Below are 130,906 nucleotides of genomic sequence, written 5' to 3'. Positions count from 1 at the left end.
GGCCTCCCTTTCTTTTTCTTTCTTCTCCATATTGGCATTTTTAGATCCATTTGGAGCTTCTGAAAGCTCTTTTCCTCCTACCAGCTCTCCTACCCAGAGAGTCACAAGCCAATGGGAAATGGGTGGCATTTATTTCATATTCCCTTGAACTAGGTCACTTGATATCTGTTTTGGAGAAGTGTTCTAGGACTAAATTCTATATTCTGACAGTTGTCTGGCTCAGCAGTTGCTTTTACCAAGGGAGGAACCTGCATAATCCCAGAATACATCACAGAAACTTTAAATGAGTGCAACAAAGTATATCTGTAACATTCAACTTGCAACAAGGCTCCAACATTAACTTGTCAATGTGTTGGCTATAATATATTCCCTTAGTCTACTGAGAACAAATGTAAATTGCTACCTTATTGCTCTTCAGATTTTATCTTCTTTTTTTTTGTAGCTGACCTTGTAATTTAAACTGTTCATGCTTCAGCAAATGTTCCTGAGAAACTCAGAGTTCATTATTAGTTCCAGTTATTGTGCATCTCCAAGAACCACTGTTGCAGAGAAGACCTGTCGGCTGAAGTGTGGGTCCTATTACTGAGGGCTTGCCGGGTCCTTAGTGCCTCCACAGAATTAGAGACATCCAAAATTCACATACTAAGTCTTCATCCCCAGAGGGCTTACAGTTCCACTGAAGAGGCAAGATAAGCTAGAACAAAAAGAGTTAGATAGAAAAATATGTGATTTGGAGATTAAGAACTAAAAGAATTCCAGAGAAGAGATGATGGCTGGCATGGCTGAGGAGTTGTCAGGGAAGACGGGAAATGTGGTCTAGACCATGAAGGGTAGATTTTGCTTGAGTAGAGAAGAATGTGGAAAAGACATTATAGACAGAGCATATCATATTTCCAAAACTCATGGTATCTGATACATAGTATTGCTACTATGAGTATCTTAAAACTCTTTTGGAATGAGGGGCAACTAATGTAAGTTTGAGGAATAAAGGACTGGATTAAAGAGTGATTTAATGAGTTAACATGAAATAGCAGAAGAATGCCCTGTGCCATGGCATGGCCCCATGCACTGGCATTCAGAGCTCCCCAAATGTATCTAGACAAGAGTAGATTTCTCGCCCAAGGGCGCTGAGCTCCACTCAAGCCGAGGGAGGCCTCAGGAACACTGGGAGCCCAGGACCCACCTTGCTTGCAGTGTGTCTCTGCTGACTCCTTTCCAGAAACCCAACCCTTCCTCTCCTCTGCCCCCGCCCAACAAAGAGAAAGATTTGGGATCAATATACTCAGATATCATATGGTAAATCTCCTATCCCCAGTATTCAGGTATGCACAATTTACCCTTTCACCCCTAAGCCATTCCCTCTGCCAACTTTGTGCTCTCTGAGATCTCCAGTCTGTTTCTGATACACTCACCTCTCCTCTGCGGCCTCCACCTCCCCTGTTCCCACAGGACCATTGGGTGACAGGCTCATTCTCCCACAACTCCACCCCCTCCTTTCCAGAGAGCTCCTTTTTGCCTCCTGGAAAGTTCCTCTGAACTCCTCGTATCCACCCTTGTCACTGGTGCCTTTAAAGACTGTCCATCAAGCCGGCATGGTGGCACACACCTGTAATACCAGTAGTTGGGAGACTGAGACAGGAGAGTCATAGATTTGATCTCAGCATGTGGTAATTTAGTGCGACCAGATTTCAAAATTAAGAAATCAGAAAGGGCTAGAAGTGCAGTTCAGTGGTAGAATGCCCCTGGGTTCTATCCCCCAGTAACACACACACACACACACACACACACACACACACACACTATTCACTATTCATCAGCCTCCTCCCTCATTACTGCCCCCACCTCCATTCTCCCAGTTCCTACCAGTTTAATACCGTGCAGTCAGCTCCTTGGCAACCTCTTGTCCAATGTGCTATGTTTCTAACCATGACATCTACCTACTTTCAAGGGCCTCACCCTGCTGTGCCTTGCCATCACAACCTAACATTGCCTCTCCGCTTTAAAATTTAAACATCATACTCTCCAGTGGCTCCAAGCCCACTTGGTATTCCATCTCAATGGTAGGGCTTACTGAAACTCTGCCTGACAGGGTGCCACCCACCTCCCCTGCCTGGTCCTTCCATCTCACCCATGTGGCACAGTTTCATCTCAGCTATACTGAGATATGGCACTGAGTCGTGCTAGAGAAATCCCATAGCTTAGCAGATGGAAACTCTATGGATTCTTAGTTTCCACCAGCAACCAGCGGCTAAGTGCTACCCATTCTCTATTATCCTGGTCCCATTTCCAGAGCAGAGATAGCAGATGTCCACGAGTCTTTTATGCCTCCACCACCCTCAAAATAACTCTGACAGTCCAGAAGATGACCTTCCCTCCTGCTCCATCAAGCAACTGGATGCCACCAAAAAAGAGCTGCAGACCTTCCCACATGCTCACCCAAGATTCTGCTTCCCACGAGAAGAGCCCCTCTCCACACACTGCGAACCTCTCTTCCTGCACCAACCTACCATCCTGGTGCCTCACTCTACCAAACAGCAGCTCAGCCATCTCTCCACTCTTCTTGCTGACTTCAACAGCCTTAAACATGCCCAAATGACTCAGACCTTAATTAGAACCCTCCCCAAACCATCATCTCCCCAAGCATCCACTTTCTCACCCTGCTTCACTCATAGACATTCTTGACAGTCTTCCTTGTACCTGCTACCTCTGCTTCTTTGTTCTCAAGTCATCCCCAAACTCATAGGATTCTAGCACCTGCATCTAACACTCCTCGGAAACTACTCGTGCCAGGATCACTAATGACTCCATATTTCTGGGATCTCAGGACACACTGGTCTATATCTATCTTGCCATCTGGCCACTCACTCCCTGTGGTCCCTCTGACCCACACACTCTTGGATTCCTCTGGCTGCTTTTTGCTAGCCTCTCTTGAAGGCACCTCTTGTTCACAAATGTTGCCCTCTAAAGTTCAGAAACAAGATCTTCTCTTTTTACTGCATACACATTCCCAGGCAATCTCATAGGTGTGTTTTTGCTGGACATTTCCAAACCTTTGCTTCCAGCTCTCCTCCCTGAGCCCAAGACCCGTATAGCCTACTGATGCTTCCCTGGGATTTCTTCTTGGCTTCCCAAGCCCTCAAATCCAAACCTGCTTCTTCTCTGGTCTCCTTATCTTGGCAAATGACACTACCATTCCCCTACTCCTTTATCCTTGTTCCTGCTCCCTGTGTCCTACACCTAGTAGTTACGGAGTCCTGCCTGATGATTCCAACTCATAAATGTCCCTCATTTCTTCCCATCCTCATTGCTGTAACCCACCATCATGGTCTCCAGCAGCAGCAGCAGTAGCACCTAACTGTCCTCTTTGTAGCGTTTCTTGCTTCCCATCAATCTTCCAGAGAGCAAATTCTTTTTTCTTTCTTTCTTTCTTTTTTTTTTTTTTTTTTTTTTTTAACAGTACTGGGGATGATACCCAGGGGCAGTCTACCTCGGAGCTACACCACCAGACCTATACTTTATTCTTTATTTTGAAACAGAGTCTCATTGAGTTCCAAAGGGCTTCACTAAGTAGCTGAGGCTGTCCGCAAACCACAATCCTCCTGTCCACGAGGTACCACCATGGGCCTAAAAGCACCAGGGCCAGTCAGTCATGGACCTGAGACCTCCAAAACTGTGGACCAAAATAACCCTGATGATCTCAGATTTTTTTTTTTTTTTTTTTTTGAGGTACTAAGGATGGAACCCAGGGGCATTCTACCTCCGAACTATACCCCAGCCCTATGTTTTATTCTTTATTTTGAAACAGGGTCTCAATGAGTTGCAGAGGGCCTCACTAAGCAGCTGAGACTGTCCTCAAACCATGATTCTTCTGTCTAAGCCTCCCAAATGCTGGAATTACAAGGGTGCTCCACCACGCCCAGCTTCGTTTTTTTTTTTTAAATAATAACTAAACGCTGACTTAACACAATGCATAGTATATATCTGTTGAATAAATAAGTGAATAAAATCTTGTTTGAACTGTGATACAGATTTAGAGTGGCCGAGAGACAGATTGATTTAAGTCTAATCTTTCAAAGTATTTACTATACATTTCAAAACTATATTTTATTATATATATATATGATAGATAGATAGAACCCAGGGGCATTCTACCTCTGAGTTATCCCCCCAGCCACTTTTATTTTTATTTTTTGTTTTAAAACACTGTCTTGCTGAGCCTGGCCTTGAACCTGCAACCCTCCTGTCTCAGCCTTCTAAGTCCTGGGCTTGTAGGTGTGCCACCATATCCAGCAAAGCCGTACTCATTGTAGAATAATCTCACAAATATACTTAAAAACTAAAAGATTTAGGAGATTTGCAGGCCCCAGTCCCACACATACCAAAAACATTAGAAGATTCCATCGTTTTCCGTATAAAACAGGTATTAACTCCGTTCACCTAAGCTAATGCCAGGATCTTGTTTTGTCCTCAAGAAACCAAGCATAAGGGAACAGCAGAGATGATGCCTGGACATCTCGGGATAACCCAAGATATACAATACTCAGTGATGCTAGAGACGGTCCGTGCTGTTATGTGCTGTCAATTGTATGGCAGCCAGCAGATTAGGGAGGAGTAACAAGCAAGGGGTGTGCATGCGTCTTTCAAAGAACAATGGCATGGTTTCAGCCTCTGATATTTGTACCTGGACGGTGGCCACTGTGTCCAGGAGTCCAGGCTCAGCAAAAGCTGACAGCACTGTGCTATGGACAGTGCGTTAGCCTTGAGCGGTGTACACCAGACGAGTGACTAGCAGCGTTGGGAGGAGTGTGTTGTATGGACTCTGCATTCTCATGAGGAACTGAGACCCTCTTGCCGTTGACATGGCCGTTGGGAAAGAGGGAAAAGGTTGATCCCGTTACTCTCTGATTTGCTCCAAATGGCTTATTGGGACACAGGACAAAGAAGGAAGAAATGGATGGCATTAACTAACTGTGCAGCCCCAAACCCCACCAGTGCTCCTTTAACTGCGCGTATCATGGACTTTCGCCATGTTTGGGGGCTTTTCATCTGTGCATGGGGCTGGCTGGAGATGTGCACAATAGTATTAGTCACACCTTACAGCCAGTGCTCTCCTTGACTCTCAGCCTTTCTCAATTCTCACTTGTTCAATGTGTGAAAGTTAGAGCGAAGCGGTGCCTCTGGATTCCCAGAACAGATGGCACAGTGATTCCATCCCATGATCGGTCCAAATGCTGTGTCTTGCTTTGTGCAGTCAGAGATTAGTCACACTTGGGTCTAAAGCAGTCTTGTGGGCATGCTTGCTGGGCTCCATACCAGCAGGACACAGGACAACACGATGAAATAAATGCTCTGGAGACTATTCCTGGCCTTGAGTGAGAGGAGAAAAGGCAAGAGAGCCAAACTCCCCAAGCACAGCTCAGCTCTTCCTTCTATTACAGGATTACAGAATTAAGGCTGGGTCATCAAACCATCAATGTCTCCCAGCTAAGGAGTAGAGCATCGGGCGAGGAACGCTTTAGGAGGTAAGTTGTTACCGGGCAGAGTTCGCAAGAGCGGCAGAGGTTGCTCTCGTCAGCTTCCTCCTTCCGGTGGTCTTCCACCTTAAGCAAAGCAAACAAAGGCATAGTAAAACAGGAGGAAACAGCGAAGGGGCATCGAGGCCACTGTCTTCAGTTCCCTCAAGAAAGGCAGGCTTTGCCAAAGCAAGCAAAAAGCTGTAAGTCCTTAAGCCAATATTTTTTAGACAGAACAGTCTCCCCAGTACACTGCCACTGACTGATGTAGCTTCCTTTGGCCACTTATCATGGCATAGAAAAGGACGCAGAGACCCGTCTTTCCACCTTTTCTTGTCTCCTGTTACAAAATAAACACGGGCTTTAAGAAGTCACCTATGGTACACACGCAATTCTTTTATTATTGCTTCAAAGTTCAATCAGCAATATTATTTTCTTCACAGGAATTAGACTGGCATGGAGATTCCGATGTGAATTACTTGAGACAGAGAACTATGTAATACAAGACAGCAGCCCTTGGAAGCAATCTCACACAAACAAGCGATGCTTGAGCATTATTGAAACCCACTCTAGCCTGAGTGGGTGCACAGTGAGATGAACACATTGGGAAGTTAAACTTCTATTATTTGGCAAATTACATGCAAGTGTATGTGTGTGTGTGTGTGTGTGTGTGTGTGTGTGTGTGTGTGTGTGTGTTACACTGGGGATTAAGCTGAGGGGCCTTCTACCTTTGAGCTACTCCCCTAACCCTGTTTATTTTCTTTTTTAATAGGGTTTCACTTGGTTGCTGAGGGCCTTGCGAGTTGCTGAGGCTGGCCTTGAACCTGTGATCCTCCTAGCTTAGGCTCCCAAGTACTGGAATTACAAGTGTGTGCCACTACACTCAGCAAAAGCAAATATTTAAAGTTCTAGCTGCCTTCCTGCAACCTTACTTACGTGTTCTGCAGTTCTTTTCTGTGGTGACTATATTGACAAAGCATGCATTCCATTAAAACTACCTGGGAAGTGTTTAAGAAATTCTAATGAGAGGATGCAATGTTTGGGGAGAGAGTCAAGGAATATGGTGAGAGGAGACAAGGACCAAGGACCTTAATAAAGGGCCGCCCAGGAATGGCGAGATGGGTGGAGAGTGGGAGGGACCCTCAGGAGATGAGCAGCTCATGGGGGCTGGAGCTGAGGGGACACTGCTTCTTGGAGCCCCTCTCGCAGCTGGGCCTGGGCCTCAGGAGGCTTCTCTGAGGCCAGGCCAGCTGAGCCCAAGGCCCCCAGCTCGCTGCTTCTCCCCAAGGACAGGCTCCCCTTTCACTCCTTTATTTAATGAGATTTCAGTATAGTTTTATTTTAAAGATGGCATATTTGCTGCAAAAAATAAAACCAAGCAAAGTCCTTCAGAGCTTGCCTGAAATGCAGATTATCAGCCCCATCCGTCAGGAGGAAGAAGTTTGGGATAGGGCTTTAGTCTGCATTGCTGGCCAGGGCATGTTTTGCATGTGGTTTCTGTTGCAGCTTGCCAGGTACTGGCCTAGAAAGCTGTTTAATCTCATTTACTCCAACGGAATCCGGTCTGAGTGTCGGGGAGTCGCACTCCCCACTAAGTTAATATTCTTTTTACTTCTGTTTTGCATTTTGGGAGGGTCAAGAAATAATTTCTCAATTATTAATATTGAATAATCTACACATTTGTGAGAAACACATTCAAGAGATACAAACACATTTTCTCTATAGGAATCATACAAAAACAATAGAGGTACATTTTCACAAGGTTTACCATTCATGCATTTTTATTCATATTTTGGAAGAAAACCTATTGAATGTCCATAATAATTATTTTTTTAGTCATTTAAGATGGATCTTGGAAACAGAACTTTAAAATACTGCCAAGAAAACCAGGTAGGTAACAATACAAGTACTATTTATAAAACTGTTAAGAGGCTACAACAGACACACTATGTGGAATCTGCTGTTATAATATTTAGAAGCTTCAAGAATCTTTGGGGTCACCTGACTCTTTTCTTGGAACCTGAAAGAGGAGGATAATGAGGATACCCACAACTGCTCAGAGATACGATCATGCCATGTCTCATCCCTGAAGCCCTGGCAACATTAACATTACATTGGAAGTGTTTAAGAAATTCTAACGTGAGCCAGGTGTTTTGGTGCACACCTGTAATCCCACTTCGAGACCAGCCTCAGCAATTTAGTGGACTCTTTCAAAATTCAAAATAAAAAGGGTGGGGGGTAGAGCTCAGAAGTAGAGTACTCTTGGGTTCAATCCTCAGTCCAAGAAGGAAAGAAAGTAAGAAAGAAAGAGAGAGAGAGACAGAGAGACAGAGAGAGAGAGAAAGGAAAGAAGGAAGGAAGGAAGGCAGGAAGGCAGGAAGGCAGGAAAGAAGGAAGGAAGGAAGGAAGGAAGAAAGGAAGGAAGGAAGGAAGGAAGGAAGGAAGGAAGGAAGGAAGGAAGAATGGATTTCTAATCCTAAATCTTATTTGAGACAGGGAAGGCATCTATGCCTTTTGGGAGTTCCCTGGGTGATTGTGCTAAATAGGGAAGCTGAGACCTACAACTTCAGGAAAATAATAAATAATCTCTATTCTTGTTCTTTATTATATGATAGGTTTCAAACTGTGCTGGTATTAGAAAATTGCTCTGGTAATAATTTCCAAAACGTAAAAAGCAGTGAGAGCCTGGGCGCGGTGCAGGCACTCAGGCAGGAGGGGCAGAAGCTGTTACACTGCAGAGCTATCCCCCCCCGCCCTTTGTTCTAAGACTAGCATATAGTAAGAATGAAAGGAAATTAAGACCTTTAGCCTTAAAAGTCCTAGAGACAATTGAAGCCTTTAGCCCTAAAAATATAGAGAGGCAATCAGTGCCTCTGTTTACCTCTTCTCCTTTGTGACCCAGCCTGGGTGTAGGAAAGGGAAACTCCATGTGCTGCTTCAAAGCACCCATAGGTGATGAGCCACTAATACAACCTAATACAACAGAGGTGGAAACAAGGTGGACCATTGACCTTTGCACTTAGTAAATATACTGTCTGGAGGCAGAGGCACCACCTGGCTAAGAAATAAGTTACTAACCCATTGCCTTAGTAACATGAATAAAAACATACAATTCAAAATCTGTTTATAGCCCAGGGATGGGGGGGTCAGTGTTCCAATTTTAAGCTCTCCAGGCTTCCTGTACGCTGCTTTTTCTTCTCTATTTCCTACTGATTTTGTAACAAAGACTTATTGAAGCTGCACCAAGCTATCTATTAGTTTTAATTTCCCTATTCAACAAATCCTAGTTGAATAGTGGAAGAAGATCCCACGGCATCATTACATCCATAACATAAACATATGTTAATTTACCTTTACAAGAGTCTATATAATTAAAGGAAAAATAAATAGGTGATAAAGTGTGTTAGTTCATTATCTGTTGCTTTAACAAAACACCTGAGGCTGAATACTTTACAAAGAAAAGAGATTTATTTAGCCCAAGATCTGGCAACACCATCTGTAGGACCTCTGGACCAGGTAGGACCAGGGTAGGAGCCTGTGTAAGAGGGAGAGAGCAGTCACAAGTGAGACAGGACGAGACATCTAAGGACTAGACTTGCTCCTCTTAAAAGCACTCCCACAGGAACTCACCACAGTCTACATAAAGAGAACTACATTAATTCTTTGCAAGGCAACGCTCCTAATTACCCACTCACCTCTTATTAGACCTCAGTTCTTCTGTACCTTGCCACACTGAGACCAAGCTTCCAGCACATGAGCCTTTGGAGGACACGATCGTGCCATGTCCAAATCACAGCAGGAGGAATGCAGGAGGCCACTCAGATCACAAATCACAACTTAGAGGAGCGTTTTTCTTTTCAAAGGCAAGACTTTGTGCCTGGAAGTGCCCTTCTTTCCTGCCCTCTTGTGCAGTCTCTCCAACACTTAAGCCAGGCCAGGAATGAGAATTTAACCCATAGCACACAGTATGTGCATATCATTGGCTGGAACATATTTTGAAACTTCAACCTGAGATGCCTGGATTCACCTCCCAGCCCTCAGCCCTTCCCCTCAGCCCAGCAGCAGCTGAGTTAAGGCTCAGGCAACCTGAGCAGGCACCTCCCCTCCTCTTCTCTTCTTGGACTGGCCAATACCAGAAAGAGCCTGGAAGTTATGGATGGAGAAGGGAGAAATGAATCCAGGTACAAGACTGAGAGCCAGGGGAGAGAGTCATGATTGCATATTTTGGAGAAAAAAATCCTCAGGCTAAATCCCATTTTTCCTGAAGTTACCTGAGCACATGACATTTTAGAAACAAGCCAAGAAAGAATTTTTAAGTAAAAAAAGAAGGTCTTCTTAAGTATCATGAAAACAAAATTCAGATTTAGGCAGCCCAATTTTTTGTGTATATGTGGTACTGGGGATTGAGCCCAGGGGCATATTACCTCTGAGCTATACCCCTAGCCCAATTTTATTCTTTATTTTGAAACAGAGTCTCAGTAAGTTGTGGAGGGCCTCACTAAGTAGCGGAACCCAGATCCTCCTGTCTCAGCCTCCCAAGTACTGGAATTACAAGTGTAAGCCACGATGCTGTGAGCCGGGGCTCACAGCCCACTTATTTATGTATGGTTGTGATTCAAAATGATAATAATATATTTGTTCTTTATACCCAAAGATAAGAAAACTGAAGACATAAGGGAATAGGGGAATGTCTCGTACTAACAAATAAGCCTACCTCCTGAAAATCAGCCCTTACAAGGCCCAGGCACTACGTTAAGTCTCCCACATACATTAACTGGCTTAATAACCAACACAACCTATAAGGTGCATGTTATCATTATTCCCAGTGTATAAGAGAAAGAACACAGACTGAATAACTTGCTCCAGTTCACACAGCTACTTGGGGTTGGACTCAGATGGGCCTCTCTGCCTAACTCTTAACACTGCACACTCTGGACAGGTGGAAGTTTCATTGAAGATGAGCACTATGAGCTGTGGTTTTCTATACGAGCTCAAAATGACTTCTTTGGATAAAATACCAGGAGAGCCCATCCTACAATCATAGGCTTTCACCGATGTGTTCAGGTGATCGAGTGTGGTATTTCATAGGAACTAGCTTGCTCTCTCTTTAATTCATAAATTTAGAAGCAAGCCCTTTGCAGACATCGGGACTCTATTGTTAGTAACAAATGACTTTCATTGCCACTGACAGCCATTGCAACACCCCAGCATGTTGTGACTCCACCATGGCTGGAAATTAAACCTAAGCAGGAAGATATTTATATCACTGCATTAGAAAAGGTAGCTGGAAGGCACACAGAACTAGACATCAGCAGTGTGTGTCAGGCCCCCTGGCTCAGAACCTTCCTGGAAAAATAAAAAGTAGCTGGTGGTAAGGAAATTCAGCACAGTGCTGTGGGCAGGCACAAGTCCCACAAGCCACAGCATGTATTGCATAAAATTAAACTATACTGGCTGTGAATGACAGATGCAAATGGCAGGCCATGGGCACAGAGTGACCACTCTTCCTAGAAAATCTGTGTACCTCCACGTGGACATTTTGGTCCCTTGACCATCCAGGTCAGCTGTGGGACTCTGGGATAGTCACTCAAAGCAATTATGAGGGGATGGAGTATATCTTTCTCTAAGGCTCATCCAGTTCAAAAAACCTGTGATTTCTTGATTGTAATGAGGCTGCATAGAATTTCAATTCCCTTCAAGAAGGGCCAGCTCTGATTGCTTTTCACTGTATATTGCCTCCTGCCTTCCACCCTCTTTTAACAATCCACCCCAAATTATTTTCTTTTCCATTTCAAATGAACAGATTTTTTCCCTAGAGCCCTACTGTTTCTCTGGTCCACAAACACTAAGATATACATTGCTGATATTCAATCTATATGAACATTATTTAGATTAAAACTGATTAATCTAACTACTATCTATATGCCTAAACTCTATATCCAAAACTTCCCTTGATCAGTGCCCTTCTTTTGTCTATTTCATTCCTACATAAAATGCATTTTGTGATCATTTATTAAAGAAAAGAAATTATATGATAGAAATTTGTTTTCAAATATCCACATGCCTTTTGGTAACATTTCAAATGATCAAAATATATTTGAAAGAGGTGATCCCAATTGGTGTGCTAATTATCACAAGTCTGACCTCAAATTCTGAACCAGAACTGTAGGTGGTTTTGTTATTTAAGAAATATACCTGTGCCAGGCATGTTGGCTCATGCCGTAGTCTCAGGACTTGGGAGGCTGAGGCAGGAGCACAGGTCCAAAGCCAGCCTCAGTAACTTAGTGAACTCCTCAGCAATTTAGCAATACCCTATTTCAAAATAATTTTTTTTTTTGTGGTACTGGGGTTCCTGGAAACCCTCTACCTCCGGGCTACACTCCCAGACCTATTTTTACATTTTTATTTGGAAACAGGGTCTCCTAAGCCAACGCGCATGGCTGGCTTCAAACCTGTGCGATCCTCCTGTCTCTGCCTCCCAAGCGCGGGGATTACAAGCGTGCGCCACCACGCCCGGCATCAAAATAAAATGTTTTTAAAAGGCCTGAGGATGTAACCCAGAATTAGAATGCCCTTGAGTCCAATGCTGAGTACTGAAAAGAAGAGAAAAAAAAAGTGTAAGGGCTGTGGACACAGTTCAGTGGTAGAGCACTTGCCTGGCATGCCCAACACCCTAGGTTTCATACCCTGCACTACATACCCCAAAAGAAAAAATCAAGCAGATGTAATGGTACATGCCTGTAATCCCAGTAGTTGGGAGGCTGAGAATGGAAGATCACAGGTCCAGGGTCAGTTTCAGCCACTTAGCCAGACCCTGTTTCAAATGAGCTGTGGTTTTCTTTATGAGCTTAAAATTACTTCCTCGAATAAAACGCCAGGAAAGCCCATCCTACAGTCACAGGCTTTCAGCACTATGTCCAGTGTGACCAAGTGTGGCAATTCACAGGGATTAACTTGCCCTCTCTTTAATTCATATACATAAAAGTAAGTCCTTTGCTCAGAGGTAGAATGCCCCTGGGTTCAACCCCCAGGACACAAATAAAAACAAAAACAAACAAGGCGAAACAAAAACTGGCAACAAAAAATGTGACTGTAAAAACATTTATTCATAAATCCAGCATACGTTCACTACTTGCTATAGGTTGAGCAGAGGGTTTGATGTTGAGGATAAAAATGAACAAAGCAGGTGGGGGGAGGGAGATCTGGTGAGGAACATACTTTATTTGATGTACATGTGCACAGTCATCAGTGGCAATCTCAGTGTGGGGGAGGGAGAAAGCTCACCGCGTGCGTGTACATGTATGTCTCCACAGCTCTACGCTTCATCATGATGTACAATTACAAGTACCAGTAAAAATGGAAGGAAAAAGGGATGAACAAAACCGAATCCTGCCCTTTCATCTAATGAACAGAAAATCGTGTAAATTGTGGCAGCCATCTCTGGAATGTCTCTGCGTTTCAGGCCCTTAGATCCTCTCAGCACACCCATTCTCCCATCCATCTCAAATTTCCCCTTCTAGGCTCCAGGGCAAGAGGGCACTTGACCCTGAACACATACTGCTCCCCCCACCCACCGGGCCAGGCACAGCGCCTCTTCCAAGGCCCAAAAGAAGTCTAATTTCATCTGGACACGCCTAGTGAATGAAAAACTCAAAGAACAATAAGGGAGCAGCTACGTTGAAGATTGTGTCAGCTGAGAAGAAGAAAAGAGCCAGGCGTTGTGGCGCACGCTTGTCATCCCCGCGCTTGGGAGGCGGAGACAGGAGGATCACTCAGGTTCGAAGCCAGCCGCTCTGGCTTAAGAGACCCTGTTTCCTAATAAAAATATAAAAATAATAGGTCTGGGAGCGTAGCCCTGAGGTAGAAGGGCTTCCAGGAATGCCAGTACCACCAAAAAAGAAGAAGAAGAACAAGAAGAAGAAGAAGAAGAAGAAGAAGAAGGAGGAGGAGGAGGAGGAGGAGGAGGAGGAGGAGGAGGAGGAGGAGGAGGAGGAGAAGAAGAAGAAGAAGAAGAAGAAGAAGAAGAAGAAGAAGAAGAAGAAGAAGAAGAAGAGAAATTAATTGCACAAAGAATGGAATGTGTATACAGTGAGGGGAGGGAGCAGGGAGGAAGGGAGGGAGAGAGAAGAGATGAGGGAATGAGTCCCAGACCCTTCCCAAGGTCCAGCCACATCTCAACACTCCAGCGCTTCAGCGACCCTACATTTTTCTCTGGAAGCCTTCCTCCCCGTGGGTTTTTATTTATTTCACTATCTGAAACCAATATTTCTAATAAATAAGTATAATTAATTCTTATCAGTATGACAATTGAAGTCGGTATAGAACAAATTTTTCCCTCCCTTATGCAAATAGAGCAAAGATGACAATTAATTTTAGGGACCATTAGGCCAATGACAACTAACTCTTGTTCTTTCCATTCATGTACAGCAGTACTTTCCAAATGTTCAGATTTGACAGTGGTATAACAAGATGCACAGTGATGGGGGGGCGACCTTGTTTAGATCAAAAGCAAATTCGGGGCAGAGCAAAAATGTTTACAGGCTTTATTTCTCTTTCATTCAAAATGGCTTTATTGTTGCTTCCAGGTTAGGGAGGGGAATTGTGTTTTTACAATTCAGGTTATTTATATATTGAAGAGAAGAATTCCAATGAGAGCGCTGAGTTTCAGCTTCTGAAATAGGGCTTCTATAGGAGAATTAGTAACCCCAGGTGACATTTCTAATTCTCCTATTAAGACTGAACAGAACTTAACTTTCATATGTGAAGTCATCTAATTATCCCCCAAGCCCTCCCACCTCCCTTAAAAACTTTCCCAGTCAGTATTATTGTCCATAGTTAACATATAGAGAAACTGAGGCCTGGGAAGTTTTAAAGCACTTTGAAGATATCCTGACACTCCTTTCATGCAGAAGAGGGAGCTAGAATCCTCCCCTAGGACATGAGCAGCACCTCCGATTGCCGCCATGAATATCATGTAGCAGAAATGACGTCATGGGCCCTGTGAGAATGAGTCACAAAAGACAGTTGACCCACCTGCCTCCCCCAGGCCGGGACCACTGGGGGCTGAGCTTTCAGAAGGCCAGCTCTGCTGAGGCCGCCATGCTGGAGGCTGCCAGGGAGGGACCACACCGCCATAACAAGGATTGCCAGAGACCCAGTTGTTCCAGCCCCCAGCCCTGTACATTTTCCTGGGCCAAGCACCAGTGGAACGGCCATTGGGGGAACTCTCGCCCCAGCCATTGTCTGTCACCGCAGGACCCGATACTGCCTGCCTACCTGGTCTGTCAGTCCCAGATCAGTGAAGGATACTACTGTTCACTGCTGTTTGATGCCACTAAGTTCAGAGTGGCCTGTTGTGCTGCAGGCTCCAAGAGAAGTCTCTTTCCAGGACCACTCAGGGACTTCTTGGTAAATCTAGGGCTAGAATGAATTTGTGCAACACAGAATTAGCCAGAAAGTTCTGCTAGGCTATGGCAACCAAGAAAAATTAAGAACTCCTAAGAGCGGGGCGTGGTGGCACACACCTGTAATCCCAGTACTTGGGAAGCCGAGACAGGAGAATCATGGTTCAGAGACGGCCTCAGCTGCTTCGTGAGGCCCTCTACAATTTTGTGACATCCTGTTTCAAAATAGAGAATAAAAAATAGGGCTGGGGGTGAAGCTTAGAGGTAGAATGCCCTTGGGCTCAATTCCCAGCACCACAAAAAATAAAAAAAGAACTTCCAAGCCTTCAGCTGGCCTGGGTCTCCTCATCCACTTCTATCCCCAGTTCCTCCTTGCTGAGGGCGGGCTGGGTGGACGAGCTGCTCCTGGGCCCCAGGGCACTCTGGCTGTTCCTCAGCACCATGCTGTGTGCAGGTGGCTCTGGCATGGAGCGGCGGCATTAAGCCTGCTGCTTGCCTTGGCTCTCTTGCCAGGTGTTCTCTAATGAATCGAAAGGCTGTGTTTGAAATTGAGCACAGACAGTATTGCATTGAAGTAACTTCATTTTGTTTTCTCCGCCATTTTGTCACTATAGAGTGGCTTGTGCAAGGTTTGCGACATGTGGTTCTTGTTATCTGTCTAACCACGACATTCCGGTTGGCCTCAGTCATCGCCATATATGGCTCCCACCCTAGCCCCCTGTTAACCGCTAATTGGCTTCTGTAAATTGGCTTGCTTACAGTAGCGCGTGTGATGATTGGGTTAAATGTATAAGGACCTGATTGGTCCCTTGTTAGTATAAAACGTTCCTGCTGCCTGGCCGCAGCACGCCCTTCCAGTCAGATTTTTAGGCTGAGGGTATTGCTGCTGGCCAGCTAATAAAGGCTTCATTTGACACATTCCCTTGAATTCTTGAGTAAACCTGCAAACAACAGCAAAGGTGGGTGGGAGCCACACAACCTGCCTGCAGACTGCCCCTTGGTTTTGATGAATTACACCCAGTTTCTGGGCTCAAATCTGTCTGGCTCTCCAAGGGTTCTGGAGAAAACATGTGTGTTCTGGGTACCTGCTGATATTTTGCTCTAGCCGTTGTCCTAAGATAAACATTCCCTATTAAAATTCTATTCCCCCCCCCCCAGGCTACAGTGGTGTACACCTATAATCCAAGTACTTGGGAAACTGAGACAGGAGGATCACAGGTTTGAGGCCAGCCCCCAGCAACTTAGCAATACCCCATTTCAAAATAAAAAGCAAAATAGGGCTGGGGTGTAGTTCAGAGGTTGAGCACCCCTTCGTTCCATCCCAGTACTACACACACACACAAACACACACACCTACCTTATTTTCATTTGCTTCCTCCAAAGAAGTTGGTAAAATGGCATAAAATTGTTTAGAAAGTCTTTAATTGTAATGAACTCAAGGCTGCAGCTTCCTGAGATTTTGCTGCAGGGAGGGGTTGGGTGCTCTTTACATAGGACACCATGCCAATGGCCCCCTGGGGTACAGCTACCTAGAGCTCATGCATTTCAAACAAAAAAATCACATTTTCTCATTAGTGAGGTACCTGTCATGTTTTTTATCTAATGGCCACATGTTTTATGAATTAAATCAACAATATTTATTAAGCGTTAATTTTATTTAAATGTTTTTAAAATTAAGGCCAGCTTATTTTTGCTTGCTGTGAAATCAAAGACCAACTAAAATAATCATAGCTGGACATGGTGGCACAAGCTTGTAATCCCAGCATTCAGGAGGCTGAGACTGGAGGATCATGGCCAGCCTCAGCTACTTAATGAGCCCCTTTGCAACTTAGTGAGACCCTGTCTAAAATAAAGAATAAAAAATAGGGCACAGGGTGTAGCTCGGACGTCGAATGCCCCTGGGTTCTGTGCCAGTATTAGGAAATGGCCTAAAAAGATTTGAAAAATAAGTTTTAGTTATTAATATGTATTTCAAAAATCAGTTTGTAAAAAGTGGAATTCAGATCTGTAAAAAAGAAAAGCAGTTAGGGCCTGGTTAATGCCAGGCACTCAAGTAGCTGTCATAATGCAAAGTACCCTCACTAAAAGTAATCAGCCAGTGGATAGAGGAGTTGGGACCTAGGACTTTCACATTCTAAAAACAGGTTTGCGTAAGAATTTCCCAAGAGTATGGGAGGAGGGCATTGACCTTTGTGAAAGGGGAGCAGATACCCCATGGACCTTGACCTTGTGAATCATTCTGGTCTTAACAAAGAAACCTAGGCTCATACCTGCAGTTAGGCAGAAGGTTTTTTTTGCCAGGCCAGAAATCCCCATAAGTATAACAAAAGAGGTCTGCACAGAGTTAAGGGGCAGACTTACACCTAGGGCAGAAGATCACGTGGTAGAGCCAGATGGGGGATTTTATATCTATAAATCGGTTTGTGTTTTGAACTCCGGTGACTTCGTTTCAGGGCACTCCTCTCTTTTATCCCATAATACTGTAGGGCTGTGACTGTCTTCTTTATTCCTCTCTTTGTAATAATAAACTCTTTTAAGTTTTCAGCAAGAGTTGGGGACTAATGTATATACATCCTCAGTCTGGACAAGGACCCGCGTTTACGGAAACAGTTTCCGGGAGCCGAACAGAGGTCCCCGGGAACAGTTCTAACAGGTTCCATCCCCAGACCCATAAAAAATAAAATAAAATAATCATCAACAAATTCATATTTATTTTTCTAGGTTTCTTTTATTCAAAGTATTCATAGTCATTAAAGAAAGGGAAGAGTGAAGAAGGAGAGAAAAGGACAGAGATGAAGGAGGAGGAGGTGGAGGAGGAACTACCCACCTGATAAACGTGGGTTATCATTTTGCATATGGTTTTAAAAAATACAGTTGCAGCAAATTAGGCAATATGCAGTTGTGAAGCAGGACGAGAATGTGCAAAGAGCAGGTTTTCCTAAGTTATCTTCCACAGAACACCAATCACTAAGATGTTCATATATGTTTTACCAATAAAGACTTTCATTTGAAAGGTTGCATTCCCTTCCTGATGATCCATAATTCATTTCAGCATGCCCCAGGCTCTGCAAAGTGTAGGGTTAAAGCAAAATAAAGCACCCTAAACCAAAAGCTTGTGTGACTTTGTTGAGTCTGGCACCTCCCAGACTTTGGAATCTTTTTGTTTCCATCACTGATTATCAGAGCCCACGGAGCAATGCTGTGGTCTGGATTTGGAAGGTCCTCCAGAAAGCTCATGTGTTGGCAAAGCAGCAAGGTTCAGGGGGGCTGGAGGAGGTGGTCTCCGCAGGCACGGCCTTGACAACTATACTTGTCCCTGGTTGGATCGAAGATGGCCAACTACGGACTGAAACTTTTAAACTGTGAGCCAAATGAGCCCGCCCTCATCTAATTATTTTGGTCACAGAGGAAAAAAAAAAGTAGCCTGCTACAATGTGTGGTGTAAGAAACTCTGATAGAGGAGGTAGTAGGCAGGTCTTTGCTGGTTCCAGGTTAGATCAGGTGGGGCACAGGAGTAACACAAAGCTCTCACCCAGGCTGGAAGCAATCTGGTTGTCTAACAGACTACTCTTTGGTAGGAAGGCAAACTTTCAGATTGAGTCTGAGCTGGCAACCGCTTTCCCCTTTCATCAGAGTCATGGAAACCCCGAGCTTTTTCCTGATGCATTTACTGTCTTTATCCCACTAAGCAGTCTGATCCCTGCAATGCCCCAGGCCCTTGCCCTTTCCTATGAAACCTATGATTAGGATCTGCCTCAAAACTCCTTCCACTCCACAGGCAGTTCCATACCCAATCTGGCTAATTCTCCATTCCTCCAAAATGAAATGTGCGATGGCCATGGTATAGACGCCATGCCTCAGTTCCCTCTTATCTCAAATGTTCTCATTTCAGGCTTGACATAAGGAATAAATGATATAATTGGAATATTAAGCATAGTACTGATGTAGGATAGAGGAAATAAGTAGGTACAAAGGAGACAGACAGGAAGGAAAAGTAAAATATAACTTTTATATAAGAATCTGGAGCTGAAGTGCTTCAGCCTCTAGACCAAAAACCAGTTCTCTTTCCCAGACCTGACTCTTCCAAATTCCTGGGAAACCTGTAGATCCTAGAGTTAACTAAAAGAAACCATAATTGCCCTGTGCATTGATAACAAGAAGAAACCATATTTCAAGAAACCTATAATTTAGAAGATCCCAGCTTATCTTACAATCAGCTAATGAGACCCCCAATCGGCCTGAGCACCCTAAGGCTGAGCAAATCACCAGACCACTAGGAAGCGCCTCAGGACTATTGGACTGAGATCATCCACCTTGCAGCTGACCAGGTTACCAGATCACCAAAAACTGCCTGAGGGACTCCTGGACTCACACACCTCCTCTAGCCCACCCCTCGCGAAAGTCCCTGAACTCCCCAAATGCCTTTCTCATTCTGAGGTAGCCCGCATTCTCTCTTGAATTTGTATTTCCTCCTCTTTCCCAAATAAAGCTCTGTCCATGTCTCTGACTGGCGCCTACTTAAATTCTTTTCTGTCACATTAGCCAAGGACCCTGCAAGGTCCTGAGTTCCTGAGCTGATGACTCACCCCGACAATACCTGGTGGGTCCTCAACAAATGGCCATTACTGGTCATTTCTGTCCTTACGTATCTTCCCCAAGCCTCTCCGTGCTGGGCATGCAGACAAGGTCAGGTAGCAGGACCAGTCTCTCAGACTGCACAGCCCCACTCACACCTGCAGGACTTTATACCTCTTCCACCTGCAAGTGCCATCCAGTGTTTCCGGGACTCTCCAGAGGGTGTCTCTTGGGTGTGGAGGGGCAAACCTGCTTTTTGTGCCCCACGGTCCTGCCCTTTCCTTGCCTGTCAGCAGAACGCCTATTACTGGCTGTCTCAGCTTCATGGGGACAGAAGCGTAACCCTGGGCTTGGCCCTGTGCCACCCACCTGCACTGATGTCCTAAGAACACACTGCTGTGGCCTGTGATAACGTATTACTGGTTTTTGGAGGGATGCCCACTAAAGCTCCTTGGGGTTCTTGATGTTAGACTTTACCAATGCATTATTATTTTTAAAAGTACTTGATCATCTTCTTCCTCCCTAGGAAAGGCGCTGGACTAAAGACAGAGTGGGGAGCCATCTTCTCACTGAACCAGGAATCTCTGCTCTCTTGGGCATGAAGGGGTGTCATGCAGTCCAGATACTGTCCCCTACCCTCTGCTCTGACCAGGCGTTCTCCCCTGGTGACTTCAGTTCCCTGCAGTCAGCCCCCATGCTGGCTGGAGTCCTCTGCCTGTGCAAACGGGCCACCTACTGGCAGATGAGCCCTTCTACCATTTGGTCTACTGGTCTCAGGGCCCCCACTATGGTGGATTACAGGTTCAAGGACAGTCTCAGATACATAGTGAGGCCTTCTGCAACTTAGTGAGACCCAGTTTCAAAATAAAAATAAGGCTGAGGGTAGAATGCTCCTGGGTTACGACCCCAGCACCGCACACCAAAAATAGTACCTATTTCATTGGTTTGTTATTGGGATGGAATAAAACAATTTATTTAAAATACCTAAGAAATGAGAAATACTAAAAATTTTTGGTAGGTATGTGTCCTTTTAGATTTTTAATTTACAGAAAATGCTATTCATTTTTGATGTACAGTTGTATGACTTTTTCAAATGCACAGTATTACATAAACCACTACCACCATCAAGGTCCCTGCAGCTGCACTGTCCTGGCTTCCCCCTCTCCCCGGCCTGGCACGCACTGAGCTGGTCTTTCCTCCTACAGCTTTGCCTGTTCTGAGTGTCCTGGTAATGGATTTGCCATGGGTAGCTTTTGAGCCTTTTAATTTAGCACAGTGAATCTGAGACTTGTCTTTGTCACAGCACCAATGCTTTGTTCCCTTTTATGGCTGGATTTGCTTATTTGTTGTTTATCTATATGCCAGTTAAAGAACATTTAAGGTGTTTTCAGCTCTAGATGACTAGAGATAAAGCTACTATATTACATTTGCATAATGGTTTGTGTGAACATCAGTTTTCTTTTGGATAAATAAAATGAGATTGCTGGGTCATATAGCAAACATATGTTTAGCTTTGCAATAAACTGTCAATTGTTTTTGAAAACACTCCAGCGGTTCTAAGTCCACGCTAGCACCTTGTCATGCCATATTTTGTTTAAACCTTAGCATTCCTGGTAAGTATGTAGAGATATCACACTATGAATTTAACTTACATTTCCCTAATGACTAATGATGTTGACTGTCTTTTCATGATCTTAATTGCTATATTCTTATATATATTCTGGTTGAAGTATCTGCTTAAATCTTTGACCCTTCTGAGAATCCCATTCTTTTATTATTATAGCATTTCAAAGTATCATATTTATTTTGAATACAAGTCTTTTGGCATATATGTGATCTAAAATTTTTTTTCCTACTCTGTGTTTTTTTTTTTGCATTTTTGACAATCTCTTTGCAGAACAAATTCTTAATTTTGTATGAATTCCAGTGTATTACTTTTGTATATATGATGTTTTGGGTTTCATTTAGAAGAATTTTTTGCCCATCCAAGGATGTTATAATTTTCATCTAAAAGTTTATTACATTATACTTTGTATACATTTTTAATATTTGTTTTGATTAATTTTGTTGAAAAGACTACTTTTTTTTTTCATTGAACTGCCTTTGCATTTTCCAGAAGTCAATTGAGCATCCATATGTAGGTCTATTTTTGTATTCTATTTTGTTTGATTGTCTTATGTGTTTGTTTTTTGTACTAATATCACACTGTATTTGTTACTATAACTTAAAATAAGGTGGTTAAGCTTTTCAAGTTTGTCTTTTTTAAACTTATCCTGCTATTCTCATTCTTTTCCTTTTTTTGTATATATAGTAGTCTCTGTTATTCATATGGGATGTCTGAAACCAAGAATTTTACTTAACCCTGTGTATACTTTGTTTTTTTCCTATATATACATATATATTATAAAGTTTAACTCATAGCTGAGCATGACGGTGCACATCTGTAATCCCAGTACTTGGGAGATCGTAGGTTTGTGGTCAGTCTCATCAACTTAGTAAGACCCTGTTTCAAAATAATTAAATAGAGCTAGGGAGGGGGTAGGGCTCAGAGGTAGAATTCCCCTAAGTTTAATGCCCAATTTCACACACACACACACACACACACACACACACACACACACACACACAGTTTAATTTAAAATATGTAACTTATGAATTAGGCACAGTAAGAAATCAACAACTAATAATAAAGTAGAAAAATTATGCACAATACCACAATAGTCAATCCAATAACTAATATAGTTACTAGGTAATTTGATTTCTTTAATAGATATAAAATAAATCAGGTTATCCTCTCTTTATTCATATAATTTTGGTAGTTTGTGTCTTTCAAGGAATAGGCCCATTTCATCTAAATTATAAATTTATAGAAATAGAGCTACTTGTTTTCAGATTTTGTTAGTGATACCCATTCTTTCATTTCTGGTATTAGGGTATTTTTTTTTTGCCTTTGTTCTTGGTGTTTCTTGGTTATTTTAGATAGATCTGTGTCTTCTATTGAATATTATCTATTCACTTTGCCTTTTTAGAATGGGTTAGAACCTGTTGATGGCACTTCCCTTGAGAACTTTTCATGCTTTCCTGGTTCTTGTATGTCAAATAATTTTGGATTATATTACAGACAATTTGATATTTTGCTGTGAGAGACTGCACTCTGTTAAATGATGAACTCTAGAAAATATTGATTTTTGTTTGTTTTAGCAGCTAATTAGCCTGGTTAGGCCCCGATAACAAGCCCTATGGAACAGTGATTCAGTATCAGGTCAGGTCTCACAGCGGGTGCTATGTTGCTTGGGGTCTGATTCATGCTAGTGCCCCTTGGTCACTAGCTCAGAAATTGTTCTATAGAGAATTAAAAGACTGGGGATGTCACCCTGAGTCTGCTAGTCCCATCAGACACGTGAACAGAGGCCTGCGGAGGTCAGGTGTCGTTCTATTCATCTCCAACTTGTTAATTACCATAGAGAACTGGAATAGAGAATGGGAGCTGGTCCCTTCTCAGGTGGGAGTTCTCATCAGATCTCCTCAGCCGCCTGGTGGACAGTGCATGCCCCTCAGCCCCTTTTGCTTTAAGACATCATTTCAGGGTGGCCTTGCTGCCTGTCTTGGGCTCTCTGACTGCATTAACCACCAAACGCAAGGCTGAGCCGAATTCTAATGTGAAGCAAAAGCCTTAAAAGTGCTCTTTCTCTTCAAAGGAGAAAAGGCATTTCCATTCAGCCAGTGTAGGAGTGCAGTCAAGGGAGTTTTGTGTTTTTTTCCAAGGCTTTTACTTCCTTGAGGAGTGTGGCGAAATGCATGGGAGAGGTTTCTGCAAGACGTCCTATCAGTCATTCGCCTGCGGGTTCCAAATTGAGCTTCCGCCCAGATAGACTGAATTCTCCATTTATCCTATCACCAGGAACCCTCACCGCCCTAGGAGTCACAACGGGGCTCCTGCACATCTCACACTGTCATGAAATTGCCTCAGAAGGGAATCAGATTTCCTCCAGACCATTAGATATTCCATCAAGCGGGCGCTGGTAAACGAGTAAACGCTACACGCTTCAATGGCCTGAGCCAGATCTCCGCTCTTTAGTCCAGAGCAGGAGCAGAACTGGCCAGGAAGACTCCCAGACTCTGGGCACAGAAAGCTGCCCTTCCCGCAGAGAACAGGATTTCCTCAGAAATCAGTGACTTTCAGTTTTCTCAGTGACTTGCTGCGGACTCAAAGAATGACCTCTGCAGCACCAAGCTAATTAGATTTCATTAGTAATCTGTTATTAGCTTTGCTTCCAGGCACCAGGAGGCACTCAGGCTAAGCCAAGTCTGAGAAGATGTGGGGTGAGAAGAGCTGAGCAATTGCATTTGCTGGGGTTAATAATATTTGAGACAGTTCTTGAGATGATTTTTAGAACCTGAGTTGTTTTTTTCTTTTTCTCTTTTTGTACTGGAATCTATCTCTGAGCTACACCCTCAGCTCTTTTTATTTTTTATTTTACAACAATGTCTTGCTAAGTTGTCAAGAATCTCACTAACTTGCTGAGGCTGTCCTGGAACCTATGATCCTCCTGTTTCAGTCTCCCAAATACTGGGACTTTACAGGTGTGCACCACTGTGACCGTCTGGAACCCGAATTCTCCAATGGCAGGGTTTCTGTCCTATTTTTCCATGCAGGAGTACATGACTTTTATTTATTTATTTATCTATTTATTTATTGGTGGTGCTGGGGTTCCTGGAAACCTTCCTACCTCCGGGCTACACTCCCAGGCCTATTTTATACTTTTTTATTTTTGGAAACGGTCTCTTAAGCCATCACGGCTGGCTTCGAACCAGTGTGATCCTCCTGTCTCCGCCTCCCAAGTGTGGGGATTACAAACGTGCGCTACCACACCCGGCCTCACTTTTATTTTTGACACCTATTCCTTGTCCTTTATGTCTTCCAGTATCTTGCCCCAAATGTAAAACAGTCCCCGGTCCCTTACTTTGTAGATGTTCCCTTAGGTAAATGAATTTCATCTAGGGCCCTTTAATCTTTGTTTGATTGTTTCAGTAGATCAAAATCTAATTATAAGCCTTGTCGCTTTCTAAGAGACCTCAAGAAAGTCCCTGGATATCTCTGAGACTCAGTTTTTTTATCTGCAAAATAATTTTACCAAGATGTCCTAAAGATTACATTACATAATATACAGAGAGCCTCATGCATAGAGAGCCTCTCAAGGGTGGCTTTCTATTAGTATTGCTTTTAGGGGTAGGTGCACATCGTTTCCTCCAGGACTGCTGGCTGGTTCCCAGAGCTTTTCAGACTCACCTTTCTGTGATCACACCTCCCTGAACCATGACTAAAAGAGTCAGTGATTGGCCCAGCTCCCACACCCACGTCTATTCTATGCTTTTACCTGAGGTTGGTGGACATCCGGGGATTATGAGTCCTCCTTAAATTATGTTTCCTGTTTTTTGTCTCTGCCTTTCTTATCCTTCTACTTCCTGAGTCCCTCATTTATTCCTATGAGAAACCAAAACTGTGTAATATTAATTCTTGGAGGAACACTGCACTCAAAGGTAAATGATCATATCTTGTATTAGTCAATAAATGAGTGAAGGTTGATGGTTATGTGTTTCATCTCCCCGAACAGTGGGATGGATGCCTTAGACACTCTAGAGGTGGACTGTTCTATTTTTCTCTACGTAAGGAACGGTGTCTTTGTATTAGCATAATGACAATATTGGATGACCGTAAGTGGCTTTGTGGATATAACCAGTGACAAGGTACTTCTTGACTCTGGATATGAGTTAGTTCACATCCACTCTCTGGGGTGCAATGGTATTTAGTGGCACTGACACACGAGGCACCAAAAAGAATTAGTTATAATGAGTCTCCTGAAAAAGATTCCTTAGCTGGGCTCTAGGTGACTACATATGGGATGGAGTTATTAGTTTACTACACTAAAAGGCTCTTTAATTCAATTTTACAAAGATATAGTTAAGAGTTATTTGACATATGTGGTAGAAAAGTAAGTGTGTACACTTCATTATATGTGTTAACTTGAGCAAAATTATTTGCAACCAACTCTGGGCACTACCCTTTAATTTCTTCTCCCCTCAGAGATTGATCACCCTCTCTCTTTCTTCTGCCCATTTCATGTCATTCGGGCTCCACGTAGATCCAAGCTGGATGGCACTCCTTCTGTCAAGACCATTTTTAGTTATTGTAAAATGATCACATTAAAGTGTGTGTGTGTGTGTGTGTGTGTGTGTGTGTGTGTGTGTGTGTGTTACTGGGACTGACCCCAGGGGTATTCTACTCTTTGAGCTATACCCCCGTCCTATTATATTTTTTATTTTTTTTGGTACTTGTGACTGAACTCAGAAACATTTTCCCTCTGAGTACATCCTCAGCCCTTTTTATTTTGAAACAGCTTCTCATCAAGTCAATGATGCTGGCCTTGAACCTGCAATCCTCCTACCTCAGCCTCCCAAGTTATAGGCGTGTGCCAATATGTCCAGCTAATCAAACTAAATTTTTTTTTTGGTGGTACTGGGGTTCTTGGAAGCCCTACTACCTCCAGGCTACACTCCCAGACCTATTATCTATATATAATATATAGCAAAATATATATATATATATATATATATATATATATATATATATATATATATATAATTTTTTTTTTAAACAGGGTCTCTTAAGCCAGCGAGGCTGGCCCTGAACCAGTGTGATCCTCCTGTCTCCACCTCCCAAGCTCGGGGATTTGCAAGCGTGCGCCACCACACCCGGCTAATCAAACTAAATTTTAAAGAAAGAAATTTCTGTCCTGTGGGTTGCGCAAAGGTTCTTCCTCTTCCTCCTCCTCTTCCTCCAGCACATGTTAAACAGCATTTTGAGCTGAATCATTTCCCCACTGCCCTAACATTCATATTTTGAATCCTGACCTGAAGTAACTCAAATGAAACTATCTTTAGAGGCAAGAGCTTCAAAACAGGTCATTAAAGTTAAATGAGGTCTTTGCAGTGGGACCAAATCCAACCAGCAGTGTCATCACGTGAAAAGCCTGGGGTACGGGCACAAAGGAACACCGTGTGATGACCAGGGGCGACAGCCATTCGCTGGCTGGGGGAGGGGTCTCCGAGCCACACTACCCACCCCCAGCTCAAGCTGCAGCCCCAGTGGTGCCAGGCTGTGGAACGTTGTGGCGTCCCTAGTAACTAATGTCAAGAGTGTTCTGCGTGGGTGGCCCCGTGCTTCACTGCAGCCCACGACCTTCTGGCCAGTCATCCCATCATCTTCCTCTGTCTGTAAATGGGCCCCCAGCGGGCTAAGCAGGGGCAGTACCAAGAACCTGCGGCAACCTTGACTCTGGTCACTTACTCCCAATGATGGGAGAGTGTGTAGAAAGTTAATACAGGACAACAGCAAAGAGACAAATGTCTTGTGGAGCCAGTAGGACTCTCTGCGGCAAGTGGTCTAGAGCAGAAAGATTTGAGTTAGATGTTAAGATGTGGTTGGATATGGGGGAAATGGGGTGAGTTTGCAGAAAATGGAGAGAATAGTATGAGCCAAAGATGTGGACATGCTCAGGAGACTGAGCAAAGAGTCTTCTGGTTTTATTTGTGTAGGTGAGCAGTGGGAGGGGAGGCTGGCAAGGGAGACTAGAACTGCTTTGAAAAGGTCTTCAGTGCCAGGTAGCGACATTTACTCTTCATAGTCAGTTGCTCTATGGAGAGTGGGGAGCCACTGAAAATTCTAGGTAGCTGGGTGTGGTGGTGCGTCTGTAACCTGAGGAGGATGACACAGGAGGACTGCGAGGTGGAGGCCAGCCTCAGGAATTTAGCAAGACCCTGTTTCAAAATAAAGAAATAATCAGCCAGGTGTGGTGGTGCACGCTTATTATCCCATCATTTGGGAGGCTGAAACAGAAAGATCACAGTTCTCTGACAGTCTCAGCTACTTAGTGAGGCCCATTGCAACTCAATGAGACCTGTTCAAAATAAAGAATAAAAAGTAGGCTGGGGGTGTTGCTTCTAGGTAGAACCCCTGGATCTACACTGTTCTGTCACAGCCACAATAAAGGTGCTTTCAAAGTACTTATCTGAGTTCCACTGAGTTGAATTTGGATCCAAGTGTGTTATTTAAAAAACAACATCAAGCTGGGCATGGTGGCATACACCTGTAATTTCAGTACTTGGGGAGAATACGACAGAAGTATTGCAGGTTTCAGGCCAGCCTCAGCAATGGAGTGAGGCACTCAGCAACCCAAGTAGACCCTGTTTTAAAATAAAATATAGACTCTGGGCCCCGGGCCGGACCGCGCGTAGCACGCCAGACCCCTGGAGAAACCGGACCCAGTAAGACCCTGGGTCCCGGGCAGGGGTCGCGTGGGGCACGCCGGACCCTGGAACAGCTGGGGCCCGGGTCTCAGGACTCTGGGCCCCAAGTGAAGTAATGCGGAGCACACTGGACCCATGGGGGAAACCAGGCCGGGTCACAGTGCTACTGAGTGCCTGATCCCACTACCTCCTCAAACCACACATCCTGTCTTCTATTATTGAAAAAAAAAAAAGGAAAAGAAAAAGAGAAAATTATCGTAGAGGGTTTAAGAAGGCCGTGGCGGATGCCAGGATACTGGAGATGCAGACAAAACTTATCCAAATGCACTGGAACTTATGGAAAAAGTCCCTGTGAAGGAGGACTGCTGTTTCTCTATATTGTTAAAAATCTTGGACATCACCTGTAAGGAGAGTTTAGCGGAGACCAAGGAGAAAGGCAGTGTTGAAATTGGTCTCCGCGATGGCGGTGGAGACTTGTATTCAGGATAAGCAGAAATTGGATCATACCAACCTTATTTTTTGGGAGAAATTACACCAAATGTCAAATGCTACTACCACGCATGCTTAGGAACACTGGACAACATTCAGAGTGGAAAAAGAGCTTGGAAAAGATTTGAAATGGTGGAGGCAGTGGCAATGGCAGTGGTCAGTACTCAGGGGAGGCAGAAATCTGATGCATTACACCTGGAACCTTTGAAGTAATGACCCCAGAGGCAGAATGCTACCACCACCATGCACCCTCGAGAACATGGAACAATTGGTTGGGCGAAGAGGGTGCTCAGATTGGAGCCTGCTGAGGGGTGAGTCTGGTGACGGACACAGCAAAGCTGGGATTGGAGCCTGCCTTGAGGCAAGGCCGGTGCTGGGGCCTCCAAGGCCGGGATTGGAGCCTGCTGAGGGGTTAGGCTGATGCCAGGGCCAGCAAGACCGGGATCAGAGCCTGCCATGAGGCAAGGCCAGTGCTGGGGCCTTCGAGGCAGTGACCGGAGCCTGCCAAGGGGTTAGGCCGGTGCTGGGGCCAATGGCCGACATCGGAGCCTGCCATGAGGCAAGGCCACTACTGGGGCCTCTGAGGCTGAGATCGGATCCTGCCAAGGGGTTAGACTGGTGCTGGGGCCAGTGAAGCCGGGATCGGAGCCTGCCGTGAGGCAAGACCGGTGTTGGGGCCTTCAAGGCTGGGATCGGAGCCTGCCGAGGGGTTAGGCCGGTGCCAGGGCCAGCGGCTGGCATCAGAGCCTTTCGTGAGGCAAGGCCACTACTGAGGCCTCTGAGGCCGGGATCAGAGCCTGTCGAGGGGTTAGGCCAGTGCTGGGGCCAGTGAGGCCGGAGCCTGCTGTGAGGCAAGGCCGGTGCTGGGGCCTCCAAGGCCAGGATAAGAGCCTGCCGAGGGGTTAGGCTGGTGCCGGGGCCAATGGCTGGCATCGGAGCCTTCCATGAGGCAAGGCCGGTGCTGGGGCCTCCGAGGCCGGGATTGGAGCCTGCCATGAGGCTAGGCCGGTGCTGGAGCCTCTGAGGCCGGGATCAGAGCCTGCTGAGGGGTTAGGCTGGTGCCGGGGCCAATGGCCGGCATTGGAGCCTTCCGTGAGGCAAGGCCGCTACTTGGGCCTCTGAGGCCGGGATAGAAGCCAGCTGAGGGGTTAGGCTGGTGTTGGGGCCAGAGAGACCAGAATCGGGGCCTCCCATGAGGCAAGGCTGCTGCTTGAGCCAGCGAGGTCTGATCAGTCCACCGGGTAGCCAGGCCACTACTGGGGCCGTCAAGAGTGGGATCGGTACTTGCAACGCGGCATGCACAGAGAAATATTTCAGAAAATAAAAATCAGATGCTTCCCCTAATCAGCAAAAACTAGGAGGAAAGGGGCAACAGGAAGAGGTTGAGCTATAGAAAGGGCTCTATAGTGAAGCAACTAAGGTGACCAATCAGAGGGTATGGAATAGGGGAGGACGGAGCCTCTTTAAAACGCAGGAGGTACATAAACAAATGTATCAAAGTTAATCACCAAACAAGCATGGGATCGAGGGAGGGGGAGGGAATGGGATGGGACTGGATGAGGGCTAATTGGATGATGTGTGCTTGTATATCCTCTCAAGTCTTGTATTCCAATGTGATGATTACAATGCACCAATAAAAAACAATAAAAAAATAAAATAAAATATAAAAAGGGCTGGGAGTGTGGCTCAGAAGCAGACTGCCCCTCAGTTCAATCCCCAGCAACAACAACAACAAAAACCAACTTAAACACAGGGGAGGGGCCACCTTGAAAAAGCATCAGCGTAAGAATACACATTGCTATATAGTATGTTTGCTACTCACATTGATTTCCACTGTTCAATAGCAAATATTTTCACTATTTCATCTATCTTCTAACTGTATCTATGGAGATAGATGTCTGTAGGACTTCCTATATATTTTCCACCTAGATAGATAGAAAAGCTTTCGTTGGTTTGAATATATTTTTCTTCTGTTTTCTCCTTCTGTTTAAAACTCCTCATTTCTGAAATAAAAATGTCAGCGCCCATGAGTCATACACAGATCACAGGCATTTTTAAAGCCAAAAAGCCTTTAGTAGAATGAATTGCCTATAAAACAGGTGTTCTTCTGGTCAGGCCAGAGATAAAGTGGATGTAAACAGATGTTGACCTTGAAGCAACTGATTTCATCAGTCACTGATGCATCGTTGGGGATGATCAGTTATATTTGTTCCTTTTCTTTTCTTTCTTTTTCTCTTTTCTCTTTCTTTTTTTGGTACTGGGGATTGAACCTCAAGGCATCTGTCCTTGGAGTTATGCCCCCAGCCCAATCTTAATTCTTTATTTGGAAACTGTCACAGTGTACAGCAAAACCGTAGTGGTGTGATGTAGCCATGGGTTCTTGTTTTGAGCTATTTTAGAGAAAGAATATCCCAAACTCTTTTTGCTATAAGTTTAAACAATTTTATTATTACAAAGGCAAAAAAATGTGACAGGAAGCACTACACCCAAAGGGATGGTGTAGTGGAGTAACTTGAAAATAAGTTACTGAAGTTTTTGGATACAGAACAATTTTTCTTTTTCATTTGTGGTATTAGTAATGGAACCCAGGGGCTTTCTAACTCTTGGATACACTCCCAGATATATTTTGTATTTTATTTGGAAACAGGGTCTCACTAAGTTGCTGAGAGCCTCACTAAGTAGCTGAGGCTGGCTTTGAACCTGTGAGATCATCTTGTCTCAGCCTCCCCAAGAGCTGGGATTACAAGCGTGCACCACCAGGCCAGGCTCAGAACAGTTCTTATAAAGATACATTATTCTTCATCTTGTTCAACCAAAAATCTTATGATCTAGGTGTGAGCCCACCCATTAACTCCATGCAGGCCCTTTTTTATGATAATGGGGATTATGATTATGGGGATTGCTTGCTTGGCCAAGTATTGGCCAAGTGCAGGTGTAGACCTAGGTCTTTGTTAGGACCAGAATGATTAACAAAGGGTCACATGGTGTCTGTTCCCTCTGGACAGAGGCCTGTATCCTCCTCCTGTATTCTTGAGGAATTCTAGCCTATCTGCTAGAAGTTACTTATTATGTAAACCTGTCTTTAAAATATGAAGGCCCTAAGCCCGGTGTGGTGGCACACGCTTGTACTTGGTAGGCTGAGACGAGGATCGCAGGTTCGTGGCCAGCCTCAGCTACTTAGTGAGGCCCTCTGCAACTTAGTGAGACCCTGTTTAAAAATAAAGAATAAAAAAAAATAGGGCTGGAGGTATAGCTCAGAGGTAGAATGCCTCTGGGTTCCATCCACAGTACTGCAAAAAAAAAAAAAAAAAAAAAGGCCCTAGTCCCAACTCTTTTTTGTACTTGCTAATTACTTTTGGTAAGGGAACTCTGCATTATAAGAGCTGCCTGACTGCTTTTTACATTTTGAAACTAATTTTTTTTTTTTTTTTTTGGTGGTACTGGGGTTCCTGGAAGCCCTTCTACCTCTGGGCTACACTCCCAGACCTATTTTATATTTTTATCTGGAAACAGGGTCTCCTAAGCCAGCGCGCGCGGCTGGTTTCAAACCTACACGATCCTCCTGTCTCTGCCTCCCAAGCGCGGGGATTGCAAGTGTGCGCCACCACGCCCGGCGAAACTAATTTTTGATACATTAATACCAAATTCATTTTCCAATACATTAATACCAAAGTCATTTTCCAATACTGGCACATTAATACCAAAGCTATTTTTGAATACATTTCAAATCCATTTTCCAATACCGGCACAGAAACAGAGTCTCACTAGAGTCTCCCTATGTTGCTGAGGCTGGCTTTGAACCTTCCATCCTCCTGTCTCAGCCTTCCAAATACTGGGATTATAAACCCAGCTATGTTTTTTCTTTTAATTTCAAGAATCTGCTCTTTGCCCAGTTCTGGCTCTTCATTGGGCACACACATGTGGGTCTGTTTGTGTGTATAGATCCATCCTGAAGGCATTGCCAAGTGCCCACGAGAAGCCCACTATTGAGCCACATCTTGGGAATGCAGAGAAATGGCTGCCCCAGGAGGCATGTTGTGTACCCATAAAGGACACTGTGGAGAATGAAAGACGGTTTGGAAAATGTTGGAGATCCCGGAATGAAAGTGAAATGGAAATCAGTGTGGAGGAGACCTAGAAAGCAAACAGAAACTTAATTCCTGCTTATTTTACTGATCTGGAGGAGCAGGATAGTTGACTTTATACAAAGACTTTGTATACTTTGGCTAGACGCCCATATAATATTCTACTATCTAAAGTCACCATAATCTCAGATAATGAAGGAAAACAAGTGTGTGTGTGTGTGTGTGTGTGTGTGTGTGTGTGTGTTACTAGGAACTGAACACAGGGTGTTCTACCTCCAAGCTACCAGCCTTTTAAATTTTTTTTTAAATTTTGAAACAATTTAGCTGAGATTCTCATTGTTAAGGACCTCCCGAAGTTGCAAAGGCTGGTCTCAAGCCTGTGATTCCCCTGTCTTAGCCTCCCATGTACTGAGATTACAGGTTTATGCCACCAGTACCCCTGGCAAGAAAATTTGCTACAGTGCCAGATTTTTTGCATGGTATTTGGTATTCGTTTTCCTGCAGGAAGGACTATTTCCTTACTGAATGGGTTTCATCCCTGTGACATGAATGATGGCTGGGTTCTGGCCCAGGAGGACTTGGATATACTGATTATGAGTATAGGGGTGTGTGTGTGTGTGTGTGTGTGTGTGTGTGTGTGTTTAGTTAAAAGTATAAGCTGGGCATGGTGGCTCACGCTTGTAATCCCCGCGCTTGGGAGGCTGAGACAGGAGGATCGCACGGGTTCGAAGCCAGCCTCAGCTACTTTGTGAGGCTCTCGGCAACTTAGTGAGACCCTGCTTCCAAATAAAGTATAAAATAGGTCTGGGAGTATAGCCCAGAAGTAGAAAAGCCCCTGAGTTCCACCCTCAGTACCACACAAAAAAATGATAAAGGTAATTTACAAAGAGTCTTATATCATATGGGCATGTGAATAAATAATTATAAAGCACCCAAATAAGAACATGATGTTAACTAAAATATTATGAAATTGAAGTTTGTTTCTTCTCAGTTGACAGTGGTAGGAGAGACAATAATACACAGAAACTGGCCTGTGCGGTGAGTCCGAGCGCTGTGAGTACAGGGGTGAACGTGCCTGAGGGCTGGGTGGGGTGGGACGAGCCCAGCCTGGGTGGATGATGGCAGAGTGTGGTCTTGTAATCCAGGCTTTCTACCATTACTGGAGTACAGACTCCATCATGGCTCCACCAAATCACGGGAATGTAGGTGCAGGAAAGGGCCAGAGAGAAAGCGACTGTCACTTTCCCAGCCTTTCCTCCCCTTTGACACCACAGCCTCCTCTTCATAGCTGGGTCTGCTCACCTGGCTTCACACCGTAGGAGTGGCAGGCAGAAAAGGCCAACAGAGGACCAAGGCTCAGACTTCAGCCCGTGTCCACTTTTATGTTTTCTGACTCTCTAAAATCATCTGCTACAAAACGAGGAACTTAGAGAAACATTCACAAACTCCCTCCAAAAGCTAAGCGCACCAGCCGCTGTTCTGCACTCCCCGTGCAATTAGGCTGACACATTAGGCAAAATTTGTACACAGAACACCGGCTCCCTTGACGGGGATTTGGATTCATTTCCAGTCGAGAAGCAGTTCTTCATCTTTTTCAATTTGCTTTGCCTTCGCTGGTGAGAAGTTAATTAGAAGCCAAGATTCTGGAGGTCTGGAGGAATCAACTTTCCTGTTTTATAACTGGGAAGTAAGTCTATTCTAGTAAATACAAAGTTATTTTAAAACTCAAAATCATTGGATGCCACTATGCCATAGCGGCCTTCTATGGCAGTCTTTGCCTGCAGCAATCAGCTCTACATTCATATATTTAGGCTGTGTGCATTATTTTTGTTTCAGCATAATGGCTTTTCAAAATTAAATATATAAATTAGCCCTTGTTAGCACAGCAGGAAAGCACCCCGAAATTGTCACAGACAATTCCTAACAGACTCTAGAGGAGATAGTTCTGAAAGAAGTGAAGGACTGAGTGGAGGATAGATAGGATCCCACCAAGTCAGCTCTTCAGTCCCGCAGTCCCTGAGCTCCAGCGGCAACAACGGCACACAGCGCAGTGGGTGCTCACCCTGCCTGCTATGTCTTACATCCACTGCCTTACTCATTTCCCTCAAACAACCATTTTAGAGAGATAGCTTTAATGTTTCTGTTTTACAAATGACAAAATTTAGAAATGCTAAATCAGTTTCCCAGCTTACTAGCTTACTAGCATGAGAGCAGAGATTCAATTCCAGTCTTAATTTACATACTAATGTTTGAAAATAACCCCCAAAATACCTTTACGTAGTGTGTGTATGTACGTATGTATGTATGTATGTATGTATGTATGTGTGTGTATTTATGTATGTATGTGTGTGTGTTACTGGGAATTGAACTACACCTCAGCCCTTTTTATTTTTTGTTTTGAAACAGGGTCTCACTAGGTTGCTTTGAGTCTTGTTACCTGGCTTAGGCTGTCCTCAAACCTATGACCCTCCTGTCACACCTTCCTCAGTACTGGGGTTAAGTGTCTGCAGCATCACACTGGGCTTCCACATTCTTTTAGGTAACATTTTCAGAGCACTGACTATTTGCCAGGTATTGTCCTCCATTGAAAAGAAAATAAAAAAGCAAGACACATATTCTATATTTAAGTACTTTGTAGCTCAACAGGACACTCCCAAAGGTCAATAGATCATTCTTAAATGCTCACAGGATGCGGCAAGCTGAGGGCACATCAGAAGGGATGGGCAGGAGCAGCTCCCAGGAAGAGGGGATTCCTGAGCAAAGGCAAGGATTTAGGAGATGGACAGGGAGAGGAAGACGGAGAGGCCTTATTTGGCCGAGGGGCAGTGGGAGCACGGGGAGGGCATTTCAAGCAGCTGTCGTTGAGATGAAGGGTGCGCTTGGGAGTGTCCTGTCTGGGGCACAGAGAGCCCCTGAAGGAAGAGGGAGAAGGAGTGAAGAAATAGAGGTGGGTGTGCGACAGAGAGAAGGGCCAGGATGGCACCGACCACTGAAGTCATCACAACTCAAACAGAGTAGTTTGTGTTCTTCAGTTCTCTTTATTTCTCACACTTTTCCAATTTAAAACTTAAACGGGCATTTTTTGTAGATGATTTTGTAACCAATGTTGTGACACATCATAGCCAGCAGATGGCACCAGGTGTACATGAAAAGACTTGTACATTGTAACATTTCAGTGGGTATTTCCTTCTATTTATTTTAAATGAAATTTAAACTCAGTGAGTCATTTAGTTAAATATGGGATTTAGACAGGATCTATAGTTCAGATTAATATTATTTTAAGGGACTGGGGCAGTAGTTCAGTGCTTGCCTACCATGTGCCAAGCCCTGAGTTCGCTCTCCAGCAATGCAAAGCAACAACCTTACATCATAAAAATGTATTTTTGGGGTCAGGCATTGTGGTATATGCTTGAATTTCCAGTACTTGGAAGGCTAAGACAAGAATATTGCAGGTTCAAGGCCAGAGACAGCAATTTAGTAAGATCCTGTTTTGAAATAAAAATTTAAAAGAATCAGCAACTTAGTAAGATCCTGTTTCAAAATAAAAATTAAAAACGGCTGGTGGATGTAGCTCAGAGAGAATGCTCCTGGATTTAGTCCCCTCTACCTCCCCATTCCGCACCCCGCAAAAAAGTACCTTTGGAGACTGGGAATATAGCTCTGTACTAAAGCACTTGCCTAGCATGCATCAGGCCCTGGGTTCAGCTCCCATCACTGAGATTTTTTTTTTCCTCTAGGGAATGGAACCCAGGGGCATTCTACCTCCAAGCTACACTCCCAACCCTATTTTATTATTTTGATTTTGAAAGAGTCTCACCAAGTTGTGAAGGACCTCACTAAGTTCTGAGGCTGGCTTCAAACCTGTGATCCTCCTGTCTCAGCCTGCAAGTGTAGGAATTACAAGCATGCGACACCACACCTGGCTATCACTATAATATTTTAAAGAGTCTAGCACAGCTCTCGTTCATTTATGACAGCCAGGACTGGCTAGAGCAGTTTCATGGTCAGCACTTAGCTTTCCACAGGAGGGTAGAATTATAATGTATGAAACCTCAAGGTTTGAACGCTCAGCCTCTACTGTTCTCATGGGACTTTCCTCTATTCCAGGGACCCTGATGTCTGCTCAGGATCTGTCCTGGGTGCAGGGCTCCTCTCCTGACAGTGGCTATTATGCTATATCCTCAAAATAATTTCCAGGGCAGGGGAGGCAGTAAGGCTATAAAATGAATAGTTCATTGTTTTGGTGGCACCATCTCTGGGTGGTTAAAGAATTCATGGAAAACTAGGATTGGAGAAGGAGTAAAAGTAGGCGGGGTGACAGCTGGCAAACATGATGGGAGGCGAGACTGGATTGGAAGAGCCTTCAGGCCAGGAGGCCCACAAAGGACATCTGACTGGGCTCGCCTCACGCAGTGGGGAGCTCTAAGAGCAGAAATGAACAGGTCCAAATGCCCTGCCTGCGCGGTCACTGGCCAGGACTGCGTGGGAAGAGCACGACCTGGGTTTGGCCATGGTGACAGATGCTGACGACCTGCAAATCCCCCTGCAGTTCCCCCGCGGACAGCAAGTGTTTCTCAGGGTGATGCGCCTCTGTGGCTGCCTCGCCATCTAAGTTAAGGAAGTAATTCTCCTGAGTACAGTCACCTTTGTATTCCTTGGGCCTCTCTGACGAAGCTTTGTCAACAGCTCTTTTTTTTTTTTTTCCAGCAGCAGATGTAGCAGATGTGCTGCTTTTGTATAGAAGCCAATCCTAGGGTATGATTCAATCCAGTGCAGTCCATAAAGAGGCCTTGTAGCTCCACCTGCACAACTTTGTATCTGCATATGAGTTGCATGGTTCATGAATGGAAACTTAAAAGTAGAAGCCATTGTCTATGTGTTTAACATTGACATATAAATTTTAACCACAGGCTAGTATGATTAAAGAAGTCAACATCTGTGAAAACTCCCCTAACATACTCCAAAGTAAAACATAAAATGATCTTATTTGCTTTTTGGGATCATCAATACATCTCAGTACTTCCTTTAATTAATACCCAAATCAAGGGTGACCTGTGCCTCAGGTGGTATCAAAATAGACCTCCCATTGGCACTTACAAATGCCCTTCCATGTGGGATGTCTTGTGTAAGCTTCACAATTCGGTGAGGTAGGTATTGTAACCTAGATGCTGGGAGCTGACTGATGGGAGCTGAAGGTCCTGTACTGTCTTCCCACTCCATCTTCCTTCAGCCCCCGCCACCTGCATTCTTCCCTTTCTTCTCTAGCTCACGGTAAGTACCCCAGCACCCATGTGCTTTCACTGGGCCAAAGTGCACTGCCTCGGTGCTGCAAGCCTTCATGGCCTGTGCGGCCACACAGGCTGCCCTGTGGCTGTGCCTCCCTGTTTCCTTGGTTACCACCTACCTTCCCCTGAAGATGCAGAGCAAGTAGCCTGAGATGACATGGTCCACTCCAGTGTCTTTCTGTTGTGCCTCAGCATTGATCACGGTGATTATCACCCACTGACTTCTCAGATGGTGAAAGTATGTGAAAATAGAGTCCCTTTAAAGATAGTATGGACGGATGTTTGCACACTCTACCAAGAAAGCTGGCAGACAACTTATGTTGAATAGAACAAAACAAGAACTCTCAGAGTTGCAGGGCATACAAAGAGATATTAAACATCAACTATTAATTCATGATTAGATTTCATTTAAAAGAAAAGCAATGTTTCTAATTGCATATTACTGAAACGAGGCTATTTTCATTTATTTATTTTTTGGTGATAATGGGGATGAAACCCAGGGGCTTTCTACCTTTGAGCTACACCCCCAGACCTATTTTATATTTTATTTGGAAACAGGATCTCACTAAGTTGTTGAGTCTCACTAAGTAGCTGAGGCTGGCTTCGAACCTGTGTGATCCTCCTGTCTCAGCCTCACAAGTACTGGAATTACAAGGGTGACCACCATGCCAACTCCAAGCTAGGCTATTTTTTATTTTTTATTTTTGTCTTGATCATTTTTATTACAAATGTAATTTACTTAACTAGTTTTAAATCAGACAGTACAGCCATATATAAAATTTCATTGGTAGATATATGTATTTACCAAACCACCCACCAACTCCTCTCCAAAAAGTATACAAATTGGTTTGTAAAACCCACTTTATTGAGAGGGGGCATACTAGGAATTGAAACCAGAGATATTCTACCACTTAGCCATACCCCAATTCTTTTTTTATTTCTTTTTAAAATTTTTTATTTTTTAAAAAATTTTTATTGGTGCATTGCAGCCATACATCTTAATGGGATAAAAGATGGTGGAGACATACACGCACACATCACCCAATTAGCCCTTGCCCAATTCCCACCCCACTAAGAGAGCCTCACTAAGTGTCCCTCCTTCCTAAGTAACTGAGGCTGTCCCCAAACCACGATCCTCGGGTCTCAGCCTCCCAAATGCTGGGATTACAAGTGTGCACCACCATGCCTGGCTTCACTCTTCTTTTTTTTCTACTACTTTGTATTTTCTAACTTTCCTTTAATGAATATGAATTGATTTCAGAAAAAAATTAAAACAATACCAAACAATGATATTCTACTAAAGTTGTGCAATTTAGTAAAGTCACAGCCATGTCAAATGCTATTAGAAGAAACAAATATGCTGACAAATGAAAACTGAATAAAATCCATAATCTGAAAATCTGCTTGAACAGCTGGACTGCAGTCATCCCAACAACTCTGGACGCTTCTCTGAGCAGGTTTAAGGCCAGCCTCAAAAATGTAGTGAGGCTTTCTGTAACTGAGTGAGATCCTGTTTCAAAATTAAAAAATGAAGTAGCAGTGGAGGTGTAGCTCAGAGGTAGAATACCCTTGAGTTCAATCCCCAGTACTGTAAAAAAAGAAAAAAAGTTTTGTCCATGACTTCAAAGAATGTACCAGGATGAGGAGTTGTAAAAATGAACAAGGCTGCCGGTCGTGGTGGCGCACGCTTGTAATCCCCGCGCTTGGGAGGCTGAGACAGGAGGATCACACGGGTTCGAAGCCAGCCTCAGCTACTTAGTGAGGCTCTCGGCAACTTAGTGAGACCCTGTTTCCAAATAAAATATAAAATGGGTCTGGGAGCATAGCCCGGAGGTAGAAAGCCTCTGGGTTCCACCCCCAGTGCCACCAAAAAAAAAAAAAAAAAAAAAAAGAAAAGAAAAAAGAACAAGGCTGAGGCTGAGATGAAAATCTTTCCCCTGTGTTTGGGTGAGGGGCCCTGGGGCTCCCGGAGGTGACTCCCAAAGAGCTGAGAAGTTGTCAGAATTGGCACAGGAGCATCGAGCTGAAGAAAAGGCAAGAGAAAGGGAAGCTGCTGGGATACAAAAGAAGAAACCAAGAAGATGCTCAGGGCAGGGTGGGGCAGACCCTTCGCAGAACTAAGGAAGTCCCTAAAAAGCAGGGACCCCGACCATGAAAGGCTTCATTAACAGAAAGGAATGCTCATGGTGCATTATCTGCTGACAAGCAAATCTGCAATGGAAAAAGAAACAACCAAGCATGCCCGTGGAGGTATTCTGAAGAGTTTCATCTTGAGAAAAGCCTTGGTGGGCCCTTCAGGAGGATTCCAGAAGGCCTTGGTGTCACAGGGGGTGACAGCTGCACGGTGCTGCTACCCTGACAAACTTCCAGTGGGACAGAATGTGGAGGCGCAAGAGAGAGGTGTCCATGATCCTGGCCCTCAGTAGGCCTCGGCTATGATGTGTACAGCTTTAGCTTTCAACAAAAATGTTTCAGAAGAAAAATACAATGACAGAAAAAATAGAAAAGAATAAAAAATTCTTAGCATATAAATATAAAGAGTTTTTGAATAATTGTACAATATTCAATAAAGGAGAGACAAAAATTGAAAATAATTTAAAAAATTTATAAAGGAAAAGAAGAGGTTAACTTATTATTAAAGAAAAAAAATATTTCTCATAAATTTAGCATGCCTAAATGTAGTGTTTGTGAAGTCTATGTCACATCTACCCACTGACTCACCCAGAGGGACTCCCAGTCATGCAAGCCCTATTCATGGTAAGGGCCTTTTACAGGTGTTCCATTTTTTATCTTTTATACATATAAAAAAGACTAAAAATTAGGGCTGGCTGTTTAGCTTGGAGGTAGCATGCCCTTTGGTTCCAATCTCATACTGCAATAAATAAATAATTAATGAATAATAAATAATGAATAAATAAATGACAGAACTGGAGAAATAATGATTTCCATCAAACAACTAAGCAAAGAACAATAAACACTACCTGAAACAGAAGTTAAAATTCTAAATGTTAGAATTTTTTTTGTGGTACTGGGGTTCCTAGAAACCCTTCTACCTCTGGGCTACACTCCAAGACCCATTTTTAAAATATTTTTATTTGAAAACAGGGTCTCTTAAGCTAGTGTGGCTGACTTTGAACCTGCGCAATCCTTTTGTCTCCGCCTCCAAAGTGCAGGGATTACAAGCATGCGCCACCATGCCCAGCAAAATGCTAGAATTTTTAAAAAGTCATTTTTCAATTATCATGCTGAAAGTAAATTTTCCCAGCTCCCCAATAAAAAGACTTAAAGTAGCAAAAAGGATTAAAAAACCCAATTCATCTAAATGCTGCCTACAAGAAACACATATTACAAGTAAAGGTAGTCACAAACTAAAGGTGAAGGGCTAGAGCAAGGTAATCCTTGCTAAAGGAACTCAAAGACAAGCAGTAGTAGCAATTATGATATACAAATTAGACTTCAAGCCTAAACTTATTAGAAGAGATAAAGCAGGACGCCGGGCGTGGTGGCGCACGCTTGTAATCCCCGCGCTTGGGAGGCAGAGACAGGAGGATCGTGCAGGTTCGAAGCCAGCCGCGCACGCTGGCTTAGGAGACCCTGTTTCCAAATAAAAATGTAAAAAAATAGGTCTGGGAGTGTAGTCCGGAGATAGAAGGGCTTCCAGGAACCCCAGTACCACCAAAAAAAAAAAAAAAAAAAAAAAGAGAGATAAAGCAGGTCATTTTTACTGATGAAAGGAATAGTCCAGCAAGAAGATATAACAGCAGTCTACATTTATGCCCCAAACATATGGAAAATGACTTTCATAAAACAAACTCATTGTGACATTAAGACACACACAGATCCCAATACAATAATATTGGTAGACTTCAACACTCTTCTCACATGACTAGACTGATTTTCTAGACAAAAGGTCAGTAAAGATTCCTTAGACATAAAGAACACCATTAACCAAATGGACCTATTAGACATATACAGAATATTTCACTCAAATATAGCTGAATTTATATTTTTATCAGCTGCTGTCAAAACATTCTTCAAAATAGACCTGGCAAGGCCCAGGGCTGTGACTGAAAATGCTCAGTGGTAATAATGCTATCGGGCATAAAGACCTCTTCTGTTGGAGGTCCATCCCACATAATGCTGGCTTTGCTGGGAAAATGGACCCATGGAGGCTTCTCCCAAATTTCCCAGGAAGGCCTGGGAGGCTGGGCAATGTGCGGCAGGGTCAGAATCCCTGCAAGCAGGTCCAAATGGTCAATTTTTGAAGCTGTGAGAATAAAGCCAAGGTTGCAAGAAAAATACTTGAGATTCAGAAATACCAAACACATGGAACAAGCAGGAAGAAAGGCTGCAAGCCACAGGCCATAGAGCCAGGCTGGAAGAGAGTACATGGCCACTGCAATCAGCCAGGCCACAGGGGCCGGGCTGCCCAGACCCCTTGGAGGCTTCACCTCACCATGTGCCCCGAAGGCCAGACATGGAGTCCCAGGATTAAACGCTTGTACTGTCAGATTTGAATTACTGTATTGGTCCCTTCCTTCTTTCTGTGGCCCTATTCTTCCCTTTAGAAAATGCAAATATTTACTCTTTGCCATTGTATGTCGAATGCATGTAACTTCCCTTTTTTTATTAAGAGTTCACTTAAGTCTCAGAAGAGACTTTGGGATTTTTGAATAATCTTGGAATTGTTAACAGGGCACTTTTGGAGATGGACTAAATGCATTTTGCATTGAGAGGTGGCCATGAGGTTCAGGGGGATAAGGGCAGAATGCAATGGTCTGGATTTGGGGTATCGCCCAGTCCTCAGGGAAATGGGGTGGAATGTTTGGTTGTCATCTCAGACAATGAGTCCATTACAGTGGATTGATCTGGGTGGTAGCCCGGGCTGGCAGGGTGTGGCTGGAGAAGGTGGTCCTTGGGGCTGAGGCCTTGGTGAATGATGGTTCCTCTTCTCCTTCCTCTTACTTGTGGCCTCCAGGACACAAGGAGCACAGCTTACTCTCATTATTTCTCTGCTTCCCGCCACCATGTCCTGAGATCCCCGGTCCCTGGCCTCACATGGACCGAATCTCAACCTTCTCCAAGGAAAACCATGAGCAAATAAATCTTCCTTCTCCTGATTTTAAAATCAGATATTTTAAATTACAGCTGTGAAAGTGCTAATACAGGTTCTTCTTGTTATAAAGGGCACATTATTTCCACCATACAACCTTGCTTTCTATGTGAGACCATGCAGAACTGTTTTAAATAACTAAAAGTGATCCTATGATTTCTACCTTCATACCAGGGCTTTTCAATTTCAAAATGTATTCTTCATAAAGAATGAGGAAAACTGTGCATTGTAGCACATGCTTAAAATCTCAGTACCTGGGAGGCTGAGACAGTAAGATCACAGGTTTGAAATCAGTCTCAGCAATTTACCAAGGCTCTCCAAAACTTAGTGAGACTTTGTTTACAAATAAAAATAAAATAGGGATTAGGGGTGTAGCTTGGAGGTAAATGTCTCTGGGTTCAATTCTCAGCAGCAAAAAAAAAAAAAAGATAAGAAAGAAAGCTCAGTATCTTCAAAAATTTTAATTATTTAACATACATAGTACAGGAAAATAACAAAAATCCATATTAAAATATTATGTGCACGGAACTTTTTATAGTTAATACAACTCAATATACGGCGTGGTTCTTCAGTTCGATGTTAGATATTTTGTCTCTTTTCCTTCTTTGCTCCATACTTACAGTAAAACAAATTATTTGACAATGCTAAAATAAACAAAATGTTTTGTATCTGTATTAAGTTGAAAAACAAGTTCACTGGGTCTTCTACATCTGATTGCCTTCCTACTATTAGTGAACTAATCCTACCTACTGTCATTTTTGTTATTACAAATACAGCGGGTCAAGAACATGAGGGATGTATAAGTACAAAAACTCAAAGATGATTAACTTAGAGTAGATACACATTGAAGTACTACAGATTTAACATATTTAGTATTTACAAAGCACAGAGAAAGTGGTATTTTTGCCTTTAGCAACTGTATCTTCAAGATAATTGCCACTTTTCAAAGCATTATTGTTGGGTACATTTTACTGGAGAGAGGATTATAAAACCTGACCTTCCTCTTCCAAAACCAAAAATGAATGAAAACTTTAAAATATGCATTATAAAAGATGGTGGCTAGAAAAAGTTTTGTAAAAGATGGTGACTGTGTGTAGTAAGCCTCGGGGCCATCAGGATGAAAGGCCTCTGCTTTGTTCAAGACCTAGCATCAAAAACCTCATTTGATAAATGCAGCTGGATTTCGTTCTCTGAATATGATTAACCCCGAAATTTGGTCACCATGCAAACTATCATTTTACCTGGACATTAAAAGAAAAACCATGGATTCTAACAGATGAATGCCTGCTGTCGAGCTCTGGCTGAGAACTAATCAGTGGAAAACACTTATCTGGTTGGGTAAATAAATTTCTTGAAATTCAAATGTTATAGAAAATAGACTTTTCTTTTTTTTTTTTAAAGCTTTAAGATTATTTAAGGCTTTTCCTGAGGGGTAGTAAAAGGAAAAAATAGCCCACCTGAAAAGACAAATGGTTAGTTTCCTCTCAGAGGAAAAGTGGTTGTCATCAGCACCGGTTCACAGCCAGTGTTCTCCCATCTAAGTGGTTTCAGGGGGTCTGTTATACCTGGTAGTAGAGAAAATCTGAAGCATTCACCTAGTTAACAAAGGACTTACATATCCTTGATTTATTAAATTCCACTGTTCTTTTACATATAATTTTCTTTAAAACTAAGATGAACATTTTATGCACTATGAAATGATTTAATAATTTATATTACAAGCTTAATAAGACACTGACATTCAATGAAAAACAGTGAAGTAATTTGCCTTTAATGATCAAAATAAATCATTTTATTAATGTATTTTCAAGTGTCTCTTATTAAAGCTTGTGATTTTATTACTGAAAATAAGGCAAAAGGCGTTTGTTTTCAGTGTACGTCTTTGCACCACAGAGCCTCGCTCTCAGTTAACCCTCAGCACTCTGTACATGCTATTTTGAAACACTGTGGTGAAGTAGGGCCTGGCGTCCTTGAGCAGGATGCTGCACAGGGGTGGGTTGGCTGCGTTGGAAGGGTCTTCCACATCCCAGATTTCAAGCATGCTGCAACCAGGCCTGAAAGAGAAGTGGATACACACATCCACATTAAAAATTATTCATATGTACAGGAAATACGCTAAGTCATAAAGACTCTTCTAGATTGCTAGAGACTAATTTAACAAATTAAAGATTTTAAAGTGTCATTTCAAAAAAACAGATGTTCAACATTTAGGAGCAATAAAAATGAAATGAAATTAAGTATGTTGCATTTTAATGTTCTACTTAACCAAATAATGGCATAGTAAAAGTTCAATATACATTAAAAATGCATAAATGCTCACTTTCAAAATGAAATGTATTTTTCAAGCACCATTACCATCAAAACTTAAGGACCATTTGTAGTGGAATGAGATTAATTAAAAGAAAGCGAGTCAAAGTTCTAGTTAATTTCACATTTTAAAGAATGAACTGTCTTGGATTTAGCATGCAAACATGTGGCCTAAGAAAGGAGGTTCTCAAGTTTTTATCCTTCAACCGTTTCCATTTTAGGTGGTTCTATGACTGGGCTAAATGAGTAAATATTTCTCACTAGAGAGTAATCTAGCATGGTAATAATTAAAAGGAAGGAGTCAGGCAAAACTGGTTTCTATTTTTGGGGGGGAAAGATAGTTGGGATTGAACTCCCAGACCTATTTTTTATTCTTTATTTTGAAACAGGGTCTCACTAAGTTGCAGAGGGCCTCACTAAGTAGCTGACCGTAAACTCATGATCCTCCTATCTCAGCCTCCCAAGTACTGGGATTACAAGCATGTACCTCCAGGCCTGGCTCTGTTTTCTAATTTTTAACATCTCATTTCCTATGTAAATTTTAAGTATGCCCAAGTGTGCACAGATGTGTGAACACCACAATCATAATGCAGAAAATTTCCATCACTGAACAAGAGCCCGCGTCCTTCTGCAGTCATCCGTTTCCCCGCACATGGCCCAGGTGAGCACTGGTGTCCTTGATGCACTGCAGGTGCACAGGAATACCTTAGCTAGGCTTGTCAATTCTGGCTTATTTACTTAGCATGTTTTTGATATTCATAGAGTTCCTACAACTAACTATTGTTGTAGTTCAGTAGTACCCTTTCATTGCTAAATACTATTTTGTTGTATGGAATTAATATATTTGCCTATTTGCAAGTTAAAGCACATTACAAATATTCTCTGAGATTTGTGTAATAATGAACAGGATTGTCTAATAACTCATGGACAAGGCTTTTGTAGACATATGTTATCATTTGTTGTGGAAATTCATCTTAGTGGAATTTTTGGTTGTATGGTAAGTGTATATTTATCTATAAAAGCAATTTCAAAATTGTTTTCCAAAGTTAATGCACCATTTTCTATTTCCATCAATAAGTTTAAGTAGTTCTTCATCCTCACAAACACTTGGTCTAATCAGTCTTTGTAATTTTAGTCATTCTAGTGTTGTTATATGTCTCTCAAAATATCTTCTTTGGTAAAATGCCTGTTCAAATGTTTTGCCAAATTTTGTGTTATTTCTTATTACTGAGTCATGGCAGTTCTTTATGTATTCTGGATAAAACATCAGATTTTTAGCAGATATACTGAGGCATCCTTGATCAATAATCACTCACTGTAGCACATATTTAGAGAAAAATTTTGATACATTTAAACATATGTATTTACCTGTAGAACCATGGTCACAAAACCAATACAGCCGTCTTTCCACAAGGAGGGATTCCCTTTTGTACCTTTCCTCTCTCGCCCCTATCCACTCTTATATATCCATATTTCCAGGAATCCATATATCTGCTTTCTGTCACTATATATTTGTGTGTATTTTCTAGACTTTCTTTCTTTTCTTTCTTTCTTCCTTCCTTTCTTTTGGGTCTAGCTTCTGTTAGTCAACATAATTATTTTGAGATTTATACATATTGCGTTATGTGTCAACAGTTTGGTCTTTATTTTATTGATGAGTAGTACGATGGCCTAAATATTCCAATAATGCATTCAACCATTCACCTGTCCATAGATATTTAGGTTGTTCCAGTTTGGGGCTATTACAAAAAAATGCTATGAATGTTTGTGTACAATTTGGGGGTGGACGTACTTTCTTATCTTATTTACATAACAGGCATATGTTGGAGCTCTTAGAAAGTTGCTAAACTATCTTGCAGAGCGGCTACATTATGCTCATACGACTGGCATACACAAGTTGCGGGTGCTGCACAGTGTCAGCAACTATTGGCCTGATCAGTTGTCTTCAACCTGACATACCGTAGTGGGTATTTAAGGGAATCACCGTAGTGCCTCTGGAACCTGATTTATTCTTCTGATTGCCAATTTGTTGTTCCTGTTCTACTAGGCAAGTAACTTGTCTGGATGAGCCATTGCCTACAAGAGCTGCTCAAGAGCCTAAATAAAGGTCTTTGAAGATCCATTAAATTCCTTAGACTTTTTTTTATTTTTAGAGGTTGAAAGTTCAAAAACATTATATTTTAATTAGCAATAGTTTTATTATTATGCAATTTGGAGTTATGAAAAACTCTTAATTAAGTCTTGTAAGGCCAATATAGAAGCAAAATTTCAATACTTTGTTATAAATTCACATCTACATTTAACATATTAATAAAAGTTACCATGAAAATTTAAATAATTATGAAAAAGGTTTAAGATAGGTATGTTTAGCTGGGTGTGGTGACACATGCCTATAATTCCAGTACTTGGAAGGCTGAGAAAGATCACAGGTTTGTGGTCAGCCTCTGCAACTTGGAGAGGTTTTCCGCAATTCAGTGAGGCCCTGTTTCCAAGTAAAAAATAAAACAGAGATGGAAGAGTAGCTCAGAGATGGAATGCCTCTGGGTTCAATCCTCAGTACCACATACACAAGGAGATAGATATGTGTAACTGATTTAAACATTGCACAGTGGATTCATGTATTGAAACACCCTATTACCCAATTAATATGTATAATTTCTTTTTGTGGTACGGGGGATGGAACCCGGGGCATTCTACCTCTGAGACACACCCCAAGCTCTACTTTTTATTCTTTATTTGAATACAGGGTCTCACTGAGTTGCAGGGTACCTCACTAAGTAGCCGAGGCTGTTCGCGAACTGTGAACCTCCTGTCTCAGCCTCCCAAATGCTGGGATTACAAACGTGCCACCATGCCTGGCTCTTAATATGAATAATTTTTTATTTATTTATGTATCAATGCAAAATAAATTTAGTAGAAAGATGCTAAATTAGATGAGAAATCAAAATGCTAAACTACATTATAATTGTTTTGAAATTATAACTTAAATTGTAGTTTTACTTCTCTATTAACAGGGTAATATTTTAATGGCATTTATTTCAAATAAAAAGTCCTTTAAAAACCAGGGCTACTATAGTAAAGTGAAACATCTGTTGCTTTAAAATATGCAATGTCATATATATAGTACTAATACTCACTTAGTTCTCACAACACACCATGCTTCTTCTAAAACATAATAATTCACATGTAATTCCAATAATTTATCTCTCACTTCTTTTGCAGATTTTCGACTATATGCAGAATAAACTATTTTTGTTCGGGCCCTTTAATTTTAAACAACAACAATTATGAACATACTTTAAATAAATTATAGTGAACTAAAGAAAATTTGCTAAAAATCTGAAATCTCAACCCTCAGTGAATAGGGTATTGATGTATCTGATTCAAAATAAATTATTTTTTTGAGAAACAGTTTCCATTTCTTACTTAAATTTTGAATGTGCTAAAACTTATGGCAGTTTGGGTTTTGTATATATTACTTGTTTGCATATGATCTAGAGTTGAACTTGGTATCAGGATCATAGTTTAGGATATAAAATTTGCTTTACAAAATTTACAAAACCATCTATTCATGAAATACATTTAGAAAGATTCAAGGTAGCAAAAACACCGTTTTTTTAAAAATATAATCTCATCTAAAGAAGATACAAAATAGAGTTGAAGCTGAATATGGCAAATAGAATATTTAAAACCTGGACATCCAGGGTATCAAGCCAGGTAGAAAACCACCTCACAGAATCTTGAGAACAGAGCGGTTCACCAAAATATGGTGCAGCAGACAATTTGGCATTTTTTAGGAAATCCCCAAAATCACCTTTTTCACATTAAAGATTACTAAGGATCTCAAGGATATGGGATGCTCGATCAGCACAACCAGAAATAAAACTAAATAATTAAAAAATGTACCTCTAATGCCGGGCGTGGCGGCGCACGCTTGTAATCCCAGCATTCGAGAGACTGAAACCGGAGGGTCGCGGTTCGCGGACAGCCTCAGCTACTTAGTGAGGCTCTCTGCGACTTAGTGAGACCCTGTTTCAAAATAAAGAATAAAAATAGGGCAGGGAATGTGGCTCAGAGGTCAAATGCCCCTGGGTTCCAACCCCAGACCCGCTAAATAAATAAAAATAATAAAAAAAATAAAAACTACCTCTAAGCAGCCAAAAATCCATTGAGAGGAACAGATTATGTTTACAGTTAATAAAATGATCAAAATAATTTCTGAAAGCCAGCCATGTAAGGAAAACAAAATCTTTAAACATCATGAAAACGAGTTTTCATAATCAGGTAGCAAATTATGAAAGTATGTAATATGGCAAATCTCATGTGCGTTTTCTACCTGTTAAAAAGAAACTACAGTCGCTGGCCACCAATAGGATCCAGAATGTGTCTTTAGCAGAACTTGTGTTCAGAAGAGTAAAGACTGGCATCCTGGCTGTGGGCTTGCCTCTCCCACTGCTATGTGGGGGTTCACGGGCGCTCTCTCTCTCATGAACACATGTACACACACACACACACACACACACACACACACACACACACACACACGAGACATTTTTCACTGACCCAAAGTGTTTTTGTTTTTTGTTTTTTTTTTTTTCGGTACTGGGGATGGAACCCAGGGGCATTCTACCTCTGAACTATACTCCCAGCCCTATTTTTTATTCTTTATTTGGAAACAGGGTCTCACTGAGTTGCAAAGGGCCTCACTAAGTAGCTGAGACTGGCTTCAAACCTGTAATCTTCCTGTTTCAGCCTCCCAAATGCTGGGATTACAAGCATGTGCCACCACACCCAACTCCAAAGTGTCTTTTGCTTTTTCAGTTTTCAGAGGTTTATACATCTGCTTTGAAGGACATAGTTACAAATTACAATTTCTGGATTATTTTAATTTTTCAACTTTCAGAATAAATATGAGGATGGGAGCATGCGTATGCATTTATGTGTTTGCCTAGGTATAATTCTCCATATTCCTAAGAACCGGTGGCAAGGAGCAAGTCTGGCTGGAACAGTCAATCCATTGCTCACCTCAAGTTTGCATCCTCGTAATGCGGGTGATTCACAATGGGGTGAAAGGTAGACAGCTTGATGCTTGCCATTGTGGGCATGGCACCCGCGAAAACAGCATCTGAAAAGCAAGGTGCTACTTAAAACATCTTAAAGAAAACCAGAGGTTAAATCTGAATTTAAATTAGGAAAGATAAAGCACGCGCGCGCGCGCGCGCGCGTGTGTGTGTGTGTGTGTGTGTGTGTGTGTGTGTGACTGGAGATGGAACCCAGGGGCATTCTACCTCTGAGCTATACCCTCAGCCCTATTTTTTATTCTTTATTTTGAAACAAGTTCTGACTAAGTTGCAGAGGGCTGCCCTTAAGTGGCTGAGGTTGTCTTCCAACCTTGATCTTGTTTCATGTACTGGGATTATAAGCAGGCACCACCATGCCTGGACTGAGAAAGCATTTTTTAATAACAGCCACTCTCATCATTACTTTTATCCACTCAATATTTATTCATTGTCTTCTCTAGTAATAGCTATTGTCCTTGGTGTTAGGAACTGTCGTCAATATTTTCACAAGTATGAAGTGATGTCATTTGCATACAAGCTGTACAAAGTGAATTCTAATTATTTTTGTAGATGAGGCAGAGATATAGGGAAGGTAGGTGAACTTCCCAAGGCACATAGCTAACAAATTCCAGGGCTCACCCACCCTTCGCCACTCACCACAGCGGCTTGCCACGCCTGTGCACTACTCAAGGGCCAGGGCTCCAGAGGAATTAAAGCATTTAAAATGCTAGGAACTGGGCAACTGCTATAAGAGGCAAGTTGCATGGTCCATGTTTTTCAAATGATTTTTGCTTCTTTTGATTTTTGATCATGTAGATATACCAAAGGAGAATACTGTTATCTTTCCTCAGATGATATTTAAATATTCACAATTAAATTCACTTGGTTGCCATCCAAATTTATAAATTTCATCAAATCATTTTCATTACTTGTTAGAAGTACATCTGGGAGCAATCGAATTTATAAATTTGGTCAGAAGTAGAAATATATAAAGATCTACCTGACTTCAGTTTAAGTTTTATGTCCTGGAAGACCAAACAACCAAATGCTTACCTTCTGGCACTTTTGTATAATAAGTGTTTATGTAATTGCGAGGGTTATTTTATTTTTAACAGCACAATAAAAATAATGCATGTTATTCAGATCTACTAAAATTAACTGAATGTTTACTTTCAAATATACCTAAACATTCTAAATGTAGCTTAGAATAAAAAACACAAAACACAATCAATAAAATGCTGGCCACACAGTACTCTGTACAGTGTCGGTTTCTTCTCCTGGGGCTGACTGGGAGCTGTGGCTCACTGCCTCTGCTCAGCATTAAGACAAAATATCACAGTTCACAATTCAAAATCCGAAACACAATTTCTATTGAATGTGTACTGTTTCCACACCATTGTAAATTTGAAAAACTGTTAATCAAATTACTTTAGGTGAGATCTGGACACACACACGCATTCACACGCATACGTATGAAATGCTTATAACTACATAATATTTATAAATGCATCTGGGTAAAACTTTATATGCATCTAAAAAGCTACACACCAGTTCGGGTATTATATTTGATCCATTGGATAAGTTCTTCCTGAGGCAAATTATTAAATTCTCCTATTATGCTCCATTGATTGTGGAGGTTTGCAAAACCCTGTATCGACATCACTGTCAGAATCCCAAAGATAACATTCTCAAAATGAACTCTGCAAAAAAGCCATCCAAAGAGCTGAAATAAAAAAAACACATTTATTTATCATTCTTATATGAATAGTGCTATTGGGTCAAAAATAAATTCTCACCTTAGTACTTGAGCCAAAGCGGATTACATTTTGATATCATTATATAAACACAGGATTGTCGTCTATTGCTTACAAACAAAACTAAGTTGGAATTACCGGGCCTAGTTAAGGATGCAGCTTTCTCTCCTCACAAAACAATTGAGGAAGGAGTGCCTGATCTTTCTCTAGTACTGCTTTATAACCAAGGGTTAAGACGAGCAAATCACAAGTGTTGAATATACTAGAAATAACCCCTTTAATAACATCTGGCTGTTTTTAGGTATACCTTGAATAACAAGGGAAACCCTATTAGCGCTGACATGTATATTCCTCTTAGGAAAACAGGCATTAAGGTATTTTCAGGCAACACACTAGTAATCAAAACTAAATAATATATTTCTAGAATAATCAAAATTCTAGCTAATTTAACTAGTTATTTTGTATTTTAGATAGATATAGTAAGAGTAGCTCAGAGTTGGCAACTTTTCTTAGGGAGTCTTCAAACCAAACAGGAATATGTTATAGCAATTATTCTGCATTTATTCACTAGTATATGAGTACTTAGGGGGGGTTGAGTGGCTCATGAAATTCCTATATAAACTTAAACTCTAAAAAGCTATATTTATGAGTAAAATACTAACAGAGGGGAACACGTGCTTCATTATTCATCATAAAAATCTGTTATAAGCCCAGTATGGTCGTGCATGCCTGTAATCCCAGTCTTTGAGAGGCTGAGACAGGAGGATCACAGGTTTGTGGTCAGTGTCAGCAACATAGTGAGGTTCTCAGCAACATAGTGAGACTATTTCAAAATTTAAAAAAATAAATAAAATAGGGCTGGGAGTATAGCTTGGATGTAGAATACCCCTGAGGTCCAAGCCCCAGTACCGCTCCCCCACAAAATCAGTTACAATCTAGAAATAAATTTAAAAGACACTTGAAGTTGCTTTTCCCATTTGATACTGAACTATGAATTAGCATCAAACTGTATTAGTTAACTAAAAAAAATACCTAGTGTTTTTATGTTGTAGATTCCTCAGTAAAGTTGTGGTGACGCTACTGTGATTGCTATAGTTTTTATTGTATGGTTGTACAAGGATGGACACCTTACCCGCCGAGAGCAGATCAAGGAAGCCATAACACACATATGTGGTGTCAAGAACAGCTTCAGCCTCATAATTAAAATGGCAAGGGCAGTAAAGGCCAACAACTGCAATGTGTGAAAAACCAGCTGTAAAGACACAAAACAAAATGACATTTTCACTTTCTGTGTTTTTAAATTAGTATGATGTGTACTAAACTATCATTATTCATTAGGACAAAGATATTCTAAAATAGTAATAAGTCTGGTAATACTTATTACTTATGCTCTGTTATTGAACAGAGAATTACCGAAGGCCTCTTATCTGCCAGGAATGCTGTTCCAGATACTTACACATACAACACAGCAACTTCTGCTCTTGTGAGGCTTACATGTTCGTGCATTCAGTAAAGAAAACTGGTAATAGACAATAAAGCCACTACAGACTATGAGAAATGAGAAATGGGCAAAAAAAATGGAGTAGGAAAAAGAGCCAGAGAGTACAAAATGTGATGTAAAGCTACACAGAAGAAATGGCATTTTAAGAAGGATCCTCACAGTGGACCTCACTGAGAAGGTGATATCTGAGCAGACAGATGAGCCTCAGGTACAAAAATTAAAATATGGACTTTGTCAAAAATGTGTATGGCATTCAGTTAACAATATAAATCAAAGTAGACCGTAACTAGATTATATTAAAAGTAGTAAAATTAAATAAATATTTATAACTAGTATGAGAGGTTATCTTGAGCAAGATGGGGGGGTCCCCTAAGCAGAATTGTCAAACACAAACAAAACTTTTCTAATAAACATACTCACAAAATATTAATATCACTAGAAAAATGGATAATTAATAAGTTCAAATAATTAATGTAATAAAAAGTAAAGGACAACAAAATATGTTCTAAGTGTTAGAGATAATGAGGTATTTTCATTTATCAAATATTAATACTGAGTATTATAAAGAAACAAACACTGAAATAATACATTGATACATTTTTCTAACCTCAAAATATTTATCAAGGGCCTAAAAAGAAGCCAACTTGTTTGACTTAATCTTCCCTTTTAGGAATTTAAGCAAGAAAATCATAAAAACACAAAGATGTGCCACAAAGATGATCACTGAATTGTATTTTAATGAAAAAACAAGAAACACCCTATTGCAATATAGAGGGGTAAGTGATTTTTTTCTTTCTTTTTTTCTGCATTACTACACATTGAACCCAAGGACATTCTTCCTCTCTAAGCTACACCACCATCCCTATTTTTTTATTTTTAAACAGAGTCTCACTAAGTTATGAAGGGCCTCACTAAGTAGCTGAGGTAGACCACAAATCTGTGATTCTCCTGTCTCAGCTTCCCAAGTACTGGGATTCCAAAAATGTGTCACCACACCTGGCTTTAGAGATGATTACTTAATGGTGGAAGTTCCCCCAAATATAAAACTGTGTATATACAGAACACTATTTTTTTTTTCAGTACTGGAGATGGAACCCAGGGGCATTCTATCTCTAAGCTACACCTCCAGCCCCATTTTTTATTCTTTATTTTGAAGCAGGGTTTCACTGAGTTACAAAGGGCCTCACTTAGTAGCTGAGGCTGGCTGTGGACTTCAATCGTCCTGTCTCAGCCTCCCAAATGCTGGGATTACAAGTGTGCACCACCATGCCCAGCCTGAACACTAATTCTGTAAAGAAACATAAAAACATCTATGTGCTAACATGCATGGGGCAGTGGGTGTGGGAGGGAGAATGCTTTAAGAAAAAAAATTACTGAGATTTTTTGGGGTGTGTGTGTTAATAGGGATTGAACCAGTGGCTTTTTTTTTTTTTTTTTTTTTTACCACTGAGCTACCCTAACCCTTTTTATTTTGAAACAGAGTCTCATGATGTTACAGGGACTGACCTCAAATTTGCAATCCTCCTATCTTAGCCTTTCAAATACTGGTTCTAATGAGTTATTTTTGATGTTAAAGAAATGGTATAGGGAAGAGTTGAGGGGGACTGATGAAGGAAATACTTCCACTGATGTTGTGTGCATATGTGAGAATACTAAAGTCAATCTCAGTATCATGTATGGGGAAGGGGAAATAAGGAGAGAGCCAGGGGAAAGCCCACCAAGTGCTGTGTGCACGTATGTCACCATCACATGAGGCCCATTATGATGCAAGACTATAATGCACCAATAAAAATATAAAAATCCTTATTACTATCCAGTGTGAGAGCAGACTAAAGAGAGGTAGCCCTGCACAAATTCAGCCCCCATGTCAAACTTCTCCAGTACCACTGATGAACTTGAGAAGTACTTCTCAAGTAGTACTACTTGCTGCTGATGCACCAAGATGTGGCCCTGGTGCATCCGCAGCAAGGCCTCACTTTGTGAATTAAACTTGAACTTAATATACACATCTACCATATAAAGAAATAACATGAGAACTTTACCTCACCACGTTCAAGAAGCTGTTTTCTGGAATAAAACAAAATATGATTTACTGAATGCCGCTTCATTTATTTGTTCTTATATATTTTAAATTTTATCCTCCCTAAACTACTTAAAGGCATAAATAAAAGCAGAAAATATGAAAAAACTTTATTAAAAATTATAGTAATTTAAAAGGCATAATTTATAGTCATCCTCTTTAAAGTATCTAAAATAGCACTCTTTGGTTAGATAAAATAAGTCTGACTGTTACTGAAGATTGTACATCTGTAAGATAAATGGATAAGAAAGACTTTCTTTTAAATATTCAAACCAAGTACAATAAATATATAACTATAATTAGACTTTGGAGTTGTTTTAATTTTTCACAATTATAAATCGCATGAGCATCCTTGTACCTTTTACTTTGAATTGCTGAATATTTCCTTAAGATAAATTCTAGAAGGAAAATTCTTGGGAAAAGCACAGAAGTATTTTTAGTTTCAGAAAAGTGATCCCCAATTTATTAAATACTTACCATATACCTATTATATTCAAGGCAGTGTGCAGTGAATACGTGAGGAAGAGTATAGATATAATTCTTATCTTTTCAGAACTTTCCTTACATTAATACAAGAGGTAAAAGCATGCCTATTATTGCAATGAAAAGACTGGGTGTTCTAGAAATGGACTTTTCAGGATACAGGGGCACAATATGAATTTCAGGTTAGGAGATAAAAATATGACAGGTAGGGAGAGGAAAAAGGAGAGCTGATGAAGGAAACAGTTCAAATACGCCTAGATCCATATTATGAAGGCTGCCAATCTCACTAACATGTACAGGGCAGGGGAGTTACTTGCGTGCATGTTTTTATCATTTGAACCTCACCATAATGTATAGTTATAATCAATAAGTGGACTAAAGCAAGGCAGTGTTAAAAAGAATTTAAGGGCACATAGATGTAAGCAGGGAAAGTCCCTCTGGAAAATAGTCACCAAATTACTCTGCCTCCATTCTAACTCCTTTCCTGCATATGGAACCAAGGACAGACATCAAGTTTCCCTACTGTGCTAAAATCTTACAGTCACAACAGAATCCTGCAGTGAGCTGGTACATACAAGGAAGAGTACATGTTATTGCCAAGGGCCTTCCTCTTGACTATAAACACTGATACATATAAACCTAGCAGCTAATGTAAAATATGAGTACACAGACACAAGTAACTTGATAGTGAAATACCAGGATGAAAGAGGAAAGGCCCTGCTTTTCAGGAAACAAAATAAACACAATAAATAGAGGAGACTTCCAGGAAGATGGCGACCGAGAAAAGTAGCATTTACCAGTCCTGCTAAAACTCGATCTCTATTGCCACAAAATCAGTGCTTCTTTTAGCCAGAAAACACTGGCAACAGAGAAATTTTTAAAAAATGTAAACACAAGGGACAGAGAAAAAAATACTAGAAGAACAACCAGAGACCAGAAAAGAAATCAAGCCCACAATGCGGCAGCAGAGCCTCACCGGCACCATTTTCCCTCACAGCACCAGGCTCCAGAGAGGAAAGGTAAACAAGGAGCTGAAGTGAGCACCTGCGGATCATTCGGGTGTAATTCAGCAGTTCTTTCAGTTTATTTTTTCATTGAAAAAAGAATCTTAGAAGATGGAAAGATCTTCTATGTTCATGGATAGGCAGAATAAATATCATTAAAATGGCCATCCTTACAAAAGTGATCTACAGATTCAACACAATGCCATTAAACTACCAAGATCATTCCTCATAGACATAGTAAAAATCAGTCCTTAAATTTATTTGGAATAACAAAAAGCCCAGAATAGCCAAAGTAGTTCTCAGCAACAAAAACCATGCAGGAGGAATCACAATACCTGACTTTAAACTATACTACAAAGCCATTGTAATAAAAACAGCATGGTACTGGCAAAAAACAGATACATAGATCAATACAGCAGAATAGAAGGCCCAGAAACAAATCCACACACTTACAGCCAATTATTTTTGACAAAGGGACCAAAAACACACACTGGAAAAAAATAGCCTGTTCAACAAATGGTGTTGGCAAAACTGGTTAACCATATGCAGAAAATTGGAATTAATCCCACTTTCTTACCCTGAACAAGTGTACATTCAAGATGAAACAAAGACTTGGTAATAAGACCAGAGACCTTGAGGCTCCTTGAAGAGGGCATAGGTCCAACACTGCAACACACAGGCACAGATAAACACTTTCTCAACAAGACCCCAAAGGCACAACAAATTAAAAGGTGAATCAATACGTGGGATTGCATGAAACTGAAGAGCTTCTGTTCAGCAAAGGAAACTGTCTAGAACCTAAATCGAGAGCCAACAGAATGGGAGATTTTTGCCACCTATACCTCAAATAGAGGACTAATATCTAGAATATACAGAGAACACAAGAAACTCAACACTAAAGAAACAAATAATCCAATCAAAAAATGGGCAAGCAAACTAAATAGACACTTCCTGAAAAAAGAAATTCAAATGGCCAATAAATGCATGCAAAAAATGCTCAACATCACTGGCAATCAGAGAGATACAAATCAAAACTACCTTGAGAATGGCAATCATTCAAAACATAAACAACAACAAATGCTGTTTAGAAATTATCTCATCTAAGGGGAGAAAGGTGGATTCCTATATATCACCACATCACAAAATTAATGCATAATTAACTATTTGTACAATAGAAAGTATGAAAATAGAAAAGATTAGCTTGTATGTAGAGAATATTTCTAAGCAATAAATTCACAGAAAATAGAAAATATATAGTTATAATCACATGCAAATTTTAAAATTTCTTAAGAAATGATCATATATAAACTGTAAACTGACATTGTTAGAAAATATATGGTACAAATAATAGACAAAGATTACTATTTATTAAAACACACATACAAACTCCTACAAGCCAAGAATTTAGACAACAGTTATAAAAAGATACACAATTTCATTGATGAAAATTTTTTATAATTATAAAAAATTGATTACTTTTTTAACCTATCAGAGAAAGTTAAAAATTTGATAACACTCCTGTTCGTGGAGATGAAGGGAAATGGGCACTGTCATTATAATTTCTCAGTATTTCTTCAATTATAAAATGATTATACCTGATGATCCAGTAGCCTCATTTTAAATATTCTATGCTAAGGAATCGTGTAAGCATAGAAAGATACACATACAAGGATATTCACTAGCTATAGTGTTGTTGGCTTTACAAAAAGGTAAAAATAGTTTTGCAGGTCTGGGGATAGAACCCAGGGGCATTCAACCTTCAAGCTACACCCCCCTCCCTATTTTTTATTTTTTATTTTGAAATAGGGTCTCACTAAGTTGCAGAGGCTCTCCACGAACTGGTCTCAAGCCTCCCAAATGCTGGGATTACAAGTGCGCACCACCACGCATGGCTTACAAAGGTAAATATAATTTAAACACTCATAGATACTGGAATAGCTAAATACATGTTAGTCGCTCATGGTGGCAAACAACATAATGCTAAAAGGATTACAAAGATAAATCACATACAGGTAGATGCCCAAACTCACTGTTAAATAAAACCAATAAGTTGCAAAATATTAAATTCATGATTTCATTTTCAATTGTATTTCTGCCTGTGTTTTCGAGAGTGACAAATACAAAGCTGCGGACAATGAGCACCTCTAAAGAGTGGACCTAAGAGATGGGTGCTCTCTCCTCTGGATGCTGTTTTTGATTAATGTATCCATACAAAGAACCCCTCTACCCATGCTCACACACCGAAGCATCAACTCCCAGCATTTAGGACAAGAATGACTTCCGAATTCTGAGCTGAGTGTATTCCAACATTGGCCCCAACAAGTCTGTCCTCTTTCACATTATACACTCTCAAATATCTCGGTCTTCTATCATCCAGTTAAATATCCCAGCCCTTCATGCATTCTCTGTGTGAATCAGTATTAAAGCCAAGGCATACTCCTCTAGCCTCTGCTCAGAGCTGTTTTCACCCTCACTTTGGAAGCAGTTTCAACAAATGCATGTAAGGTCTTAAGTCTTCTGACAATCACACAAAACTACTAATTAAAAATATAAGCATGGGTATATGAGGTTCCTGAAAACTGTATTTTCATAATTTTTATAACTCAAAAACTACTCAGAAAAGTAAGGGTCATTAAATAAAATCCAATGACATAACCAAAAATATAAAGTGTGATTTGAGGAAACATTTCCCTCAGAAGGCTTGTGATTTGCTTCCTGTGTCCCACAGCCGTTTATTATGTGGGATCTATGAGTTATATTTTGTTGTCATCTGTTTATGCCTAGATTCTAGTAACTTTACCGAAACCACTAAAAAATGTGATACAAAAATGGTTATTAAAATGAATGTAGAGCCGGGCGTGGTGGCGCACACTTGTAATCCCCGCGCTTGAGAGGCTGAGACAGGAGGATCGAGCAGGTTCGAAGCCAGCCTCAGCTACTTAGTGAGGCTCTCAGCAACTTAGTGAGACCCTGTTTCCAAATAAAATATAAAATAGGTCTGGGAGTATAGCCCGGAGGTAGAAAGCCTCTGGGTTCCACCCCCAGTACCATCAAAATAAAAATAAAAAAATAAAAAATAAAATGAATGTAGAGCCAGGTGTGGTGGCACACGCTTGTAATCCCAGCATTTGGGAGGCTGAGAGAGGAGGATTGTGGTTCATGGATAGCCTCAGACACTTACTGAGGCCTTCTGCAACAAAATAAAGAATAGAAAATTAGGAAGCCTGGCGTGGTGGCGCACGCTTGTAATCTCCGCACTTGGGAGGCTGAGACAGGAGGATCGCGCAGGTTCGAAGCCAGCCTCAGCTGGCTTAAGAGACCCTGTCTCCAAATAAAATATCAAATAGGTCTGGGAGTGTATCCCAGAGGTAGGTAGAAGGCCCCTGGGTTGCATCCCCAGTACCACAAAAAAAAAAAAAAAGAGAGAGAGAGAGAATAGAAAATTAGGGTTGAAGCCGGACATGCTTATATTCCCTGTGCTTGGGAGGCTGAGACAGGAGGATCGCGCAGGTTCGAAGCCAGCCTTGCTGGCTTAAGAAACCCTGTTTCCAAATAAAAATATAAAATAGGTCTGGGAGTGTAGCCTGGAGGTAGAAGGGCTCCATCCCCAGTACCACCAAAATAAATAAATAAATAAATAAATAAATAAATAAATAAATAAATTCGTGTTGGAGGTGTAGCTTGGAGGTAGAATGCCCCTGGGTCCTATCCCCAGGACCGCAATAAGAAAAGGAGGAGGAGGGGAGGGAGGAGAAGGAGAAGAAGAAGAAATATTTTATACATTCTCTAAAAGTTAAAAGAAGAAAGCATGGCCAAAATAAAACTTGAGTTCATTTCTATTCAATGACCTTAAATTCTGCTGATATAGTAAAATCAAATTAAACTTTGAGTTACTTCACAGATAGAAGTCCTGCAAAACAAGTTCAAATATATAAAAGGAATCTGTTAAGGATGATCTTTTTTAAAAGAAAATATCTAAATTTAGTTCCTATTTCCTTTCTTAATCATAATGCTGAAGCTTAATGTACATTCATTTAAAAATTAACATTTCAGTAGTTTATTCATTACTAGGTATATTTTAAAACATCTATGATTTAATTACCTTAGATAAGTGTTTGTAGATAAGACACACAAAATGTCTCGAACAGTCTGTGAATAAGAATCAAGTCAGTGAGACTTTTCTAAACAATGTCGTGCCATTTTAAATGCTCTCACTCATTAACATAAATAACCCACAGTAGAAGAAGTAATTTTAATGTTAAAGTAAGTTTTCAGGAACAACTTAGTTTCATTTCTGCCCAGGCAAATCACTTTTAAATGTTAACTTATTGTTTTACTTTAAAAAGTACATGGGAATAGATCTTAAGGTTCACTTTCACTCTAAAATCGTAAGCTTTAAAATGTGGATAACTACTTACTGGTGTTGTGCGTTTACATTTTTATTGGGCAGGGGAGCAGGGGCAGGACAGCTCCTTCTCTATATTTTCAAAGGCTTTTTTTTTAATCTTGTCTCCCAAGAAAACTAAGAGTCTCCATTCCCTCCCGCCCACTGCACACATGTATATTCCAACTTCACCCAAAACTCTGGATTTTTGTTAAATTCACTACAACGTATCTTTCTCCCTGATTTCTCTTCTGACTTAAAGTGGCTGCTACACGCCTCGAACATACTCATCAAAACACGTCAGACAGTGATGTGGGTGGGAGGGAAGAAAAGTGGAAAGGTATGGTGGTGCAGAAATCATGTTACTGTGATAATTTGAACAGCAAAAATAAATACATATCGACTTAAGGTATGAAGACTGGTAAACAATATAAATAAATATGGTTCAAAATTGCGAAACAGTAACCTAAGGACTCACTGCTATCCAGTGGGCTTTTAGATAAATTTCTTGCAAGATATCTGCAAGTGGTATTTTAAATATTACTTCTTTTATTATGATATATTCTTGTCATGAAAATACTGAATGTATAGAAAACATTTTTTCTTTTTCTTTTATTATTATTATTTATTATTTTTTATTATTATTATTATTATTATTATTATTATTATTATTATTATTATTATTTTGGTGGTACTGGGGTTCCTGGAAGCCCTTCTACCTCCGGGCTACACTCCCAGACCTATTTTTACATTTTTATTTGGAAACAGGGTCTCCTAAGCCAGCGCACGCGGCTGGCTTCGAACCTGCGCGATCCTCCTGTCTCTGCCTCCCAAGCACGGGGATGACAAGCGTGCGCCACCACGCTCGGCTTTTCTTTTGATTTTTTGAAACAGGGTCTCACTGAGTTGCGAAGGGCCTCAGTAAGTAGCTAAGGTTGTCTGTGAACCCTGATCCTCTGGTCTCCACCTACCAGATGCTGGTATTACAAGGGTGGGCCACCACATCCAGCTTGGAAGAACATTTTTGAATGCCTAAAGAAATTTCTTCTGTGTATGTCTACTCAGAATAGATCAGGACTTGCTTGAATGTGCCGTGCATTTCAGACACTGATGTGGTGCTGTTCTTTTTCTCTTTCACTGGTGCATTGCCATCACACATCTTGATGCAGTGATAAAGGCATACATGCACGCAGTGCCCCAGCTCCCACCCCACTCTCTCCCTCTTCCCTCTCCCCGGAGCACAGCGATTGTCTTGGGTTGAGTATGTGTATGTATATCATGTCCTTTGAGGTGTTCTCCTCTTCAAGTCTCCCTCCCTCCTCTCGTTAGGCCCCCCTTCACTCCGCTAAAGCTTCCCTCCTTTATCTGAAGTCCCTCTTGTGTTCCAGCTTCTACAGGAGGAAGAACATCCGACCTTTGACGTTTGTGACTGACTAATCTCACCTAGTTGGATCACATAGTAGGTTCATTTCTGTTCTTCTGAGGACCCTTCACAGTCTTCCAAAGTGATTGTACTAACTTGCGATCCCACCAGCAGTGTACCAGAGTTCCTACTTCACCACATCCTCACATTTACTATTGTGTTTTTAATGATTGCCATTCTAACAGGGGTTAGGTGAAATCTCAGAGTAATTTTGATTTGAAATTCTCTGATTGCTAATGATGTTGAACTAATAAGTTGCTAATAAACATATGAATTATATTTTCGTATATTTGTTGGTCATTTGCATTTCTCCTTTGTGAAGGGTATATTTAGTTTACTTGCCCATTTTTTGATTGGGCTATTTGTTTTTTTGGTGATTAGTTTCTCGAGTTCTTTTTGCATTCTAGGCATTAGTCCTCTATCAGAGGAGTAGCTGGCAAAGACCTCCTCCCATTCTGTAGGCTCTCTCTTAATGTACTTGATAGTTTCCTTTGCTACACAGAGGCTCTTCAGTTTAATGCAGTCCCACATATCAATCTTTGTTTTAATTTCTTATGACTTTGGGGTCTTGCTGAGGAAGTTTTTATCCATGCCTGTGCACTGGAGTGTTGGTCGTATGCCCTCTCTAAGTAACTTCAAAATCTCTGGTCTAACTTGTAGGTCTTTGATCCATCTTGAATTGACTCTTGTGCAGGGTGGGAAAGTGGGGTTTATTTCCATTTTCCTGTATACGAATAACCAGTTTTGCCGGCACCATTTGTGGATGAGGCTATCTTTTTTCCAGAGTATGTTTTTGGCCCCTTTGTCAAAAATCATTTGGCTCTAAGTGTATGGATTTGTTTCTGAGTCTTCTATTTTGCTCCTTTGGTCTATGTGCCTGTTTCTGTGCCAATACCATGCTGTTTTTATTACTGTAGCTCTGTATTATCGTTTGAAATCTGGTATTGTGATGCCTCTTTTATGGTTCTTATTGCTGAGAACTATTTTGGGTATTCTGGGTATTTTGCTTTTCCATATGAATTTAAGGGCTGACTTTTCTATATCTGTGAAGAATAAATATTGTATTTTAATAGGGATTGCATTTAATCTTTAGATCAGTTTTTGAAGGACTGCCTTTTGATATTTGTTCTGCCTACCCAAGAGCATGGGAAATCCTTCCACCTTCTAAGATCTTCAATTTCTTTTTTAATGTTTTATAGTTTTGATTGTAGAGGTCTTTTACTGCCTTGGTTAGATTTATTCCTAAGTATTTTATTGTTTTGAGGCTATTGTTACTGGAAATGATCATGGCATGTGCAAACAGAGATAGTTTCAGTTCTTACTTTCCTGTGTGTATTCCATGTATTTCCTTCTCTTGCCTTATGTTCTGGCTAGAGTCTCAGTACTATATTGAAAAAGTGGTGATAGTGGACATCCTTGTTTTGTTCCTGATTTTAAAGAAAATTCCAGTACTTTCCCCCCATTCTATATGATATTGGCTGTGGGACTATTGTATCTTGCCTTTATAATCTTGAAGTAGGTTCCTTCTATTCCGATTCTTTGCGGTGCTTTTAGCATAAATTGTTGGATTTTGTCAAATGCTCTTTAAGAATCTATTGAAATGCTCATGTGATTTTTGTCCTTAGTTCTGTCTATGTAGTAATTTACATGGTTGTACTTCATATGTTGAACCAGCCTTGCATCTCTGGAATGAATCTGATTTGGTCATGGTGTGTAATTTTCTTAATATGGTTTTGAGTGCACATTGCTAGTATTTTGTTTTGAAGTTTTGTGTCTAAGTTCAGCAATAGTGTTGATCTATAATTTTCTTGAGCTATCTTTATTTGGTTTTGGTATTAATGTGATGTTGGCTTAATGTGTTTGAGAGAATCCTGTCTCTTTCTATTTCATGGAATATACTAAGAAGTATAGGGTTTAGGTATTCTATAAGAGTTTTATAAAATTCAGCTGGGGAAACATTTGGGGTTGGGCTTTTCTTTGATAGTAGTCTATTGCTTCTTCAATTGCTATTGGTTGGTTGAAGTTTTTCTATATCTTCTTGGCTCAACTTAGTAAGTTTAAATGTGTCTAAAAATTTGTCAATTTTATCTAGGTTTTCCATTTGTTGGAATATAGTTTTTCAAATTAGTTTCTGATAATCCTCTGGATTTTCATGCTATCTGTTGTAATATCACCTTTTTCATCTCTTATTTTAGTAATTTTGATTGATTCTATTTTTATTTGGTTAGTTTGGCTAATGGTTTTCTATATTCCTTTTTCAAGAAACCAACTTTTAGTTTTCTTCAGTTTTTGTACTTTTGTTGTTGTTGTTCTCTACTTTATTGACTTCTGCTCTGATTTTAATGATTTCCTGTTTTTACTAGCTTTGGGATTAGACTGTTCCTGCTTTTTCAGGGCTTTGAGGTGTGTCATTAGGTTTTTTGTTTTGTTTTTGGTGATTTTCTGATCTTGTATGAAGAACACGCAGTGCTATAAATTTTCCTCTTAATAATATTAATATGTTGTGCTTCTATTTTCATTTGTTTCAAGGACTCTCCCATGACCCATTCCTCATTTAGCAGTGTGGTATTCAGCCTCCATGTACTAATGAAATTCCTCTGGGTCTTCTCATTGTTGGTTTCTAGTATCATCCCATTATGTTCTGAAAAGATGTAGTGTGTTGCATTTTCCAAAATTTGCTAGCATTCATTTTGTGGTTCAGGAATAGTCTATTTTGAAGATGTTCCATTAGCATTTGGAAATAATGTGTATTTAGCTGTAGGTGGATGGAATATTCTGTATGCTAGTCTAGTAGGTCCATTTGGATTGTGTTCCCTAGATTTGAGGAATCCTTGCTAACCTTTTGTCTGAAAGATCAGTCTAGTGGTGTGAGATGTTTGTTTAAGTCTCCCAATTGTTACCCAATATTATTGTGTTGGGATCTATATGAGACTTAATGTCATGAAGTTTGTTTTATAAAAGTGGTTGCAACTATGTTTGGAGCATAAATGTAGACTATTGTTATTGTTGGATCATTCCTTTTATCAGTAAAATGACCCTGCTTTGTCTCTTTTGATAATTTTAGGTTTGAAGTCTATTTTGTCTCAGAGTTGCTACCCTTGTTTGTCTTTGAGTTACATTAGCATGGATTACCTTGTTCTAGCCTTTCACCTTTAGTTTGCATCTTTACCCATAAGGTGCATTTCATGCAGGCAGAATATGAATGGTTATGATCTTTATTTTGCCACTTTATATCTTTTAATTGGGGACATGAAGCCATTGTTATTCAGTCTAATTGTTGAGGGATAATTTTTAATTCCTAACATGTTATGTTGTAATTTCTGTTTGAGGTAGTATTTGTTCTTCTTTTCTTAGTTGTGCATTCGATGGAATTCATCTTTTCTTTAGTTCTGGCATTTATTTTTTCTTACTGTAATTTTTCCTTCAAATATTTTCTCTAGTGCTGGTTTGGAAAAATGAATTAAGCTTCTGTTTGTTATGGAAGATTTTTGTTTCTCTTTCAGATTTGGAAGATATGCTTGCTGACTAGAGTAGTCTTGGCTGGAAGTTTTCTTCCAGGGTTTGGAATATGTTGATCCAGGCCCTCCTGGCTTTCCTCACTTGGTTTGAGAAGACTGGTTGGATTATTGTTTTACCTCAGAATATCACTCAGTTTTTTTACTCTTGTTGCATTTAATATTTTCTTTTTGACTTCTACGTTATTCAATCAAAACTTTTTTCATTGGTGCATTGTAGTTATACATATTAATGGGGTACAATATGGTAGAGACATACATGCACACATCACTCATTTAGCCCTTCCCCGATTGCCACCCCATGCCCTCCCCCCCCCTCCGTCTAATGTTTAGCTTAGTGAATGACTTTGTGGATCTATATCATGTACATTAGGAAATTTCTTCCTTATCCTCTCCCTTCCCCTCAGTCAGGTCGCCTTATTTGCTCATCTATAGTTTCTTCTTATTCATCTAGAGTTCCTCCTATGACCCATTTTCTCTCTAGCTTCTGCATACTAGAGAGAGCATCTGATTTCTTACATTTTGTGACTGAGTAATCTCACTTATAATAATGTTCTCCAGTTCCATCCAGTTCCCTGTAAATGATATCATTTTGTTCTTCTTTTGGTGAAGTATAATTCCACTTGTGTATCCCATAGTTTTATAATCCATTCATCTGTTGATGGATACCTTGTCTGGTTCATAATTTATCAAATGTGAATTGTTCAGCTATAAACATAGACACCCAAGCATTAATTTGGTAATTTGGTTTCCATTCTTTTGTGCAGATATTTCGAAGGGATATTTCTGGATCATATAGAAGGTTCATTCTCATTCTTCTGGGAATCCTCTATACTGTTTTCAAGAGTAGTTGCACTAATTTGCAATCCCACCAATGTATTTGAGTTCCCACTTCTCCACATTCTTGACATTTCTTCTTGTTTGTGTTTTTGTTGTTGTTGTTGTTGTTTTTTTGGTGGTACTGGGGTTTCTGGAAGCCCTTCTACCTCCAGGCTACACTCCCAGACCTATTTTTACATTTTTATTTGGAAACAGGGTCTCCTACGCCAGCGCACGTGGCTGGCTTCAAACCTGCACGATCCTCCTGTCTCTGCCTCCCAAGCGCGGGGATTACAAGCATGCGCCACCATGCCCGGCTCTTGTTTGTGTTTTGAATGATTGCCATTATAGTTGGAGTTCAGAGAAATCTCAAGGTAGCTTTGATTTGCATCTCTCTGATTACTAATGATGTTGAACATTTTTTCAAACATTTATTGGCCATTTGAATTTCTTCTTTTGCAAAGTGCCTAGTTCAGTTGCCAATTTTTTTTAAGTTGGGCTATTTGTTTTCTTAGCGGTAAGTTTCTTGAGCTCTCTGTATGTTCTAGATATTAGTGCTATTGGAGGAATAGTTGGTAAAAATTTTCTCCCATTCTGTTGGCTATTAAGGTTCTTGATAGTTTACTTTGCTGTACATTTGATTACGTGCTGTGGTGAGCCTTTTCTCTGATCTTGTTTAGTAGGGGTACTATATGTTTCCTGAAACTTTTTTATCAACCTCTTCTATGTTTTGGAAATTGTCTGATACTATTTATCTGAAGAGAGTTTTGATTCTTTTGGTTTTGGTTTCTAGACCCTCTTCTATACCTATTGTTTTAAATTGTCCAAAATCTCTTGGATGTCCAGCTCGTAATGTCAAATAGATTTTTATAAATTATTTACTATGCATTCATTTTTAAAGTGGTCATCTTCTAGGAGTGAGATTCTGTTTTTCACGTGGTCTAGTCTACCAATGATAGTTTGTATTGATGTTCTCCTTTCATTTATCGCATTCTTCACTTCCTTTGTAGCTTCTTTTTTAAATTTCTGTTCGGGCTATCAGTTTCTTTGTTTATATAATCTTTCAGGCTCTCCCTGAACTTTTTTCTGAAATCCTGGATCATTTCTACTACTAAACTTCTGAATTCTCTTTCTAAAATTCTCTGCAGCTCTAAGTTGTTGGGCTCTGTTGTTGTGGGATTGTGAGGGCTGATTGTTTCCTTGCTATTCTTCTTTCTCGTGTTTTCAGGTTAAAAAAATAACATTTTCTGTTATTTCTCTCTCCCACTCTGGGGATTTCCTAAGTCTAATCCATTTCACTTTATAATATTGTATTCTGGAGGTAAATATCTATCTTTATGTATGTTGTAAAAGTGGATTGTCTCAGCTGTATGGGTATTCATGACTATTTGTTGACTATTTTTCACCCTACGATGCCTTCTTTGCTATTTGTGTCCGGTACCACCACTCTGTTGTTCTGTCTCTAGATAGTCAGGATTGGGCTGCAGCTACACAGGACTCTGTTTGCCCACTGTGGTGGGGGCATTGATGGTTTCTGTGTGTTAAAGACTAGGAACCTGCCTGTTGCCTTCCTAATATGGAGTAGCCTTTGAAGTACGGGCTAGTGATGTTCTGTGTCTTGTGAATTTCTAACCATCTATATGTGGGATGCTGGGCAGTCAGTAGGCTGAAGCTGGCTTGTCCATACTGTCTGGAAGTTCACTTTGCTGTTTCACTTATCTGGTCCAGCCTCAGAAGTACAGGTTTAGAGAAATTATACCTGTTTCCAGGTGTGCACTGGAGCCGGGCATGAACAGGACTGTGCGATTCTGTGTTTGGTGCTCATGTTTTCCATGGTGCATGTCTCAGGTTGCTGGTATAAAAGTTTTGGGAGTTTCCAAAGTTCCTGATTGTCAGGGGTGTAGACTACTGTCCTTGCAGCTCTGCTTGTTCAGAGATTTGTTGCTTCTTTTTTCTTTTTACCCTTCATGTTTAAAAACATCCTTATAAATCTTCTTGAGTCTGTCTTTAGTTCCCACCTCCCATGAATGTAGTCTAGGGTGTGGAATGTTGCTCAATTCAGAGCTCCTGAGACATCTAGAGACTAACTCGCCTTAGGGTCCTATTCTTTTGCCATCTTCCCAGAAGGATCCATGTTGTGCTTTTCTTTTCCATAGCACCTGTCACAACTGTAATTCTGTGACCATTTGCTTAACTTTTGCTACCTCTCATTCCCCAGGACTTTCCAAGACTGTAGTAGACACATTTTATTTGTCCAGCATACCTACAATGTTAATATAGTTCAAATATATTAGAGATTAATAAAATCTTTTTTTTAATACTAGGGATTAAACACAAGGAAATTATACCTCTGAGCTACACCCCCAATCCTATTTTATTTTTCATTTTGAAACAGGGTCTTGCTGGGTTAATGACAGTCTCCTGTTTGCTAAGGCTATCCTCAAACCTGCAATCCTCCCGTCTCAGCCTCCTAAGTATTGGGATTACAAGGGCATACCACTACACCCAGCTCTGATAAAATCTTTTGAGAGAACAAGTTAAAATATTGACTTTCTAAAAAAGTTAAGTATAATATTTTATTTTAAGAATTTAGAGAGGAAAAGAACTTATCTTAAAAATTAGAATTCTGAGCAGTAAGCATTAACTATTATACACTTTATCCTGAGCCTAAAAGCAAGTGAAAAAATGTTTCAAAATACCTTTCTAAAGATAAAATAAGTAATCACCAGAACAACTGGAAGCAGTAATGTCTTTGTATATCTCAGTGGAGTCTGAAATACAGCAAATTTTTCAAAAGTTATTTATTACATTTTTATTACATTAGTAAAAATCGATGTCATATTAAATGCTATGATGATGTTTGGTAAAGATAAAACCTCTGTAATTAATAGTATACTTATCAGCTTTCACATTCTAATTCAAGGATGAAAACCCTAATACTTATATAAAATATTGAATAAATTAATGATAAAACTATTAAACATAGAATTTTTCCTTTTAGTTTTTTTCTTTCCAAGTTTTTTTTAGTAGTATGAATTGAACCTAGGAATGTTTCACCTGAGTCCCTTAAAAATTTTTTTTTTAAAAAATAAGGTCTCAGCCGGGCGTGGTCGTGCACGCTTGTAATCCCTGTGCTTGGGAGGAAGAGACAGGAGGATCATGCAGGTTGGAAGCCAGCCCCGTCTGCCGTGCGCGATGGCTTAGGAGACCCTGTTTCCAAATTTTAAAAAAAAGTAAAAATAGGTCTGGGAGTGTAGCCCGGAGGTAGAAGGGCTTCCAGGAACTCCAGTACCACCAAAAAATAAAAATAAAAAATAAGGTCTCAGTCTTTCAGGTTCACTATCAGCTTGAAATCCTCCTGTCTCAGCCACCTGAGCAGCTGAAATTATTGTGTTTGGTTTTTTTCTTCATTTTGGTAATATTAAGTTTAAACACATGTATTACTGATCCTTGGACCATCACTGTCCTTTCCTGAACTACAAAATTCCATTGCTTTCAGTAGTGAAACTAGAACTAACAAGAAAGAAAGCTAGCCAAAGTAATAATTTAAAATAACTGTAGAAACAATGTCAGGTAAATAAAAATAAGTATCACGACCTACTATTGTGATTTTCCATGTAGCTAAATTATGTATTTCTTAAACAGAAACCAGATCATTTTTTCTTTATAGTCCTAAAGCAAACTGCCTCACAAAACGTGATAGATATTTTTAATTAGTGAAATAGATAAAGGAACAGTGTAAATTTTCATTATTATATTCATTATTATATATTCATTATATACCCACTGCTAATTTAGAATCCATAATTATTAGGCAGGACTGATAAGGATCCTTTAGAGCCTGAGTGCTTGTTTCAGTCCCCCTGTGTACTTTAGACCAATCTTTTAAGCTTTGTTTAAAGAATATTACATGGTTACTAAGATCCTTTCCTGGTCTTGTATTTCAGAGGCAAATAATTTAAAACTTGACAACTTTGAGAAATTTTAAAAGGATATTGCCATGAATTTCTATATCTTAAAATTAGTTTTTTGTGGTACTGGGGATTGAACCCGGGGGTATTCTACCTACAAGTCCCCCCCCTAGCCCTATTTTTTTTTTTATTCTTTAGTTTGAAACAGGATCTCACTAAGTTGCAGAGGGTCTCTTTATGTAGCTAAGATTGACTTCAAACCTGGTGTCGTCCTGTCGTAGCCTCCCAAGTACTGGTATTACAAGTGTGTGCCACCACGCCACTCGTGGCTTAAATTTTTAAAATCTTTTTATTTATTTAATTTTGGAGGTACTGGGGGTGGAATCCAGGGGCTTTCTACCTCCAGATTATACTCCCAGACCTATTTTATACTTTATTTGGAAACAGGATCTCATTAAGTTGCTGAGAGCCTCACTCAGTAGCTGAGGCTGGCTTTGAACCTGTGCGATCCTCCTGTCTCAGCCTCCCAAGCGCGGGGATTACAAACATGCACCACCACACCCGGTTTAAAATTATTTTTATATGCTCATTAAAAGCTAATAGTAGTATAACTGTCCTGGCAATATCATGTTAAAATTATAATCATTTTGTCACTAAATACAATAAAGTTTGTTTAAAATAAAAATGAGAATTTGGATTTTATTTTCCTGAATGATTTCACAATGTCAAGTGGCCTAGATTATTACAAGCAATTGATTTGTAATAATAGTGATTACAGTGGGTCATATAGTATGTTAAGTCCTTTTCCTGGATTATCTTACTTAGCCATCATCAGGAATTCTTTAAAATAGGGGATTGAAGCTGGGCATGGTGGCACAGGCTTGTAATCCCAGCATTTGGGAGGCTGAGACTGGAGGATCGCAGTTACCGGCTACTTAGTGAAGCCCTCCGCAACTTACTGAGACCTGTTTCAAAATAAAGAGTAAAAACAAAAAAAACAAAAAAACAACAACAACAAAAAACAGGACAGGGTGTATAGTTTGGGGGTCGAATGCCCCTGGGTTCCAACCCCAGACCCACAAAATAAATAAGTAAATAAGTAAATAAAATAGGGGCTATGAGTTACTGATTTTACAGATATAACAGGTGAGAAAGACCACATGGTTACCCAATATTATGGTAAAAATAATACAGTTCAGTGTTTTTGAGTAACAATTTTAAGTTTCAGATTAAAAGGAAAACTATAGAGCAAAGAATCATCACACTTGTAGAGAATTGAAGACTGAACTTCATACCGCTTGCTCCATGAAGTCAAATTCAGGAGCACATGTGTACATCAAGGTATCAAAGTCAGTATACCCTAAGATTCTGGCAGCTATAAGGTCACTCAGGCGAATCTAAAAGAAAATAAAAGTCAAATGAATAAAAATTACATATATAATTATAGGTATAATAATTGATTTAATGTAAGAGTAACAAAGTCTACAGAACAAATAAATTCAAGGTAGATAACTAATGTCTCCAGAATTCATGTAAATCAAATTTACTGTGCTGATTCATCAATATAAATAAAAAAGAGATATCAAGAGAATAGTAGAAAAATAGAAAGAGGTTTTAAAAATAAGTCGAGCAGATAATAAAGCTGAAATAAACACATCTGGGTAAAAAATCACCATGCAGTTTAATCATGAGATTTTATAATCAATTAAATCATCATGCAAAGTTTTTCATTTCACCTTTCACCACACACTGTAAATTGTGAACATTCTGTGAATTGTTATTTTCACAAAGCCTCGTTAACTGGCATACCTCTTAACATTTTTCAGGTATACATTCAAGCCATTAAATATGATAGCTATTCTTCAGGAGAGTCAGAACAATTATACACACTACTTTGATTTAGTTACTTGATTCCCAAAGCCTTAAAACTGTATAGTACCAATCAAAACTTCTTTGGAACAGCTTCCCCTTTTCTACTGATGATTCACTACTACGTTGGTGAGACGATTATTTTTCCACTACATTCTCAGAAGGCCAGAATAAAGAGAAATTATTTGGCATATATAAACTTAGTTCATATTATTTGAGACTAATTATTTTATAATAAGTTTGATAATCATCAGTGGTTTTCATTCATTCGCCGTTCCTTTTATTTACCAGTAGCAAGAATAACTTAGAGTTGCTCTTTTTTTCTAATTTAGAGTAGGCATGGTGGCTAATTAATTAAAGAATTTTAATTTAATGTCTTCACCACAGCTGTCAACTAGTAGAAGTCCCTGAGATTAGCCAAGGGGTGTGTGTAATTTTTAAGATTTGCAGAGTTAGGTGACAATATGGAGCAAGGCAAGAAGCAAAACTATAAACCAACTTAATTTAAAAATAAATAAGTTAGATGGCCTAAATACAGTCTCTCAAAAGACACGTACCATCTAAAATGAAACATTAATAGCAATTAAAAAGGAAAGAAAAAAGGGAAATGTGTCCAAAATACCAGAAAAAAAACCAACAACACAGGAACAGATGAGTCTAATAAACCACTATCCCAAGGTAGAAATAAATAGCGAATAAAAGTTTACATTCAAAAATTTTATTTAACATGAACATGTATGTATGTTTTACTGGACAGTAACAGAACCTGACCTTTGAGAAAGAAACATAGTCACCTGGTGATGTGAACATAACTTTAACATCAGACCCTGATTGTGTAGTACTACATAAGGTGAATTCCATAGTACATTGTGGGGATATGCTCACACCTGTTTACTTCTTAACAGAAACTGTCAGAAATCAAATGCAAATGTATGCATTACTTTCTATTTCATAAACTACTTAGTTAAGTTGGGACATGGACCTTCAAATGGGCCATTATTATATTAGCCTTAAACTAAAGTACCACCCAGAGATAAAATCTCTAAATATATTTTAAGAGATGAAAAGACAAAAAAACTTTTTGTATTTTCTTTTACTATTAAAAAGAAAAAAAAAAAACTTTAACAAGCCAGGTGTGGTGATGCATGTTTGTAAACCCAGTACTTGGGAGGCCGAGACAGAGGGACTGCAGGTTCACAGCCAGCCTCAGCTACTTAGTGAGGCCCCTACAACTTAGAGAGAACCTGTTCCAAACTGAATAATAAAATATAAAGCTGGTCATGGTGGCACATGCTTGAAATCCCGCATTTGGGAGGCTAAGACCGGAGTATTGTCGTTCGTGGACAGCCTCAGCTACTTAGTGAGGCCCTCCTTAACTTAGTGATACCCTGTTCCAAAATAAAGAATAAAAAATAGGGCAGAAGGTGTAGCTCAGAGGTCGAATACCCCCGGGTTTCATCCCCAGACCTGCATAAATAAATAAATAAGGCTGAGGGTGTAGCTCAGAGGTAGAATGCCCCTTGGTTCAGTCCCCAGTACTGTACCAAAAATAAAGACTTAAAGTCATATCTTAATTTCAATCCATAATTATAAACAAACTTATATTGGTATTTTTAGGAATTTGGTATTTTAAAGTTGAGTATAGAGTGCTCATATTGTAGCATCTACAATAAACAGGAAAGTTATTTAAAGAAATGACTATTTGTATTTTACCTGAAATATTACAAGTAACTACTAAGCAAATTATTTTTTCCTAGAAGAGTACATCAATATTCACTAACTTAACCTTTTCCTAGCAGCTGCAAAGATCACTGAACTGCAGGATTTTATTACTGACTGCCAATGATATTTGGGGACCTTAAAGAAATGGAGACCTCAGCTGGGTGTGGTGGTGCACCCTTGTAATCCCAGCATTTGGGAGGCTGAGATGGGAGAATAGTGGTTCATGGACAACCATAGCTACTTAGTGAGGCCCTTGGCAACTCAGTGAGACCCTGTTTCAAAATAAACAATAAAAAATATGACTGGGGATATAGCTCAGAGGTAGAATGCCCCTAGGTTTCATCCCCAGTACTGCAAAAACATAATAAATAAATAAATAAATAAATAAATAAATAAATAAAATTGAGACCTGTATAAAATTGAGAGATAAGAAAAGCTCATAAGTTTTCATGCAGCTACATTATTTTAGGAACTGAATGCTTTAACTAGAAAATACTTACATGGTCTGAAACTCCTAAGATTTTGGATGTCAGAAATTTCAGGATGATTGTTCCACACCACCAAGCACAACCTTGAATTAACTAGACAATAAAACAAGTTCAATATTAAAATTAAAATACCCAGTGACAATATCCAATTAATACCAACAAGTGGCATTCAAAGAATTTAATCACTGAGTTATAGGATTAGCCCTAAATAAAAGGGATGCCCCTTCTAAGAAATTTTGTTTAATGGCAAAGAACTGAAACTGATAATACTACTACAAAATATGTGTTAAAACCAGAGCTCGACATATACTAAAGTCAAAGACCATTTCTACGTTATTCCTTTTCAACCTCTGTTAAGAATTAAGACAGAGGGTATGTGTTATTTCTAGCTAAAATAAAAAAACACTATATTAAGAAGTCTTCCGCCACTCTTGTCAAACTATTAAATGGGTCTCTCTTCAAGAAAGGACAATTTAGGACTTCTGGGAAGATGGTGACCAAGTAAAGCGGCATTTATGAATTCCTCTAACAATCGATCTTTATTACTACAAAATTAGCGCTTCTCATAGCCAGAAAGCACCACCAGCAGAGAAATAAAAACTGGAAGTACAAGGGACAGAGAGAAGAAAGGTTAGAAGAATGGCCAGAAGCCAGAGAGGAAACCAGCCTGCATTCCAGCAGCGGCAAAGCCGCGCCACCGGCGCCATCTTCCCTCGCAGCGCCGGGCCCCAGAGAGGAGGGGGACTCAGAACAGAGCTATGAACCAAAGAGGAGATACAACGGCCTCACGGCCTGGATGTGGCAGCAGCGCCATACTGCCGCTGGCAGTGGAGAATTTACCGGACGGCTCCAGACCAGCGCATTCAACCAGCCACCAGGCTCCAGAGAGGAGGGGCGGACAGTGAGCTGAGGTGAGCAGCTGAAGATCAGCCGGGTGTATTTCAGCAGTTTTCTTGGTGCAGGGAGCATCTAAAGCTCCCAGGGGCTGGGCTAGCACGCCCTCCAGGGACTCAGAGTGGAGCTCAAAACCAGAAAAGAAATACGCCAGCCTCATGCCGAGGGTGTGGCAGCGGCGCCATACTGCCTTTGGTGACGGCAGTGAGTTCACCGAGTCTGCGACAGCGCATTCAACAACTGCTGGCATTGGCTACTGTTTATTGTCATTTTGAGAAGCAGAGAAACAAAATTTTGGTGTTCAGGGTTCCTGACTTCTGACCCCTGCTACGCCACCATCACCCATCCCTCACCACTTGAAAAAGTACTGTTTACCTTTTAACTCTTCTAAATCCATTCTACTAAGACTGGACTATACACAACAACCACAATCAATGGGAAGACAGCAGAAGAACAGGCCTGAGAACGTTGAAAATATGAGAACCAGAAATAGTGGAGAAACGACAGAAGTCACGAATACTGACCTACAAGAAATGCAAGAAGGGAAGTTCCGAATCTTGATTTACAATATGATGAAAGGATTTAAAACAAGTCTAGAGGAGATGAAAGATGAGTTGGAAACACTAAGAAAGAATCAGAAAGAGGTCTGGAATGAAATGAAAGAATATGTGAAATAAAGACAGCAATAGAAAGAAATTCTGGAAGATTAGATGAAATGGAAAACAGAATATCAATGTTAGAAGACAGTACATCCAAAACCGAAAACACGGTCAGCGATATACAGAAATGTTTACAGCAACAAAACCTAAACATCCAGCAAATATGGGATAATATGAAACATCCTAACTTATGGATAATAGGCATTGAAGAAGTGATAGAGGTACAGACCAAGGGCATCCATAATTTCTTCAAAGAAATAATCTCAGAGAATTTTCCAAACATGGAAAGAGACTTGGGTCTTCATGTCCAGGAGGCATACAGAACTCCATTGAGGCAGGACCAAAGAAGGACCTCCCCACGCCACATAATAACCAAAATGACCAACATAGAGGCCAAGGAAGGAATCTTAAAAGCAGTGAGAACAAAAGGACAGGTGACATATAGAGGCAAAAGAATAAGAATCACCCCAGACTATACAACCCAGGTCAGGAATGCTAGGAGAGACTGGTACAACATGATTCAGACCCTGGAAGAAAATAACTTCCAACCAAAACTACTCTGTCCAGCAAAACTACTATTCAAAATCAATGGGGAAACAAAAGTATTTCAGGATAAACAGAATCTTAAAAAATTCATGAATTCAAAGCCAACACTAGAGAAAATTCTTAAAGAAATAAACCATTATGAAGAAAAAAGAAGCGACTTCAGAACCACAGAAGAGAGGAAGTTCATAAGTGGGCCATTTAAGTAAAGAAGAAAGACAAAACCACCCAATAGTAGACAGAACACAAAATGGCAGAAAACAAAAATCGTATTTCAATAATATCTCTTAACATCAAAGGACTCAACTCACCAATCATAACACATAGACTGGCAATGTGGATTAAAAAACATAACCCAACCCAAATATATGCTGTCTGCAAGAAACCCATTTTATAGCCAAAGACATTCACAGACTGAAAGTGAAAGGATGGAAAAAGATATACCATGCTATTGGAGACCAAAAAAAGCAGGGGTAGCAACCCTAATATCCAACAAAACAGACTTTAAACTAAAACACATCAGAAGAGACAAATCAGGGCACTTCCTTTTATTAAATAGAACAATACACCAAGAAAATATGATAGTAAATATTTATGCTCCAAACGCAGGTGCAACCACACTTATAAAACAAACCCTTCTAGACATCAGATCCCAAATAGACCCAAATACAATAATTCTGGGAGACTTTAATACTCCTCTCACACCACTGGATCGATCTTCAAGGCAAAAGATGAGTAAAGACTCCTTAGAACTAAAGAAAACCATAAAACAAATGGACCTAATAGACATTTACAGAATATTTCAGCCAGGAACTACAGAATACACATTCTTCTCAGCAGCCCATGGAACCTTCTCCAAAATAAACTACATCCTGGGTCACAAAGAAAGTGCCTGAAAATTCAAAAAACATAATATAATTCCTTGCATCTTTTCAGACCATAATGGAATAAATGTAGAAATCAACAACAGGAAACTCAAAAGAAATTACTCAAATACATGGAGATTGAATGATACACTATTGAATGATGAATGGGTAAGAGTGGAAATTAGGGAAGAAATAAAGAAATTTATGGAAACAAATGAAAACAGAGACTCAACCTACCAAAATCTATGGGACACTATGAAGGTAGTATTAAGAGGAAAGTTTATTGCATTGAGTGCCCACATAAGAAGGACAGAGAATCACCAAGAACTTAATGAAACAACTAAAGGACCTAGAAAGACTACAACAGTCTATTCCCAAAGCCAGCATAAGGCAAGAAATTATAAAAATTAGAGCAGAAATAAATGAAATAGAGAACAACAACAAAAAAAAAAACAATTCAAAGAATCAACAAAACAAAAAGTTGGTTTTTTGAAATGATTAATAGAATTGATAAACCCCTGGCCAACCTAACCAAAAGAAAAAGAGAACGCCAATTATCAAAATTAGAAATGAAAAAGGAGATATCACCACAGATAGTGAAGAAATTCAAAAGATTATCAGAAACTACTTTAAAAATTAAGCACAATTAACCTACCTAAACTCAACCAAGAGGACATAGCAAGCCTAAACCAACCAATAGCAATGAAAGAAATAGAAATGGCAATAAAAATTCTTCCGCCAAAGAAAAGCCCAGGCCCAGATGGGTTTCCAGCTGAATTTTACAAAACCTTCAGTGAACAACTAATACCAATACTTCAGAACTTTTTCCGGGAAATTGAAAGAGATGGAACTCTCCCAAATTCCTTTTATGAGGCCAGTATCACATTAATCCCCAAAACAAATAAAGATACCTCAAGAAAAAAAAATACAGACCAATATCCTTAATGAATATAGATGCAAAAATTCTAAACAAAATACAACCAATACGCATTCTAAACTATATACATCATGACCAAGTCGGTTTCATCCCAGAAAAACAAGGCTGGTTTAACATACGCAGATCAATACATGTTATCCACCACATAAATAGAACCAAGAACAAAAACCACATCATCATAGCAATAGATGCTGAAAAAATAGATTCGACAAAATCCAACACCCATTTATGTTAAAAAACACTGCAGAAAATTGGGATAGAAGGAACGTACTTCAACATCATTAAGGCAATATACTGCAAACCCAAAGCCAACATTATATTGAATGGGGAAAAACTGCAAGAATTTCCGCTAAAGTCAGGCACAAGACAAGGATGCCCACTATCACCACTCCTTTTCAAAATAGTCCTTGAGACTCTTGCTGTAGCAATAAGACAGGAGAAGGAAATCACAGGAATTCACATAAGAAGAGAGGAATTAAAATTATCCTTATTCGCAGATGACATGATCCTTTATCTGGAAGACCCAAAGAACTCAACCGAAAGACTTCTGGAGCTGACTGACAAATTCAGCAAAGTCGCAGGATACAAAATCAACCTAAAGAAATCAGTGGCTTTCCTTTACACCAACAATGAATCCACAATGAAAGAAACAAAGAAAACAATTCCATTCACTATAACCTCAAAACCAATAAAATACCTAGGAATAAACCTAACCCAAGATGTAAAAGACCTCTATAACAAAAACTATAAAACATTAAAGAAAGAAATTGAAGAAGACCTTGGAAGATGGAAAGACCTCCTGTGCCCATGGATAGACAGAATAAATATCATCAAAATGGCCATTCTGCCAAAAATGATCTATAGATTCAATGCAAATCCCATTAAAATACCAGCAACATTCTTCACAGACCTAGAAAAATCAATCATGTACTTTATATGGAGAAAGAAAAGACCCAGAATAGCCAAAGCAATTCTCAGCAATAAGAAACATGCAGGAGGAATCACAATTCCAGACTTCAAATTATACTATAGAGCAATAGTAGTAAAAACAGCAAGGTACTGGCACAATAACAGATATACTGACCAGTGGATTAGAATAGGAGATACAGAAACAAATCCACATACCTTTAGTCAATTAATCTTTGACAAAGGGGCCAAACTCATACGCTGGAGAAAAGACAGCCTTTTCAACTAATGGTGCTGGGAGAACTGACTATCCATTTGTAGATGGAACTAAACCCTTACCTCTCACCCTGCACAGGAATCAACTCCAGATGGATCAAAGACTTAGAAATTAGACCTGAGACTTGAAGTTATTAGAGGAGAGCATAGGCTCAACACTACAACATACAGGCACAGGCAGTAACTTTCTCACCAAAACCTCCAAAGCTCAGGAAATTTAAAGCAGGAATTAACAAGTGGGATAGCATCAAACTAAAAAGTTTCCTCTCATCAAAGGAAACCATCAGTAACCTAAAGAGGAAGCCTACAGAATGGGAAAAGATCTTTACCAGCCACCACTCTGATAGGGGGCTAATATCCAGGATATACAAAGATCTCAAAAGACTCTACACTAACAAAACAAATAACCCAATCAAGAAATGGGCAAATGAACTGAATAGACGCTTCACAAAAAAAGAGATACAAAGGGCCAATAGATACATGAAAAGATGTTCTTCATCACTGGCCATCAGGGAGATGCAAATCAAAATTACACTGAGATTCCATCTAACCCCGGTCAGAGTGGCAAGCATAAAGAAATCAAACAACAACAAATGCTGGTGAGGATGCGGGGAAAGAGGAACTCTTTTACACTGTTAGTGGGAATGCAAACTAGTTCAGCCACTTTGGAGATCTGTGTGGAGATTCCTAAGAAAGGTGGGAATAGATCCACCATATGATCCAGCTCTACCACTCCTGGGTATCTTTCCAAAGGGGTTGAATTCAGAGAACTATAGCAACATATGCATACCTATGTTCATAGCAGCACAATTTGTAATAGCCAAAATATGGAACCAACCCAGATCTCCATCAACAGGTGAATGGATAGCAAAACTTTGGGAAATACACATAATGGAATTCTATTCAGCCATAAAGAAGAACAAAATTATATCATTTGCAAGAAGATGGAAAGTCCTGGAGAAGGTTATGTTAAGTGAGATCAGTCAAGCACAGAAGGAGAAGGTACATATGTTTCCTCTAATATGCCCAAACTAGGGAACACAGAGGATACCAGTGGGACTCCAGATAATGGAGGGGAAATATCAGCAAAGTTTGAATGGAAAGATAGGAGGAAGGCTGATCTTGATTAATGAGGGTCTACATCTGAATACGTGTAAAATTATGAATATCACATGGTTACCCTGGACAACCATTGGTGGGGGGGGGAGGGAAAATGGTGGCAGAGGGGAGAGGGCACCAAATATAGTTTAAATGTATACCATTTATGTTCAATAAAAATTTTGTTTAAAAAAAAGAAAGTTCAATTAAGATTTCATTTTCAGAAAATAAATATGCACTACAACTGACAAAAGACTTTTGGGGTTTGTAGTTGTTTATTTTCAGCTAGCCTTGATGAGCGAGGGAGATGGTTTTGTAAGGAGAGAGGGGGAGAGGGAGAATTAATGAAGGTTATATTTCCACTGACATTGAGTACATATATGAGAATACCAAGGCCAGTCTCAATATTTTGTATGGGAAAGAAGAGTGAGGAAGGAGCTGGGAGAAGACAAGTGCTATGTGCATGTATGTCACCATCACGATGAATTACATTATGGTGTGAGACCATAATATACAAATAAAATATTTTTTAAAAGGGAACAAATGTAGACTCAGGGTATCTTGGGGTAAATTATTAAATCCAAATATCTCCACAAACCATTCAACAAGAAGAACAATACAACCACAAATACAGAAAACAGACAACAATACAAACTTCAAACTACTTGTAAACAGAAAAAAAAAACAACACACAAATACAGTAGTCATAACTCAGGTTCCTAGCCTAAGCCTTTGCAGAGAAAAGAGGCACATAAAACTCTGTAGAAAAGAGAGATGTGCACACACATACGAGAGAGAGAGAGAGAGAGAGAGAGAGAGAGAGAGAGAGAGAGAGAGAGAGAGAGGGAGAGGATGAAAATGAATCAGCTACACTATGCTACACTGACAGAAGAGGTTGTACTTGGACTAGAAGACACTAAACCTGTCTATAAATAATTACATAAAGAATTTTTATGTATCTATACAAAGCTTTTACAAGAAGATAACAAAAATGAGAGTCAAATATGTTGCTGATTAAATCCATATGAACAAACAACAAAAAGCTCACAAAATGGAAAAAACTACTATGCAGAAATAAAAGTTGAATGCAGCATCTCAAACAAGGGGATAGATTGATATTATAAAAACATAAAAGCATAAATATTTAAAAAACAATTTAAATAAGAAATTCAAAAACTAAGAAGTAGGAAAAATCTAGCGAAATAAAAACATTATTAAAACAGAAAAGAAACTGAAGAAAAGGAGAATACCAGTGAAAAATGAAGACTTTTTCAAAAAATGACTATAGGAGATTCAAACAAAAATTTAATAAATGTATTAAACTAAATCAATAAAAAAGAGAAAAGGAATGAAAATGAAATCAGAGAAGAGTGAAATGGATCAGAGGAAGTAGAGGAACTGGAAGATAGGGGCATAAATATAGTTGGGAGTTCCCGAAAAGCAATAAATTATGGCTATTCAGAGCATGTAAACTATAATCCATGAAAATTTTTAACAAATAAAAGACAACCTGAATCTACATTTGGAAGAAAAGCAATAGGTATCAGGGAAATTGATCTTGTATGATCAATGAACTCAAGATACACTGCAGTATAACTACTAAAAATAAAGAATTTCTGAGAACCTCCTGTCGGATTTTTGGCTGGCATCAGACTTGTTAAAAGAGAAATACAAAGCAAAACAGTAATGTAGCAGTATTTTTAAAAAGTTCAAGAAGGTTTGTGAACCAAGAATTTTATATCCAGCCAATCTATTAGTCAAGCATACGTTACAGACAAACACTTTCGAGTATGTAAAATAATTGAGGAAGCAATATTAACATCCCTAAATATAAAAACGTTTAAAATCAAAGAAAATCATGTAGTGACACAAAGGAAATAGAAAATACACATAAAATTTATGACAAAGATTTTCAAATTATTTCAATAACAAAGTAAGACCCAGCCCATGCTATACAGAGAAGACAAAGTAAAACTGATTCAGAAACTGATTCAAAAGGGTGGCAAGCACACAAGGCAGTGAGATTCCCCTGTGAGCGGCCGAGCGGCCATTTAGAGCAACGGTCAGAGGGAAAGCCATGGCCTCAAAAGTATGTTCCAAGAAAAATAAGAATAAAAGCAAATTGGATAAAATAAATTAACATTTCATTTCTGAGTCAAGTTATTGGGGCTGCTGGGCTGGGCACTCTTCCACGGGAACTGCGACTTCACTTATGGTGTTACTGAGAGCCACTCTGGATCTCTGGAGGGTGTGGTAATCTCAGCTGCCACTATCTTTCACGGAGTTGAACCACAAAATCTCAGACCCAGAGAGTTTATCGCAGCTGCACAAGTCCCTGGGGGCACACTGCTGTGAGCTCTCCTGTGGGGACTCCAAGTTCACTTGCAATTTCGGTGTGCGCTGGTTTGGATCTCTGGCAGGCATGGTGAGCTCCGATGGCGCCCTTGGCTGCAAGGATAGCTCCACTCTGGATCCCTGGAGGATGTGGTGAGCTCAGCCACTGGAATTTGTAGCTGGTATTTGTGCAGGAAGATCTGAAGACTTACAACCCACTGATTTGCAGTTGCTCACTTCAGTCCTTATTTTCCTTTTTGTCTCTGGAGTCCGGAACTGTGAGGCAAGATGGCATTGCCAAGGCGCCCTCCTCAGCAAGGTGGACAGAGTTCTTTTTTGCTCTCTGGTTGGTCTTCTAATCTTCTTATTCTCTGTCCCTTATTTTTATTATTTTTATTCCTCTACTGATAGTATTTTCTGACTTTGTAGAATGCTGTTTTTGAGGCAATGGAGATCGGGTGTCAACAAGACTCTTAAGTGCTGCTTTTCTTGGTCACCATCTTGGTGGAACTCGAGCCTAGAGCATTTATTTTATTAGCCCATAATATAAGCAAAAACTCAAAAGAATTATGAAGGCGTATCAAAAGGACAAAAGATCCAGCTTGAAAACAATAATGGAATAATATTTATAGATAATATAAATTTTCCCCATATAGTTAACAAATAATTTCACTGTCATCACTGAAGAGAGACCTGCAAGGCCATCTTAATTCCTTTCAATCTAATCAGCATCTGGGGAGAATTTTCATTATATGGAGTCTTCCTATGCATAAACATGTTTTCCATTTACTTGGCTATTCTTTATGTCTTAAGAATTTAAAAATAAGTTTCCTAATGCAAATATTATAATATTATTTGTTAGATTTATTTGAATACTATGAATATTTTCTTCATGATAGGTAAAGCGTTTGTCACAAGTATGCTTTCTATTTTGTTTCTTTGATATTCTGGAGTTCATAGCTTAGTAAATTCTTATTCTTTCCAGTCTACTGGTAAAAACATAGTAGTAAATGTAGATAAGACAATAAGTTTTCCTTTGAGTATAGCTTTGGGAGAATTTCATAGATGTCCACAAACAATGTCCTATTGAGTATTTTTCAACAGTTATTGAAATTTTGACTTTTTTGAGTTATCAAACTGTCTAATTTTTTAAGCGAAAAATGTCATATAAGTGTTATAACCTCCAATAGTAACTTAGTGAACAAATCTTTCTACATTTCACCATAATGCACAGGATAATGCCTCCAGAAAATAGAAACTAGCAACTATATATATATATATATATATATATATATATATATATATATATGTTTTGCATTCTGAAAAGAAATCTACTTCATCTAATCACACATTTTCTAGTTTTACTTTCTCAATATACAATATGGAAGCATATAGTTCTTCAATATAGCAGTTTTTTTTAAAAATGTGTACATCAAAGACTCAGAGAGCCAGAATGAATATTATCTGAGGTCTATCTGCTACCTTCTATAGTAGCTGCTCATATTTATTAAACACAAATCAGTAATATTTTTAAGTATATTATTTGTAATAGTTTATAGAAACCAAGGTTAGAAAAACTTGTAAAACTGAACCTTACCCAAAAGTTGAGTTCAGACACTCCCAATTTCTGAATTTTATTTCTCTTTAGAATTATTGCCTAAAATGCATATGACAAGAAATTAAATAAATAAAATTCACAATTGCATCTTATATAACTGATACATTTCAAAAACTATACCATCACACCCTTATATCTCAATGATCACCAGCCGTTTTCCTCCTCAAATGCTGACTTTCCAAACTGTGGACATGACAGGATGGTTCCCTTGAAGTAAGAGCCAAATAGTTTAGGTCCTGAAATGCTGCCCCCGAATCAAGCTGGCTTCTCACTGGGTTTTGCTGGACTTTTCTTGCAGAATAGAAACATCTGAAAGGTAGCTAGTGTGTGAGCACGACCACTTGGTAATGCTGGCAAAGTCTGACACCATGCCAAAACAGCAAACTTTTTTGGGGGGGAGGGGGGAAGAAAGTGAAAAGATTCATTTCTATGAGAATAAAAAGATATAGGAATCAAAAATTGTCAAAACCTAAGAGCAATCTCAAAGGATTCAATTGGTGTGCCACACAGGAAGATGTGTTATAGTTTTGCATTACTGTGTTGGTATCATTTTTAGCTAAAGTGAAAATGAGACATGTCGGAGATTATTCCAGGTTCTGGTTTATGGATATGAGAAGTATGACTAAAAGTAATACAACCAACCAGGCGTGGTGGCACATGCTTGTAATCCCAGCATTTGAGAGGCTCAGACAGGATAATCATGTTTTATGGCCAGCCTCAGCTACCTAGTGAGGCTCTTTGCAACTCAGTGAGACCCTGTTTCAAAATAAAGAATTAAAAAAAAAATTGGGCTGGAGGTGTAGCTCAGAGGTAGAATGTCACTGGGTTCCATTCCCAGTACTGCAACTAACTAACTAACAAAAGCAATACAACTGACATACTGAACCACAGTTCTCCAAACACACATCCACATGAGAGTCATTTCATGACTGTAAGCTACATAAGGAGACTATACACTCATTCTAATTATGTTATCATTGCTCAAAAGTTTGGAACTCAACTCTCTAAATTGTCTTTAGAGACGATTTCATTAGAGGTGCAGGAGATTGGTCCTATTACTCCATTGTCGTAGCATATTTTGATCTGGACTACCCAGTGCAATAATCTACAAGATGTCAGTGACTTCCAAAAATCAAATCCAACCTTAACGACAAAAATTTGACACTATTGAGGATATTCAAAAGACTGTGCTAAAAATCTCTGGAGGTACTTGAGAAATTCCAAAAATGCCTAAGCAATGATAGTGTCATTGAAATAAGTACTCAGCCTATTAAAATGACAAGAGAAAATAAGCTAATTTTTAAAATCATAAGCCATGGGACATTTTCAAAATAAGTCTCACTATCTTACGATCATTGTGTGTGAGAGAAGGTATTGAGTTTGAATTCAGGGGAATCCCACCTCTAAGGTATACCCCCGTCATATTTTAGTTTGAAATAACATCTAAGTTACTGCACTCTGGCCTTAAACATGGGATTCTCCTGGGATTACAGGTATGTGCCACCATGCACAGCTTATGATCATTTTTAAAGTATTTAATTATTTGTATACTGTTTTAAAGAGAAAAATTATACCATGCTATTTTTCAAGAAAAGATATAGAAAAATCATTACTTGGGAAAACCTATATTAGACAGGCCAAAAAACAACAAAATAAAAATATTACCCATGTCATTAATAAAGACGAAGAGTAATAAGAAGACAAGTACATTGGATTTCCAAACATCAAAATGAAACAAGAGAGAACTGAAATCTGAAAAATAAAAAATACACATTTTATAGTTATTACATGTTTAACATAAGGCATACTTCAGAGGCATATAGCTATTTTTACTGAAATTTTTACTTGTATAGAGAGAAGCTTTATAGATCCTGGACAAATGATAAGAGAATTTTTTTTTTTTTTTTTTGGTGGTACTGGAGATGGAACCCAGGGGCCTTCTACCTCTGAGCTATACCTCTAGATGTATTTTCTTTTTTATTTTGTTTTTTAGATGTATTTTCTATTTTATTTGGAAACAAGGTCTCACTAAGTTGCCCAGAGGCTCAGTAAGTAGCTGAGGCTGGCTTTGAACCTGCACAATCCTCCTGTCTCAGTTTCCCAAGTAATGAGATTTCAAGCATGCACCACCACGCCTGGCTCACTATTAGTTCCTAACTATTAAAATTCAAGACATAAATTCTCTGTAGCATAATATAATTTTTCTTCACTTGTTACTTGGACATAGAAAAAAATTTAAACTCTATTATTTCTTTATTTTTAATGTAGAACTGAAGACTGAACCCAAGTGCATTCTACCTCTAAGCTACATCCCAGCTCTTTTTATTTTCTATTTGGAAATAGGGTCTCCCTAGGTTGCTGAGGGCCTTACTCAGTTACTAACGCTGGCTGTGAACCTGTGGTCCTCCTGTGTCCACCTCTCAAGTACTGGGTTTACAGGCGTAAGCTACCACACCTGGCTAAATCTCTATTATTTCTATTGTTTAATAATGGAACAATATAACAAAAAGACTTAGTTTTAAATATTAACTTCCCTAGTCTTATTTTTGTTGGTAACGTTACAATTTCAAACATCATTTCTTTTTTTAAAAAAAATGTATTAGTGCATGTAGTCATATATATTAATGGGGTACAAGATGGTAGAGGCATACATACACACATCATTTAGTTCTTGTGAAACTGTATTTTATCCTATGTTTTAAGTAAAATATGTTCAGAAACTAAGATAAAAATAAAAGTATAACCATATAAAATTTCAGTTTCTGAGTGTCATATTCATGCAAAGTGCTAAAAATCTCAGGTCAAAGTTTCAAAAGTAGTGAAAATAACAAAACAAAAATAAAAATTAAAGTGTGGCCAGTACAATGTATCTATAGTATAGTTGAAAGTACAATCTGTAGGGCACATTTCCAATCTACCTTCTGGATACATCATCAACATCATATGTACTAAATACTATTAAGAAGTACCTCATTAAACAGAATTATTTCTGTCTTATAAACTCTGAGAACTTATATTAATATTTTAAAATATTAAAACGTTACCATATTCATGTAAATGATCTTCTGAAATTTGTTTGGTTCAATGTATCCCACAACGTACATGGGAAATAATGAGGCTATCTGAAATAAATATATAAAAATGCAAATGTGAAAAAGTAGAAAACAAATACTTCATTATTCATCAACAGAGCAAATATAAGGGGAGAGTTATATATTATATTACATATAATGATAAACAAAATAATTTGAACCAATCTTCCAACTGAGAAGAGTTAGGATAGAAAAATATGAATAAAAATATAAAAATACATATATACATATATATGTTTATTAAAACCATATGTTATTAACAAGACAAATTAGGTAGATAAAACCAGGGAAAAATAGAAATAAATCTATACTGATGATCATGGGAATACTTTTTCCCCAGAATTACTTGCCAGTTGGAATAGAAGCAGCTAGTTGCCAGCTGAGGACAAGTCCAGAGAACAACAAGCTGGCCAGCACTGGCAGACTGGGCAGTCTGGGGACACCCAGAAGTGGAGCCTGTTTGATTCCAGGCTTTGGTCTAGGAGTGAGCCAGAAATCAAACAGCCTTCAGAGAGACTGAAACCCACCTTTGCATCATCTCAATCTAATTATTTGAAGATAATTCAAGATCATTATCTTCCCTGAGAAAATTCAATATAAACTCAGTCTTAAATTAACTCTAAACCACATTAACAAGCATGAAAGGAGATAAAACATTATCATTAAGACGACAGAAATAAATATACAGCAAAAATTTTGTTATATAAAAAGTCAGATAGTAAATATGTTATGCTTTATGAGTCATATACAGTAACTCTTGTGTATTCTTTTTTATTTTTTACTTTTTATAACCCTTTAGTAATATGAAAACCATTCTTAACTTGAAGATCACTAAAACACATATCTGGAATCATCCGACACAAATTTACATTATTCTTCACGTTTTAATTTTTTTTTGAAATAAAGTCTTGTTGGGTTGCTGAGAATCTTACTAGGTTACTGAAGCTGTCCTCGAACCTGTGATCCTCCTGTTTCAGCCTCCCAAATACTGGGATTAAGGGTGTATATGTCACCACACTCAGCTTATGCTTGACATGTTTAAGGAAATAATAAAATTCAGGAAAGCACTAGAAGTACAACGACAACAAAACAAAGGAGCCAAGTTAGTCAAGCATGGTTGCACGTGCTTAGAATCGCATACACCTGGGAGGCCGGGCAGAAGAATGGCAAGGTCCTGGCCAGCCTGGACAACTCAGGGAGACCCTGTCTCCTCCCGCCCAAAAAAGAGACACAGCTCAGTGATAGAGCATCCCTCGCACCCATCCCCTCCCCCTTCATGTGCGTACACACACACACACACACACACACGCACACACGCACACACGCACGCACACACACACCAAAAGATCCAAATTGAAATTTTACAAATAATTACTAAAGTAATCAGTATAAATAAATTAACATGAGATTGAAGCAGGATAAATAGAGTTAGTGGACAGGTCAAAAGGAAACATCTGGAGAGAAGCACAAAATAATAAAAGATGAAAATATATGAAAGAACACAAGAGCTTTAGAATACATAAAGGCTATGTTACACTTTACATCTCAGCAGAGAGAGGACAACTAGGTAGGGGCTGTATTTAAAAGAATTATAGCTGGCGTGGTGGTGCAGGGTTGTAATCCCAGCATTCGGGAGGCTGAGACCGGAGGATCGTGGTTCGCAGCCAGCCTCAGCTACTTAGTGAGGCTCTCAGCAACTTAGTGAGACCCTGTTTCCAAATAAATAAAAACCAGCTGGGAATAGTGGCACACGCTTGTAATCCCCATGGTTGGGAAGCTGAGACAGGAGGATCACCAGGTTCGAAGCCAGCCTCAGGTACTCAGCTACTTAGTGAGGCTCTCACTAACTTAGTGAGACCCTGTTTCCCAATAAAATAAAATAGGTCTGGGAGTATAGCTTGTAGGTAGAAAGCCCCTGGGTTCCTCCCCCAGTACCACTAGGAAAAAAAAAAAGAATTATAGCTGAGAAGTTCTCCAAATTTAAAGCACTGATTTACATAAACTATCACAAATCCCCAAGGAGAAACAGATTTGTAAAAACAAAACAAAATCTGACTACACAGGTGCTGTAAAACTGCTGCACAAAACCAAAGGCAGAGAGAAGATACTTACAAACTGGACACTAATGCATTTGAAATTTACTCTAACTATGGTATGAGAGAAGTCAGGCTGATCAATGGAATAAAATGGAGACCCTGGAAATAGGTAGCTCAGCTTTCACCCAGGAGAAAAGGCAATTCAGAGTGGCTAGGAAATCAATAGCACGGTACCAACCTCCACAAAGAGCTCAGTCTCATCAGGACCACTGCACTAATGAATTTGGTTGCAATGAGGTAATGCTCATTCAAAATATTTTCTACTAAGTTAGCATATGCAAATAATTGGAACTGGAGAATAATTTCTGTACTACAACCTGAAAGGGGCCAACTATAAGTAAATAAACCAGTGGAAATGCCTTAAACATGTCTTAAGTATATAGCACCAATTAAACTGAGGTTATAATTTCACTCTGTGGACAACTGGCAGTATGAGGCCTCTCGTAGAGCTCCTCACTTCCAATGCAGAATATTATTATTCTCATGTTTGCTTGTTAGGTGGAAGAGAACCCTAGTGGAAAATCTTAGTATCATAAAATTTCATCAAAATTGTCTTCTTTAGAGCCGGGCGTGGTGGCGCACGCTTGTAATCCCAGCATTTGGGAGGCTGAGAAAGGAGTATCACGGTTCGTGGCCAGCCTCAGCTACTTAGTGAGGCCCTCCGCAACTCAGTGTTTCAAAGTAAACAATAAAAAATAGGCCTGGGGTGTAGCTCGGAGGTCGAATGCCCTGGCTTCCATCTCCAGATCTGCAAAAAAAAAAAACCCCAAAACAAAACAAAAATTGTCTTTAGAGTACTCTGCTCCCCCAGTTCAGCTTTTTTTTTTTTTGCCATTAATTACTTAATTGTTTTGGAAAACATGATATGGCCTCAGTTCACATAAACAGTATCATGATGAAAGCTCTGAGAAATGGCTCATAGCAAAATTTTGTTTTTTCAGACAAAACAGCCACTATCTAGTCTAGTGAGAAATGGAAACCCCAGCCATAAAAAATGGTTTTAGCAGTCTATGTGGCTTGGCACCCAGAATGAGTTGTAAGGTAAAAGGAAATCTACAAGTAGACAGTTATACACATGACATCTCCACTACCAACAATATTGTGAACAAAAATAACAGAAAAAAGCTGGGTGTGATGGTGCACACTTGTAATCCCAGTACTTAGGAGGCTGAGACAGGAGGATCACGGTTGTGGACAGCCTCAGCTTAATGAGGCCCTTTGCAACTCAGTGAGATCCTGTTTCAAAATGAAGAATAAAAAATAGAGCTGAGGGTGTCACTCAGAGGTAGAATGCCCCTGGGTTCCATCCCCAGTACCGCGAAAAAAAAAATTCACATGTTCATCACTTACATTCACTAAACTAACCAATATTCTACTAGAATTTGGAATTATCTTTAAATCACACATTTATGCACACTTTGTAATTATTCCATACTTTAAAATCTTTAGGGCACAAATGTACTCATATTTTAAAACTTCTATAGAAACAGCCAAATACACCTTGCATTTATCGTTAAGTTACTTTAAAATACTCGTACCTGTGTAAAAAGTATAAACTGAGCAAACTGCCAGGGAAGCATAAACGCGATGTTGGAAAGGCAGAGGACGATGTAATGTCTTCCAAAATGGTTGGAGCTCCTTAACGAAAAGAAGTGACACCAATAAGACAGCCAGCCACTAAGAAGGACGGTTTGAAAAATCACGCAATATCAACAATCTTATCTTTTGACATAATATACAAAATGTAGTTAACTTTGAAAGTCAGTTTCCTAAGAAGGAATTAAAGTACTCAGATTATAAAAATATCTAACCTGGACAATTAAAATTAGAGTTATAGAAACAATAGCAAATAATATAACATTTTATTTCCCTATAAATATACATGGCATTCAAAAAGGAATACCCAAGCACAAGATCAGGAAATAGGACACAGCAGTGACCCTGCATGTCTCAGGATATTCATCCCACATGCCTAGCAACAGTTTTTCCAAATAATCTCTTTTATGTTTCAGAAAACAATTAGGAAAAGTATAAGTTCTTGTTAACAACTATGGACAAAATCTGAGGAAAGAAAAATTCAAGCAAAAAATTAAAAGATAATTCTGGAACAGAGTTAATTACCGCAGTTGAAGTTTAAATCGTTCATTCTGCAATATTAAAACATATTGGTAACTAACATTTTCATGTGTGTGTGGTACTGGGGTTCCTTCTACCTCCGGGCTGCACCCCCAGACCTATTTTAGATTTTTGAAACAGGGTCTCTTAAGCCAGCGCAGCTGGCTTCGAACCAGTGCGATCCTCCTGTCTCCGCCTCCCAAGCGCGGGGATTACAAGCGTGCGCCACCACACCCAGCTGTAACTAACATTTTTTAATCACAGAAAAGTTTAATATGTTTCAGAACATAAAAATTGTAAACATGTTGTATAAATAAAACAACAGTTCTTTTATAAGGGCTGTTTCAGGTTTTGATAAATATTGGTATAATAGTAGATATATTTTCAAAATAAAAAATGTTAAATGTTCATTGTTTAGTATTATAAAATATTCATAAAGCATTTGTAATCTTGTATTTTATCAAACAAATTACTTTTGACTCAGGTATAGGGGATAGCACATGCCTCGAAGGATGCAATCATAAGTGTTTAAAATAGGAAATTTTTTTTCCATGAAGCCCGAGACTGGGTAGATTACTATCAATTCAATAAAAAGATATATAAATAAAAACTTCTTCCTAGGAATTTAGCTGGGGATGGGGGTAGATGGAACAGACAGCTTCCTTTGCAATAATCTTTGAGAAGATACAATGTACTACACAAACATACAGAAACCTGGTCAGGGAACAGACTCCCAAATTCACATCCAACCCCAAGTAGACTTGTCAGTAAGTGGCACGTCAGGAGCTAGCCTGCTCCTCTCCCAAGGTTTGTAGCAACCCCAGGATGCACGACATACCTTCACTCAACCAGGCATCAGATGAGTGCCTGGAATATTGCACAGTAGTATACTAAGTGCTCTGTGCTTAAAAAGACAAGCATGGCACAATCCCTGCTTCCAGTGGCACTTTTAAATAGATATAAATGTAGATGCAGGCATTCATACACACATGCGTGATTCACAAATTTACAGTTGAAAGAAAGAAGACATGTACACAGATGACTTTCATATAAGGTGGAATCTGCCAGGAATTTGTAAATGAGGTGCAATGAGGTTTCCTGGTAGTTCAAAGTGATCATGACTGTATTCACTGAGCACTAAATTTATTTCTATGATAAAATTTTAGTAGTATACTACTTATTTTATTAGACTTCCTAAATTTATGAAATGCTTACTAACTGAATCCCAACTAAATATGTGACCAAGAAAAACAACTGAGATAAAACTGGCTGAACTGCTAGAAACAACATTCAGAAATTAATTACATGTATATAGATATATTTCAATGTATATAATTATATATGAATGATATTCACATACAGACACTCTTTAACACAGCTTTCTCCAGTTTCATTTGCAGGCAGAACATCTTTTTCATGACACATATATTAGCATTTCATTAAAACAACAGGTTGGAAAAACAATGAGTCTGAGTACATAAGCTTTGAAGAAAAAAAGTAATTGTCTCCTAAAAATCTTCAGAACCTTCAAAATGATATATGAGAACATACATTTTTCTTTATTAAAATAATTTAGTCATCTAAAACCTGTAACCTAAACTCTTACATGAAGATCAACTTTACATAGTAATTTTTCCTTAACTCTATATTCAATGTTTTTTAATATAACTTAAAATATAGCCTAAATTTGGTAACATAATTTAATTGGTTGCAGTAGATTATAATTTATTTAGCTTTGTTTCATACATCAAAAATACCTGAGAATCACCGTTAAGATATACATCTGAAGTACAAGGAATGGATATGAGAAACTTTCACGGAGAGGCGGTGTCCACATCACACGGGTGGCCTGAAATCAGCAAAATGTTTAATTCACATCATGTCTTATGTTTTGTTAGAACAAACATTATTATTTTAAAAATCGGGAGTTGGTTGCTTCAATGACTTTAACACTAGGTCATTAGATCCTATTTCTGAATGCCTGGCACAGCTTCTCGGGTTTTTGAGCTTACACATAGCCATTAAACAGACAATGATTAATTGACAATCCCAGAAGCAAGTGGAAGATACCTCAGATTAAGCACATTAAATGCAAGGGACATACAATGTGGCAGGGGTGTGTAGTGACGATCCCTGGACCAGGTCTACTCTCCAGCCCTGTGGATATAGACCCTGGTGTCCCAAGATACTGAGATGCATACCTGTGGACAAAAATATCTAAACACATGTCACACAGGACATTTGCAAACACCAGGAGTTCAGGTGAGTACAGATTAACATGGCAAGTAGTTAAGATTGCCTTTGAATTTATGAAATACGCCTTTAAAAATCCACTGTAAAATTTTTAAATAATTGAAAGAAGTCTTTTATATTTTGATCATTAATATTTTATCAAACTAACCAACAAACTAATAAAATATGAAATTATATTATTTTAACCATGCATTTGTGTAAACCTTATAATGATTCCATATTATGAAGATCTTTTAGGGTATCTTTTTCAAACTTGAAGTATTGTAAATCTAATATGCATGTAATAAAAGTATTTACTAAACTTTTACATATACATTAACACAATTTCAAAGACATATGGGTGACAATATTATAAGAATTTTATATAAAAATTCTAAAATTCTAGAAAGAATTTAAACTCATTACTTTCCAAGAGTCTTAAGTTACTGGTAATCTGGGCGTGGTGGCACACGTTTGTCATCCCAGCATTTGGGAGGCTGAGATAGGAGAATCGCAGTTTGCGTCAGCTACTACTTAGCAAGGCCCTTTACAACTCAGTAAGACTCTGTTTCAAAATAAAGAATAAAAAATCGGGCTGGGGGTGTAGTTCAAAGGTAGAATGCCCTTGGGTTCCATCTTTGGTATCACACACACAAAAATTACTGTTCTCTTTCTAAGAAACCAAAATTATAAAATCTTAGAATATAAATTATGAGCCAGGCATGGTGGCGCACCCTTGTAATTTCAGCATTTGTGAGGCTGAGACAGGAAGATGACAGCCTTAGTGAGGCCCTCTGCAACCTAATGAGACACTGTGTCAATATAAAGAATGAGAAAATAGGGATGGGGGTATAGCTTGGAGGTAGAATGCCCCTGGGTTCTATTCCCAGTACCACAAAAAAAGAATATGAATTATAATATGTATATAAAAAGCCAGTTAGGGGTGGAGGTTTATCTCAGTGGCAGAACACTTGTCTAACATGTGCTAAGTCCTAGATTTGATTCCCAGAACAACTCCCTCACACACACACACACACACACACACACACACACACACACACTCAACTCTGATCACAAACTGTCTGGCTTATTCAAATAAAATTTTTTTCTTTGTGTCAACACATTGTTGAATAACAAAGATTTGTTGGGTTTGAGTAAAAAATAATATATTTAAGCATATTATATATAATTTTTATTATTTCCTACTCTAACTAATTAACCTATTAGCAATAGACAGGACATCTTCTCCCCTATTCCTGGACCATTGCATAATATCTTATTTTGCTTCCAAAAGCTACCGGGAATATTCTCTTTCCTGTTGTTTGCTTAGCATCTAACACAGAGCCGGGCACATGGACGATGCTTAGTGTTTTGTCAGTGAACCTATCATGTTCTAACAAGTTTCTATGTGCTCGTCTCTAAGTGGACTATGCTCCTTTTGAGTGAATTTGTAAGTCAATCCCATTTTTAATTCAGCATTTCGTGTTATTGTAAAGCATAGTGCGTGGTGTGACTGACAGAAGAGGGAGTAGGTGGCCAAGCCCTAACTGAGGCCGTTCTATCCCTGGAAAAGAGCAGTGGTGTCAAGTTCCAGCTCTGCAGGACGAGTAAGCCCTAGAGATCTGCTGTGGACATTTTGTTAAGCGTACAGCATCACACGCAGAAAAACATATCAGAGGGCAGATCTCAGGTTGAGTGTTCTTATCACAACAGCAACACTATTAAGTATATATTTTTTAAAAAGAGAGGAAACTGAGGTTTTAGTTCCAGAGGGAAGTAGAATGAGAATTCCAACTTTATCACATGGTAAATGTGGGATTGCGGATAGGTAACCTGACCTCTCTAAATTTTAATTCCATTATGTACATGGTGAGGATAACAACCACCTCTAAAAGTGTGTTAGGAGTCAGTGAAATAATATAAATTGCCTGACTTGATAAGAACAATGTTTCCTTTTTATACAGGATATATATTAGGTACTTATTGGAAAAACAGAAAAGATATTTTACATAAATTAAATTTTAGTGATTTAAAACTTTAGATCAACACAACCTACACTATGGTTCTTTAAGATATTACAGTAACCAATAATATACAATTAGATATTGCTTTAATGGTTATATCTCCTTGTTTCTATACAGCCATTCTATTTCTTTAATTTTTTTTCTAGAAAACAAACCTCTCCATGGTTGAAAAAGTAGCACAGTACTGTAATGAGACCTCCTAATTGAGTCCCACTGTAAAAAAATTACAAAAACAAATACAGTCATAATTCATGTAAGGTATAGTGAATTTTCTACAAAATTATACCATCATTTGAAATAATAGTTTTCTGAAAATTTTAATTTAGTAAAAATTTCAAAAATATCCATGTAGTTGATGTTTTAATCTTGAATATACAAGCATAAAAGTATAATATATAACCTAAAATTTAAAGTTTAATATAGCTAAATATTTTATAAATAAATATATGAGGTACGAACATGAAGTAATTTTTAACAATTAAGCCAGCACTTCAGAATCTGTATTGCATTCTTTGAATAATATAAATGGAGGCAAACTTTTATCTTTTGAAATTGGGTTTAAGTGATTCGGAGATAAAAGTCATTCATTTAACTGTAATGTAGAATTGTCTAAATGACTGCAAATATTTTTTAGTTGATTCTGAAGGAAGAAATCATGTAAAATACAAAAATCAGTTCAATGATGGATAATAATACACTCTGTGATTCTGAGAGAATCGTGATGCTAACGCCCATACTTCTGTACCATTTCCACATCTCCCTTGACCTCTCTCCATGGGCACTCTCCCCAGGTCACCATATTCTAAGCACAGGCTAAAACAGATTCTGTGTGTCTTGATCCCCACTGCATCCCCCGTTTCACACTTTGAAGACAATGAATATTTGTTGAATGAATGAAAGAAGGAAAGAAGAAAGGAAGGAAGGAAGAAAAAAGGAATTTAAAAAAATAAGCAGAGGAAAATGATTCAGATTTTCACAAAGAAAATTCAAAAAATATACTTCAAGAGAAAGAAATTGAAAGAAGCAAAGAAAAGCTGTATACACAGAAACTGGGAACACATGGATAAGTTGAAACATTTCATAGCAAAAACAATAATATTGGCTACTGTGGAGGCGTAATAGTACTAAACTACAGTACTAACATGTAAGATGTGATAGGGCACTTGGAAGTAGTGTTCTAAAATTCCTTGTATTCATGGGAAGAAGGAAAAAGATGTTGATTTATTTTATATTTGACCAAGTTATATATGCATGTTGATATTTTATGGTTAATAACAAAGGAAAAGAAACAGAATATCTGTTTCTAATTCCAAGTTATTTCCAGTGGGGAAAGGTGGCTAGGGTAAAAAATATAAAAATATCCCCCAAATTTCCATTTCTTTGGTTTCACAGTTTGGTGACATTTTTATAGCCGATATTTTGTTATATCTACATATCGTTCTTAAAGGCTGAAGATAAATTTGTATTTGTTCTCTGAAATATTACTGGGATATATGAGGACAAAGAAAACATGGGTCAATGGCAGGGAAGAGGCTTTAGGAATAGAACCTGGAATAAGGCATCTTACCAGGAGAGAGCCACAAGGCCAGAAAGCCTGCCTCCTCACAGGCTCGGCTCTTGATGGAGCCAGGAAGGGAAGGGGTCCGGGGCTGTCTCGTAAGCCACTGCTGGCGTGTTGGCGGCCATGCCATCTCAGGGCAGGGCAGTGGTCAGGGGTATTTTCCTTGTTTTGTTCCTTTGTTCTTGGTCTTCTTTCCAGCATGACCTCATGGCCAGACCTCACCATGCCCATAAAGAGCATAAGCAATTTAGAGAGACATCTCTGATTTTAGGTTTTTCCTCATGATCACAAGATGATTTTTACACCTCCATATATCACATACAAGTAAAAGCAATAAGCAATAGAGAAGAAGCAGTTGACTTGTCCTTTGGTGACAGAAGCAATTACTTTTCTAGGTGAGCCAGGGCTCACCTCGCCTAATTTCTCACTGACAAAACTCGGCTCCTTTGCTTCTCCCAAAGAGCAGTGGAGGCGGGGGCGGGACAAAACATATTGCTGTCATATTTAACTCCAACTTATCATTTGAGACTGGGCACACTGCTCCCCAAAACAAAATGTGGTACTGTTAGTCAAAATATACAGAGCCAGCCGGGCGTGGTGGCGCACGCTTGTCATCCCAGCATTCGGGAAGCAGAGACCAGAGGATCCCAGTTCAGACAGCCTCAGCTACTTACTGAGGTCCTTCGCCACTCAGTGAGATGCTGTTTCAAAAGAAATAAAAAGACTAAAAAATAGGAATAGGAGTGTATCTTGGAGGTACAACGTCCCTGGGTTCCATCCCTAGTACCACAAAAAAGAAAGAAAGAAAGAAAGAAAGAAAGAAAGAAAGAAAGAAAGGAAGGAAGGAAGGAAGGAAGGAAGGAAGGAAGGAAGGAAGGAAGGAAGGAAGGAAGGAAGAAAGCAAGCAAGCAAGCGAGCGAGCCAGGTGTGGTGGCGTGTAATCCCAGTACTTGGGAGGCTGAGACAGTAGGATCACAGGTTCAAAGCCAGTCTCAGCAACTTACCAAGGCCCTCCTTCACAACTTAGTGATCCAGTTTAAAAAAATAGGAGAAGCTCAGGGTTTAATCCCAAGTACCACACACAAATAATAATAATTACTTGCTAATGTCACTCAGATACTTCTAATGTAATAATTTTACATATGAACTAGAAGTATTCCATTAAAATATTTGCTAAGAAATATTAATTAGCTGTAAAAATCTCCACATGAATAAAAGGAAGACCTTTAAGATACTATTTTACAGACATTTCCAGTTTATGGTTTGCATGATATTGGTTAAGCTTCTGAAAAAAATGTAAAAACTATTAGTCAATTTCACTAATTTTCTTTTACATTTTGTGTGTGTATGCAGTACTGGGGATTGAACCCAGAGGCATTCTACATCTGAGCTATACCACCAGCTCTATATTATTTTTTATTCTGAAAAAGGGTCTCAGTCTTCTTTTAATTTAATCAACAAATATCAGCCAGTTCTTATAAGCTCGTTCAATTCAGTATCTTACCTCAAGTATGCACCATATATGAAGAACAATCCCATCATTAGTCCATTTAAAATAAAAATAACACCAATGTAAAAGCAAGCGGGATCTCCCAATCCTTTAAAAAGACACAGATCGTTTAGCGTTTAGTGAACCAGTGGCTATAAAGAATTTGGGCAAAATTTCCCCAGTGCTTCGCAATGAGATCAAATCCAGGGCATAACACGCTACGCGAGGACTCCACCATCAAACGGTGCCTCCAGCCCTCGAGTGCACCGTTTAGTTATATTTATTCTTGATTATAATTACATTTATACTTTCCCTAGTGACGTATTATTATACTGTGATCATCTGTTGTGACTCCACATCAGAATCTGCACTGTACAGTCACTTCATGAATTCTGAGTAAAGTCACTTCACTACTGATATTTTTTTGCTATTCTCTAGGATGAATAAGATATAATACCTGAACTCAAGAAGCAGCTTTAGTCTGTATGAGATGATCCAGTTACTTAAGCCTTTATTATATAAAGTTAGAATCTTAATACTATTCATATATAAGATTGTGTTTATACGTAAAGCACTTTCTGTGTTTCTTGATCACTATTTCACATAATTTTCAACCAAAAAAATTGTAAGATTAGTTGGTTTTAAAGTATTTTTTTCTAAAGAGGTTGGGAAAACAACATGGAAAACTTGAGATACTTGCCCAAAGTTACTCAACTGGTTAGATCAAGATCTAAAGGCTGGCCCTGTGGCTCGTCAACTTCCCTGGCCATGGCTTTCAGTAGGTTTTAATAACTTCTCTTGTTTGATACATCCCTCTTCAATACTGGGCCACCTTAGCCTCTGTCACATGCTCTCTTCTTTTCTCCAGCATATTATCAAGGACATTTTCCACTTTCCTATCTCCAAATACCATTTATATAGCAATGACCCCGTGTCCATAGCCAGCACAGAACTTTCTTGTTATTCCTAAACCTGTATATTCACGTAGCCAGTTGACATTTCCACCTTGAGGTCTTTCAGGTATCTCAAACTAAAACATCCACAATGAAATATAGCAATTCACACCTACTTTTCATATTTTATGCCATTCAAAGGGATTCAATTACTAGGGCTAGAAACCAAGAAGAGTTAAATGACTCTTCACTCTTCTTTCTCTCTCCCATCAAACAGTTAACAAGTCAGGTTGATTCTACTGCCAAAGCACCTCTTAAATCCCGTCACTTCACAGAATCTTTCCTGCAAACACCTGCTGAGAGCACAACCATCTTCTGCCTGGCTTCATGGATCCACCTGCATTCTTTCCTAATATCCTTCCCATGTCTCTGACAATGTAATACCTAAAGTGTGAAACTTTTAGAGTCCTTCAGTGGATAAAGCGAAACTCCTTAAGCAGCCTTTGGCTTGTCGTGATCTCACCCTTGCTCACATTCCCAGCATCATTCCTCATGAATTTTCTTCTCTATCTTCTTCCAGGGAACTAGTCTTCTTCCAGTTCCCTCTCACCTAAAGTCTTTTGAATATGCTGGTCCTTATTTTTTTAAAATACTTCTGTTTTAATTCTAACTCCAGTAACCTTATTTTTATTTGTAACATCCATCACAGTTTTAACTGCTAATAGCCCTCACAGAGTATAAACTCGATGGGGGCAAGGCCCCACGTTCCTTGGTTCAACACGGTTTCCCAAGTGCCAAACACTAGCCTATCACTTATTGGGAAGTTACTAAGCACTTTTTTGTCCCTATATAAGGCTTCAGTTTCTCGGAAAAGGTCATATATGCCTCTAGCTGATCAAGTCTCTCATTTATGAGGCATTTTCCCCATTGCTTCATGTAGTAAAAAATACAATTGCCAATCAAACATTAATGTTATTGAAGATTCATAAAGAGCATCTAAAATGATCCATAAAGACACAAGGGAAATATAAACAGACTTAGTTTATAGTCCAAAAAATGTTATTACAAACACGTATATAAAATGTTTCAAAGCATATATTAAGTTGCCATATTGTGGAGAATCTGAAGAAATAAATTAAAAAAACTATGTAAACGTTATGCAAATAGATATATGTGGCTCTGAGCAAGAGTCTAAAGAGAATCGAATCATAAAAGTGCTACATTATGCACATCTTGAATAAAAACGAGTCCGTGCTCACATGAACTGCGAGCATGTTGTACAGCAGTATTTCTAATACAATCTTTTGTCACATACCTGGTGTGTGTGTGTGTGTGTGTGTGTGTGTGTGTGTGTGTGTGTCACTGTGGGTGGAACCCCAGGGGCATTCTACCTCCCAGCAACATTCCCAGCCCTATTTTTTATCCTTTATTCTGAAACACGATCTCACTAAGTTGTGGAGGGCCTCATTAAGTAGCTAAGACTGGCCATGAACCTGAGATCCTCCTGTCTCAGCTTCCCAAGCACTAGGATTACAAGCATGCGCCACCATGCCTGGCTCACATACCTGGATTTTAAGTGTATGTGCTTAGCTAAATCATGATAACTCTTAAAAGTATATACATTTCTACATTTCATTGTAATTTCTTCTCTGTCTTTCTCTTTCTCTCTCTCTATATATAATATATAATATATATTATATGTAACATATAATATATAGATATAGATAGATAGATAGATATAATCTGTCACCCCCCAAATTTTTTATTATCTCATTCTATAAAGGCTTTTGCTCAAGATTACCTTATTTGGAGTATATTAATACTCAAATAAAATTTCAAATTTATACTCAATTAGTAAGTACATAGCCTTCTCATCAAACTACTTTTAAGTATAAAATACACATTAAGATTAATCATTTCTAAGGTGCTGTTAGAAAAAATTAATCACAGCAATTTACAGTAATTATTAAAGTGAGTTAGAATTTTATAGAATGTTTATGAACAATGAGTGACATCAGCACTCTAGGAAGAAACCTGCCTTCACAGCTCTGAACTTCGTTAAGAGGTTCTATTCTGGTCACATTCCAGCAGGTCTTGGCTTGCAGCCCAAAAAAGTTCATCACTCCCATGAACATGCGATACCAGTAGGCTATGACTACCTACAAAAGATAAAAACAAAGAGAGATAAACAGAGAATATATATTCTTTTCATGATAATAATTTTTTCCAAAATACCATTTTATGATGGTTGCCTTGATAAACTTTAACAAATTTATTTAAACCATCTCACATAGTAGACACTTCAAAATTATACATATGTTATATATGTTTACCTATATAGCAATCAACTCTATTATATAAATAACTGAAACATCAAATATCAAGTATACAAATAAATATATGGAAATTAATAGAGAAGTACAAAGATTTATAGACATATTCAATAATATTTAATAATATTTCACCTTGATAATTTTTATGGCAGAACTGAGAATTGAACCTAGGGCTGTTTTATCTCCAAGCTACACCCCCAGCCCTATTTTATATTCTTTATTTTGAAACAGTGTCTCACTAAGTTGTGGAGGGCCTAAGTAGCTGAAGCTGGCTGTGAACCCAAGAACCTCTTCCTTCAGCCTCCCAGCACTAGGATGACAAGCATGTGCCACCACACCTGACAATAAATAATATTTAATAAAGATTTCATTTAGATCTTTGAATTTATTTATTCCTTCATTAAGGAAAGAACAAATTTCTTCATCAAGAAATGTAAGAAATTAAAAATTATTTTAAAATTTTGAGAAATTAAAAAGTATTTAATTAAGAAATTAAAAAATGAAATAATAGCTCCTGTGTCCATAAAAAAAAATTGGTCAAGGAGAAGATTTAATTAAGCAATTATTTCAAATCTGCAATCCATTTAAAAAGTTTAAAGGGAGGAAAACAGAAAAAAATTATAAGTAAAAGAATGTTCATGTCTGGGAGATTTTTTAATGATTTTATAGATTTAGAAAAAATAATGTGAGATCATTGGGGAAAATTTTTAACACGAGTTGCTAGAGTGACAACTGAAGACTGAATAAAACAGGATCTCCAAATAAGATACAGTCCTATTGTATAATATTCAATGTCCGGGCTTTACTTAAAATCAGAAAGATCTCAAACTGAAAGAAAAGTATCAGTAGATTATAACATAAAGTAGATTACAAGTGTCAGACTTGTCTAACCAGATTTTAAAGTAACTATCACGTAAATGTTTTGCTGAGTTTCTTCTATTTTTTCTTATTGTGGCGATGAGAGTCACCGTTTCCAGCTCTTTCCATATTCAAACTGAATTAATTTAAAGTATACAGAGTTACGAGTTCTTCATAAATCAAGCCTATTAGCCGCTTCTGTGGTATAACAATTATCTGTTCCCAGTTTTCCAGTTCTTTCCATTTTGCTGATGGGTTTCTTACTCCATCCGATTTTTCCTTTCCCATGGAAACTACAGAAGTTCCAGCCTAGCCTTTCCCCTCATTTCATACTGGGGATGAAACTCAAGGACATTCTGCCTCTAAGCTGTAACCCCAACCCTTTTTTAAAAATATTGTTTTAATTTGAAACACTCCTCTCCCTTTGAAACATGGTCTGTGTTGCTGGGTCTGACCTCGACACTGTGTTCTTCCTGTCTCGCCCGCTCAGGTACTGGGATGATGGTATACACCACCATGTCCCTTGTTTCTGGTTTTGCCCAATCAAACTGGTATTTCCCCTATGGCTTGTATGCTGTGCCATATCCTTCTTACCTAGGGATATGTAAGAAATAACTTCTTTCAATATTTCTGACTTTTCTGTGCTATCATTCCATCAGCTGTACAAATTAAGGTATAGATCAACTCTATGATTCTATTTATATAAAATTATTTAAAAAAATTCAAACTAAGTTGGGCCTGGCAGCACACACCTGTAATCCCAGCAACTCAAGAGGTTGAGGCAGGAGGATCATAAGTTTGAGGTCAGCCTGGGGAACTTTGTGAGACCCTGTCTCAATTTTGTTCTTTTTTTTTTTTTTTTTTTAAGAAAGATGAGCTGGGCATGGTGACACATGCTTTTAATCCCATTACTTGGGAGGTTGAGATAGGAGGATTGCAGGTTTGTGGCCAGACTCAGCCAATTAAGGGGACCCTGTCTCAAAATAAAGATTAAAAAATAGGGCTGGGGGTGTAGCTTGGAGGTAGGATGCCCCTGAGGATGTTCCACCCCCAGTACTGAAAAAAAAAAAAGAGTTGAAGAAGAAAATGCAAATTAAACTATAGTAACAGAAAGCATATTGGTGGTAAATTTTTGTTGATGTTTTTCCAATTTCTAGAATTTGCTGACTCTCATAAAAACTGTAATACTTAAGTATTGGAAGATATTCATAGATTTATGGCAATGGGACCAGATAAATCTTATTTTTTTTTAATTAGGCACTGAAAACTGCACCTATGGCCTCAGGCATGGAGGCGTGTGCTCTACCACTGGGCTCACTCTCGGCCCCTTAAATTTTACTTTCTTATTGCAGCTCCAAGATCACTGCTCTGCCCATCACTTTACTTAACCTTCCTGTGGTCATCCTGCTCACCACAGCATCCCGAGACAGCAGACCCACACAGAATCCTCGGGGCTCTCATGACTCGCTTTCCCATTTGGCTTATTCAATTCCTTGGCCATTACTTCCATACTAAGGTTTATTAGTTGAGTTCACGTGAGTATATACAGCTTCTGGAGCTTTTAAATATTAAAAGGAAAACCTGATATTCTGCTCAACTCTAAGAACACCTACAATCAACAAACCTAAAAGGTGTCCTCCTTTCTTTAGCATCACAGGTAGCACCTTCATCAGATAAAGTGGCTGTAAGTGTGGCTCGTCTCAGGTATGACTCACCTCTGGATAGAGATGGAAGCGCTTCACTGTGTTAATCACCAGGGGGTATTCAGTAAGCCTGTCGTTCATAATTGTCCACAGTCCTTCCAAAAATGAGGGTGCTTCAATCATGGTCTTGAAGTAAGAATAATAAAGTCCCTTTAGTTAAAAAAAAGATATATCAATGTAAATAAAACTTCAAAAGGTTTATAAGACCTGATGAGGGAAAATGTTCAAGTAATGTTATGTCCCTATATATGAAATTGAAATCTCCATGTCAATAACATACATGGAGAAGGGAAGGGACTGGTGTGGGATCTGAAGGGAAACACACCACATGCTGTGTGCATGTATGTTCCTTATCACTCTACACCTCATTATGACGTGTAATTACAATGCACTAACAAAAGTACATTAATTTTTTAAAACAAAGGAAAATATCAATAAGACTTCCTAATTACTCCTTGCTATTGCATTAGTGGCTCAAAAAGCATGTATTTTCAGATTATCACTGTACCATTTGTGTGTGTGTGTATGTGTGGTACTGGGGTTCCTGGAAACCCTTCTGCCTCTGGGCTACACTCCCAGACCTATTTTTTTTTACACTTTTTTTTTTAGAAACAGGGTCTCTTAAACCAGCGTGGCTGGCCTCGAACCAGCGCGATCATCCTGTCTCCGCCTCCCAAGCGCGGGGATTACAAGCGTGCGCCACCACACCTGGCACTGTACCACTTTTTAACTTTTCTGTAGGTTTAAAATTTAATGTACATGAGGTACATTAACAAACACCAAAGTCAATCACCAACCCAAACATGAGGAGGAGGAGGAGGGAATGGGGTGGGAACTGGGGAAGAGCTACATGAGTGATGTGTGTACGTATTGCCTCTACCATCTTGTATTCCATTAAGATGTACAACTACAATGCACCAATAAAAAATATTAAAAGTTTGAGGGATGGTCAGATGTTCTAAGAATCTTCTGTAATAGTGCCTTAAAACATGTATATAATGTACTTTTTTATTTTTTTGCAGTACTGGGGACAGAACCTAGGGCCATTCTACCTTTGAGATACACCCTTAGTCCTATTTTTTAGTCCTTTTTTATTTTTGAAATAGGGTCTCACTGAATTGTAAAGGGCCTTGCTAAATAGCTGAGGCTGTCTGCAAACTGCGATCCTCTAGTCTCAGCTCCTGAATGTACTTTTAATTTTACCAAATCTGATTTTACCCACAGTACTTGAACATTGACATATAATAAATTGTACCATGAAAAGGAATGCTTTAATAACCCCACACAACTTTACATATAGGAAATGACTTATTCCCATGCTCTTAACATACAATGATCATAGGCTCCCCACGAGAATGGAACTTCATGCTTGTAGCTACTTCATACCTCCATTTACTTTTGCTGCTTACAAATGCTGTGTACTGAAAATGGGATTATTTCAGCATATAATTCAAGTATATGAAACAATGGCTTTGCTAAGATAATGAGGATACTTAAAAAGTATATTGCTTCATATTACTTCCTACATGAATCTGCTGTTTTCAAATAAAACAGAAAATAAAAGGTTAAATTATTTATAATATAGTCTCCCTAAAATCATTAAAACAATCTTCAACTTTACATTTATTCTTATTTTATCCAATTACTGTTTTTACAAAATATCTTTTATTCTGAATTATACAAAATAAAAACTCCAAGTAAGTACTATTTATAAGATTCACTGATGTTACATTTTTAAGTAATATATAGCAACTTAAAAAAAATCTAAGTTCACTCATTGGTCAGTATAATATTTATCTTTACTGATAATAATTATCAAGTTGTAAGAATAATACAAGCACATTAATACATGACAGTATTTTGATATCTGATAATAACTGGACAGTAGGCAACATATTCTTAAAACTTCAATACAGTTCTCATCCATCAAAGGAACTATTTTACTCACATTCCCAAAACAAACCCGAGAAATTGTTTTTTTATTTTTCATTGCCACATTGTAATCATACATCCTGATGAGGTTTAGGGTGATAGGGACATATGCAGACACAGTATTCGAGCCCTTCCCCATTTCCCACGCCACTCACTCCTCTCCCTCCCCACCCTCCCATAGCAACACACTGATTGGCTTTGATAAGTTTGTGTATTTTACATCTTGTCCACTGAGGAGTTCCCCTCGTCAAGTCTTCCTCCTCCCTCCCTTCTCCTTCAGCGAGGTCCCGCCTGCACTGCACTGAGGCCTCTCCTCTATCTGGAGTCCCTCCTGGGTCCCAGGCTCTCACTAGCTTCCTCGCAGGAGGACACACCTCTAACCTTTCTCTTTTTGTTACTAATCTCACTTCACATAATGTTCCAGTTTTGTCCATTTCCCTGCAAATGACCTTTGTTCCTCTTTATGGCTGAGTAGAATTTCATTATATATGTATATGTACACATACGTGTATATGTATGTATATTATGTAGAATATATATATCCCATAATTTTGTATTCCATTCATCTGTTGATTAACACCTCAGCTGGTTTCATAGTTTAGCGATTGTGAATTGCACAGCTATAACATAGATATGTATGCATTACTATGGTAATGCATCTCAGTTCTTCTGGGTGGGTACCCAGAAGTGGTATAGCTGGGTAACATGGTAGCTTAATTCCCATTCCTTTGAGGACCCTCCACAATGTTTTCCAAAGTGGTTGCAGTCATTTGTAATCCCACAAACTGTTTTTAGAGTTCCTACTTCTCCACATCCTTGCCAGCATTTACTATTGTTTGTATTCTTAATGATTACCATTCCTATTGGTGTTAGATAAATTTTTGATTTACATTTCTCTGATTGCTAATGATGTTGAACATTTTTTCATATATTTATCAGCCATTTGTATTTCCTCTTTTGTAAAGTGTCTATTTAGTTCACTTGCCCATTTTTTGATTGTGTTGAATTTTTTTTGGTGGTGAGTTTCTTAAGTTTTTTTGTATATTCTAGACATTAGCCTTCTATCAGAGGAGTAGCTGGCAAAGATTTTTTCCCATTCTGTCATCTCTCTCTTGAGGTTCTTGATATTTTGCCTTGCTTCACAGAAGCTCTTCAGTTCAATGAAATCCCATGTATTAATTCTTGGTTTAATTTCTTGTGCCTTTGGGGTCTTATTGAGAAAGTTTTTACCCATGCCTATATTTTGGAGTGTTAGTCCTATGCCCTCTTCATGCAACTGCAAAGTCTCTGGTCTAATTTCTATGTCTTTGATCCATCTTGAACTGATTCTTGTACAGAGTGATAAAGTGGGATTTATTTCCATTTATCTGCATATGAATAACCAAGTCTGCCGACACCATTTGTAAAAGAGGATTTTTTTTCCAGTCTTTTTTGGGGGGTCCTTTGTCAAAAATCAGTTGGCTGTTTGGATTTGTGCTGAATCTTCTGTTCCACTGCTCCATGTGTCTGCTTCTGTGCTGATGTCATCCTGTTTTTATTACTATGGCTCTGCAGTATAGTTTGAAGCCAGGTATTGTAAAACTTTTCTAAATGCCAACCATAAATACACTGAAAATTAAATCCAGAAAACATTTCCATTCACAATATCTCAAAAACAATAAAATACTTGGGAATAACTCTAACCAAGGAGGTGAAAGACTTCTACAATGAAAATCATGAAACACTAAAGAAAGAAACTGAAGATCTTAGAAAATGGAGACTTGCCCATGCTCTTGAATTGGCAGAACAAATATCATCAAAATGGTCATCCTTCCAAAAGTAACCTATAGATTAAATGCAATCCCTACTAAAATACTATTGTCATTCTTCACAGACATAGAAAAATCAGTCCTTGGCCGGGCGTGGTGGCGCACACTTGTAATCCCCGCACTTGGGAGGCGGAGACAGGAGGATCAAGCAGGTTTGAAGCCAGCTGCGCTGGCTTAAGAGATCCTGTTTCCAAATAAAAAAATATAAAATAGGTCTGGGAGTGTAGCCCGGAGGTAGAAGGGCTTCCAGGAACCCTAGTACCACCAAAAATAAATAAATAAATAAATAAATAAATAAATAAATAAATAAATCAGTCCTTAAATTCATTTGGAACAACAAAAAACCCAAAATAGCCAAAATGCTTCTCAGCAATAAGAACCATGCAGAAGGAATCACAATATTTAAAGGTTTAACTAAAGAAAAAAGGTTAAAATAGGAAAAGTTTTCATTGTGTAGGAGCTGATATCAACATGTATAGTTCTAATCTGTCTCATGGGACACTTTGCCTTTTTAAGGGTCTACCTGGCCAAATCTTTGAGTTGCCTTTGCTTTCTTTTGTTTATTCTCATATTCTCTCTCTCTCTCTCTCTCTCTCTCTCTCTCTCTCTCTCCCTCCCTCCCTCCCTCCCTCCCTCCCTCCCTCCCTCTCCCTCTCCCTCTCCCTCTCCCTCTTTCTCTTTGGGGTTGAGGGGTGCTGGCAATCAAATCTAGGGCCTTGCAAGTGTTTAGCAAGCATCCTCCTGCCACCAAGCAGCACTCCCAGCTCTTCCCACTATCCTTTCTCAATTTGCCTCCAGCCTTCTGGGAAGCCGGTCGATCCATCCTGGGAACTAACTTCCATGTAGCCGAGAGAGTCAGTCTCCATGTTCATGGCGTCTTTTTGATCTTCCATCAGCACACTGCATTTCCTCTTGACAGTTTGAGTAACGCCAGTGCTATCTCTTGAACCTCTTCCATTACACTTCACTGTCTAAGAATCTTTTAAGTCTGTTGAGCACCTCTGAAGCCTTCTTCTCCTTCTAGCAAGCATCTTCCTTTTCCACATACTCTATCAGCTTTTAACCACATTTTTCCTGAGACATTACAAGCTGCAACAGATCACACTGACCAGTAGTTAACTACATTATTTTTATAGACTAAGCAACACTAGTATCTCCTAAATTGAACATCTATCTTAGCTGATGTCTCGTAGGCCATTTTCTCATAGTTTTGATTGACAAAATAGGAATTTATAGGAGTTTCCTTTCAGCTTAGAAGGATAACAAGGCAATACAGTTATTAAAATATATCTAATATACAAAAGTGTTTATTCAGAGAAACAGTAAACGTATAAATAGTCTATTATTAATAACAAGGCATGCTGGGCATGGTGGCACATACTTGTAATACCAGTACTTAGGAGGCTGAGACAGGAGAATCGCAGGTTTACAACCAGCCTCAGCTACTTAGTGAGGTCATCTGCAACTCAGGGAGACCCTGTTTCAAATAAAAAATAAAAAATAGGGCTGGAGGTATGGCTTGGAGGTAGAGTGCCCTGAGTTCAATCCCCAGTTCTGAAAATGAAGTGTTATTTTTTGTGCCAAGTACTATGATGTGTGCATCTGTTGGTTATCTCCCTTCATTTTCACCAAAACCCGAAAGGCTGGCATCATTTATGCTTAACATCTGAGATGACGGAGAATGCGCGAGCTAACTGACTAGCCACCCACAATGAAGCAGGGGCCTACTATCTGAATCCAGGGACCTGTCACTACTGTCCATGCTCTGACACCGCTACCCTCTCTAGCTAACAATAACTTATACTTTGTCACTGGAAATAATACTTTCAATCATATCAAAGTTAATGAATCCAATTCTTCAAAGCTTTGTGTGGGTTATAAGGATGAAAGTCATAAAGCACATTGTATTTTGCCAGATACATATGGACAGAAAGTAAAAACAATGCCGTTCACCAAGAGTTCATTTCTGTTCTTAATACATTTCTACTTTATATCTTAGTGTACTTAAATTACAAATTAATTTATTAGAAGAAAGAACCTAACCATTTCGGTGCGGAAAGTCATCTCTCGTTCCAAAGATGATAGGTGAGAAAAATGCCGGTCATTTTCAAAAAGTGTTATTAAATGCATCCTAGGAAAAAATAAAATAGCACATTATAATAAAACAGGTTTCAAAAACAGCACTACAACAATTAAGTTAGAGATAAGCCAAGTAAGAAATCCATAAAGAGGAAACATACATTTTACAATAAATACCGAGGTAATACTGTAATTGCTTGCTAATTTAAATGTTTTGGGGCATTTATCATCCTGTGCATCGCTTGTGAAATTCATTAAGTCATTTTTTAAACTTACTTGCTGTACAGCTAAAATTCCTGTGGCTCTCTCTCCTCCCTCCTGTCACCCCAAGCCCCTAAATTACAACTCAGGTAGGTTTTTGTTTATTTCTTTTTTTCAGTTTAGCATTTAAACTATTCAAATGCACCAGGTTTGGCAACTATCTCTGTAACTGTGGGAAAATGCTTAGAATAAAATTTTAAGTAAAATTAAATTGATACATTTTTAAATAAGTATAATTCCTATAAAAGGTCAACATCAAGTACCAAAGAACACAGGACTAGACTTAAGGCCTTTGAGCAGTGCAGCACAATGGCTGTGGCCAATGACAAAGGGGCATGCGGATGCGATGAACAAAATTAGATGCCAGCAGCAATGATGTGGTCCTTAATTTATGGAGTGATTTCTAGTGAAGGAAAAAGAAAAGCAAAATTCCATCTATCAACCTGGTTTTCCACTAGCCCTTATTTACATATGGGCCTCACACCAGGGTATCGACAGCTGTAGGAGTGTTCCCCGTGACTACAGCCTTGGTTTTAACATCAAGAACTCCTTGCAGATTAGGCTGGAGTAGCACTATCCCAGTGTAATACGGAGCAGACCCAAACTTCCCACAAGTAGAAACCTCTGATCTCAGGCAGATATGAAAATGATCCAGAGAAATAGTACCATATTTACATATGATGTTTGCAAACAGATCACTCTTGTAAAATAAAGCATCTAGGCATGCACACTGAAAGGCTCAGAGTCATTTAATTCTGCCCTACCATACAGAAAGAATCTTTATCTTCATTAAGCTTTATCTCTAAAACTTGTCACTAAAACATAGGTACTATTAAAATAAAGTGTTTCAGATTTCATAAGCTGCAAAATACTCTAAAAACGCTATATATTTAAAGAAAGGCTGCATAATTCTTTAAGGAAGCAAAATATTTTAATTTACAAGTTACTATTTCCCTAATGGATCTATTTTGTAAATATTACTTCACATATGAGGTTTGTTTTTAAAAAGCAATATATGTGTGTACGCTGGTGAGCATATGGACATTCAATATACACTGCCAGAAATTATTTTACTATATGCAAATATTGATAGAAAATTTAGAGCCAAATGTTATTTCAAATGAAAATTAAATCTTACCAGTGCAAAATTCCCACAAAGGCAGCTATAAAAAAAAAAAGAAAGAAAATCATCAATAGTTGTTTTATTATAAACATGCTTTTTTATGAGATACTGGAATTGAACCCAGGGGCATTCTAATTCCAAACTATACCTCCAGCTCCATTTCTATTCTTTATTTTGAAACAAGGTCTCAGAGTTGTGGGGCCCTCACTATACTCAGCAGCCTTCAGGCTCACCACACTTAGCCGAGGCTGGCCATGAACCCACCATCCTCCTGTCTTAGGCTCCCAAGTACTGGGATCGCAAGCATGCACCACTATGTCCGGGTTATAAAAATGTCTTCAAAACAAGCATTTCAAATGTATTTACATCTAGACAGAGTACGAGTGCACACGAAGGCAGATGGCCACTACTTCTGTCTCTATGAACATAGGGAAAAACCTAGAAGGACATAAACAAATTAGAAATCACGTTTACCTGCAAAGGGAACTTGACACTTGAGCAAAGGGAGAAGGTTGAAAGGCTTAGAGAAAGAAACACGTATACTACTATCCGGATGTCATCATACCTACACAAAGCCATATATGAAATGGGTGATCTTTGCCTTTTGTGATTTTCTAGTATTATTCTCTGCTCTTTGGTAAAAATTTTAGTTAAAGGCATATATATATATATATATATATATATATATATATATATATATATATTATGTTTAGCTAGACTGAGCCACTCAGAAGATTGACCCTTGTGCTCAACAGATGACGGCTAAATGCAGAAAATCCCATTTTCATCAGTGCACTGGAAAGCCCCATTGTAAACTGAGTCAGGTGGTGTATGCCTGTAATCCCAGTGACGCAGGAGGCTGAAGTAGGAGGATGGAAAGTCTGAGGCCAGTCTGAGCAACTTAGATCCTGATTTAAAACAAAACAAAACAAAAAAAGCTGGGGATGTAGCTTAGTGGTACTGCACAAAGGAAAGAAAACAGATCGCATTGTGTAATTCAAACCTTGCTGAAGTGTCAGCTCCTGAGCTCCTAGACCTGTGCACCCCTAACCGGCCTAGGACATGCCTGTACAGGAGGCTTTTCCAGGGGGCTGTGGGACAAGCCTAATGATGACACTACTCTGGGCATGGACCTTTTTGAAGAAATACAAACATTTTCTGTCCCCTCAGCCATCTGGAAAGCCACTTGTTTTTGAGGGTATCATGGAGCTCGGGAAGAGAGGACCAGGATAGAATAAAATAAAACACTGCAACCCTGCTGTTTGATACAGAGTCAGCAGTTTTTCTTAAATTAATGATCTTTAGACTATTGTAAGCTTTTAATTTCAAAAGTTTTGAAAAAGTTGATTTTGATGATTTTCCAAGTATCTTTCTTATTGTCATGAAAAATTGAATTCACTTGACTAATTCAAAAGTTCTGTCTTCCCTCCAATATTTTATAATGGTATTTCTTTTGGTTATCCCAAATATACTTAGCAAGTCATCTTACAAACCACCAAGATCAACCTCTTAAAAAATTCAAAACTTAGCCGGGCGTGGTGGCGCACACTTGTAATCCCCATGCTTGGGAGACGGAGACAGGAGGATCGCATAGGTTTGAAGCCAGCCTTGCTGGCTTAAGAGACCCTGTTTCCAAATAAAAATGTAAAATAGGTCTGGGAGTGTAGCCCAGAGGCAGAAGGGTTTCCAGGAACCCCAGTACCACAAAAAAAAAAAAATTCAAAACTTAAACTTAGTTAACAAAAAAGAAAATTAATTCAATAAATAAATTTAAAATTGTAATGTTGAAATTCCCAACCATGCACTTCTCCAACTTTTTTCCAATACTGTTTACTATCTTGGGCTCATCTTAAATACTTTTCGGATAATTTACTTGTTTGATACCAGGATAGGCAAACTATAGCCCATGGTCCATTTCTGTACTGTCAGTCCACAAGTTAAAAGTGGTCATTATGTTTTTCAAAGATTGTAAAAAGAAAAAAAAAAAGATAAAGGTGCAGTGAACACTGTAAAGCTTGAAACGCTTCCTCGCTGGCTCTTTAACATTTCCTACCTGATATACACCGAACCACTCAACAGAACTTTCTCCACCTGAAATAGAAGCTCTTCTGATAGCTTCATAACTTTAATGAAAACTGTCCTACTCAACTATTTTTTATTCTTTTTCTTTCTTCTGAAAACTATATATACACTGGTAAAAATTATTTAAAATGATATTTAAAGAAATTAAAGAGATAATATGCTACCAAATCATCTACCTTTCCAAAGATCTTCATAAATCTTTTTTTCTCACCTTACCTTCCACACCAAAAAGATGGTGTAATTATGTTCCAAATGCATGAAGTGCTTATCACAGGGCCTTTAAGTTGTGATGAAAAAAATCATGTCTTCTGGACCCCTGCATCCTTTTCTATCAGTCTCAGTCCTGAGGTGACCCAGCCTTACAGTTTACTGAAACAAAGACCAGTGGGCACAAATACTCCCAAGCTCTTTATCTGTACTTCAGCACTCTCTCTCTCCCTCTCTCTCTCTCTCTCTCTCTCTCTCTCTCTCTCTCTCTCTCTCTCTGTGTGTGTGTGTGTGTGTGTGTGAGGAGGAGGGGGGAGGATTGAACCCAGGGTCATTCTAGCTCTAAGCTATACTCCAAGCCCTATTTTATTTTTCAGTTCAAAACAGGGTCTCACTAAGTAGTGGAGGCTGGCAGCAAGCCTGTGACCCCTGCCTAGGCCTCCCTAGGGTGGGATTTCAAGGCGTGCCACCATGCTTGCCTTGACATTTCTTTCCATAGCAACCCTTGCTTTTTTTTTTCTCTACTATCTCAAAAAAGTAAGTATCTACTTTGTAGTTACCTTCTCAAGTTCCTGCCCTTAATTCCCCCTCCCAAATACCCTAAGACTTTGTTCTATCAGTTCTTCCTTTCTTCTTGTTCCCTGCCTTCAGCCTTTAATTCTCCTAGAACTGAAAACACTTCCCATGACTGTCTGCCTTCTCATTTAAGGACAAGATTCTTGGCCAATTTCTTTCTTTCAAGTTCTCATAATTATTCAAATAACCAATGACCCTTTAGTTACCAAAATCAATGGCATCCTTAAATTCTTAGGCTCCTCAATCTTCCTGCAGTACTTGAACAGATTCCTGGATTTTTTTTCCTCACTCTTGTCTTTTATCACACCAACTCTCACAGTTTTATTTTTCTAAACATTCATTTGGTGTGTGTGTGTGTGTGTGTGTGTGTGTGTGTGTGTGTTACTGGGAGTGGAACCCAGAGGCTTTCTACCTCCGGGCTATACTCCTAGACCTATTTTACACTTTATTTGGAAACAGGGTCTCACTAAGTTGCTGAGAGCCTCACTAAGTAGCTGAGGCTGGCTTTGAACCTGCGCGATCCTCCTGTCTCAGCCTCCCAAGCACTGGGATTATAAGCGTGCGCCACCACACCTGGCAACACTCACATTTTATACACTAATTATTTCCAAAACTCTCATCTTATGAAACTAAATTTAAAAGTTTCCCAAGTATCTTGACTTTATCCCCTTTTCTCTCTCCGCGTTGGTATCCCCTGGCAATCGCACTCAGTTTCAATTCTCACTTCTACACATGTAATTTCCGAAGCCATGATCTCATTTCTTTCTGAACTTTGTCTTCTCTTCACTCTCTCCTACCTTACCATCCATCCGGTCCTGCCGATCTGTCTCCATCGACTGCCCCGCCGTCCGAACCTCTCCATTCCTACTCTGCGCTAGACCAGCATCACCCAGGCTTCGAAGTCCACCTCCAGTCCACCTATGCACTGCTGCAGACTGAACCTCTCAGGCCACTTTTCAATCACTCTCCAATAAAAATCACCCAGTACCAACACTGTAATTATACAAACTCTTCACTTTAAAGTGGTTAATTTTACATCATTAAAAATGTTTTTAAACTGGGTGTGGTGATACATGTTCATAATCCCAGTACTTGAGAGGCTGAGATAGAAGGATCACAGGTCGAAGGCCAGCCTCAGCTACTCAGAGAGCCTCTCAGGAACTTAAAAAAACCTGCTTCAATGTAAAAAATAAAAGGGCTGGGGGTAAACCTCTGAGGTAGAATGCCCCTGGTTTCAACTCCTGTACCAAAAAAAAAAAAGTTTTTTAAAGAAAAAAATAAGTCAGTTAGTGTCTTCCTACAGAAGTTCACCTGCCTATCACCAAGCCCTCAATTAGGTTTCCCAGAGCTGGCCCTTTTCCACTTACTTCCTACTTCCTCTTCCACCCACATACTTTCTTTCTGTCTTAATTTTAGTTCATCTTGTCTTACTTCCATGACTTCTGATTATGAAATTTTATCAATTTCGTGTGTGGCCCTGGGGATGGAATCCCAGGGCAGTCTACCTCTGTGCTACACCCCCAGCCCTATTTTATTCTTTATTTTGAAACAGTATCTCACTAAGTTGCAGAGAGCCTCACAAGTTGCTGAGGCTGGCTGCAAACCTGCAATTCCACTTTTTCTCAGCTCTATGCATCCAAATATTAGCCTACCTTTCTTTCTTTCTTTCTTTCTTTCTTTCTTTCTTTCTTTCTTTCTTTCCTTCCTTCCTTCCTTCTTTCTTTCTTTCTTTCTTTCTTTCTTTCTTTCTTTCTTTCTTTCTTTCTCTTACTTTTTTTTCTCCAGCACTGGGGATGGAACCCAGGGGCATTCTACCTCCAAGCTACACCCCAGTCCTATTTTTTACTCTTTATATATATTTTTTGAAACAGGGTCTCACTGAGTTGCGAAGGGCCTTGCTAGGTAGCTAAGGCTGTCTGCGAACCACAATCCTCCGGTCTCAGCCTCGAATGCTGGGATTACAAGTGTGCGCCACCACACCCAGCCCCTACTTTTTCCCCAAGTCTTCCCTGATTCCATTTCCTATTTCCCACTCTGAAGTATTAATTCGTTCTCCTGAGCTGCCACAACACTTAATATTGAACACAGCACGCACTGGCTGTCTCTTATGTGCCAGACTTCAGTACACAGAGCCTGGACTAGGGAGAAGAGCTTCTGTGCTGACCCGTTGACCTGGATGTGCAATGTGTCTATTGGCATAACTTGACATCTAATAAAAAATCTAAATGTGAGCTCCATCACTGCTCAAGTGTTACCAGCATTCCAAGTGGGACTTGTTTCCGTTTCACATCAGCGGTCAATTCACATATGGTGGAAGAGAAATTACACAAACTTGCACTAAGATATATTAATCAATGTATTTATATTATTAGCCAGACTCTCCACCAATTAGACTCAATACTGATTTTAAATCAGGTGTGGTGGCACACACTGTAATCCTGGTACTTGAGAGGCTGACAGGAAGATCGCAGGTTCGAAACCAGCCTGGAGGTAGAACACCCATGGGTTCAATCCCCAATACCAATTTTTTGGTTTTGTTTTACTGAGACAGCAATAATATTTGTTATCCCTTAGGATACAGAAGATGAGGGAAATAAATGGAAGAAACACCTTTCAAGGGTTCCATAAGAAATGTCCCCCAGTTTGAGGCTCCTGAACAAAATGGAAATAAATGCATATGAACACGGAGTGATATAGCCTACTAACCCTATTTCCATAGTTTTGAGAAATACTTTTTTATTTAAAATGAAGGGAGGCGGTATTTAAGAGGATCACAGTTTGCAGACAGCCTCAGCTACTGAGGCCCTTTGTAACTCAGTGAGACCGTTTCAAAATAAAGAAAAAAAAATAGGTCTGGGGTGTAGCTACGAGGCTGCAATAAATAAATGAACAGAAGGAAAATGTCCCCCCAAGAGCTAGCCAATTATTTTACAAAGTGTGATAATTGGCTGCTCTGGTTAACGTAACATTTTGTTGAGATAGGGGTGACTGCTAAATTTGAAAACCCTGCAAAATATTTTAAAACAACTAAGGGGGCCAGGAATTCTTGTCAAGCATTTTTTCCCGGCACCGGGATCTCCTCGCTGTTGCTGCCAGGGACCCACAAATGCGCGTTGAAGTAATCTCCTTCAAGGCTCAAGAAAACGACTTCAAACCTGGGAGTTCGGAGGGCGCGGCAGGGGGGTCGCTGCCCCCCGCCCATCCCCTTCCCAGGGCTCTCCTGCCTGCTCTGCTCACCTATGCTGAAGGTGACCTTGTTGGAGGCCCGGTGGGTCTGCAGCGCTTGCACCTTCTGGCAGAGCTGCTCCACGACACAGTAGAGGTAATGGAAGCGGCCGAAGATAAAGGACCTGGTGACCTCTTCCAGATGCAAACACTTCTGCGCGCTCACGTTTCGGATCCTGCGCGGCGAGTAATCCCGGGCTCCTCCGGGCAGGTCCCTGCCTCCTAGGAGCGCCAGCATCCGCGGCGGCCCGGCCTTCTCCGCCTCCTCCTGCAGCGCGCCCTCCATCTCGGGCTCCCCGGCTCCCGCGGGGCGGCGCCGCCGCTTCACCTGCGTGGCGCGCCAGGACTGAGCCGGCTCCGGACACGCGTCTTTGACTTTATTTCTCGTTGGCCCGACCATCTTCTCCGCATAGTCCCTGTCCGGGTGGAGCTGGGTCCCTCGAGGGCGCGGGCCCGACCCGCTCTCGGCGACGCGGAGGCCCCGCCGGCCTCCCAGCATCAACGACTGGTCCAGGCGCCGTTGCCGGCCGCACGGTCGTCATGGCGACGGCGGACCCGGGCGCCGGCTCGAGGGTCCGCGCGCCCCGCCTCCCCCACGCCCCGCCCTCGCCACGCCCCTCGCCACGCCTTCCACGCACCCCGGAGCGTGCCCAACCCGCGCCCCGCGCCTGCCCAGCCTGCCAACCACTAGTCTGATCCCAGAGAGTCTGCTGGGTGATAGCCCTGGCCTCCCCACCCAGGGTAAGGTTTACTAATCCTTGGGGGGGGGGGTACTGGGAGTTGAACACTGGGGCTCCACCTCTGAGCTGCAGCCTCAGCCGTGTTTTATTTTTTACTCGCTGGCCTGGACCCTCGATCCTCCTGCGTCAGCCCCCCAACCACAGGTGGGGGCCACCCGCCTGGCTACTAATCCCTTCTCCGGTAACACTACCTGTTTCAAAGCGCCCCGTCCTTAGAATTCCTCTGCCCTGGAAGGGTAGTGCCTGGCGCGTGCGCCTCCAATTCTGCCCCCCAATACCTTCCCAACTTGTGCACTTCCCCAGACCCAGATCTGCTCCAGTCCCTGCCACAGCAGGAGGCTCCGGACCACAGAGCAAGTCCCAGGGAATTGTCACCTTCCAAGTCCCAGCAGGGTTCCAGCGCACATCGCACCTTGTATGAAGCTCTAGGGCGCTTGCAGACATTACTACTTACCTGGTCACTTAAATTCAACGGGGTTGGGGGGACTATTAGGTGTTGTTACTATTATTATTAATTATTATTATTATTATTATTATTATTATTTTGTGGTACTGGGGTTCCTGGAAGCCCATCTACCTCCGGCCTACACTCCCAGACCTAATTTTACTTTTTTTTTTTTTTTTGAAACAGGGTCTCCTAAGCCAGATCCTCCTGTCTCTGCCTCCCAAGCGCGGGGATTACAAGCATGTGCCACCATGCCCGGCTACTATTAGTTTTTATAAGATGTTTTCTAGGAGTATTTGTATATTCCTGGAACTATGTCGTTTAAGCTATTTGATCACTGAATTCAGAGGAGGAACTTTTAAGTGTCATTATTATTCATTTTTTGTAGTTTGTTGTTTAAAATATTCTGTCACAGCCAGACATGGTGGCACACGACTGTACCTGGGAGGCTGAGACCGGAGAATCTGAGGTTTGCAGTCAGCCCCAGCTAGTTAATGAGAACCTCTGCAACTTAATGAGATCCTGTTTCAAAATAAAAAAAAAGAAGGCTGAGGGTATGGCTCAGAGGTAAAATGCCCCTGGATTCCATTCCCAGTACTACACACACACACACACACACACACACACACACACACACACACACAGGATATATGGTAATTTGCCCAAGTTTTTAAAGCCGGTAAATTCTCTTTGTCCAATACTGAGTTTAAAATACAGGTATTTTGCATGGTTGGTAAAAAGATATTCTTGAATGAATACACAAAGTCAAAATAAAACATCTTATTTTAATATGAATATTTTAATGTTATATTTAGTCACAGTTGAATAGAATCGTGTAGTCTTTCTCTTTTTATTTTATATTTATTTATTTATTTGCTTACTTAACTTATTTCTTAGTATTAAAGATTGAACCTAGGGGCATTCTGCCTCTGAGCTACACCACCTGCCTTTTTAATTATTTTTTCTAAACAGGGTCTCACTAAATGGCTGAAAGTCTTGCTAAATTGCTGAGGTTGGCCTCTGTCTAGCCTGTGATCCTCCTGTCTCAGTTTCCCAAATCCTGGGATTTCAGATATGCACTCCACACCCAGCTTGCTTTCACCTTTTCTAACTTCTGTAATAGTGGTCTCTTATTTTGACCTAGATATTTTGAACAGTTAGTTGAGTCACCTTTTAACTATATATCATTAACAACAAAGCATATATGTCTCCTTTTATTCTATAAAGTAACAATTGAAATAACACAGTGTAGTCTGATACAATGCATTGTGTGTATATGTAGTCCAAGGGATTGAATGGGGGCTAATTCTAAGCCACACCCTCAGCCATATTTCTTTTTCTTTTTTTTTATTTTGAAACAAGATCTCACTTAGTTGCTAAGGGCCTTGCTAAACTGCTGAACTAGCCTTGAACCTGAGATTATCCTGTCTCTGCCTCCCAAGTACTGGGATGACTGGTGTGGGCTACCATGCCTGGCTAATGCAAAATATTTTTGCTTTATCTTCGTATAATGGAGATGCCTCCTGATAAAGCAACTTATTTTTACATAAAGATTTCTAATTCATTTGTATCTATGTATTTAAAACTTGCCTTTTTCTTTTAATAAAGCAATTTTTGGGGGGGTCTGGGGATGGAACCCAGGGGCATTTGACCTCCGAGCTACACCCCCTGCCTTATTTTTATTCTTTATTTTGAAACCAGGTCTCAATGAGTTGCAGAGGGCCTCACTAAGTAGCTGAGGCTGTCCGCGAACCGTGATCCTCCGGGTCTCAGCCTCCCGAATGCTGGGATTACAAGCGTGTGCCACCACGCCCAGCTAATAAAGCAATTTTTAAGTTAAAAAATGCAACTAAAGAATGATGATACTGAGAACCAAGACATTCAGATTTCAAAAGTCATGCTTTTTTTTTTTTCAGTTGATCCAAAATTTTGTCAACTAAGTTTTCAAAAGTTTGTTCGGCACCAACATTACTCATAAATGTCACACATTTATTATTTCATACACTTACTTTCTTCCCCATAAAAGACCTTTGATAAACATCTAAAATGTCCAGGTTTAACACAGTTGAGATGAAACTGGATCAAATACTGGTACTGTTTTTAACTATCACCTCAAGTGTTTGAGTGTCGCAAATTTATTCAACCAATCAAACATAAAATAAAAATAAAAATGGCACGGCATATATTGTAAATAAATCAAAACAACTGTATACGTAACAAGACAAAGCAGTGGCACATGAAACCAAAGCTAGCTGAGTACAAAACAATGACTGTCTATTGCATAGTAAATAAACTGCAAACGTTCCAGGTGAGACGAGATGATGGGGAGGTCACCGTGAAGGGCCAGCCGAGCTTCCTGCTGACCTTGACTGAAGCCGTGAGGGTGTGGACGAGGCCACGAGCTGATGAGCTGGGCGTCCACTGGCACTTGAGATTTGCCACGTCTGGTACTGAGGAGTTAAGGATTACTACTCAAGGCTTTAGATGTGGGCTCTGCATACAAACTGTTTCAACTATAAAACTGTTTGCACTTCGTAAGAAACTGGAAGCTTAAACTGGAATGTAGTTGAGTATTTATACGCACAATGCTAATTTTTAAAATTCTTTTAAGTTGAAAAGAGTGGCAAAAAAGGCGTGTATTGAAGGACAGGTTGCTAAAGCTAGCAGAGAGATGGACTGCACGATCTGAATGCCTTGGTTCTCAGTATTATCATTCTTTATTGAATTTTTTCTTATTAAAGGATGTAGTTTTTAAGACTTTTTTTCTGACAGTATTATGTAATTTTTTAATGTGGGTAGATGGGAGTGTCGCTTGTATGTTACCATACAGCTGACATGTATTTTTGTCTATTCTTTATTATCTTAGTAGTTTCATGCTGTGTGTGTACCATAACCAACCTATTGCCTATGAGAAACATGTAAGATAATGTATTTACAGCCATTGTTACAAGTTTATAGTGTATTTTTCTATCTTGTTTTATATGTATGTTATATAACATTCAAAAATAATTTTTTTCTTGATTGAGAAAAGGATAGAAAATGCAAAATCCACAATTTTGATAACTAAAAATTGCCAATTGTTTTGCGGTACTTTATTATATTGGGTGTCTTGTCTTTCTTGGGCTTTTAGTTAGCTGATGAATGAATACATTAGACACTTTTGGGTTTTAGTTGGGATTTTACATAGCTTGCATTTTAATTCTTTGGTTCTTTGCTGTTTCTATTAACCCATAGCATTATTTTAATAAATGTTATAATACCAACAACAACAACAAAAATGCAACTAAACTAGCTGGGTGTGGTGGTGCACACCTGTTATCCCAGGACTTGGGAGGCTGAGACAGGAAGACCAGGGTTTGTGGCCAGCCTCAGCTACTTAGTGAGGCCCTCCGAAACTTAGTGAGAACCTGTTTCTGAATAAAGAATAATAAATTGGGCTGGGGGTGTAGCTTGGGGGTAGAATGTTCCTGGATTCAATCCCCAGCACCACAAAAAAAAGAAAGAAAGAAAGAAAGAAAGAAAGAAAAAGAAAGAAAGGAAGGAAGGAAGGAAGGAAGGAAGGAAGGAAGGAAGGAAAAGAAAAGAGCAAGTAAACTACATAACCAGCAGATGGCAATAATAACCTATAAGTCAAAAATTTTAAACTTTTAGTTCTTTTTTCTTTCTTTTTCTTTTCTCTCTTTCTTTCTCTCTTTCTTTCTTTCTTTCTTTCTTTCTTTCTTTCTTTCTTTCTTTCTTTCTTTCTTTCTTTCTTTCTTTCTTCTTTCTTCCTTTTGTATTGGAGATTGAACCCAGAGCCATTCTACCTCTGAATTATACCCCCAGAGTATTTTTTTTTTTAATTTGGAAACAGAATCTCAGTAAGTTGCAAAGGGCCTTGACAAAGTTGCTGAGGCTGGCCTCCAATAGGCATGTACCACTTTGCCAGGCTTTTAGATATTTTAAAAAATAATCACTGTTCTTAATATAAATCAATTTATTGTTTTTATAATAAATTCACTTACTATATATGAAATCTAGAGAAATTCTGAATGCAACACTACTTAAAAATAATTACATTGCATATCTCATCGATCAAAATAGTTATCATCACCGGGTATGGTGGCGCACGCTTGTAATCCCAGCACTTGGGAGACTGAGACAGGAGGATCCCACAGGCTTAAAGGCAGCTTCAGCTACTTAGTGAGGCTCTCAGCAACTTAGTGAGACCCTGTTTCCAAATAAAGTATAAAATAGGTCTGGGAGTGTAGCCCAGAAGGTAGAAAAGCCCCTGGGTTTCATCCTCAGTACCACACACACACACACAAAATAGTTGTCATCATGGCCAATATTTAGTTTTTTAAATGGTGACTTTATTTTAAACGATTCAGATAGTTTGTTTACCAAATTTCAATGTTTCGTCTTTGCACAAATACACAGGTATATATTTAAGTTAAGCTAAGTTACCTTTTTATTTAGCCTGATTATAAGGACCAAGTTATGTAGGAATTTAACTAACACTTTTGAAAATTTTATAAACTTTTTCATTTATTATTTTATAATTTAGAGTATTAATTTACTTTGATGATTTTCCACATAAACGAAGGATCTTTACTTGTGCTGTTTCTGAATTTCTTATTTGATATGGTAGTTTTTCCCTTTCTAAGGTGTGAGGAGTTAGCTTTGGCACCAATGTGTTTGTCTCTAGTCTGTCAGGATTAGTTATTTTTTAGGCTATCAAGACACAGATCTTTTAGAGTAATTTTATTTGGCAGTCTAATTCATTTCAATTATACTGAAAGACTTTCCTATAAATTCAAAGATGAAACATTATTTTGTTATTAATCTATTTCTATCGTTGTCTTAAAAATAGGGTAGCTGTAGGTATGTGCTTCTTGATGGCTCTTTTCTAGAAAATATTAAATTAGTTTGTTTTTATATATTTATATGTTAAAAGAGTCTTTTAAATTCTTCTTGAACAAGTTACCTCTACTAAAATTATCAAACTTGGTAATTTTTACAGAACACCTGTGCCAGTCTAAAATCATTACATAATTTGGACTGATTTTTTTAACTTTTTTATTTTTATGTGGATCATATTTAAAATGGCATACATTCAGAGAGTGCTTGGTGCCCTCCCCCTTCCTGCTTCCCCTTTCCTCCCCTCCCACAATGAGTGTCCAGGTTGACCATGCTACATTCATACTTGTACACATATCCAAATGTAGCTCCTTCATTAATCAACCTCAGCCTTCTTCATCTCCTGATCTTCCATTCTAGCTTTGCTGTGGTTTCCCCTCCATTATCTGGAGTCCCTCTGGTCTCCTCCATATGCCCTAATTTGGGCATATTAGAGAGAACATATGTCCTTTCTCTTTCTGTGCTTGGCTGATCTCACTTACCATAATGTTCTCCAGGTCTTTCCATCTTCTTGCGAATGACATGCTTTTCTTCTTCTTATTGCTGAGTAGAATTCCATTGTGGGTATTTCCCATAATGTTGCAATTCATTCATCTATTGATGGAGACCTAAGTTGGTTCCATATTTTGGCCATTACAAATTATGCTGCTATGAACATGGGTATGCAGGTGTTACTGTAGTTCTCTGACTTCAACCCCTTTGGGAAGATACCAAGGAGTGGTATAGCCAGATCATATGGTGGATCCATTCTCGGTTTTCAAAGGAATCTCCACATTGATCTTCATAGTGGCTAAACTAGTTTGCACTCTCACCAACAGTGTAGAAGAGTTCCTATTTCTCCACATCCTTGCCGATATTTACTGTTACTTGACTTCTTAATGACTGCCATTTTGACTGGGGTTAGATGGAATCTCAGTGCAGCATCTCCCTGATGGCTAATGATATTGAACATCTTTTCATGTATCTATTGGCCATTTGCATCTCTTCTTTTGTGAAGTGTCTGTTCAGTTCAATTGCCCATTTCTTGATTGGGTTGTTGTTTTGCTAGTGTAGAGTCTTTTGAGCTCTTTGTATATTCTGGATATTAGCCCCCTATCAGAGTGGTGGCTGGTAAAGATCTTCTCCCATTCTGTAGGCTTCCTCTTTAGATTCTTGATGCTTTCCTTTGATGAGAAGAAACTTTTTAGTTAGATGTCATCCCACTGGTTAATTCTTTCTTTAATTTCCTGAGCTTTGGTTGTTTTGTCGAGAAAGTTACTGCCTGTGCCAATATGTTGTAGTGTTGAGCCTATGCCCTCCTCTAATAACTTCACAGTCTCTGGTCTAATTTCTAAGTCTTCGTTCCATCTTGAGTCGATTCCTGTGCATGGTGAGAGGTAAGGATTTAGTTCCATCTTTCTACAAATGTATAGCCAGCTCTCCACACACCATTTGTTGAAAAGGCTGTCTTTTCTCCAGTGTATGAGTTTGGCCCCTTTGGCAAAGATCAATTGACTATCGGTATGTGGGTTTGTTTCTCCATCATCAATTATGTCCCATTGGTCTGTATGCCTGTTGTTGTGCCAATAGCATGCTATTTTTTACTACTAATACTGGCCTCATAGAAGGAGTTTCGGAGAATTCCATCTCTTTCAATTTCCTAGAACAAGTTGTAAAGTATTGGGATTAGTTCTTCTCTGAAGCTTTTGTAGAATTCAGCTGGAAACCTATCAAGGCCTAGGATTTTCTTTGATAGCAGAATTTTTATAGCTGTTTTTATTTCTTTGCTTGCTATTGGTTGGTTAGGCTTGCTATGTCCTCTTGGTTCAATTTTTTTTTTTTTTTTGCAGGTATGGAGATGAAACCCAGGGGCATTTGACCTCTGAGCTACACCCCTGCCCTATTTTTTATTCTTTATTTTGAAACCGGGTCTCACTGAGTTGCAGAGGGCCTCACTAAGTAGCTGACGCTGTCTGCGAACTGAGATCCTCCTGTCTCAGCCTCCTGAATGCTGGGATTACAAGCGTGTGCCACCACGCATGGCTATCTTGGTTCAATTTAGGTAGGTTATATATAGTTAGAAATGTATTGATTTCTTCCATTTTTTCAAGTCTTTTGGAGTATAAATTTTCAAAATAGTTTCTGATAATCCTTTAAATTTCCCCACTGTCTGTGTTGATGTCTCCTTTTTCATTTCTGATTTTAATGATTTGAGTTGATTCTCTCTTTCTTTTGGTTAGATTGGCCAGGGATTTGTCAATATTATTAATCTTTTCAAAGAACCATCTTTTTGTTTTGTTGATTCTTTCAATTGTTTTTTATTCTCTATTTCATTTATTTCTGCTTTTATTTTATTTATTTATTTATTTTTATTTTTTATTTTTTTGGTGGTACTGGGGGTGTAACCCAGGGGCTTTTTACCTCCGGGCCATACTCCCAGACCTATTTTATATTTTATTGGAAACAGGGTCTCACTAAGTTGCTGAGAGCCTCACTAAGTAGCTGAGGCTGGTTTCTAACCTGTGCGATCCTCCTGTCTCAGCCTCCCAAGCGCAGGGATTACAAGCGTGTGCCACCACGCCTAGCTCGGCTTTGATTTTAATAATTTCCTGAGGTCTGCTGGCTATGGGATTATATTGTTGTTGTTTTACTGGGTCCTTGAGATGTGTCATTAAGTTGTTTACTTGGTGACTCTGTTTTTTTTATGGGGCACTCAATGCTATAAACTTTCCTCTTAACATGGCCTTCTAAGTGTCCCATACCAGCATATATTTGGTGTGTTGTGTCTCTGTTTTCATTTAATTCCAGGGATTTCTTTATTTCTCCCCTTATTTCTGATCTTACCCACTCATAATTCAATAGTGTATCATTCAGTCTCCATGTATTTAAATAGTTTCTTTTTGTCTTCCTGTTGTTGATTCCTACTTTCATTCCATTGTGATCTGAAAAGATACAGGGAATTATATTACATCTTTTGAATTTGCTGGCACTTGCTTTGTGGCCCACAATGTGATCTATTTTGGAGAAGCTTCCATGGCCTGTTGATAAGAATGTGTATTCTACTCTTACTAGTTGAAATATTCTGTATATGTGTATTAGGTCCATTTGGTTTATGGTTTATTTTAGTTCTGAAGAGTCTTTACTCATCTTTTGCCTTGAAAATTGATATAGTGGCATGAGTGGTGTGTTGAAGTCTCCCAATATTATTGTATTTGAGATCTGATGTCCTCAAGGGGTTGTTTTAGGAATGTGGGTACAGCCACTGGGATTTCTCCTCTAGGGGCCGCAGTTTGACTCACTGCTGTTGAGTGCGGTGGTGGAGCTGTAGTGGACTCGGTGGATTCGCTGCTGCTGCGGCGAACAAACAAACAGCAAACAAACTAGAGCTGTAAGCCATCCATGCTGTGCACAACGTAGTTCCGCAAGCCTACTGCAGATGAAATGAAGACGCCCTTATCATTGAGCAGCCATATAAAGGTAAGTTTCAGTGGGAGAGAGGTAATCTATGAGTTGATAGGGAGAATTCCTTCATCCCTAAGTAGAGAAATGCACAATTGTTTAGTATAGTATCGCACACTGATTTGAACAGAGGGTACTCAGTAATAACTGTTAAATGATTAAGTATGGTGGGCTTCATTGTTTCTATTATATAATTATTTCTATCCACTAGTAGCCTAAATGACAACTGGACTGTAAGGAAGAGGGTAAAACACTCCTAAATAACTAATGTATGTTTATATCAAGAACACTAAAACAAATAAACCCACCAGATCTGTGTTTGGGATAGCAGAGTCCAGCTTCCACATAGATACTGACTCATCCCCAAAAGATAAATATAGAACTTGAAATTTTTCTCCTCATCTTTGCTACAATCTGTTGAATCCCTTATTGAAACTTGCCAGTGATAATTTATAATCCATTAGGAGAAAATTGTTGAGTTATACAGATTTTTTATTTCTTAAAGCTGTTCAGAGAAGAACCCAGCTGTTCTTCTATCTGGTTTCAGAGAAGTCAAGGAAGATGTCATGTTTCACATATGGTTTTTTTCCCCCTTCCCAAGTTTTATATGTGGGAAGCTTGGTTCCCAGTATGGTGATGTTGAGGTGATAGAACCTGTAAAAGATGGCACCCAGTGGGAGGTGACTAGGTCATGTTCATGAATTAAGGATTAATGCTGGTGTGGTAAGAATGGGTGAGTTCCCATAAGCTCAGATTTTAAAAAGGATCCATAGACATAACATGAGTTTTATAAAAGATAGCAATATGCATCACCATATTAAAGCTTGGAATGAAAAAGGTATTCTTTATATATATTTTTTTATTTTCTAGAGAGTCCAAATAACCAGATATGTTTTTTCTTAGGGTGAGACAAAGAAGAGAGAAAAACAAACTAAATAATTGAGGGTCTACATTCCATATAAAGCTATGAAATAGACCCAAATTTTTTTTCTTTTTATAAATAGAAAAGTTGAGGGAGAAGATTCTAGACAGCCCACTCTTAACTCTAAATAAACAAAATGTATCTCCTCCCAGACGTCTTCAGGTTGACAAATTAAGTCCTAGAGAACTAAAATAAAAGTGTCCTTCCAGGTGGAGAGGGGGTCACCGAAGGGTGCCCCGCCAGTGCCTGCCCACCCGCCCAGGGTCGGGGCTAGGGGCCCGGACCACAGGGTCCGGGTGGGGAGGGGGTGCCTAGGGGTGCCCCACTAGCACCTGCCCACCCACTCAGGGTCGGGGGCCAGAGGCCTGGACCACAGGGTCCTTCCGGGTGGGGAGGGGGTCGCCTAGGGGTGCCCCGCCAGCGTCTGCCCACCTGCGCAGGGTCGGGGCCAGGGGCCAGGACCACAGGGTCCTTCTGGGTGGGGAGGGGGTGCCTAGGGGTGCCCCGCCAGTGCCTGCCCACCCACCCAATGGATCCTTTGTAGCTGGCTTGTCTCAGCATAACATCTTCATTATGTAACTATTTATGTAAAAATTGTATTTATTTATTATTTATGCGGTGACATTTTATTTATTCTGTTGCATGGATGTACCACGTTTTATTTATCCACTTACCAGTTGATGGACAGACATTTGGATTTTTTCCATTTTTTTGCCTATTATAAATTAGACCACTATGAAAATCCATATACAAGTCTGTTTTGACATATATTTTGATTCCTTCTGGGTGTACAACTAGGAGCAGAATTATTAAATCAATCAATAAATAAAAATTATTTTATTTTTCAAAAGTACTAGATATTTTCCTGAGCGGCTGCACCATTTTACATTACCACCACCAAGGTATGAGGCAGTCGTCCAATTTTTCTACATCCTTCCCAACACGTGATTGTTCACTGTTATTATTAAATCCATCCCAGTGAGTGTGGAGTGGTATTTTTGCTATTGGTATTTTACCAATAGACTTTATTTTTAGAGCTGTTTTAGTTTATTTTAGTGTGTGTGTGTGTGTGTGTGTGTGTGTGTGTGTGTGTGTGTTCCTGGTGGTGAAACCCAGGGGCTTTTCTACCTCTGGACTATACTCCCAGACTTATTTTATACTTTATTTGGAAACAGGGTCTCACTAAGTTGTTGAGAGCCTCACTCAGTAGCTGAGGCTGGTTTCGAACCTGTGCGATCCTCCTGTCTCAGCCTCCCAAGCGCAGGGATTACAAGTGTGGGCCACCACGCCCAGTTTAGAGCAGTGTTAGCTTTACAGGAAAATTGTGTAGAAATACAGTTCCCACATCTCCCCTTTTACCTGCTCTTGTGCACAATTTATTCTATTGCAACAACTTGCCTTTGTGCAGCACCTTTGTTTCAGTTAGTGAGCCAACATATTATTGCTAGCCAAAGCCCATAGTTTATATTGTTATTCATTCTGTAAGCAGTGCAGCTCCAGGGGTGGATAACTCCATGTATCTAACATCACAGAATCAGTGCAGATTTGTTG

General features: G+C 39.5%; 1 protein-coding gene across 1 annotated transcript; it reads right to left on the bottom strand.

Annotated features, from left to right (window-relative positions):
• Window positions 1-44,674: 44,674 nt before the first annotated feature.
• Window positions 44,675-119,311, bottom strand: DPY19L2 (dpy-19 like 2; the record flags this gene model as incomplete). The annotated part of the gene is made up of 23 exons (XM_080701823.1): window positions 44,675-44,825; window positions 48,216-48,341; window positions 50,104-50,203; window positions 51,687-51,861; window positions 53,025-53,144; window positions 55,436-55,460; window positions 61,063-61,109; window positions 69,801-69,872; window positions 72,308-72,409; window positions 75,104-75,184; window positions 85,202-85,261; window positions 86,888-86,974; window positions 88,267-88,344; window positions 91,949-92,048; window positions 94,283-94,374; window positions 96,937-96,994; window positions 99,847-99,940; window positions 102,763-102,883; window positions 105,631-105,768; window positions 111,402-111,489; window positions 112,837-112,861; window positions 116,489-116,621; window positions 118,757-119,311. The coding sequence occupies 23 exons, from the start codon at window positions 119,309-119,311 to the stop codon at window positions 44,675-44,677; spliced, it is 2,628 nt and encodes an 875-aa protein (XP_080557949.1).
• Between the last annotated feature and the right edge of the window lie 11,595 nt (window positions 119,312-130,906).

The sequence above is a fragment of the Muscardinus avellanarius genome, assembly GCF_963383645.1.
Source record: "Muscardinus avellanarius genome assembly, chromosome: 9".
Lineage (NCBI taxonomy): Eukaryota > Metazoa > Chordata > Mammalia > Rodentia > Gliridae > Muscardinus > Muscardinus avellanarius.
The sequence above is the reverse complement of the archived record's forward strand: the minus strand, read 5'-3'. Positions and strand labels throughout refer to the sequence as shown.